Source organism: Pseudorasbora parva, chromosome 11 (assembly GCF_024679245.1).
Source record: "Pseudorasbora parva isolate DD20220531a chromosome 11, ASM2467924v1, whole genome shotgun sequence".
Taxonomy (NCBI): Eukaryota; Metazoa; Chordata; class Actinopteri; order Cypriniformes; family Gobionidae; genus Pseudorasbora; species Pseudorasbora parva.
In genome coordinates, this window is record NC_090182.1 from 11,566,056 (window position 1) to 11,710,234 (window position 144,179).

General features: G+C 37.9%; 5 protein-coding genes and 2 non-coding genes across 16 annotated transcripts in view; 5 read left to right on the forward strand and 2 right to left on the reverse strand.

Annotated features, from left to right (window-relative positions):
* Positions 1-10,377, reverse strand: part of ube2d2 (ubiquitin-conjugating enzyme E2D 2 (UBC4/5 homolog, yeast)) — a 14,359-nt gene extending 3,982 nt beyond the window's left edge. Inside the window, exons 1-2 of the mRNA XM_067457057.1 lie at positions 10,055-10,377; positions 8,751-8,814 (exon numbers count right to left, since the gene is read on the reverse strand). Of these exons, the coding sequence (XP_067313158.1) occupies positions 8,751-8,814; positions 10,055-10,078 (88 nt within the window). The 5' untranslated portion in view covers positions 10,079-10,377. The remainder of the gene's footprint in view (positions 1-8,750; positions 8,815-10,054) is intronic.
* A 2,579-nt stretch (positions 10,378-12,956) lies between these two features.
* On the forward strand, positions 12,957-78,650 carry ppp3cb (protein phosphatase 3, catalytic subunit, beta isozyme). Of its 5 annotated transcripts, none has more exons than XM_067457058.1 (14): positions 12,960-13,466; positions 44,596-44,820; positions 51,607-51,731; positions 51,849-51,960; positions 53,831-53,976; positions 59,904-60,043; positions 62,502-62,579; positions 63,343-63,437; positions 68,108-68,233; positions 68,631-68,708; positions 68,993-69,077; positions 70,492-70,589; positions 70,942-70,989; positions 76,859-78,650. In XM_067457058.1, the coding sequence occupies exons 1-14, from the start codon at positions 13,409-13,411 to the stop codon at positions 77,035-77,037; spliced, it is 1,593 nt and encodes a 530-aa protein (XP_067313159.1). In that variant the 5' UTR covers positions 12,960-13,408; the 3' UTR covers positions 77,038-78,650. The 5 variants fall into 5 exon arrangements, with proteins under 5 accessions (XP_067313163.1, XP_067313159.1, XP_067313161.1 ...); XM_067457060.1 differs by having other exon boundaries at positions 12,961-13,466; positions 44,620-44,820; XM_067457063.1 differs by lacking the exon at positions 12,960-13,466 and adding an exon at positions 14,185-14,341 and having other exon boundaries at positions 44,620-44,820.
* A 9,355-nt stretch (positions 78,651-88,005) lies between these two features.
* Positions 88,006-104,768, forward strand: sting1 (stimulator of interferon response cGAMP interactor 1). Of its 2 annotated transcripts, none has more exons than XM_067457064.1 (7): positions 88,006-88,093; positions 92,318-92,544; positions 92,626-92,803; positions 95,182-95,290; positions 102,710-102,933; positions 103,888-104,074; positions 104,384-104,768. In XM_067457064.1, the coding sequence occupies exons 2-7, from the start codon at positions 92,318-92,320 to the stop codon at positions 104,641-104,643; spliced, it is 1,185 nt and encodes a 394-aa protein (XP_067313165.1). In that variant the 5' UTR covers positions 88,006-88,093; the 3' UTR covers positions 104,644-104,768. The 2 variants fall into 2 exon arrangements, with proteins under 2 accessions (XP_067313165.1, XP_067313166.1); XM_067457065.1 differs by having other exon boundaries at positions 95,182-95,242.
* Positions 104,769-108,186: 3,418 nt separating this feature from the next.
* si:ch211-39i2.2 (DNA damage-inducible transcript 4-like protein-like) lies at positions 108,187-110,735 on the forward strand. The gene is made up of 2 exons (XM_067457072.1): positions 108,187-108,467; positions 109,714-110,735. Exons 1-2 carry the CDS (start codon positions 108,311-108,313, stop codon positions 110,154-110,156), a joined length of 600 nt encoding a protein of 199 aa, XP_067313173.1. The 5' UTR covers positions 108,187-108,310; the 3' UTR covers positions 110,157-110,735.
* Positions 110,736-110,739: 4 nt separating this feature from the next.
* brd8b (bromodomain containing 8b) lies at positions 110,740-134,296 on the reverse strand. Of its 5 annotated transcripts, XM_067457066.1 has the most exons (20): positions 134,173-134,296; positions 133,693-133,789; positions 131,801-131,870; positions 131,662-131,711; positions 131,204-131,326; positions 131,046-131,126; positions 130,408-130,472; positions 130,003-130,145; positions 129,732-129,923; positions 128,524-128,626; positions 128,104-128,229; positions 124,462-124,646; positions 123,162-123,653; positions 121,736-121,938; positions 121,432-121,524; positions 121,251-121,319; positions 118,508-118,790; positions 116,559-116,651; positions 113,119-113,163; positions 110,740-111,473 (listed from the first exon to the last, which is right to left on the reverse strand). In XM_067457066.1, the coding sequence occupies exons 1-20, from the start codon at positions 134,189-134,191 to the stop codon at positions 111,414-111,416; spliced, it is 2,592 nt and encodes an 863-aa protein (XP_067313167.1). In that variant the 5' UTR covers positions 134,192-134,296; the 3' UTR covers positions 110,740-111,413. The 5 variants fall into 5 exon arrangements, with proteins under 5 accessions (XP_067313167.1, XP_067313171.1, XP_067313169.1 ...); XM_067457070.1 differs by lacking the exon at positions 128,104-128,229; XM_067457068.1 differs by lacking the exon at positions 116,559-116,651.
* On the forward strand, positions 133,416-133,488 carry trnaa-agc (transfer RNA alanine (anticodon AGC)). Its single transcript has one exon. It is a non-coding gene; the product is annotated as a tRNA-Ala (tRNA).
* Positions 134,297-134,311: 15 nt separating the features above from the next.
* On the forward strand, positions 134,312-134,384 carry trnaa-agc (transfer RNA alanine (anticodon AGC)). Its single transcript has one exon. It is a non-coding gene; the product is annotated as a tRNA-Ala (tRNA).
* Positions 134,385-144,179: the final 9,795 nt, after the last annotated feature.

A 144,179-nucleotide genomic window follows, 5' to 3' on the forward strand; every position in this document is an offset into this window, starting at 1 on the left:
AAACTGTCAGTAATCTGCAAGTCTTAACAACACAATGATGCAGCTGTTCAAAACACGCATGCCTGAAATTCTAAAATTCACTGGTCAAAAGCCATTTTTGTAACTACATTTGTTGTTGTTTATTGTTTATTGACTTTATCAGCTTCATTACAGGTACCCAAAGACGTTTGTCGTAGGGGGACACTGAATTATTTTGCTGTTACAGTGAATTGTCAAAGCATATTTACCAAAACCAAAAAATTATCAAAGCATAAGTTAAAATAAAAGATTAAAAGAAAAAGAAGAATAAAATACTTAATAAAGGTATCCGAAGTCCATTTAAAATCCATAATCAGTTAAAAGTCTACACATATATGGAATAGGTGATCTCTTAAATTGTTCCGTTCTGCATCTGGGGGTTGTCAGCTTAGAATTTGAGCTTGATTTCTGTCAAATGTTAATATTATGACACATGAAAGTGTCTGAACCTAAATAACGGCACAATGTTTACATTGTAGGGATGTAACGGTACACGTATGTGTGCCAAACCGTTTCAGTACATGGCTTCCATTGCAATCTTCAACAGTAGGCTTGTTCTACGTGCTGAAAATAAAAAGACTTAAATCCGAGTTCCCACACGAACATATTAAGTATTCTGTTCATTTTTAGGAATGGGCATTTTTCCAAAATATTGTATTCGAATATTTGGGCTCATAAAAATATTTGAATATTTGTTTATTTAAATTAGGTATTTTGAGAAAATGAGACGTTTTTCTATCAACATGTCGTCACCATTTCTGAACAAGCTTATGATTAGGCAATGTACACAACACGCTTACCGTATTTTCCGGACTATAAGTCACTTTTTTTTCATAGTTTGGCTGGTCCTGTGACTTATATATCAAATTTAATTCATACTGACTGACAAGAATAAACATATAGCCGTGAGAGGGCGCTCTATGTTGCTCCTGTAGCCTACCCCTGAAAAAAATAACTAAAAACAGAAAAAAATCTCTTAACTGAAAAATTTTTTTTTTTAAACTATGCCTAAAGAACAAAAGCATTAAAAGCTCAAGGAGTACGAGCAGAAAGAAACACTAATAAAGCAGAGCGCGTCAGTTATCATGCAAAAGCAAATTTCACATTTTCATGTTGAGAGAGAAGCTATGATGATGATATTCTCGGGTGAGAAAATGCTCCCTGTCAAGAGACATTGCGGAGACCAAGATAACGGTTCAATGAAGTTTGAGTGAAGCACTGAGTTTTCTGTTCTTAAACCCTCAACAAACTTTAAAGGAAACATTTGTCTCGAGATCATTTGGCTATCATAAGTTATCCCGCTCTCACTCCGGGTACAGATGCGCTTACCTGCACTTGTGATGCAGTGATCTGTCTTTCCTAATACAGCTGGTGTTTGGATGTCATGTGATTCTCATTTGTGGTGGTGATATAATGATAACTCAGTTTCAGTAACTGATTTCATCAGGAGTAACTCCATTTTGTAAGATCCTTTTCATCTAAGTAACTCCAAAAATCGCGAGGCGGACGACAACATTGTGATCAAATACACTCTTAACACGCTCCACAACGCCACACAGTGGATTTAGTTATAACAGATTTAGAGGGATTAATCGTAGACTCTCTGAATATACAGACAGCAAATCAACGCAGTAAAATCCATTATTACATTTACATGTATGCATTTGGCAGACGCTTTTATCCAAAGCCACTTACATTGAATTCAAGGTACACATTTAACATTAGTGTCAGTTCTTGCTTTCCCTGGGAATCGAACCCATGACCGTGGCGTTGCTAGTGCCATTCTCTACTGGTTGAGTTACAGGAAAATTCGAATAGTATTTTTAGTTTTCGAATATTAATTACAGATCGAATATTCGGCTATTCGTGCACACCCCTATTCATTTTATCACCATTCGAAAGAAATGCCATTTTGATGCGCTTTAATTTGACATGACAGAGGTCACTGTAGACGCGTGGTCAAGTGGCATCATCTCTTTATTAAACATGAAAACATCTAGTCTTAAAGGTATATTGAGGATACATTACAACTTCAATCAGTGTTTCAATGGTGGAAAAAAAACTGCCTGTAAACACAGCTTTTATTGAGAAAAGGACTCAATAACAGCCTGTAAACACTACGTTTACATGGAAAGCAGTAATCTAATTATTGACCTTAATCTGAATAAGATAATATTCTGATTAAGGTGTTTGCACGAGTTGCTTTAAATATATTTCATTCATGTTCCCGGTATACGCGCTATAGAACATAAATCAATTAATGGCACACGTCATTACTTCCCCATGCTGCAGTCCAATGATCTCTCCAGAATTTCATGTATTAACATACAATGCGTGTTGATTTTGGGATCATATACAGTTCTGGGTGTTTCATTTTTACATTTTAAGAAAGCTTCAAGTGCGGTTAAATATGTCATGATGACCGCAGATAAAAATTGTCCAGCAACTCTTTGGCCTCTGCCACCACGACAAACTCGGAGGTACTGGATGACAGTACAAAGTAAAGACTGGTGGGAGAGAGTTGCTTGAAGCCGAGCACTCGTTTGCCATCAAATGGTTGCCCACTGCCACATGTGTACGTCCTGTCACAAAATGCAGCAAAAACTCCTAAACAACGTTAAGTGTGATTAAGGTGTGTACATTTACTTCAATAATGCAAATAAAATAGGGATAGTCCACATCTTAATTATATTTGTTTTTACTTTGAGTATGACTTTAGCCAGATTAAGTTAAGAAATTGCTGCTTACACGATAGTTTCTTAATCAGAGTATAGTCTTAATCAGGTTAATATCGGAGTATTCCGATTGTCCAGTCGTCCATGAAAACGCTCGTTACATTTACCTCAGAAGTCATTTAGTGTCCACAGCTGGTAAGTTCACTTTTATTTTTGTAAATTTTTATCCGATATTGGAATATGCATTCGAACATGATGTAAAATATACGTAATCGAACTATAAATAATCTATCCGTTTTTTTAAAGTGGTGGTAAAACTGGGCATGAGCATCTCGGCTATGTGGTGTGTCCGTTTTTATTTCGGCTCCCATGTTAACAGGTTAGAGCTTGCACACTGCGTGCGTGACATGAGCGGCTCGAGCCGATCATATCGATAAGGCTGGGTATTGATCAAAATCTTTCGATCCGGTGCCAATTTCGATACCTCAGTTTCGATACCGGTTCCTAACAATCCTCTTTCACCATTATGCAACAATTTTACTCAACAATACCATTATGCAACCGACTAGCAGCACAAGCTAACATAAGCCCCGTTTCCACCGCAGGAACTTTACCTAGGAACCAGGAACTTTGGGTGGTACTTCGTGTGTTTAGACCGCAGGAACCAGGGTCAAAATGAAGTTCCGGGTAAATATTTCCCCCTCCAAACGGCCCTGCTCGCGAGGTAGTACTTTTTCAAAGTTCAGGAACTTTCGAGGGCGGGACTTGGGCGCTGAACATGCTGATTGGTTTAGATCAAGCAGCATTTTATTTCAACGGGCATTTTTAAAAGTCTTGCGAGGTTCAGTCTCGTTCAGTAAATATCAGTCTTGCGCTCTTGTCTGATGGCGTGCGCCACGTTCGTCTCAGCCATCTCACGTGCAATGTCCGTAATAGCTGATAATAATATACGTTGTCATTTTAAATCTAGCTTTACAAGCTTTCTGAATATGCTGCATGCTGCTGAATCTGCATATTAGTGCTCTTTTCTGTCGTTGTTAATTACCTTAGTAAACCTATACATAACCAGCAAAAGCAGCACAGCTTGAATCTCTTCCATACTCGTTATTAATTTTTTTTCACCATGTAAACGACCTGACCGATTACTTTTAAGTGTGCGTCCTTACATGACGTGACAGCGCGCACCGCGCTCATGTTGACAAGAGAGGAAAGTTAATTTTTCGTAGGGGTAAACTTTTTATTTCGTAAGTTATGAAGATAATGTTGGAATAATGACACAGCGTATATTGCCTCAGGCAGTTTTTACTTTAACTGCGCCTGACAGAACAGACTTTTTCTGAGATGATTATTACACTTTACAACAAATAAATAGCTATAAATAATACTGTATTAGTCCTGGTGGCCGTTAAGAGTTGCTATGGCTACAGTAAACACACTCCAGCTGCTGGAGAAAACAACGTTGACATTTTTGATGCGGCAGACAAACTGCATGTGACCAAATGATTGCGATTGAAAGTCATCACATGTAAACACCAGATCGGTTTAGATAACGTCTCATGTTTCATGTAAATAGTCCATCTTTCAATCGGTACACACAAAAATGATTACTGCAGTAAGACATGTCCTTCACTGACTTGGAGGAACAGTCCCGCGCAGTCCTATCACTGGACTAATTTGCCTAATCTTCTCGGAACTTTAGATCGCGGTCGAAACGTAGACAGTTGCAGGTCTGGGGGGAAGAAAAGTTCCTGCAAAAAAGTTCCTGGTACAAATTGTTCCGGGTAATTTTGGTGGAAACGGGGCTATACACAAAGTGGTAGTCAACGTTATGGGGATGCATTCGGTTTAAGTAGTGAAATTACACTCATCTGTCAAGTATTTCCCCAAGCACGACTGTCCCCCCTCCCTTCAACCTCGCCGGCCTGCACTCACACTTGGGGGACCACACACTTGTGTCATGCATGATGAAACTTTGTTTTGAAGAACAGAAGAAAAACACTTTCACCAATAGATTTATAATTTATGCCGGACAGCGATTTTCACTTGACTGCACGTATCAGAAGATTATTACAGAGGCAGCTGACTTTGATGGAGGAATTTACAGTTTTACTCAAACTAAAATTCATGTTAATCAATAACATGATTATAATAGATTACATAATATAATAAGGTAATAACCAGGAGTATATACTTTAAACCTAAATATATACTTGATTTAATCGTAAAGTTTATCCAAGTATAATTTGGTGTTTGCTGTCGTAATGATGACAGTAGCACACAGCTGTTGCGTGCTCTGGCACGGTTAGCGCTCACACCATGGGCGTCGGAACCATTGTGTGTGGGTGGGACAAGACCCACCCACTTTTTAAGACCAATGATATTGGACCCCCTCACATTTATCGTCTCTAGCACATGTCTGTTTACCTTGGCTACCCCTTAACCGAGAAACTTATTAAGAAACGTATTATTAAACATGTTAAACGCTTTATTTCCCCTTTTTTAATATTTTCTCTTTTTTTATTGAAAATAAATACCTTTTCGATCTGATATGTGATGTGGAAAGGGAGTAGAGTGAGTGTGGCAAAAGGCGGATTCAAACCTCCGATCGATTTGCGTTAAAATTTGATGCCATGCGTCTCTTACCCCTAGACTATAGACGCAGTTAGTGATTCAGTGATTTGTCATTTTGTCTGGCCCAATCAATCGTTTAGTAAAAGGCACTTTTTCTATCTGGGCACGGAGCATAATAAACATGCAACTTGTTCATTATCATTATCTGTAAAACTGTTGCTTTATAGGCTATGGCAGTTAAATGAATATAGCCTTTTTATTAGACTATTGGTATTGACTGGTTTGAGGTCTTTTTTGGTATAGGCAAGGGATATGGCCTCAAACGCACCATAATGCTGGAAATCACAAAAATTCTGGGGGAGAACCCAGAGACCCCCCGCAAAACAATGGCCCCACCTACTTTTTATTTGGTTCCGACACCCATGGACAAACGAACCACGCAAGGGCACGGAACAGATCGCTCACACTTGTCAAACGAACCGGGCTTTGGGGCTCAAACAGGCTCAGGCACAGTTCAGAGCGCCTAGTATGCGTACACCGCCGTCTTTGGTTGCAATACTCTTACCGCATATGCTGCATTTTGCTGACTCAGCATCCACTTTTATAAAGTGTAGCCAGACTTTAGACCTCTTTGGCATTGTAATAGGACGCGGTAGAACACATGATAAAAAAACACTACACTTGTGTTGTGACTGAGTGTCTTCAGAAATCTTCCCCGTCACGCGGTGGTGGACAGCCAATCGCCGCTGCTTTAGGTCCTTACATGAGTCATTTGGCTTTTGGAATCAAAATTCGGCACCGAAAGATAAATAATTTTATCATTAGATTTTTCATTCGATAACAGAAGTATCACCGTTTGGTGCCCAGCCATACATATTTGATTTAGTTTTTTACCTGCTGTTTCAAATATTAGGTTAATTTGTTTTTCCAGACAGGCTGTGAGCTGGGCCATGTTTATGACTGTCAGACTGTTAATAAATTTGTGATTGAAGCTCCGTTACTGTGTGTGTTTTTTTGTGTGTGTGTTCGTAGATATTCGAATACATTGCTTGATATTTGTTTGAATTAGATTTCTCTCAAAAACTGTATAAAGGGGTTCCCTATGTAGTTAAAGTTTAAACTTTACAGCATTAGCAGAGATATTTAAAAAAAAATTTGTTGTATTGAATTAATTTAAGGACAGACAATTTGTTCAGTAAACCATTGTTTAATAAAATTTAAAAAATAAAATGTTTATATTTAGTTCTCTCCCCTGCTGTACCGAACCCGTACTGAAGCGTGACTTCAAAACTGAGGTACATACCGAACCATCAGTTTTGTGTACTGTTTCACACCACAACATTGAGAACATAATTATTATTCAAATAAATTGTTTTCCATTTCCTGAAAAGTAGCATCTCTGGAGATGCATGGTTTCCGCTCTACAACAATATAGAGCTAATTCTAAATATTTAACATTCAAAAAAATTAAAAAAAAAAAAAATCCATCTGTGTTTAAAAAGTCAGCAGAAAGTATGTGACTAGTTGTTACATAACGAATCACATTTAACGTATTTCTCCTCAAACTTAATTTAACACGCACCTATAACACAGGCTTTTTTGATATCTAACAATCCAAAAAAACATGCTTATGTATTTATGCACCTGTACACACGGAGATGAATATCACACGCACTTATCACCAGTGTTTTACGGCATGTAGTGTTCACACCCAAGCTATTTTCAGGCGATCCACCGAGTAAACATGCAAAAACAGTAGGTGGCGCCCCCAGTACACAACGTGGTGCTGTGGCACTGTACACTTCTGAAACTTCTGCTTGCAGCTCACAGCTCCACGCAAACATGTCGTTGGCATGGAAGTGTTTTACTGTGAGCGAAAACACTAATTATGCCATTTGTGAAACTTGACAAACCTATAAACCTAATTAGACACATAACTCCATAACCACATGGAACATGCCCAGTTTGAAGAAGTTAGTAAAGGTAAAACTGCTAAAGCTAGCCAGAGCCAGCCACAGGTCAGCAGCCTCTCCTATCTTTCCTTGGTATAAGCAGCGAAAAAAACAAAGCATAAACTTGGTATAAGCAGCGAAAAAAGACCAATGCATTTACGAAGAAAATTATGGAATTCATGGCGATGGATGACAAGCCGAACGCATAAACCTCACTTCATGAGAATTTGCAGTTTCATTTGAGAAAACTTTCGTCATATGAACACAGACACTCCAAGATTTTCACGGCATCCCGTCAAAATGTTCGCTTAAAAAAAAATTGAATTTAACAGAATACATTAGATTACCTTAGTTACATCTCTATGTAATAATAATGTCACTAGCCTACTAATAATAATAATGCCTAGATGGTTGATTATTTTTCTTTTTTTATAAATAATGTTTACTTTTATACAGCATTTAAATGTTTATGTATTATTTACTTATAATGATTATCATTATAAATAATAAACCTAATACATTGGTTTAAATGGTTAAATAAAAAATAAATTAAAAAAACATTTAGCTGTGGTACTGAAATTGGTACAGAGTACCAAAAATGTTAAGGTAATGGTACCGACTACTGGAATATTGGTACCATGACATCTCTAGCGGGCAATATTTATTACCCAATTACTGAACTATTATTTGGAGGAGTATTGTACACTTTGGTTTTGTTCATTCATAGGATCTTTGGGCTTTTGTAAGACAAGTAAAAAAGAGAAAAATGTCTATTTATAATGTTTTGTTTCATAAAGGAACTGATTTTTACTGATTAACTGATTATCCTGGCACAGAACACATTTTTTGAGAGTTAATTAAGTGAGAGAAGATCCTATTGTAATGTTTACTAATTTATTTTAAAATAAAATGTTGCTTTGAAAAAAAAAGTGGATTTTTGTTTGTATATGTTATCAATTATAGTTCTTAGAAAGAAAATCGGAATCGGCAAAAATCGGTATCGGCCGATCTCACTAACAAAAATATTGGAAATTGGAATCGGCCAAGAAAATTGCAATTGGTGCATCTCTATTTTAATTACGCTTTTAAACCTGCTATTTTGCGCGTCGGTGTGCACACTCACATTGGCACCCTTTGTTTAGTCACGAGGCGTTAAACCCGCACAAAAATCATCCCGTGTGAACAGGTCTTTAGAATAAAAATATGGCTTAGGAATTTATACATTTAAATTATCTGGCTCATGAAAAAGTGGTATCCACATGAAGGAAGTTGTTAAGGAAGAACTGCAACAGGTTATTCTGGCAAACAACTCATTACATTAACAAATTACAAAAACAAAATGGCATATTTTGGAATAACAAACCAATGAATTGTCCAAAACAAGACCAGGAACCTAGATTAAAAGTGGATGTTGAATTTATTGCACAAAGCAGAAATTACCAGTGATCATATTGAAAATACCTGTAAATTGAATAGAAAGAATAAAGGTACTCTAGTTTGTAAAATATATTGGTGGGTTAAGTGAGTTACTTACTGTCATCTCCCACTGGGCCCGCAGAACACTGAGCAGGTGGGTCACGGCCCAAATCATGCAGCTCCTGCAACAAATCAGAAACAAAAATGAAGGTTAAAAACTGCTCACCTATCATGACTTAAACCAGCAGGTAAAGCTCTGCATCACCTGTCCAGATCCCCTTCCTGTAACACCTGCAGTGTATGCTGCTAACACCGAAGCACCAAAATGAAACTGAAAAACTGACATCAAAACTAAATACTCCAAATATCTGTGCATTTGACAAAAATGACAGTAAAACACACCAAACAAACGCACTGGCTAGGTGAATAAGAAGAGAATAAAGAGGTCAATATCAAATCAGACAAATAACAGTCTGTGTAACTTAATGGAGTTATTGCTGCTGTAATGACATGAGAGGTGACCACAGCTTATGTAACCGATTTTTTCGGGTTAGTATGTTCCATTGAAACCCGAGAGAACTAAAACCTTCAAAATTGTCAGAAAAAAAAACAATAAGTGGTCTGAAGCGTGAACATGAATGCTTTGGACCACGTTCATAACGTCAATTTGCTTGCGCCACGAGCCAACCTCAAATATCCACTGATATAAATGTCAAAAAAAAGAAACAAAACTCAGCACCAAATATATAAAACGTTGATAAGGACAAAAAGATATTCAACTATAAAAACAGCCAAATACAATCCGAAAATAACTTAAAATACTTGAATACGAAGGCAAACTGATGGGCCAGATGCCTCTCCCTGAGCGTTTAGCCAGCCAACAACCCAAACAACACGATATAAACAAATGTAACATAACAATACTGAACAATAATATATTTATAGTAAAAACAGTCCTCCGATGGTGTTGCGGTGGATATAAACGATCTTTGTTGAAGGTTTTCAAACGGGCCTTTAGCATTAGTGGCTACGAAGGGTTAGCGGTAGCGAGCTAACACGTTATCATGAGCTAACATTAATCCTCAAGTGAGCCAGTACAAACAGACTTACATTTCAAACGACTATTTGTTTCTGTTTGAGATAAAAAGCGACGGGAGACAATGAAAAGCGGAACAGAAGAAACAGTTTATATCAGTCTCACACAGTTCGACGGAGGGTCGCCAGCTAACATGCTAACCGTTAGCCCGGGCCGAACCGTCGAACCGGGATGCTTTACTACACTTGTCATCCCACCAGCGGCACACTTAACACTTTTAACTTCTCAAAAACATCCATTAAATCGCCTTTCCGGGTTAAAAGAGAAATGATGGTGCGTTTTCGACGCGGAATAGGGCAATGGCGCCCGTGACTTCCTTCTCTTACCTTGTGGATTCTTTTCAGAGCCATTGTTGTGCTGTTACTGCTGTCAAAAACACACAAAACCAGACTTATACTCGATTAAAACGACGCTTCTTTAATTTCGACGCGGCCAACCCCTCGGGTGTCGTAATAAAGAACGCCTTGGGGTGATAATTCAGTCGGTGTTCTGTGTGTGTGACGGAGCCGGTTGGTGTAATTTGAAGGCGAAACTGAAAGGTGGTGCTGGTAGCGGTTCGATCCTTCCTCCTGCAGCAGCGGCAGCGAGTAGCTACCGCATCACGCACACTGCGCTGCTCTAATCAGATCCTTCCGCCAATGGACGCAGTCGCCGGGAACAGATTGCGCGCCGACGGCAGTTGCTAGATAGTGCCGCAGTGAATCACGAAACTGATGCAATAGCGAAACCAAAATGGCGGCTCGAGCTCAGTGACTTTAACACTTATCGAGCCCAAATGAAAGCCTGTGGTTTGAAAGCTTCCATTTCGAGCTGACACACGAGCTTGATGATCCCCTCAGAAATAGAAGGGAAAGAACTATGGCAATATAAATATGTTCTGACGGGATGTTTATTCTACGTCATATTCACATTCAAATTAGGAGAGAAGTAATGCAATTTAAACATAAACGGCAATAACATTCATACCCCCCGACCACAGGAAGTTTCACCACTGCGGAGGGATATTTGAAAAATTAATGTTTTATCGTGGCAAAATACGAGATTATCGTCTTAAGAAGAGGGAATGTAATTCATACGACGTACCTCTGCTGTGCATACGTTTTATTATTAGGCAATTAATTATTATTATTTTAATCAAACATGCCACATTAATTTGTATGTAGGCTACTTGAGGCTATCTGTATATATTTTAAAGTTTAATTTAAGGGAATTATATATATATATATATATATATATATATATATATATATATATATATATATATATATATATATATATATATATATATATATACACACTCCAAATTGATATAAAAACAACTTAAAGTCGGTATTTTTAAATATCTGTTAATGGTATCTTTTTATAAATTAAGGACAGTATCACTGGCACTACTGATGTCAACATATCAACATATGAACAACACTCAACATTATAGTATAATTGAAAGCTATATCAATTTCAATATTTATTAGGCTTTTAAAAAACCACAACTTTTCATTTAAGTGAACTTAAAACAATCTTCACATTGTTTTAAATTATACCCCCATTATATCAAATGTCTAAAAGGTAGAACATACAGAATAACAGCCTAAAGTTATCAAACTCTGTGCTGCATAAATAATACATTAGCATAGATTAATTCTTATTAAAGCTAAAAGTTTCTCTGTTATGTTTATTCTTTAATTAATGTTAATGACAGACAACACAGCAACTGGTTTATTAAGATCTGCCACTGCCGAACATGGCGCGGATCTGACACGCTGTCATGCGCATCTCATGCTCTCATAACTCTTTAAGTTAATTTAAGACATTATTAAACTAATGTAAGACTGTTCTTATGAGAATATAGGCATACTTATGTGTTATTGTTTGTTCAAGCTTGAAAGAGAACTTGCTTCTGCATCATGTGTGTGTGTCAGGACAAAAGGTCAGGACATTCACAGACAGCGCATTCTCTTTTGGCTTGTCACGCTTGAATGGTTTAAAAGCATTTGCATGAAAATTATCATATAATGTAACGCTATACCCAAGGATGACGGAACAAACGTTAATTGAAAATATGAATCGCATGCATTAACACACTCATTTTGACAGCACTAGCACATTTACTTGGTATATAGCCTATTCTATAAATATATCTATATATTCTGACTGGAATTAATTTGATGCATTATAATTATTTATTTAATGTCTTACCTGCCTTTATTCTCATTTCTAATATTTGATTGTCTAAACAATTAATAGCAGATATTTTAGGTGCTTTTGTCTGATCCTCACATAATCCTGATTACACAAATCCAAAAAAATCAAACGATCGGCCTATATTCCTAAAATACCTTGTTTCATTGTGATATCTTTATCCTGCAGCACAGGTTTATGGCCTCTACCCCATTCAGACAATCACATATAATGCAATAATGGGGTGCAGGCCTAAGGTGGAGTCATTCAGTAACAATAGAATAGAACCACTCAGAAAAAATGCTGGGTTGTTTCAACTCATGTTTTGGTGTGATATGGACAATTTCAAGCATTGGGTTTAACATACATTTAATATATATATATATATATATATATATATATATATATATATATATATATATATATATATATATATATATATATATATATATATATATATATATATATATATATATATATAACAATGTTGTGTTTGTCCATATTTCACACAAACATAGGTTGAAACAACCCAAAAAAATTTAGAGGCAGAATAGTATTTTTGATTTGCAACATACAATGCAATACAAAATGATACAAAACAACAAAATACTGTAAAATATGTGCTGCAGTACCAAGTGAGGGTAAATTATACAATGATAACTATCTTGGTACTGAATGACTATACATTATTTACATGCTATTATGTGGTATTATAACATTGTTATTACCATGGTGTTGTTACCATGGTGCAATGCACGAAAAACAGTTGTTTTGTAGCTAACGAAACAGCATTCTAATATGGTATTTGTACAACCTTCTTGCTTACCAGATGGATATATAGATTCTAGATCATTTAAATAATACTATTTATAATAAAATAATAACATATAAGTTGGTTGTTCTTGTAACGCACATAATACACCTTTAGCAGCTGGTTGTTCTTTTATACGTTTATTAATTCATAATACACATTTTCTTGTATTTCGTACAGTCAGACTTTCTACGCCATGAAGCATTAAAAAGACTGACGTCAATAAAGCAGCAACAAGACCTGGACGCGCGTGCTCTCTCTCTCTAGCTCTCGCTCATCTCGTGCGCAGGGAAACCCCGAATCAGCCTCCGCGTGATGGCGGTATGAGGCAGTCCCTGCAAGCCAGAGCGTGGGAGTTCCTGTCTTCGCCATGTCGGGGTGGTGCTGCAACGCGCTGAGGATACCCTGAACCGAGCAGAAGTCTCCCAGCCCCCCTCCAGCTGCTGCTCCATCCATCCATCTATCTGTCTACCCATCCGCCCCCACACAGCACCAAGGCAGAGTCCAGCATCCCCAGCATCACCGTTTCCCCTGGATCAACTGCGACACATCTTTCCCCCTGACCGACGGTGGACTGAGGAGAGACGCACCAAGTGATGCGGCTTCTGCAGCCCGCGCATCCCGCAGCACCGAAGACCGCACGCTCGCCCGTTAGGAGTAGGCGCACTTTCCCCGTTGTCTACAACAACCCATGAGAATGTCCAGCACAGACATCATGGGTTTAAACCCAACCGACCGCGTAATCAAATGTAAGTGAATTGTGTTACGTTCCTTATTAATCATACTCTGCACATTTAAACATGCATATTATGCGATTGTTAACGATGCGCGATGATTCTGTTTCTATGATGATGCGCTGTGTGGTTTTCAAAACGCAATAAGTCATGTATCAATGATTGATCAGTGATCAAAAACTGTCTCAGATGGGGTTTGCATCCCAAAATAAAACTCTTTCTTTCACTTATGAGATTGGCAAACCCATTAATGCTCCCTATATGCTCAGTGATGCTGATGCAGGCGATGTGTATGGCAATCCATTTTAACATGTAAACTAACATGTTTTATTATAATTCGAAGTACGTTTTTCATTGCAATCAATTCAGGGACTAGTATCTTTTTCAGTTTTGCATCATTTACTTTTACACTTTTTCTAGTTTTAAACTACAAAAAAAGAATGCACATTCTCAGATACTAGTTTTTTTTTGTGCAAAGAAAGTGTTAACTCAACTGTTGGTAAATAGGCCTAATTATTACTTACAACTTGTAGATATTGACACAAAAATGGGTATCTAATAAGTGCAGTAAACTGAAATAGATACTAGAAACCAATGGACTGAGTACGTGTAGCTACATTACATTTACATTTATGCATATGACAATTCGAAATAAATACTAGTAACATCAATCTAGATAACCCTTATTATCAAGAATAAATGTGAGGAAAGCTTGCCACATATGTGGATCGCATCGACGGCTGCGCGCGCCTGCTGGCGGATAGATGAACTGTTATACAGTGCCAGGTTACCCGAGAGAGAGGGGGAGGAGAGCAAGAGAGAGATTAACATCTCGATCCAATGAAATATTTTTGGCAGTTTGAGGATGACAGCGAAAGGACGACTTAAAGGTAGCGTGGCTTTTGCATTGCATTCCTGCATTATTTTATGCATCTCCTTGTATTCGCCTAGACGCATCATTTACTCCAATGTCAGTGCGCGCGCTTGTCGGGTAGCTGCACTCGGATAACGAGATGGTCTCGTGAGTTAACGTATCGATTGTGCGTGTCATTATGTGAAATTTGCAGTGCAACCTTGCACGGGTGCACTCTTGTCATGCGGGGGAAATGCGTTGAAATGCTCGCAATGTCAGCTCGTGCGCTGACATGGACATCCTTGCATAGATGGCCTATTTGGGTCTGTTAGTCTATCATTCCGAAGCAGTTTATCGATTCGTTGGTACAGCGTTACACATTGTAAACAAGGTTGCACACAGAGGATGCACTGCATAGTGCCTGCAGAAATCCCAAATGCATTCAAGCTATGTGATTGCAGGAAGCAAGTTGCATTCAGTGCATTGCAGCACTATATATTTCATATGAGGATGATGAGCATAAATACGTCTATAATGCAAACCCATCATAACTATACCACCAATGCATTGCACTATAAGCGTGTCAGTGTTCACAGCCATTTTTATATGTCTAGTTTTTGCAAAAGGAAAATATATGATCAAAAAATAACCATTAGAAAAGCCATAGAGTGAGGATGTGGGCATTGCAGCCTCATTGGATGCTGAAATATGTGGATGTGGATGTATAGTGTGGGCGGTTAGTAGAGGGGGGTTAATTAGACGTCAGTGATGGCTGTGCATACTCAGAAGCTACCCAAAAGCATCTGTTTTCTGTGTGTATGTGATCAACACTGGATTTTGTTTGGATTATGTTAGACAATAAGAGCGGACGGCGAGGCATGTTTTGGAGCACCGTACTCTGTAGAGCGAGTGAGCTTTGAGCAGCGAGAGAGAGAGAGATAGCAAAAGAGATGTGGTGTGTATTGTAAAGGGCTTTTCCTTAACCCTGGAGTGTGGCTGTCTGTAATTATTTAGCAACATATGCCATTCTGCATTAAATAATCATAGTGTAGCATATGTGTCACATTTATGTAATATTAACTGTTAGGTATCCTGGGAAATAAGCTTTAGGGAAGGTCTGTGTGAGAGCGTGTCCAGATATAGCTGGCGTACGAGGAAAGCAAAGCTGCTGGTCTGAAGGTGAGAAAGGTATTAGGAGGACACACTGGAAGTGTGAAAATGCTTGAATTTTCAGGAAACCTTTAGGGAAAAAAGTATCCTGTGGTGTATCCATTATACAGATTAAGATAATACCATTGTACTTTCATACGCATATATTGCATGTATTTACATGTACAATGTAGGCCAAACAGTACTATTGTATTATCATGGTACATGTCCAAAAACATGCTACCAACACATTTTTATCACTTTTCATGGTGGCAACTCTCAGACAGGTTGTAGTCTAAAGCTTTCAGCAGCAATGTGGTTTGATGTAATTGGCAGATGTGGTGTGATTCAAACTTCAGATTCAAGCAAGAGAGCCAATCAAAAGCATCAAAATAGCATCGCTTCACTAAACGGCCTTTAAATGGCAGGAGGCATCGTGCACATCAAAAACAGGCAAAGCAACAAATTATTTAACATATCCTATTCCTAGCTTTTTACTGAATATTTTCAGACGTAACCCCCTTTGTAATCATTAACAATTTCATAAGTAACTGTAATTTAATTAAACATTTTTTTTTCTCAGTAACTGTAATGGATTACAGATTACATTTTCGGTTTACATTAGCAGATTACTTTCATTTTATTATTAAGTTACGTGATGCTGTTGCTCCCCAACACCGTAGTACTTTCTGCATTTTTCTAGAGAGTAACAGAGTAAAACCGGTGCATGGAAGATGGCACGCTAGAGACACACAAAGTGAGTAAGCGAGTAGATTGCTTTGAGATGAATTTGCTCATTTCCACAAGTTATTATGTGCTGCATTCTCTGTGAGACAAAATGCGCCTCACTGCCATCTGTCTCCTCAAGAATGCTGTAAAGCGACAATAATGACTAGATTATTCTAATTGCATCGTAGTGTATTTTTTATGATTGGTACTAATAGGTGTCCTTGGCCCCTAGGAGGTTTTGCAAAAGGAATATATTATTTGCAAGCAGTCAGAAAAACACACGTTTGAGGCATTATCGAAACGACTTCAAAGATCAACATTTTCTCCAGATTGTGTGTCTGTGTTAATTCATGCATGCCTCCTGCCGAGCCCCGACACGCAACACGGGCGAGATGTTAAAGCCCGACACAGAAACTAAGAGAGAGTGTTGACATGAGCCTGGTGATAAATGAAACGAGAGCAGGTGAAAGAAAAGAGAGGGGGAATGTGTGAAAAGTGTGGAGGATGAGAAGTGGGAGAGACGGGGAATTAGGCACTTGACAACAGATAGATGGATGGATGTGCATGAGCTTGTGTCCCAGCAATCTCTCTCTCTCGCATGCTGCACAGTACACTGAAAATGGTCAACTATTTAAAGTCACCATGAAATCAAAACAGGCAATTCTTTTATTTATGAAATATAGTATTTAATATAAAAGATTTATCTGTGCACATCATTTTTTTTGTAATTCATGTGCCCTTGTAATTTTTAATGAAAATATCGTTCCCTCTCTTCATTGATGACGTGTTTACTGACACGTCGGGACAACCTGTCACTTACGACATCATAGCACAACCACCCGAACAATTCCACATGGACAAAATCCCCCCCTTACATTTTTTTTTCTCTTTGGAGAAGCCGTTTCACTCGGATATACGTCACAACAGGGAAGAAAAGACAATCACAAGTTCGGGTTTCATACCGACTTCAAAGTCAGACTTCACTTGTTTGCAGCCATATTTGCAATATCGCCGTGCAGCTATTTCGGGTTAGCAAGACCATCTCCTATTTATTCGAATTCCCATCCATTACAGGAATACTACTGATATCCAGGGGTGGGGGACTCGAGTCACATGACTTGACTCGAGTCAGACTTAAGTAGAACATTTTAGGACTTGAGACTTGCTTGAGAAATATTAATAAAAGACTTGACTTGACTTTGACTTGATATTCGGGACTTGAGACTTGCTTGAGAAATATTAATAAAAGACTTGACTTGACTTTGACTTGATATTCGGGACTTGAGACTTGACTCTGACTTGAGTTAAATGACTCGAAATAATTTGTTTTTGTAAGTAAATATCGCTTTTTGAACGCACCGCAACCTAACCACGTGAATCAGCAGGCAAGCAGACAGCGCTAACGGAGACAGCCGTGAATGAACATGGAGGGCGCTGCCTACGCAAAGTTTCATTGGTAATTAGTTACCCACGGATCACGGCACGCCCATACTCGCCTCGTACAGTGTTGACAGATTGGGCGGGTTCCGGTCGCGCTGTATCCACCATTTTCACTAATGAGTTCAAAATTGCAAAAAAAAAAAAACCTCTTCACTACGAAACCGTCAAGCACTGTCCATTGAAATGTGGTATCCGACTTGTGTTGCACAATGAACTGCATATTTCTCTTGTTAAATAATTAACCAGTTTTGCTGAAGACGCAAGCCTACTGTGAGCATTTTGACTTTCGACAGCATAACGTTGTGTGTGTGTGTGTGTGTGTGTGTGTGTGTGTGTGTGAGTCCTTGTTTATATTACATTGTGGGGACCATAAGGATAGTAAAACCTGAGATCACCTATATTGTGGGGACCAGCCAGCGTTTCCCACTTTTCAAAAGGCTTATAAATCATACAGGATGAGTTTTTTTATGGCAATATCAGAAATCCTTGTCCTTGTGGGGACATTTTTAGGTCCCCATGAGGAAAACATCTTATAAATCATACAGAAGGAGTTTTTTTTTGAGAAAATAAAAATGCAGAATGTTTCCTGTGATGGGTAGTTTAAGGGGCTGGGGCAGTGTAGGGGGATAGAAAAAATACGGTTTGTACAGTATAAAAAACATTACGCCTGGAGAGTCCTTGTAAACCACATAGACCAACGTGTGTGCGTGTGTGTGTGTGTGTGTGTGTGTGTTGGTGGTTCAATCCCCGGTTCCACCTGACCAAGTGTCGAGGTGTCCATAAGCATGACACCTAACCCCAGCTGCCTCTGACGAGCTGGATGCTGCCTTACATGGGTGAATGTGAGGCAAGATGTAAAGTGCTTTGGATGGCCATATAGGTCTGTTGAAAGCGCTATATAAATGCAGTCCATTTACCATATTGTTTCTATATAAAAATGTTGACACGATGAAAAGTATTTGCTCTGACTCTTGTGTTCAATCATTTTGCTCTGTTTTTATGCTTCTTCTTGTACAACCCTAACCCTTTCGGAGGGGGAGGGGGGGGGGATGTTTGGCAACACAGTGCAGTTGAGCTCTGTTGACGTCGCTTCGTTGCTCTGATTGGTTGTAGGTCTATCCAATTGAGGTCTTTCCTGGTTCGGTTGAAACACACCCCATAATCACAGTCACCCCAAAATACAATCTGATATGAATTGTCTCATATATGCTTTTAAAAAATGTATATTTTAGGTAAGTCCCGGCCGCTAATGTCCATGTGCGTGTCTCTGTTTTCTTTTGAAACCAGAGCTTCTAATGCTGATTTGTTTTTTATTTAGAAAGCAGGAGTCTTCATTTTGTGCCTTGCCATTCCTTGTCACATGACTTCATTACATGCATGTTGAATTCTCATGGGATGATCCTGTAGTCTGGAAGATAACAATGCGATTACGTTAATTTGCTCATTCAAAGTCCCCCTGTGGTGAAAATCAAGTTTTTAATGTTGTTTATGTGTCTATGTGGTGTTTTTAATATGCTTTAAGGCAAAGCACAAGCAAATTCATAAGTCAACACTATTGTTGAGTATTTTCTCTGTAAAAACACAAAAATAAAAATCATTGCTGTTTCTGATGTCACAAACTACCTCGTAGTCATAACCAATCACGGGCAGGCTTTAGCATATCATTAACTATTCTCTGAAGAGAGGTTATCCCGGTATATTCTTCTATATATAGCAGGGGAATTATGTATATTATGTATATTACAATGTTATGATAAACTATATGCCTTTGATGTTCTAGGATGTTAAAAGCACGATGTTTGATGATTTTTTGAAGGCAGCTGTTTGATTCTGAGATGGCGAATGGGAACATGGATTGTGTAACATTAACAACACATTATTAGCTGTTTAATAATGTAGTCAAGCAAAAGCATAATCATATTAATTACTGTTATGTGTTCGACATTGTAAAAAGTGTCATTGTGTAGTGTTTACCTCAGTAAGTTGACGTCTGTGTTTCTGAGCTTGTGCGAGTGAGTGGGGGCAAGGCTAATTTGCATATTCATGAATCCACGTACTAAATGAATCGGGGCCATAGAGTTACATTCAAGATATTTTATTTCACTGGAGAAAAAAATTAAATATGTCATTTTGGTGATTAAAGATGAATTTTATGGAATACAATTTTTGACTACAGGGGAACTTTAAGTGATTTTAGTCACTTCATTGGCCGGTTTCAAAATTATTTTGATTTCACTATTGACAAATATATATATATATATTTTTAAAAGCACATATGTGTGTAATTGATGCTTTATCAGTGTATTTAGCATTCTCATTCTGCCACAGAGAATGATGGGAAATGTTTTGAATCAAAAGCCTGTCGCTTTAAACGGATAGTTTACCCAAAAATGAACATTTGGTTTAATATGGGTTAAATGTGGATTCGTTTGTCTATGCGTTTTTCACTCTCATAGAATTACACCCCATTTACATGCATTATACTAGCCTAGAAATCTAGACGAACCCCAGCGGCAGCAAATTTAATCTGCCCGCAAGTGCCGTTTAGCAACTCTCAATACCCTTCTGAGCTGTATTCCCCTCACTCTTGCCGGGCCAATCACATCGTGTATAGAGTCGGTGGGCGGGGCCATAATGACGACGGCCGAGTTGCGTTTGCATGCTTGTAGTAAACACAGAAACTGGCAAACGGCAGTCTTTCGAATCAGCTTTGACCGCGACTCTGGAAGACTTGGAGTTAAAGGGGTACTTCAGCGCTGGGAAGATGAATCTGTATTTAAACTGGGTCATCAATGCAGTAGAAATGTGAAATTATTTTTGAATTTGGTGTCTTCTAGACTGAGAAAAGACAGAAAATGTATTTTTGTCCCATGGGGATGAAAGACTACAATTCCCAGAATGCTTCGCTGACCTGTGAGGCCATTCCCAACACCACCAACTTCATTACTGTGACTGAGTTAGAGAAGACACTACAATTAAAAACTGAACGTGTCTGTTCAATATAATGAGTGAGTCACCGTGCGAGTGTCACAGCCCTGAGCACTAACTGCACGAATGATGAGAGCTGAGGTAATCGCGACTACATTCGCGGCATACATTCACAACGCGAGTTCAGTCTGGCACGCGTTTCAGTTCATGCCTTTGCAAGCTTAAAGGGGGGGTGAAATGCTGTTTCATGCATACTGAGCTTTTTACACTGTTAAAGACTTGGATTCCCATCCTAAACATAGACAAAGTTTAAAAAACTAATGTTGGACGTTTGATGGAGTATTTCTGTGTCAAAAATACTCCTTCCGGTTTCTCACAAGTTTCGGCGAGTTTTTTTCGAGTATGGGTCTATTTGACGTTAATAAGAGCGGAAGGTCCTTGTATGGGCCGTACGGGCTCTTCTCCCGGTAGGGTGCGCGCGCGTGTGACTAGAGCACGCTGTAAACAGTCTCTCAGCTGCAGATCCAGTCGTCCGTGAACAGCGCCGCGCTCCACTTTATTCCTATGGGTGACGTCGAGCGACTTCAACTCTTCAGCACAGCATTCCGGGAAGGCAGCGCTGCATTTGAACCGATTTGAACGCAGAAATGACGGGAAGCTTGGCAACATCGTTTCAGTTGCGTCTCAAAATGGATTTACACGCCACTGCTGTCACAGGACTTTACCAAATCATACCAAAGAAGTGTGTTTCTGACGGAGCGGACCCAGCGATAAAGCTTCGACGGTGAGTTAACTTAAACTGCTTCAAATGTCTCTGCTATTGGCTACCGTCGCATGAGTAAACATCAGTAAACGACACGATCGCGTGCTTCGTCATTCAAATGCGCTAACGGTTACTCCATTGTTGTTCTCTGTATAACGTTACAGTATTCTGACGTGCAAAACCGTTTTGCTTGCTACTTCTAAGGTCTAGTCGCATACAATAGTCCATAAACCGAATCATGTCCTCATACTCTGCGAGTAAACACACAGAAATGTGGAGAGGCCATTAAATACAGTAACTTACATACCACAGAGACGGACGTCCTGCTGTTGCCATTTCTCCTGTTCAATTTATTTCTCCCTCAGATTTGATTGTGGATCATTATCTGTATTAGCTGAGATAGATGGGTTTCTCCACGCTTGATGACGTCACCGCTTTGCGCGCTTGTCATTCTTTAGCTCCGCCCACACCATACGCCTCCAGGCGCTCGGTTTTTTCCGGAAAGACTCGGTACAGCCTATATTTCTTTTATAAATATGATAAAACTAAAGACTTTTTGGAGATATGAAGGATGCAATACTACTCTATAGGTACTCAAGATTGACATGAGATTGACTGAAACTGAGTGTTTCACCCCCCCTTTAACTTTCATAGAAATGAATTTGAGAAGTTAAAAGACTTACATTGCTCACCATAGCTCCGTTTAAATGATCCTGTCTGCAAGCTGAGCTCTCCCTGCCAGCTGAGTGTAATCGCCCATCCCCCATGCGCAGATTCAAAACATGCGGAAATAGCTCCCTCTGCTGGCTGTAGTCTTTAGCCTCTTGGCAAACATTCCTCCTATGATGCAAAAATCGTCATTTTGCATCATAGGAGGAATTTTTCCAGAAATAAAATGTATTTTAAGTATTTTCTGGCATGCTTTATCGCCCTGCTTTATTCAGAACACAAATATGTGCAAAAAATAAAACGTGTACAGAAAACATTCACAATTACTTAATCATAAGCAATACCAATTAGTTTCCACCATGTTTTTATTTTTTTATTTTATTTTTACATTTACATGAATGTCAACAAATGTGATGTGATGTGTGCTCATTTAGCAAATACAATTATTCTGACTTGAAGGCAGCAAATTACAGTGGAGTCCAGTTTCAGTTATTTTACATTTTTAATCAAATGTTCTGTAAAGTCATCTTAATTCTTGGCAGTCTATTCAAGTAATGAGGCCAGAAAAGGATGTAAAACATTGCAGCTGATATTACTTGGTTCATTTGTCACAATGGAAATGGAAGACCAAGCTGAGCACAGTGCATTGTGGGACATAGTTATAGTCACACACATAGTGCATTGCATACTGCAGTACTAGCATATCATTGTATACTGCACATTTTGGCAAATATAGTTGTTGAAAATGTGCATGTTGTATGCAGCATACATCAGGTATACTGCAGATATAGTAATAGTAGTATTATAGTATTAAGTATGTATGCTATTCCCAAAAGTAGCCAATGTAACACATGTTGTTTTGGCTTTCATGCATGTGAGAATGCTTTTATACTGGACTAAAGTGCTGCCCATCTAACCAGATATTGAGCTAATCAACTTCATCGCCCACCTGAATGATGAAATGGAGAGAGCGGGTGTGAGAGAGAGGAAATCTCGCATCAAATGCGGTGATACAGGACTGCAGGAGAATGATGAAAACGGTTTCCTCCCACACAGATGCACAAACGCACACAGTCACACACATATGTTATGGGTCACTAGAGACGTTAGTTTGAGCATGCACACACACCAATACATACAGATGTGTATAATAAACGCTGACACGCTTGACAATCTGTCTCTCACACACACATGCACACTGTAGGATGGAAAACAAAACGCTGTCATCTATGCCCTGGATGGACCTCCAGCTCACCTACCCTTACAAAAAAGTAATTCAAATTTGCTATTAGTATACTTTTAAACTTAAAAATAGAAAATACTTTCAGTCTACTTTTTATGTACTTATTTTATGTACTTCTCAGAAATATGCTTAAAATGACACTTAAGTATGTATACTTGACATATTCTGAGCCTACCTATACTCAATCTTTCGATTGAGATATATTTAAGTATACTTGGCTTGTAGTTGTGTTTACTCTTTTGATTGAGTAGCTTTTTTTATGTAGCTGTACATATTGTCTTATAACTTTTGATTGAGTAGCTTTTTTATATAATTGTACATATCGTCTTATAAACTTTTGATTGAGTTTCTTTTTTATATAATTGTACATATTGTCTTATAAACTTTTGATTGAGTTTCTTTTTTATATAGTTGTACATATTGTCTTTTAAACTTTTGATTAAGTTTCTTTTTTATATAGTTGTACATATTGTCTTATAACCTAAAAAAAGATTTAAAGGAAGTTACTTTAAATCTACTTTACTCTTTCGCCGCCATTGAATTTTTTTTCCGGCTATCCATGTTTTCACTGTTATACTGTAGGGGGCGCTATTGCACAGCTTCTGGAATAGTTCAGAACACAGATCAAAACACAGGAGAAGAAGAAGCAGATACATATGATAGAAGATGGCCCAAGCAAATGTAAAACAACTCGATCCTCAAACTCCTTAATTGTTAAAATCCTTAAATACTGACCCAGGAAAGGTTAACGACTTTGTGGGTGCTGATGGACTCAATCATCTTTTATTGACCATCATTCTAAATCCGATCCAGTCTTTGACAAAAATGCAATTTTTCTCAGCTTTTTGTTTAAAAATAGTGTTTGACCATTTGAATTAAAAGAAAAGAATGCATGAAACTAGAATAAAATGTTTTGATAATGGAAAGAGTACAAGGTTCAGTGTGTAGTATTTATGAGGATCTACTGACAGAAATGCAATATAATATACATAACTATGTTTTCAGTTGAGTATAAAGACCTTATGTACCGTTATGTTTGTTTCATTACCTTACAATGAGTAATTTCTATCTCCATACACCGCGGGTCTTCGCCATTTTGTGCCGTCATGTTTCTACAGTAGCCATAAATGAACAAACTTCTCTACAGATCACTAGTCACTGGCTGAATCCGGAATCGCCCCCTAAACCCTCAATCACTATTCCCTACTTAAGTCCACTAATACAGTTCACTTGAAGGAGTAAATGAAACAAGTGAGCGAATTCGGACAGCTGCTGTGTGTACATTAGCTATACACTCGTTATTGTGGTGCAATGTGGAATGGAATGAGTGCACTCAATAACGCGGGGGGGGGGGGGGGGGGGTTGCAGTTGTGTACTCAAAGTTTAATACAAAGTTCTGTGATGAAACTCATGGCACAGGCTTATAGGTATTTCACTCAAAAGCTTGGTCAGCATTTGCTAGCAGTTGCAGTATGCTGTTAGAAGCCCTCCGCCTTCCCCAGCTCCACCTGTATAGATCTGCTATGTTTATTCATGTACGTTCCATTGTACAGCAGCATGTCATACAGCACTTTGTTTACAGCACCGCGTTGTGTATGTGGCAGTAGCTAGTCCTGTACTCATGACCATGACAACAGATCATGATCATGATTTCTCAGAGCTGCTTGGTTTACAATAAATGCTCTGCATCTGCTCTGAGTTTGTAGTGTGCATTTGAAAATGCAATAGATAGCAAAGCAGCATTTTTTTTTTCAGTTAACAAAAAAAAAACAATAATAACACAGGTTTTTGACAACCCTAGTGTGACAAAATAACGATTGTCTGGCTGCTTAAAGAGAAGCTTTAAGGTCTCCTTGGTATTTTCCATTAAAATCTAAAATTATTTTACAGTCATACTGATATATAAAATATAAAATGTTTGGGCAAATTGTGCAGCATTGCAAGAAAGCATATTTGTATTAATTTTAAATCACAATAATTGTATCAGAAAAATGGCAAAGCCCTACCGTATGCTGTAATTTTTCCCATAAAGCAGCATTAATGTTTTTTCCAGAATGTCTAATTTTGTCTTCGACAGACAACATACAGGTTTATCACAAAATGAGGCTGAGTAAATAACGACAGATTGTTTATTTTTGGGAGAACTGACACAAGACCTGGATGAGGATGCAGCAGTGTTACTGGCAGGAAATTGTAGGATATTCGAAATCATTAGTGCATAACACAGGAAGTGGACTGGGGTAAAAATAACATGCCACCACATACAGATACTCATCCACAGATCTGGTTCAAAACAGACTCTGGGCCAGATTTCCTAACAGCTTGTACCAGCGCAAACCATTTTTTTGGCGTTAAAAACTGCTGTCAGCATTTACTAAATACAATAAAAAATTAGCGCTGAAATGACTACTGTGGCTGATCCTAGTGCATATGCATTTGTAGGAGTTTCTTTCAGGGAGGAGAGTATTTAAATGAATCATACAAAGTAATTTACTAAGGCTTGGGCTAGTCAATTTACTTGTATTTGCACCATTATTTACCACCCCCCAAAAAACTTAAACCAGACACGCGCTACTCTTGGTAGATTGTGATTGTCAGTAGATCACATGCAGAACTTTCCACTCCCATCTGCGCTTTTATGGGATTGCACTTTTGCGCCAATCTGCCCTGTTTAGTAAATGTGGCCTAAAGGTGAAACTGGGAGGAAGAGTGAAAGAAGAAAAGAGAAAGAATATAGAGACTAAATTTAGCCTTTTTAAAATAAAGAGTAAGTTTGGAGCGCAGAGGACACACTAGATAGTGCAGAGCGGAGACCTAATGAGGCCATAGCTCGCTTCTGTGATCCAGAAATCCAGCAGAATGGATCTCTCTACTGTTTATCCCGTATTTACTGCTGCACGACCTCATCACATCTGGCCTGTCAATCAACCCAGCTCACTCTGCTGATTGGTTCATTGGCCTGTTTGTTATCTTATAGGAAAATTACATTTCCTGCTTTTGTGCATGTGCAGATGTGTTCATGCGTGAAGCGTGCATTAATTGTGCAACATCAAATGGCGCTTGTAAAAATCCCTTTGTCAAAGGCGTGTGATGCTACGTTACCTTCTCCCGATCTGGGTCAGGCACTAACCGGCGAGTCTCCCTCCCTTTCTCTTATCCATCTCTTTACTCTGTTTTTTTTCTGTTCTCATTCCTTCAGACCCTTTTCTTTCTCTTTGCAGAAATGTTGGGATTGTTGAAGGACATGGCGGCTGTATTTTTTTAAGCTCCTCTGTAGTAACAACACAACGCTTCTGTCTGACACGCAGCAAAATGTGTCCAAACCTTTTTTAAGTCTCAGGGGCTGAAAAGGAGCAGTCCCATGGTTGTGTGATCACAGGATGATGTATTTCAGATTGTCAGCAGTTTAATTACAGGATGTTGCAGTTAGCACAGTGGAAGTGCATCTAGAACGACACCGTGGGTGTCTGATGGTCTTCGGTTGCTACAGTTGAATGCCGCTTCAGATATCACTAGTTTGTTGTTCGACACCACAGATCTCTGAAATTCTCTGCCCTACTTCACTCCCCTATGCAAGAAGTGAGCTTCCCACTGACAATATCTGCAGCTGTGTTGTATTGTACAGTAGTTACATTTACATGCACACTTTTTTTTTGTTTCAATCGGAATGAAATCATTCCGGGCTGATGAAGCCGAACATACAAAGTGTTTACATGAACGCCAAATGCGATTCCTTTTCATGATTCTTTGAATAGATAGTTTAAAAGAACAGCATTTATGTTAAAAAAAATGTGTAAAAAAAAAAAAAAACCTTTACTGTCAAACATTTTGTATTTATTTATTTTAGAAAAATTACTTTATTTTAGAAAAATTACTTTGTTGTGTATATTGATAATGTGAGTTATTTATAGGTTTGGAGGGGTTCTAATACTGGTGTTTAAAAAATTTAGATGTGATCAGTATCTAGAAAATGTTCAATTGGGGCCGGAATTTTTTTTACAGTGTAAGAGGCATTCAGATGTGTGTAATATAAATAATATAGTTATATTAATTTAACACTGCAAAAAAGGCTTTTCTTATTTTTTTCTTGTTTTTAGTCCAAACATCAAAAAATTCTTAAAACAAGAAGTATTTACTAGACAAGCAAAAGTAATTGTCTTGTTTTGGGGGAAAATAAATCAAAATTAATAGAGTTTTTGCTTAAAATAAGCAAAATAATCTAAAAACAAAAAAATGTGCTCACCCCATTGGCAGATTATTTTGCTTATTTTAAGAAAAAATTCTTAATTTTGAGGTATTTTTTCCCCAAAACAAGACACTAATTTTTACTTGTCTTGTGAATGTTTCTTAATGTAAGAATTTTTAGAAATTTTGACTAGAAACAAGGCAAAAATACTAAGTAAGAAAAAATGTTAAACATTTTTTATGTTTAAATGTTATTACATTACCTCAATTATATTATATTATATTCAATTCAAATATATTTATTATTAGTTTTTTTGTCATCTCACAAATGGACCTGCATTCACTTAATTAGCCTCAAACAAACAATTTAATCCTTATGCTCAGTGAATAAAGATTACTTATTAAAGAAAAAGATTTAAAAAATGATCACTGACATTTTTTACCTAGCCATCCAATCACAGTGGAGGAGGGGCGGGGAAAATACAACACTGACCAACCACATTCTGCGTGTACAACATCAACAGAGGACAACAACAAGCATAATAACGGAACAAAATGATTGATAACAAGAGCCACAGCAAATACTTTACATTGTATTGACATGTTTATATAGAAACAAAAACAAACTATCTGTGAAATGAGATACCAGTGACATTTCCGTGGATATTCCGTATCATAGCAAGCAAAGTGTCTTAGCTGGGGGAGAGAAAAAAAACGGTCCGCCGCCAAAATGCTCATAGTTTACCCAAAAAATTAAATTCTGTCATAATTTACTTACCCTCATGTTGTTCCAAACCTGTATGAGTTTCTTTGTTCTGCTGAACACAAAAGGAGATGTTTGGAAAAAATATTGCAACCAAGCAGACAGAGCAACCTTTCACCACCAGAGTATGGGAAAAATACTATGGTAATGAATGGTTGCTCTATCTGATTTGTTACAAACATTCTTAAAAATATATATTTTTTGTGTTCAGCTGAACAAAGAAACTCATACAGGTTTGGAACAACATGAGGGTAAGTAAATGATGACAATTTTTATTATTGGGTGAACTATCCCTTTAAGCACCCACAGCCAGGTGTTTTCAGCAGAGTGCCTAGTGCCTTCAATATGCTTGTCCACCAAAGCGTAAAAAAAAAAAAAAAAAACACAAAAGCCAGAACACATACTTTACATTGTATCAATATTTTTAGATAGAAACAGTAGAGAAACAAACTGTCCGTGAAATGAGATATTCCAAGCAAGCAAAGCATCTCAATTGTAAAAAACACTAGCCGTTTTCAAGAGAGTGCCTGCCATTTTCAGATGGCTAAATAACATACAGGTCCTTCTAAAAAAAATAGCATATTGTGATAAAGTTCATTATTTTCCATAATGTAATGATAACAATTAAACTTTCATATATTTTAGATTCAATGCACACCAACTGAAATATTTCAGGTCTTTTATTGTTTTAATACTGATGATTTTGGCATACAGCTCATGAAAACCCCAAATTCCTATCTAAAAAAATTAGCATATTTCATCCGACCAATAAAAGAAAAGTGTTTTTAATACAAAAAAAGACAACCTTCAAATAATTATGTTCAGTTATGCACTCAATACTTGGTCGGGAATCCTTTTGCAGAAATGACTGCTTCAATGTGGCGTGGCATGGAGGCGATCAGCCTGTGGCACTGCTGAGGTGTTATGGAGGCCCAGGATGCTTCGATAGCGGCCTTAAGCTCATCCAGAGTGTTGGGTCTCGCGTCTCTCAACTTTCTCTTCACAATATCCCACAGATTCTCTATGGGGTTCAGGTCAGGAGAGTTGGCAGGCCAATTGAGCACAGTAATACCATGGTCAGTAAACCATTTACCAGTGGTTTGGGCACTGTGAGCAGGTGCCAGGTCGTGCTGAAAAACCAAATCTTCATCTCCATAAAGCTTTGCAGCAGATGGGAGCATGAAGTGCTCCAAAATCTCCTGATAGCTAGCTGCATTGACCCTGCCCTTGATAAAACACAGTGGACCAACACCAGCAGCTGACATGGCACCCCAGACCATCACTGACTGTGGGTACTTGACACTGGACTTCAGGCATTTTGGCATTTCCTTCTCCCTAGTCTTCCTTCAGACTCTGGCAGCTTGATTTCTGAATGACATGCAAAATTAAATTTTTTGCCACACTTTTTCCTTCCCACAGACTTCCCACTAAGGTGCCTTGATACAGCACTCTGGGAACAGCCTATTCGTTCAGAAATTTCTTTCTGTGTCTTACCCTCTCGCTTGAGGGTGTCAATGATGGCCTTCTGGACAGCAGTCAGGTCGGCAGTCTTACCCATGATTGCGGTTTTGAGTAATGAACCAGGCTGGGAGTTTTTAAAAGCCTCAGGAATCTTTTGCAGGTGTTTAGAGTTAATTAGTTGATTCAGATGATTAGGTTAATAGCTCGTTTAGAGAACCTTTTCATGATATGCTAATTTTTTGAGATAGGAATTTTGGGTTTTCATGAGCTGTATGCCAAAATCATCAGTATTAAACAATAAAAGACCTGAAATATTTCAGTTGGTGTGCAATGGATCTAAAATATATGAAAGTTAAATTTTTATCATTACATTATGGAAAATAATGAACTTTATCACAATATGCTAATATTTTGAGAAGGACCTATAGACTGCAAAAAGAAAATATGGACATAGTGTCCGTGACGTCAGCCGTAGGTTTCTGAAGAGCATTTTTAAAGCCTTAAAGTAGGAGGAGCCAGTCGTTGCCATCTTGCCAGCACGTCACCGTGCATCACTCCCTTATAATCGAAAATGGGCAAAGAGGCAGGACGTGGATGGACTAACACAGCAGACAAATGACAGCAGAAGCAATTCACCTCTCACTCAAGTGTCCACTCCCTTAGTTACGCAGACGTTTAAGGCTTAGTATAATTTAAATAGATGAGTTTAAAAAACATTACCACCTTACAGTTGTCATGAAGGGCAAAATTAGCTGTATAGACCTAAATGTACCAGGCTGTAAAAAAGAAAATTAATGCTGTAAAGTTGAGCATTTTAAAATGGGGCATTTACAGATTATTCTAGCAGATACAGATGTCTCTAGCAGCTAGTTGATAAATTGCAGTTTAAATCACTTCCGTGTTGGATTCAAGAGAGAGACTGGAAGGATACCGCTCACTAAAAACGCTTTGGTGGACAAACGGCCTAAGGCTAAAAACATTTTATTTACAAATTCAGACTTGAATGTTCGCCCAGTGCATTTCAAACACTCAAAAATCAAAATCCATCATTTACTCACCTTCCAGGCACACTTAAACATGTATGAATGTCACTGTATTCGATAAAACATTTCTAAACCAATTAGAATTGGTTTTAAAGAAAGACAGCAGAAGTTTGCTTTAGCTATAACTGTTCTAAATTAAGTGTTTGGTCACTTTGTGGTTGTCAAACATTAAGGGAGTATCTCTATATTGATATGATGAACTGTGGATTGTAATATTATTATATGATGCAATGAAGTTTATTTGTCAAGTCTATAAAATACTTTCATCAGTGGAACAAAAAGGGGCATTTCGAACATGTTAATTTGGAGTTTTAATGCAAATGACAAATGAATTTAAGATGTTCTTAAGTGTGTAAAATAATAATACAGTAAATCAAGTGTCGCAAAAAGTATCAATCTGGCCTCAAGATCATTATCGCTCTGACTGGAAATGATAGTGCTTGTAGATATACCTATTGAAATGTAAATTCAAGCTAGAATCATCTACATCATGGCCTTCAGCAGAGTATGTTTATGTTAAAGAAAGGCTGCTCTTTGAAGTTTGTTATGTGATGGCGCGCTCATGTTGTTTCTCCGTGTGCGGAGGTGAAACCCCGTGCTAGTGTGCCGAGGGTTTCTCCTACACATTAGTGCTTCACACTCAAAGGCAAACCTTTCAGAGTGTCTTCCCGTATGCGGGGGTCAGGACGGGTCGAGGGCAGGAGTGAACGGTCTGGAAGGAAAGAGTGAGAGAGAGAGAGAAAGAGTGAGAGAGGCTTTAGCACAGCTGTGACCTGAATGAGTCCCTCCCCTCGTACCTCTGGGGTCCGGGAACAAGCGCGAGCCTGTCAGCGGCCTACTTTCCCAAAGTATGATTCTAGGCCATTATCTGTGTTACCACTGATGGGGCTCCAGCAGGCTCAACGGATCCGCAGAACAATCCTCTTCATCGCTTGTGAACGTGTGAGGGAGGGCCGGGCGTTTGTAAGTGTTACTCTGAGAGGAGCGTATCTACTGTAAAGAGTCAAGGTGAGGTTGGCTACTGGGAGCAGGAGGATAGAGAAAGAAACAGAAAAAAAATAGATAAAAGGGAGAGATATTATCAAACAAACACCTGCACATTATTGTTATACTATGTTCATTACATTAATATTTAATTATTACTTTCATAAAGGTTATTTGGTTCCATTGAATCTTTCCATTCCACATAATGTTATTAATAGTGGAAAAAGTATGAAAAATGTATTTCACACTAAGAAAAAAAATGGTTCTTTTTAAGAACTCTGTTCTCGGTTCTTTGCTGTGAAAATCTCCTTTTGGAACCTTTATCTTTAAGAGGATAAGAAAATTGTGCATTGTTTTGAATAGAAAAGGACTTAAGTCATTTTAAAGGAATATCATAGAGGAGCTATAATTGTCTTATACAAAACCCAAAAAAGTTAGTTAGAGGCTAAATACAAAGACAGAATGTTTTGGATTTAAATCGTCATCAGATTTACATGGGTTCATCATTTTTAAGGCCTATTCCAAGAAGGATAATAATTTGAATCCACATTAATGGACAATAACATTCTTGTTTATTGTAAGTGTGCAGTGTAGTTTTGTCATCAGTCACTTTAAGTGTGAATGTCCCTGCATTACATGCAAAATATCAAACCAAGTGTTCTTTCAAAGAAAGACAGCAGAAGTTTTTTTTTTTTTGTGCTTAACTGATATTCTGTTCTAAATTAAGATGATGAATTAATTTAAATGAAGTGTTTGGACACATATGATATTTTCATATACAATGCATTGAAATTCATACATCAAGACTAAAAAAATACTTTCTTCTGTGGAAAACAAAATAAGATATTGCGATATTTGCTAAATAAAGTGGATCCATACATTGGGCACCATTGACTTTAATTCTTTGGGGGAAAATACATTTCTCAAAGCATCTATTCTTGTGTTTCAGAGAAGAAAGTAATTTGGAGCGACATGTGCTGGAGTAAATGATGATTCTTAATTTGTGAGTGTGAACTGTGCTTTGAAGATAAGGTATTTCAACAAACCCCTAAATCTAAGTATTCAACCTTGGTGGTGAGTTTTTCAGACAATCCCTAAGCTTCTTGATCCGAGCTCTATGAGAGCTCCTCTCCCCTCTACTCTCATACTGTCACATTCCTCAGAGTCATCCACTGACTTGTTATTTCAGCACAAATTGAACTGAAATAACTGCCAGTCAAAAGAAGTTTAACTGGCATACAGTGGCCCCAAAATGTATTCAGACACTGAAGTCAAATGTCAAATTTACAAATTTGTGTTATTTCATATGCATTTTATTCATATGCAGATGATTTGAATGATTTTGAAAGTCTCTAATGCTCACCAAGGCTGCATTTGTTTGATCAAATCACAAAAACAACAATAATATTGTGAAATATTATAACAATTAAAAAAAATTGTTCTTACCAAACCAAACTTCTGAATGATAGTGTATAACTAAATTATATTGACCAGTTTCACTAATGTTTGACAACCACAATACTAATCCAAATAATGTTATATCTTAATTTAGAACAGTATATCTGGTTATTATCAAAACAGTATTATGAAAACAGGGTGCAAGAACAACAGCAGTAAATCAATGCAAAAATATATTTTGGTTGGTACTACAGCAGACACAATCAAACAGTAAAATGTTTCCCATAAAACTGGAGGGGTGTTTTCACAGCTGCTTCTGATACGGGTTGCTTTTAGAGGAAAAAGCTGCCCATAACTGCTGGTCTAGTATCGGTGTTCTTCATGGTAATTTCATATAATTAGCCAGAAAGAGTTGCCAAAAGATCTAGTGTGTATCTGTATTTGCGTTTGTCAAATGACTCAATTAGTTTTTTTCACTTTGTTGAGCAATGTAGCCAATCAAAGACATGTTTGTTGATTTCTTGAACCCAATGTCCAATCACAGGTGTTGAAGCAGAATCCACTCACCGCTTGAGTTTTTGTCCGGTGTAGTGCTGAGTTCTGCACATGCACTAATCCTCTCTAAGTGTAGACATTATGTAGATAAGAGATTTATTGTGTAGTCAGCTTCACTGATTAATAAAATGGAACTATATGAGATTGCATTTATTGAATGATTGACTTTTAATGATTATAAAGGGAGTGCTCTTTGCGGGCTGTCTATGCGATGTATAGAATAATTATGTTCAGAATTTTAATAAAACGTTTGTTTTCCATTCTTGACAAGTGACCATATACACATTTCAATACATAGGCCCCATCTGCATATAAATGTGGTATTCACTCTCTAAATTGTGATGACTGACATTGATAAATATGTATCAAAATCAGGCTCATATGAATCAAGCATAGCAACAGTTCTAGCAGGTCACTCTCAGAGCTCATTTACCCTCCTCCATTCCCAGCTCATTTGTTTACCCTGAGGGGGTTATTGCTAGCCTAGAAATCTAGACGCACCCTAGCGGCAGCAAATCTAATCTGCCGCGAGTGTCGTCTAGCAACTCTCAATACACTTCTGAGCTGTAAAAACCAAACTCTGGTCGGGCCATCACATCGTGTATAGAGTCGGTGGGCGGGGCTTAACATAATGACAGCCGAGTTGCGCTTGCGTGCTTCTAGTAAACACAGAAACTGGTGAACGGCGGTCTTTTTCAAATCAGCTCTGACCGCGACTCTGGAAGACTTGGAGTTAAACTTTTCTCTGAGAAAAGGACAAAGATCGGCACTGAAGTCATTCTTAAAAGGGAAAGATGTGTTCGGAGTTTTGCCGACCGGATACAGCGAATGTTTAATATATCAACTAGCTCCGCTTCACGTTGCTCTGGTTGGTTGTAGCGCTATCCTATCGCGTGCAGAGGGAGTTTGAAAGACAACCGTTTATCCCGCCCCTCGGATTGAGCTGTCAATGGTGAGTTTGCAGACCAAACATCTTGATGTGGGTCTGGTTTGTCGGGCTAGGTTACTGCTGCTCTCCCCGCTCTTATCAATGCTAGGCTGCATGGATATGCAGGGAGTTCTTTCCCAGAACAGAACCATAACTCCAATCCAAACTTTATGCTAATTTTCAATAATCTTTGACGATAGGTTTTCTGACAGAAATGTCAAGAAAACATGATTCCTGGCTGCATGTCAATATCCTATAACTGGATCTTTGGTAAGTTGTAAGTAACACTATATCGAGATTTTTTTTTAACTTAAATTTTCCTCTATTAAATCCATTCATGGAGCAGCTCTTCTGCCACTCAGTCCTGGCTGTGTTCTGGCGGGAAAGTGACGATGATGCATACCCTCTATTTTACATTACAGGGGTACATTCACTGTGAGCAAAATGGGGTTTCAATAAAAGTAGATAAGCCAAACTAGGCCAAATAGGTTGGAAAACGTTAACACCCATAATGCACTGGGCATGTTGCCGTCCAAGGGCACTCCTACCAGTCTGCTATGGATATATTTGATCACTGAGTCAAACACCGCCTTGATTTAGTAGGAAATACTTTGTAATCATAGCAAACTTTTAGTCATAATGGTGTCAACTTGTAATTGCTACCAGGTGCAAGAATTCAAAGAGTACATGTTTAACGCGACTCGGGAATGAGTTACTTTTGGTTTCCAGTGAAGGGTCCAGTGCATTGCAGAGCTGTAAAAATCTTTTGCTAAAATGAACAAGATACATTCATTTTCATTTACATATACAACCAACATTATAACAACACAAAGGGGGCTGAAAATCGTTTAAAAAGTTACACAGCTTTAGACAATAATAGCTCAAATGGAACCACATGGTGCATTCTTTGTCTTTTTTTTTTTTAAAGCTTTTTATATCTGATGGTCACTGTATGCTTTTTTATTTAGTGGAAGAAAGTAAGTCATACAGGTTTGACATGACATGAGAGTGAGTAAATGACAGACTAGGGGAAAGCTATGGTAACCAAACTTGGCAGAAGTCAGAAATACCTGTCAGAAAAGAGAGGTGAGCAGAAACGTTTTTTGTTTGTTTGCAAATGCATTTGTGAGTGTATTTGTGTGTGTGTGTGTGTGTGTGTGTGTGTGTGTGTGTGTGTGTGTGTGTGTGTGTGTGTGTGTGTGTGTGTGTGTGTGTGTGTGTGTGTGTGTGTGTGTGTGTGTGTGTGTGTGTGTGCATTTGAGTGTGAGTGACAGATCAGAGCGTTTGTGTGTTTGGTCTGGTGTGTGTTTTCTTGAGTCTCTAGTAGATTCAAAAGGAGTCTCAGCATCTGTCTCAGCAGCTGGAGGGTGTCACACACACGCATGCTCTCACACGTGGGTCATTTATCCTGACCTCACACTGCCACTGCTTGTCCTGCCCTGACCTGCTCCATCACACACACACACATGCAGAGAGCTTACAGGCTGTGAAAGGGCAAGAATGAAGTTTGACAGAGGAAATAAAATAAAGGCACAGCGAGTATTCATGAAATGCTGATATTAACTTTCCATACCAGAGGTCAAAGGCCAACACAACTGTTGACACAGCAATACCATGTCTTGCGTGTCATATTTTAAACAGCATTTTGCCTATTTGTTTATATATATATATATATATATATATATATATATATATATATATATATATATATATATATATATATATATATATAAAATGTGTGAGTGTGTGCTTTTATACGCTTTTTAACTTCTCATTAATTAAGGGACTACATGAGATATTTGTACTTTAATGCAGGACCATTTTCAAATGGGTGGATAAGCCAGTCTGTGATTGGTTACTGCAAAAATGTGACAGAAGCAGGATAAATGTATGTATTATTTAACATTTTTGTCTTTTGATTTTAGTTTAAATTTAAATAATTTACCATTTAACCATTTATCAGCTTATTTTATTTATGTGTTATTATTGTGTTTATTGTTTAGGCCTGTGCTTCGTCTCTGCAACCGTCATGTTTATATTTAGCTCACATTGTTTCACACGGGTTTATTCCGTTCTTTGATCAATGATTCATGGAGTTTCATTTCATACTTGTGGTTCATAATCCAATATGTTTATTTACATTGAAATACATGTGAAAAGATGCGCCACATGTGTGTTTATTAGCATGAGAGGGCGTGTGACGCCCATCGCTGTATGACTGTGTCCATGACAACAGTAATTACGCTCATGTTCAGAAAGAGGACAGGGTACAGTATGTGCTTATTCAGAAGGAATATATGCAAATATCTATACTCTAAAAATGTGTTTGTGTTGCTCTAAGTGTTTTAGATACCCAGAGGAAAATGTTATTGCTCAGAGTTTGCACATTTTCAATTATGACCGTTTTAAGAGCAGATTTACCTAAGATGTTTCTCCCTTAATTCCTTAGGAGAAATCAAAATAGACACAAATGAGACAACTGTTGACATTGAGTATTACAGAGCTAAAAATAATGAGGGTAGAACATTTTATCCTGGAATAATTTGATTAGAAATATATGAGAGCTCATATTAAATCTCTGGTATCTTGGTATATCTGAGCACAGTTTGAGACGTTTTTGAGCTCCCTAGAGGACACACACGAGAATACTGCGGTCTCTTTCTCAGTAGAACAATATGAGAAGCAGCAGCCTTAAATCTTTATTTGCTTTGCATTTCATCTGATTCCCTATGAGTCTTTTTGAAACATATTTGGAAAATGCATGCAACAAAATAATTGTATTCACATGTCTGGCTTATTTATGAGCATTTTGTATGAGTTGTGCATATTTCTTTTCTCTTCTCAAGAGCGTTTGTGTGCGTTTATCACGTGCATGTGAATGCTTGTGGAGTCGGCAGTGTGTGTGTGTGTGTGTGTGTGTGTGTGTCTGTGTGAGAGAGAGCAGTGCACTTGCCTGAGGAAACAGTGTTATGTAAGAGATCTCTGCTGCATACTGCACTTCAATAATACTCCCATACAGCTAAATAAAGACACGCACACACTCATACTGTACACACATACAATAGCAAATCATATACAGAGCAGATCAGATTCTCAGGACTCGTTCTGAAGCTTGTCCAAACACACTGTGGATGTCATCATGCTCTTATCAGCAGGAAAGGAATATCACAGGTGACATCTCTTTGATAGCTCAACTGTTTTTTCCTCAACTGGATTGGGATTAAATGAAGAATAAATGAAGAATCTCCTGCTTCAGATGTTTTTGCCTAGTTATCTTGCACACTTGAGTGTTTTAGAAGAGATCTCAACAGTGTCTTAAACTATGCTCTATATATTTGACCAGAACCATACTCGGATGCCAACTCAGAGAAAGATTTTTATGGCAGATAAAGGTTCAGTGGGGTTCTACATAGAACCCTTAGGGTTCTTCTTGACTCAATTTTAAAGAACACTTTATGCCAAAAAGTTCTATATAAAGAGAAATTACTTCACCCAAAAAGGAAAATTATCCCATAATTTACTCACCCTCAAGCCATCCATCGTGTATATAACTTCTTTCAGTGAGTTATATTAAACAATTTCCTGGCTCTTCCCAGCTTTGTAATGGCATTGAATAGAGTTTTTGAAGCACATACATCCATCATAAAATTAATCCATATGACTCTAGTGGGTTAATAAATGCCTTCTGAAGCAAAGCCATGGGTTTTTGTAAAACAAATATACACATTTAAAACTTTATAAACTATAAGAAGAACAAACAAACTTTGTTTGGAGCTCGAAACAGCTTGCTAAAGCAAGCTTTCCAGCTGGTAAACATCTTTGTACTACCATTGGTTTGTGGTGATTATGTACGTCACGGTTCTTTTCAGTAAGTTTACTTTTATGGACATTACTTTTTTTACGATCCACTTTGCCAGCCCTTCATTTCAGTTTGCTCACTTTAAAGTCAGCCCTCAGTGATGAGACTTTAAAGTCTCTCTTCTGGATCGGGGCTAACTGCTACCTTCCAGTAGACCTGGAGAACGTCTACCCCCGATCCAGACCACAGCCAACCCCAGAGCACAACCCATTATCACCCTTCACCATGTAGACGACGAGCCCAGAGAATACTGAGCCTTTGACAACAGCGCTAACTAACACCCCGGACCTGAAGCCCCAACGTGAGTCTGACCAGGGGTATGGGCCGACCACAGCCGTCTAAGAGGGAATATTGGTGGAGATTGAAACCGGTAATGACTGGCTTATCGACAGGGACTCTGAAGTGCTGCTGCCTCATCCTGAATATCTCATACCGTCATTATTGCTGGTCCTGTCCAGCACTAAGACTGTGTCTTTGCCTTATATTGAAACTATGCCTTCATCACCGCTGGTACTATCCAGCATAGAGATTGTGTCATCCATCGGTAGAAACATTGAATTGTTACCATTGATCCCGCCCAGCCTTTCTCTCCCACTTCCAGTGCAGGGTTTAGCTAATCCTTCAGCCCTGCCTAAGCGGAGTTCCTGCAATTCTTTGTCTTCTCCCTTGATGCCTTTTAATGTGGTTAAGCCTCAGGCCATGCAACAAGATGATTCTGCGGCTCCGTCTACGGACACTGATCCCTTCACTCCACCTTGGCCCATCAACTTTTCAGCTCCGCATTGTCTCCTCCCACCCTCTGCTCCACCGGAGATCCTTGGTCTTGCGGCTCCACTAGGCTCCCTCGTCCCGCCGGCTTGCCTGCTCCACAGAGGTACAAGCCATCCGCACACCTTTGGCTCCAGCGGGCTCCACGCTCCCTCCAGCTCCACATTGATCCTCTATCATTCCAGCTTAGACCTCTGGCACTCAGGTTTCTCTTCGGATGCTCATCACTCCAGCTCTGCATTGGTCTCCAGTGCCAGCGGTGTTGCTTGGCCCATCGGCTCTCCATCTGCACCTGGGGCTACCCTAACTACGGCTCCCTTTCTGTCTGTTGTCCCCTGGATGTTGCCTACCAAGTTTCCATCCGGGCTCCTCCCTCCATCTAGCCTGACAAGCCAGACCCACATCAAGATGTTTGGTCTGGAGACTCACCATTGACAGGGCTCAATCCGAGGGGCGGGATAAACGGTTGTCTTTCAAACTCCTTCTGCACGGCGTTCACGCGATAGGATAGCGCTACCACCAACCAGAGCAATGAAGGTGAAGCAGAGCTCGTTGACAGATTAAACTTTCGATGTATCCGGTCGGCAAAAGTCAGAACACATCTTCCTTTTTTAAGAATGACTTCAGCCCCGTTCTTTTTTCAGAGAAAAGCTTAACTAGGGTTGTGCCGATAGACGATAGTATCGTGTATCGACGATAGGCAGAGAGATCGCCGAAAGCTGAAGCTGTTGGCGATTTCAAGGCGATATTTGGCTCGTTCCCCATGAATATAATAAATAAATAAAAATTATTATTAAATGAAAATATTATGATCATAGTTATTATTATTATTATCATCATCATTACATTAATTGTACTTATTCTGCTTAGCCTTACTATTCACATCAACATCAAAGCGTGTGGTGTTGCACTCACAGGCTACGTGCCGCATATACTGCGAGTGCAACACCACACGCTTTTAAAATGTAAAAATGAGTTACTCTTCAGTGAAAAAAAAAGTTTTTTTAAAGACGAAAAAACTACATAGTTTCAGAATTTAATTGCAAGGTGATCAACCTAGCCCTATATTCACAAATTCACATAAGCCACGGCGAAAACGGCATCATCATCATCAGGCTAAAGCATTTTTTTTTCATAAATGTACATTTATTTTATACTTATAATAATACAATAACAAATTGCTATATTATAATTATAGGCTATAGCCTATACATTTGAACAGAGCAATCAGTCAAAAAGTAAAAGCAGCTTTATTTCAAACGACTTAACGACGGAACAACAATGAACAAAAAATATTGCACTGGCCGTTAAGCTAAGATTTCTTGTTAAAGTGCAGTGAAATGCTTAAATGTCAGCAGACAATGTATTTTCTAATAATGTGCAGCCCTTGCCCGCTGTATGGGCTACAGAAATAAATAGTTTATTAAAATAGACAGGCTGTGACACCAGGTTGACGGTAGCCTAAAAATAATAAATAACGAAATAGGCTTTAATAAATAAAAAACACAATGAAAGAACTCAAATAAAACGGCAAAACAATTAAATCACCTCAAATGTATAGGCTACTCGAATGAACTTATTGCTAAAACAAACACAAGGCCAGAAACAATTAAGACAACAATTATTGTTATGCAATTCAGGTATCTATTCCCAAAAATGTTTTGTATAAAGAAAACCAGCTGGTTTGAGAAGGTTGCGGTGGGGAGTATGTTGCCCGCTGCACTGAACACGCGTTCCGATGGAGCCCGTTTCACACATACCCCGTCTGCTTTTTTTCCGTACCCATGTTAACGGATGACAGCTTTCATACTGCACGCGGATGCTGTCCGTCAGTCCGTTCCAGGAGCGGTGCGTCTGCAGCAGTGCACGGATCGTTTTCGTACCGAGGCTATTTTTTGCTGCGCTGCGTTGCTGCATTAAAACGACAGAACATTGTTCGCATTAAAATAAACAGGTAGGCTATTGACGGAGGCTATTATTTAAATTGTATAATTTAAAATATAGGCCTACTCTTGTTTCAAAGTCAACACATGGCTTTTTTTCTCAAGTTAAGCAAGGAAACGAGACTGCAGGATTTCCTTTAAAAGGTTTAAAAACGAAAGAAAAGACGAGAGTCGGCTGTTTTTGAATAGCCTATTGTAAGTTTCTAATTTAAAATGTTTGTGATTTAGGCTATAACCTATGTTTAAATGTTTTGCCACTTGTGTGAGCTAAATCTAAATATGAATAAATTAATTGAATAAAATGCTGTAGGCTAGTGACGAGCCATGTTCAGTAAAAACTTTTGGATTTTAAATAAAAAATAATTAATAAATAAGGTGTGTTTGTGGTATGCAACAGCCGACCAGTTGCACACGGATTGCTTCACGGATGAACCTAACTAATACAAACACAACACATGGTTAACTAGAAGAGCATAATTTCGTTTGTTAAATAAGAGGCGATCTGGCGCTCGTTGCCGCTGTTTTCAGTGCTGCAGATTTCTCTCGTGGCTCGTGCATGTGCAGAGCACTTTAATCTAACTTTTGTATTCGTTCCGGTAAAATCACGAAACAAAATGCACAAAAACTGTCCCTGCTCTTCATGTACAATCACTGATGATATTCGGTTTTAATGAGAAAAAATACGAGGATTTAAAGTGTGCAAATCTATGCCTTTATTCACGTGAAAAATCTGGACACTAACGCTATATTGTGTTTAGATGCATCCCCTTATAATACGCCATAAAGTGTGTATCATATGCACACAAAAAACTGCGTAGCCTACCATTTGTAAGCCAAAGCTCATTTTGACGTATACATTCCACGAGATTGCACACTCGTACTATACGCATTTTCGTGAGACTGTCCCACCCACTTTTTAAAACAAAGTTATGCCAGTGCCACTGAATGCTCCGCCCCGACGCGATAAGATCGCATATCGGCGATCTCACAGGCTGACGATAAGACGATTGGAAAATTAGGCATATCGCCCAACACTAAGCTTAACTCCAAGTCTTCCAGAGTCTTGGTCAAAGCTGAATCGAAAGACAGCTGTTCGCCAGCTTCTGTGTTTACTAGAAGCACGCACGTACAACTCGGCCTTCATTAGATTAAGCCCCGCCCACCGACTCTATACACGATGTGATTGGCGCGACCAGTGTTTGCCGTTTACAGCTCAGAAGTGAATTGAGAGTTGCTAGACGACACTCGCGGCAAATTAGATTTGCTGCCGCTAGGGAGCGTCTAGATTTCTAGGCTACCCTCCATCGACTCCGCCGTGGGATTTCATCTAGGCTGTGCTCTGGGTCAGTACCACCCGGCCACACCTCTCATCATCCCTATGGCTTCTTCCTTCATCATCGCCTCCATGGTCTGTTCTGCCTGCTTTCATCAGCTCTTCGCCTGCTTGTTTCATCAGCCCTTCGTCGGCTCCTCGTCCACCTCCAAACCCCTCACCCTCCTTCCCTCATCTCAACTGTTACAGCACGAGATTGCGCCTTCCGAGAGGGGGCGTAAAGTCATGGCTCTGTTCAGTTTTTATTTTCATGGACATCAGTATGTTATTTTCAGTTACGTTCTCTTTTGTCTTAGTTTCCTGCCAAATTTGTTTCTATGGACACTGAATAATCATTACAGCTGCTTATTGTTAAGTTCATCATCTCTGTCTATTTACGTTCCCCTGGTTATATCACTCATTGCCCAGTATTGGTTGTGCGTAACACGCCATTTCGTATTGTTGGATCATTGTTTGCATTATTATTCGAGTTATTTAATAAATCCAGTTTTATTTTGAAATCATCTTGTTCTTTCTTTGAAAAAGTGTTACAACGTAATAGGTAGGTGTGTGTAGATTCTACGCCTTCTTTCGCATTGGAAAACTTTTCTGGTTAATTTCTGTTGAGATCAGATCAGAGCTGCATTATAGTACAAAATGAAGTTGTACTTCTATTGAAATGAGACTGACACTTTTACCATGTTTCATAAGGTAAAGCTGCTTGATTTTAAGCAATCTATTGTATAAAGTGCTAAATAAATAAACGTGACGCGACTTTAATAGAGTGCCGAATTGCAGCGTTTATGCATCTATATCCAAGTTGTTATGATCAGATGCGTTTCTAATGCTTTATTAAAAAATGCTAGCCGTTTTCTCAATTTTGTTGTGTTATTTTGTTATTGAGAGGAAAGCGTGCAGCACACATTTACATTTACAGATGTTCCCTAACAGTATTTGTCCTATATATATATAAAATATCCTGGTCACGTATTTTGAACTTCGTTTTACCCCTAAATGAAGAATGAAAAAACTTTTCTGTGAGTATATCAGGGGCCTTTGATCAAATTAACCGCACTAACAGAGCAATCACACCAGCGTTCATTTTAATCAAACAAAACCTGCCAAGTGTGAACACCCTAAGAACAAATGATCTGAACTTTACGATCCAATTTCATTTTTATAGCCCTATACTTTCTCTGTCAACCTTTGTTTCATTTGTGTCTATTTTTATTTCTCCCAATGAATATTAGAAAAAACATCTGAGTCAGAATTGACTTCAATTTAACAAAAAAAGTAAACTCTGAGCAATGAAACTTTGCTTTGTATATGAAATGATGCTGAATGTGTTTTGAAATATTTAAATGCTATCTGACTGAATTCATCTTCACAGTTACTGTTTTGGATGCAGCATGTCTGCACGGCTCGAACTCTTGAGTACAGGCTGAAAAATAAGTTTTTGAAAACACATTTTTTGGATGTAGAAATGGGTTAGCATGTGGGCTGCTATGACTCAGTGTGTGTGTGTGTGTGTGTGAGTGCGTGTGTGTGTGTGTGTGTGTGTGTGTGTGATGCGCTTCACTGGTGGCATGCCAACCTCTGGCTGCTGTTGCCCGGTAACACTTTGCCACATTTTTGCTCATTTTTTACTCATTTTACTCATTTCACCTTTTTACAGACTTTTTCTCTCATTTCCTTTTCAACATAATTTGATGAACAGATTTAATTTAGTTTTTTTTTATTAATATATATAAACATTGATCAGTGGACACAAACAAAAGCTCAACAGAACCTGTTTGACACACAAGAAAAAACCTCATTAGTTCTTGATGAAGCTCAAACATGCTGCGTAACACAAGAATGAACCTCATTGGTTCTTGAGGATATGCATGGATAAATCATTTATAGTAAATATTGCAATATGCCAAAATTGAATTACCGTATGTTGACTTTCTAGTCATTGTTCTTTCATCCACAAGGCAAAAATTGTACGCCTGGTCAAAAGTCAAAGTCGTCTGAAAGCCCTCTAAAAGGGTGTCATTAAGTATGTCTTGTGCGTTCTGGCCTGAATGCTAGCTGAATTCAGAAGTTTGTTCAGCATTCTGAATGTGTCACTTTACAATGGATGTTTTTTGTAATCTTGTTCCCTCTTGGTTTTCTACATCATTTACTAGGTTCTTCTCTTTCTCTCTCGGCAGCGGTGCCGTTTCCGCTGAGCCACAGGTTAAGCATGCGAGAGGTGTTCGACTGTGAGGGTAAACCGCGTGTGGACCTGCTGAAGGCTCACCTCACTAAAGAGGGCCGCGTGGAGGAGCCCGTCGCCCTGCGTGTCATCAACGAGGGGGCCGCCATCCTGCGCCAAGAGAAGACCATGCTGGACATAGAGGCCCCTGTCACAGGTTAGTGATCTCTAACAAGAAAAGAGGGCATGATCTGTGGATCAAAACATATTGTTATTATATTAACAACATATATGGTCATTGAAGGTTGATTGATAATCATAAGAAATGTTTCTTGAGCAGCAAATCAGCATTTTAGAAAGATTTCTGAAGGATCATGTGACACTGAAGACTGGGGGGTTATGATGATGAAAATTCAGCTTTGCATCAGAAGGATAAATTACATTTGAAAAATATTAAAATAGAAAACAGTTTGTACTGTATTTATGATCAAATAAATGCAGCCTGGGGGAGCAGAAGAGGCTTCATAAGAGACACCAAACATTTGTGCATGTCCTTGGATTTTTGATAGCCGATGCATTGCTGAATAATAACTTTTGTGTTCTATCGCAGTGGACAGATGTGTAACTTAAAACTTTAAGATATTTTGTCCTTTGAGATTCACGCGTCAGAGGATTAAAAGATACACTCTAAAAAATACTGGGTTGTTTTAACCAAAATTTGGGTCAGATATGGACAAATCCCACTGTTGAGTTAAAAATTGAAAAATGTAACCCAACGGTTGGGTTTGTCCATATTTGACTCAAATTTGGGTTAAAACAACCCAGCATATAGACCCTTTTACTGTTTGTATACAATAATGATGTAGCAACGTATGCGCGCACATTTTGGCAACAAACTGTGGCGAGAATCAGCAGCATGTCAAGCTACGTGAGCGGATTAAGCAACACAAACCGAGAAAGTTATTTTAAAAAGTTGACTTTATCAAATGGTATTCGGCTACCAGATCTGTGTACTATAGTGGAGTGGATTGAAGACGTTAGCAGATGGCCAGATATAACTTAGTGGTCAGATATATACGTATTTAGTCGAGAAACCGAGCGTGTACACCCGAGACAAGCATATAAATCACTGGATGCTTATGAATACGTTGTCTGTGGGCATGTACAGAATACAATTTTCTACATTTATTCTTATTCTTCACACAGACATACATTTATCCTTTTCCTTACATTTTATGTTGTTATTGATTCATATGTGTCGACACACTTCTGTTTAATTTTGTAATGCTATAGTACTTTATAGCAACTATTTTGCTTGCATACATTTCTCAGATGGTTATTTTGCAATTAAACAATTAATAAAATCATTACAAATGAAATTGATAGGTACTGTGATTATTAATCTGGGGTGGGGGGTACATTATACACACCAGTGGCAGCCAATGTTGAGAGGTTTATTATAAAGCATTACGTTTCAAGTGCAGTATATGTTTTACAAATGTAATTTTTTTATGCGAGCATTTTTATGTCCTCGTTCCAATCAATGCGTTTAATCGCCTGCAGCCACAGGTACCGCCGGTTCTTCTGAAACGGCCGTGATCCTGTCGGAATCCTATTAAACTTAAGCCCTTTGGTGGAATAGCGATTCGTGAAACTGAAAACGCAACAGCCAGACATTTTGATGCTGGGAAACCGTTTTGATAAACTTTCGGAGTTGCTAACGCGGTAGAACCACTTGGGAACAACACTTCCGTTGCCAAAATGTGCGCGCAACTCTTTGATCACGTGGGCTGTAAAAGGGTCTATAAGCCTACTGTAATATGAATATGTAATATGTGCAAAATACATCTCTAGAGACTAACAACGGTACGTTTAAGATATGCACATGCACAATCATATATTTATATAATTCTCTGTGGTGAAACACAATTACAGATACATCTCTCGCCTTTGAAAAAAATACAGCCTGAGACAACATTGGAGAATAAATGATATTTTTAGGAGAGGTCAGATAATGCACCTAGAGACTTTAATTTCCCATGAGTCAAAGTGAGGTTCAGCAGGTCTGACACAGGACAAAGACGTTGCTTCTCAGCTATGAAGAAGCCGTCATTTAGCAGGCAGAGAAGCTAACCGCGGGGACCTTTCCCGGCTCGCGTTGGCCTCACACCTGAGACCGAACCTCTCCCTCTTTCCCAGCATGCATTTCTGAACCCTCATCAGCTGGTGGCCTAGTGAATTTCACTCACAGGAGTCATTAAAAATTAATGGCTCGCTGGATAACTGATTTAATTCCCTGGAACCCATTACAGATAGAAAGAGATAGTTAGCTTTGTGTGCTTTCAGTCATTCCAGACCTTGTGGCCTTTAACCCTTTGACCTCCCATTGGGAACACACACTCCTTTGAGAATAGCTCCAATTAGATAGCTCTCTTCATTAGATATAAAACAACACTCACCATATCTTCTGTTATCTTTCTCTATCTGTGTCTTTATCACAGATACACACACGTTTTAGTTAGGATGGTGATCCTTCTATGAGCATGTACACAGCTTTTTCCTTTCCGTCTTAATATACAAGATGTTTGGTTTCAGTGGTTTCAAACAGATTGTCAGCTGTAACTATTGACTTCTGCTACCATAGTCAGACACAAAATAACCATATTTTGCAAATGTATTTAATGCAGGAACCATTTAGATTTGATAATATTGCTAAATTAGCAATATTATCAAATCTAAATGGTTTAATATAATAGGACGTTAAAATTGGGGAATTACAGCCCTGGGGCCTCATTTATAAAGCTTGCGTACGCACAAAACGGGGCTGAAAACATGCGTACGCCAGTTCCTGCACAAAAGGTGGGATTTATAAAGAAAAACTTGACGTGAAAATATGCGCACCTACACACAAACTCTGACCGATGCGTACGGACATTTTGAAGACAAAGCAGTTCGGCGACACTGATGGTGAGTTAGGACTACATAATTCATAAAGGGAATTAACCCTGTGCAAAATGGCAAAATTTACTTTGACATATTTCAATATTTACAATATTTACAAGCTGCTCATAGGTCTCGATTACAACAAAAATTACAAATAACATCAAATCACCATTATGGGTCCTAAAGATACATACATGCATGTTTAGTTTAAAGACATAAAAGGAACTAAATGCTGAAAGTACGTAAATTTCATTTCTTTCACTTCCATTCTTAAATGGATGTAGGCCTATCATAATGTGATTAATGTAATAAGGTGTAAATGATTAAATCTGATCGCTGAAAACATAAATAGCCTACTGCAGCAACACTTACGTGCATGTTGTATGATGGATACGCTGGCACTGCTGGAAAACTAGCCTGGATGCCAGCCGAACCTAGCCCTGCCCACAACATTTTTAGGTTGGGCATTTCGGTCTGGCCTTGCTCCATAGAGGAGTAATTATCCCCGAACAGAAACTGTTCAGACCAATGAAATCATCAGGGCGGGCTTTAGACGATGACGGACAGATGATCAACAGTAGCGTAATCATGCACGTCATCAAAGGGGCTTGGATTATATTTTTTCGAATCCTAAACGGAGAGCTTGTTTGTGTCTGCATTCACCTTCACAATTTCTCTCAGAAATGATGATCATGTTGGGCAAGTACTCTGTGTATCGTTTAATTATTGTATTTTTTTACAACACCGGCAAAGATCGTGTATTCCAGCCGGATACCAGCGCACGTGCAGATAGGGTTGCCAAGTTTTTACAACAAAATCCGCCAACTACTAGCCCTAAACAATAGATTCTCGGGGGGTTCTCCAGGGGGAAAATGGCGTTTGGGGGGTAAAATGTGTGTTATTTTGGCAAGGTTGCCTGTTAAAATTCGCACTCATGGGTCTGTATATCACATAATAGTCGCTTCAACCCGCGGACATAGAAAACAACCTGCAGGGGAAAAAACGCGGACTTGGCCACACAGTGCAGTTGAGCTCTGTTGACATTTGTCAATGCGTCGCTTCGTTGCTCTGATTGGTTGTAGGTCTGTCCAAATGATGTCTTTCCTGGTTCGGTTGAAACACGCCCCATAATTACAGCTTAATGGAGCAGTTTCAGACTCATATTCTGACTAGAATTGAGTATGACCACGTCAGGCTACTGGAAAACTATGCCAATGGCAGAATAAGGAGAGAATGAGTTTTCATCTAGGGACATTATCAGCAAAACTGCATGAATTTTATTTGATTTGAAGTGTTTAAAATTAACGAAATTAACAAAATATTTTTAATTAGCCTAAAATAACACTTTATTTATTTCTGTTTTTATGGTTATTTTGATATATTTATTCTACAGCATAAAAAAAGTATTTTACCTTTGACAGTGTTAAACATGGTGTCACGTGGATGGGAATATGCATGCAAATGATATGCAGATGAGGTCATGCATAGTAAAACTAGGTGTTGTAAGCTCCATATATGGGGATTTCGGGGAGGAGTCAGGGTGGAGAAGCACATACGCACAATCTGCTGCTGGCTGTGATTTATAAAGGGAGTTTTGCACAGGTTCTGGCATACGCATGGTTTTATAAATCTGATTTTTTTTGTGTGTACGCAAAATCTAGCTTTTGTACGTACACTTTGAGGATGAAATCTACGCAAAGTTTTATAAATGAGGCCCCTGGTCAGAATTATTGGCACACCTGGTAAATATGATCGAAGATGGCTGTAAAAATAAATCTGCATCGTTTATCCTTTTGATTTATGATTCAAAATATTTGCAAAAACATCTCTGAAGTATATTCCCATTAATATTAAAACTAGGAACGTGAAATTGTCTAGCTATGACGCCTTGTTTCACAGGAGTATAAATATGAGGAAACAAAAAGGCCAAATTCCCTTAATCATTTATCACTATGAGTAAAACCACTGAATATGCCACAGGACATGTGTCTATATCGTCCTAAAGCAAGGCAAATAGGAGAGTTTGAGTAAAACTAAATAAAACTAAATAAATGAAATAAAACCACATGTTGTTTGGGAGGGATTCAAGAAAAATCCTTCTTGCTCATCCAGAAACAAACTCCAGCATATTCATTTGTCAGACACGACTGGAACTTCGAAAGGGACCTGGTTCTGTGGTCAGAGGAAACTATAAAAAGAGATTTTTGGCAGCAAACTCGCCAGATGGGATTGGTGCAAACTGGGATAAAAGTACCTCATGTCCAGTGAAATATACTGCTGGATCTTTAATGTTGTGGGCCTATTTTTATGCTGGAGGTCCTAGACTTCTTGTTCAGATACATGGTCTCATGGATTCTAACAAATACCAAAAGATAAAAAAAATCAAAACCTGACCGCTTCTGCTATAAATGTTATAATGAGCTCTGGTCGGATCTTCCATCAGGACAATTATCCAAAATAAACATCAAAATCAACACAAAAATGTGTAACTGAACACAAAAGGAAGCTTCTGCCATGGCCGTCCCAGTCCCTGACCTGTACCCTATAGAAATATAGGAAAAAGTGTTGAAAGTGCCTCTGCCGTTCAAAAAGCTTACGCTACCAGTGACGCTCGTCAGACATAGAGTAAGCATTTTGAACAGTGAGAGGCATAGTTGCAAGTCAGCATATAATTCGCAACTTTGGGCTTCTTTTTTTGGCAAGTCATTTGAAAAAAATCATGTGTCGTGGCCTCGCGGGTTGTGTTTTTTTGGCTTATTTAAAAAAAAATATGGTTGCTTGTTAGGAAAACATGACAAGCAACTTTGTTTCTTTACAGTTGGTCGCTGGTTGGTCCAATACATTGACTGAGACTCTTTTCACAGCTAATAGCCAATCAGTGCAATGATACAAGTGCTGTAGCGTAATTCGTCAGCATTGAAGAGAAATCACGTTCAACGTGCAGGCATGTGACATTATAATAAATGTAGTGAAAGTTAGTAGACATAAATAGGCGTATACATTTTCACAAACAATGTCACCAGCAGAGATGTACAGAGATGGAGAGAAACAGAAAGGAGAGGCACCTCATTTAATTTAAAAAAGATTTTTATAATGTATTTATCATCACAGGATATACTAAAAAAAAACAGGTATACTAATAATGACAGTATATGGTTTGAATGTATTTTATCATAAATATGTGGCTATATTGCAGCCCTTAGTGCTTGCCTGCGTCCCAATGTGCATACTATCCATCCTAAATGCGATATTTTCAATACTATTTAGTGCAGATGCACATTGAGATGCAGGGCTTGTCTTTTTCACTGTTTGCAGTGTGTGTGTGTTCACTACTCACTGTGCACCATTTCCGACTCTGGGTTTCTATAATTGGCCTTCATGTCACTTTTTCTCCTTTTCCATCTCCAAACCTATTCTGTTCACAGCTGATCGGAGGATATTACCGGTCCTTTATTGCAATTTGCTGATTTTTGTAAAATCACATCTGTTTTTGCTTTTCAAACTCCGAGAGGTTTCAGTTTAATATGTTGCAGGCCCATTTACTGATACAAAATAATTGATCATAAATATATTCATATTGGGCTTGTTTGTTTCGCGAGAGTTGGCAACACTGGCGAGAAGCAATTTCAACACTTTTTCCACGGAATGCGATTGGCCGGAACTTTACTTTATAACGTTTTAAATATGGATATTTTTCTAACACAAACAGAAGGCCTTTATTAGTTATTATTTAGTTGTATAGCTGTCTATGGAGGGACAGAAAGCTTTCAAGTCTTACAGGTTTAGAACGACGTGTAGACGAGTAAATTATGGGGTGAAATTTTTGGGGGTGAAACATCCCTTGATGGGGATGTTTTAGTATCATGTCTTTTATTTAGATTGATAACTAACTGTATAAAACGATGTCACTGTAATATTTGTGAGCTGAATTGTGATGGGCTCTTTCTATATTTATTTCAACAACTATTCAAATCAAAATAATTTTCACTATTGCACTTCTTCTTGAAGCAAGCACTAGTGTTTCCTTCAGCTAATGCCGATCTTTTTTGTGTTTTTGCAGTGTGTGGTGATATCCACGGGCAGTTCTTTGACTTGATGAAGTTATTTGAGGTTGGTGGGTCTCCTGCGACAACGAGGTACCTGTTTCTAGGGGACTACGTGGACCGAGGGTACTTCAGTATTGAGGTAAGTGTGCCCTAGGGTTCTTTTTCACCCTAGTTTGTAGTACACACCATCTTTGTCCAGATATCTTGATGTGGTTTGTGAAAACATCTTTATTTCTATCTATATTCTCTCCTTCAGTGTGTCCTTTACCTCTGGTCTCTGAAAATCCTCTACCCAAAGACGTTGTTTCTACTGCGGGGAAACCATGAATGTAGACATTTGACTGAATATTTCACTTTCAAACAAGAATGTGAGTACTGACATGAGGAAAACTCTTCCTCGTCTTTTCTGTTACATTGTCTCTACACTTACATTAAAGTTTAAGACTATACATTTCCTATAAACACACCAGTTCACCTCTCATCTCCTCTGATGGAGGTCTTTTTCTGGAGCAGTCTCTTGTCAGACAGAAAGAAAGATGCAGAGAGAGAAAGAGGGAGTATGATTAGCAGAAAATTAATTTGCCTGTTAATGTTGGGCCCAGGGAGCCTGTGAGTGTGATTTCCCTGATGAGGAGAGTGAGGAGGAGTGAGTGCCCTCCTTTACCATCTGCTGACTGACAGAACATGTACACGCACATACGCACACACACACACACACACACGCAAACACACAAACACGCACGCACGCACGCACGCACGCACTCACACACACACACACACACACACACACACACACACACACACACACACACACACACACACACACACACACACACACACACACACACACACACACACACACACACACACACACACACACACACACACACACACACACACAAACTTATATAAATGTTTATTGTGCTATTTAAAAGGGGACACAAAATACATCTAAAAATTTGTTTCTGTTTAATATAAATATGAATGGTTTTATTATTATTATTGTTATTACATTTTGTAAAATAAATAGTTAATTTGAAATATATAGATTCTGTGATTTATTTGTTTTGAATTCTGTTTGGGACTGAAAGTCAGGTTATTCAATATTATTCAATAATAATCTTCCTCTCTACTGTAAGTCTGAAATTTGATATATTAAAACATAAAAAATAAAATAAAAAAAATAATATATATATATATATATATATATATATATATATATATATATATATATATATATATATATATATATATATATGAATATAGTTTATATACATATGTTGTTTTTTTATTATTCTTATTATATTTTATTTATTTTATAAATGTATTTAAAATAATTTTATGTGAGTAAATATTTATAAATGATAATACATATAAATTACATTTTAATATGCTTCAACTTATTTGGAAAATTTAAATGTATTATTTTTATTATTATTATGATTCTTTTATATTAAATAAATGTAATAAAATAAAAATTCAATATGCTCCAACTATATGTGTATATATATATATCATAAAAATATATAGTGTATATTACTATTATATATATTTTTAAATATACAAAATTACAACATTTTAATAAATTATTTAAAAAAACTAATATTATATATAAATAAGTTTGTTTTTATTTTTTTTGTAAGAAATTTAACAAAGGTTTTGTGGGTAATTTGCCTCCAGCGTGTAACTAAAATTAAACATTCATCGTGATGCACACTCAAGAAGTTCACACTCAGCATTGAAACTCGACACTGAGCACATTTTATTCTCATACGACTACACTACAACATAGCAGAAACTTTACATATCGATTGATCCAGTGCTATTAGTGAGACAGTATTTGTGTGTGAATAGAAGAAGGATGGAGGGAGAGATGGAGAGATATTACAGAGATATGGCTGAACAGATTGGTAGATTTTGAGCAGCGAGATTGACACAGCACAGACTGTCTCTCTGTCTCTCTCACTCACACACACACACACACACACACATCTCTCCTTTAGTGTCCTCTGAAAGTGTAAATGAATGCAGGAGCCTAATGTACAAATTAGATTCATACAGAGAAAATAAACCCTTCAGAAGAAGCTCACTTCATTTCTGAGATCTAGAATGACGTTACTTCATACTCCTCAATCTGTATCTCTCCAGCACTATCTTTGTTTATCTCTCACTCGCTGTCTCTCGGGTGGAATCAGATGCGCTGTGCAGGTGTGTGATCTCTGTCTCTCTTTCTTTCAGGTAAAATCAAATACTCGGAGCAGGTGTACGATGCGTGCATGGATGCGTTTGACTGTCTGCCTCTGGCTGCACTGATGAATCAGCAGTTTTTGTGTGTTCATGGTGGCCTGTCTCCAGAAATCCACACGTTAGACGATATCAAGAGGGTGAGGAGGACTGCTACATATATGTATGTATGTATGTATGTATCTATATATGTATATGTGTGTATATATATATATATATATATATATATATATATATATATATATATATATATATATATATATATATATATATATATATATATATATATATATATATATATATATACACACATACATACACATATATATATTGTTGTTGTCTGTATGTATGTAATAGTGATGTCCGGTTCATGAACGAATCGTTCTTTTGAACCGGTTTATTGTAGTGAACCGGTTGAAGCAGTGACTGAATCGTTCCAAACAGTTTGTATCTCAAGTAAGCACTAATCCACACATTGTATAACATGTCTTAATACTTCTTTTTTTTTTAAACACCATATTTTTCTTATATTTGACCTTTATTCCACACCGCTGTCTCCACTGTCCTTAGAACAGCTCATTTGCTTCCTGCTTCTGTGAAGCCCATCCCTCTGAAAAAAGGCAATGGTCTTAGATTGGTTTGATGGCCAAATGTAGTATCCTGTATTTTTATTGGCTGAAGTGCCAAGCACAGGTTGTCCATAAACGCCACACCCCTTACCACTACGGGCAGAAGTCACATCTGGGGCAGTTTTTATGTTAATAGCAAGGGTTTGTGATGTCACCAACCCAGGAAGAAGCTCGTTGTAGTCCAAACCGGCCTTTTTGTAGGCAAGAAACTGCCGCAACTTTAAAAGACAATATCTCCGTTTGCATTGAACTTTCAGCGCTGTAACTTTTCAGATACTGTTTAAGCTCAGGCAGCAACATTACACACAAACTAAAGTTAAAAAAGTGAAATTGCATGCAACCACCCCATTAAAGTTACTCACTTTTTGACATGCCTGACTCTCCCTTGAAAAATAAACCAATATCAATATCAATATCCAAAACCAAAACCGGCATATCCCGGAGAAATTCAGTTACTCCAACAATACACTGACTTAAAGGGCTAGTTCACCTAAAGATTAAAATTAGCCTATGATTTACTCACCCTCAAGTAATCCTATGTGTATATGACATTCTTCTTTCAAACTAATAAAAGTTGAGTTATATAAAAAAAGTTTTTGAAGTCCATAAAAATGCATCTGTCTGTCAAATAATGGCAACTTAGAGGTTAATAAATGCATTTCGAAGTGACCTGATCCGTTTGTGTAAGAAAAATATCCATATTAAAAACTTAAAGTAATGTTTCCGGCGATCGCCTTGCCTGCAGTTCAAAGGCTAACGCCACCAGTTACGCTCAGCAGACATCACGAATGCATCTTGAACTCCGAGAAGGCACTTTCAATACTTTTCCACAGAAGGCTATTAGCCAGAACTTTAATTAAACAAGTTTTAAATATGGATATTTTTCTTATACAAACGCAACGATTTATACTGATGTGTGTATGTATATATATATATATATATATATATATATATATATATTTGAATGTGTAAAGTGTTTTTGCATCCTTTAATCTAAACAGAGAAAAACTAACAGTTGCTTTTTTTTAAATTAAATATAATTTATCCTCAAGCAATATTCTCATCAATATTCACTTTAGTGTCACACGAGCCGCCGCCCACAGCATGCACAGTCTGCTTCAGTTCAGAGACAAAATAACATATGTTACGGATCATATGTGCAAGTTGCCTCAAAACGTATCGGACCCATCTGAAATCTGCACAGAATGATGTATTTTAAAGTGATATGGAGGAGATTAGGAGGACACTTCAGCTTTACCGACCTCAATGGCTCTGGCTGAACGGTTTTAAAACTAAACGCTATTGGCTATTTAAAAAAAAGAGGAGCAGTTCGATATGTCTCGCCTTGTCTTCCTGTTTCAGTGGAAATTACATCAACACATTGAATAACGCTGCACATTTCAAGGCACTTCAGTGGGCCTTTAAGACTGAGCTCTAACAACAGATGTTTGACGGATCTTCATTAAATCACCACTTATGCTTTTGGTGTATTTTCTTTAGCAATGGCTGTGCACAAATGACTTTTTTCAGTCTTTTTAAATTTAGAATGCTTTATTTGCATGACAAAGAATTGTATATTTTTATTGCCAACACAAAAAAAGCTAAATAACCATGCACCTGGAGTAGAAGTGAAACACATTCTTTCGAGGGCTTGGTTGTGTTTGTGGGGTGCACTGTGACGTGTTAACGCTTTATTTATTAAAAAAAAAAATCCATTATTTTTCATATTTTACCTTTATACTACACTGCTCTGTCCCTCCTTGTAAAAACTGTCTGATGGTTTACGGGTTCTATGAAGCCAGTCCCTCAAAAAAAGCAATGGGCTCAGACTGGTTAGCTGGCCCAGTGTGTTGTGATTCGCTAACCGCCTAGTGCACGTGTTTCGAAAACCCCTTACCTTTACCGGTAGTCTGTAGAGACTGCAGATCTATAGTGATCACTACTGAATGGCACCTTTTGTATTTTTAGAACGATTATAGCCAAATATCTGTCACAAGATTTATTAACCCAAAAACGAACACTAAACATCGGCTTTACTATAGTAGCCAAATCAAACACAGAACCATGTTCCGCATGCCTGTAGATCAGGCCTATTCAAATCATTTAGAAATTATTCAGCTATTCAATAATTATTCTTTGATTAGAGCTTTTATGTATTGTTTATCTATAGCAGGGCTATTCAAATCTTGCCCTGGAGGGCCAATGCGCTGCAGAGTTTAGCTCCAACGTTGTCCTGAAGACAATGGGTGCGTTTACGTTCTTAAGCTGATTATGCCTAATAAGCCGACAATGAACATGGTCATGTAAACGCAGTAACCCATTTTATTTTATCGGAGTATGGTCATAATAGGCGAAAGCATAAACTGGTCGGAACAGGGAGTTTTTTGGCTCTTACCCTGATTTCGCGCTGCATATAAACGCATTAACCTGCTTTCTGTCGGCTTATTAAAGTGCGCATGTGTGAAAAAAAACGCAAACTTAAAGCAGATTTAAATCTATAGAGCGAGCTAGCGTTTTGAATTAAATAAGTATATATTTATGCATAGATCACAAACACAGACTCTTTTAAGACCCAGAAATTTGTAAAGATGTGTTCTCATCTCATGCTGCAGAAGTAGAAGAGGTTCAGTGAAACCGCTGCATCTGTAACTGCATGAGGGATAATATGAGCCATAAATCTCCCAATGACACGGTGCACGCTTTATTTAACATCACAACTGACGTAATATTTGAAAAACATTATTATTTTTGATGTCACTAAAAGGATATAACCTGGTTTATTAATAAAGTGATGTAAACACGGTTTACTTGCGTTGTCAGTTTACTGGTTTGCATGTAAACGGGGAAAACTGATTATTTAAATAAGCTGATATTTGTGAGTTATCAGTTTACTGGTGTGCATGTAAACACACTCATTGATTAGCAAGCTCAGGTTTGTTTGATTTAGGGTTGGAGCTAAACTCTGCAGCGCATTGGCCCTCCAGGGCAAGATTTGAATAGCCCTGCTGTAGATAAACTATAAAAGTTCTAATCAAAGAATTATTTACACTAATTCCAAGCAAGTTCGCTGTTGAGATTTAAAAAAAGTTTGTAACGTTAGGTGTTTGTCGGATAACGTTAAGTATGAATGAGCATTTAACAAACTAAAGCCAAAACAGCGTTGTCATTTGTTTACTTCCTTGCTACAATGTACAATTAACAATACAAACTATTACAGGAAAACACATTGACGAAAAATAAATCATACTTACAGGTTGTGGCCTGTAAACAGCTTATGTTTTTAAAGTTAAAACTGCTTCATTGCGTTTTGCGGCAACAACACTCCAGCCTATAACTCTTCTCCACAGCAATAAAAAATGGCCTCGCCCCCATTATTTAATATTCTCGGAGGAGGGGTTTATGTAAATATTGAGGCTGGGGATGTCAGCAAGTCTGGAGGAACATTATTTTCCATGATGTAATGATAAAAATTAAACTTTCATATATTTTAGATTCATTGCACACCAACTGAAATATTTCAGGTTTTTTTATCGTTTTAATACTGATGATTGTGGCATACAGCTCATAAAAACCCAAAATCTCACAAAATTAGCATATTTCATCCGACCAATAAAAGAAAAATGTTTTTAATACAAAAAAAGTCAACCTTCAAATAATTATGTTCAGTTATGCACTCAATACTTGGTCGGGAATCCTTTTGCAGAAATGACTGCTTCAGTGCGGCGTGGCATGGAGGCGATCAGCCTGTGGCACTGCTGAGGTGTTATGGAGGCCCAGGATGCTTCGATAGCGGCCTTAAGCTCATCCAGAGTGTTGGGTCTTGCGTCTCTCAACTTTCTCTTCACAATATCCCACAGATTCTCTATGGGGTTCAGGTCAGGAGAGTTGGCAGGCCAATTGAGCACAGTAATACCATGGTCAGTAAACCATTTACCAGTGGTTTTGGCACTGTGAGCAGGTGTCAGGTCGTGCTGAAAAACCAAATCTTCATCTCCATAAAGCTTTTCAGCAGATGGAAGCATGAAGTGCTCCAAAATCTCCTGATAGCTAGCTGCATTGACCCTGCCCTTGATAAAACACAGTGGACCAACACCAGCAGCTGACATGGCACCCCAGACCATCACTGACTGTGGGTACTTGACACTGGACTTCAGGCATTTTGGCATTTCCTTGACATGACATGCAAAATTTGCTTTCATCCGAAAAAAGTACTTTGGACCCCTGAGCAACAGTCCAGTGCTGCTTCTCTGTAGCACAAAGTGTCTTGACCTGGGGAATGTGGCACCTGTAGCCCATTTCCTGCACACGCCTGTGCACGGTGGCTCTGGATGTTTCTACTCCAGACTCAGTCCACTGCTTCCGCAGGTCCCCCGGTCACCTCTTCTTGTTGTGCAGCGTTTTTTGCCACACTTTTTCCTTCCCACAGACTTCCCACTGAGGTGCCTTGATACAGCACTCTGGGAACAGCCTATTTGTTCAGAAATTTCTTTCTGTGTCTTACCCTCTCGCTTGAGGGTGCCAATGATGGCCTTCTGGACAGCAGTCAGGTCGGCAGTCTTACCCATGATTGCGGTTTTGAGTAATGAACCAGGCTGGGAGTTTTTAAAAGCTTCAAGAATACTTTGCAGGTGTTTAGAGTTAATTAGTTGATTCAGATGATAAGGTTAATAGCTCGTTTAGAGAACCTTTTCATGATATGCTAATTTTTTGAGACAGGAATTTTGGGTTTTCATGAGCTGTATGCCAAAATCATCAGTATTAAAACAATAAAAGACCTGAAATATTTCAGTTGGTGTGCAATGAATCTAAAATATATGAAAGTTAAATTTTTAACATTACATTATGGAAAATAATGAACTTTATCACAATATTTTTTGGGAAGGACTTGTATATATTTTTCAGTTGAGCACTTACAATATCACAAATGTTTCCAACTATTTGTAAATCGTGAGAAAATTGCTATTTTAACCAAGGAACCGGGACATGTTAGGGAGTCGTCTTTTAATGGCGTCATGTCTGTGTTACCCTCGGTTTCTGGTTTTACTTTGCAGAAAGGCTTTACTCTTACTGCATTGTGCAATAAGTGTCACAGAAGCTGCTGAAGGAAACGCACACGTTTGGTAAGGTCGTAACATCATTTTCAACACACTTCCATTGACCTAATATGATAAACAGAGCTGCATTACCTCATACTCATGACCCAAAAAAGCGGAAATTGCGGCAGCAACTGTGGCATAATAAAAGTCCCGCTGCTCACGAGCTGTGTCGCGCTCGTCTCTTACTAGCAATCGCTCCAGCAACCTCATTCAACTCCACGGCACTCGGCCCTTCTCTGATTCATAGCATTAATAATCTGCCCGAGTCCTATACCGACTCTATACCATCTCTCTCTCTCTCTCTCCCCCCCCCCCCCCTCTCTCTCTCTCTCTCTCTCTCAGTTGGACAGGTTCAAAGAACCCCCAGCATTTGGCCCCATGTGTGATCTGCTGTGGTCTGACCCGCTGGAGGACTTCGGCAATGAAAAAAGCCAAGATTACTTCACCCACAACTCTGTCCGTGGATGCTCCTACTTTTACAGGTAAACCATACAACCTTCTTCATGGAGATCGCTTAGACCAGTGATAGAAGAGGTGCAGAAATGATAAAAATGACACCAGGAAGGATGATTTCTCCTAGACTTCTCCTACTTCTCAATACCAGTAACCTCATATGCGGCTGCCCTAAAGAGCTCAACAATGTCTTAGACTGTGCTCAGATTTAACAAGAGACCTAAAGGAATTTTAGGAGAAACATCTGAGACAGAGTTGATACTTTAAGTCTCCTAAATCATGAAAGAGCAACCACTGAGCAAAAAAATGCTTCTTGAGGTCCGGTTGTACAGTGAAATAACGGTGTAGGTGAACGTCCAGCGTCTGAATTGCCGGCGAGTTTAATTGGAATTGTAAAGCAGTCCAAACAGTGACCAGCCTCAGAATCCCCACAATCCCACGGGAATCTGTGCTCTGCCGTTACCATGACAACTGGCTACTACTGCCAGATCCGCTGAGATATGAAGATACAGAGATATAGTGAGAACCTGAGAGAAAGACAGAAATGATGGAACAGGAAAAGGAGAGCAGATAGAAAATAGGGCTAAATGATTAATCGAAATAACATCAAAATCACATTTTAAGCTAAGAATTTCACCACATTTGTAACAAGAAGACCAAAATAAATGTTTACAGCAAAATAAACATTTGGTGGTTCAATGTTTAAAAATTGAGACATAAATATAGTATTAGAGTTATATATAGTATTGCAATTGTACTGTTGTACTAAAATATAATCATTATTAAATACTCATACTTAAGTATTATTACAATTGTAATATATTTCTTATTTTCTTTATTTTTTAATGATGATGATGATGATGATGATGATGATGATAATAATTATTGTTTTCATTATATAATCAGAGATATGTGGTATAAATCACAGTACTATATGATATTTTAGCCAAATGATGTTGTTCCCCAACAAAATCAAAACCATAGCAAACCTGAAACAATAAAATAACATTTTTAACACACACACACAATAAAATAACATTTTAAACACACACACACACACACACACACACACACACACACACACACACACACACACACACACACACACACACACACACACACACACACACACACACACACACACACACCACAATTAGATGTATCCTTAATAGACAATCTGTGGAGAGAGAAAACAATAGGATAGCTAATGCTAAGCTAATGTGTTTCAACCACAGCTTACATAGCGCAGTCTGTGAATGAGAGCCTCAGGTGTGAATGTTTGACTCACAATCTAGTCGCTGTTTTTACATCTTATGAAACATTTTGAAAGCAATGAAACACAATAGAAGGCTGGTGTGTCAGTGAGCTGCGCATTCGGGCATTTGCAACATATAGGCTACCAGTATAGAAAAACAAACAGTTAAAATAGCAAATAACATACTAGTCTTCAATATAGGATCATAAAACAACATCTGAGCCTGAATTTCTTTACTAGGACCAGTTTAGACCACATTTAGACCCTTGTGATATTTTGAGCAAGAAATGATGGTGTTTTTTACTGTAAGCTGCACAGTTACACCACTGCTACCCCCTGGTGGCTCATAGTGGTAAGAAAATAATACACATGCTAGCAATGGGTTAAAATTCACTCTCAATGGTTTTGGACAGTTCTCCTGAGCATCTAATAGATATCAGGATGGCTGTATAATCAAATAAAACCATAGTGAAATAAGGAAGAGGTTTCAAAAGTGATGTTAGATCTAAATCACAAGTGCTAGCTGGGCTATTACCAATGACACACTTACATTTTTTTTTGGAAGTAAAACAGTCTAGAGAGCTAACAAAATAATTTTTATTAAGAACTTTTTGCAAATGGTCCTTTTTAAGTTAGGAAAATGTCTAGTTTTTAAATGGTTTACCGTGTTTTCTTTTCTTTGTTATGAGGAAATGTTCCATGAACCGTGTTTAGAAAATGAGTTTAGAAACGTAATGCTTAAAGAACCAGATATATTTTTGAATGAACATTTTATTAACATACTGAAAGAACATTTGTTCATAACATGTGCCAGATTGTCAGGGATGTTCTGACTGAGAAAGTTCCCTGTTAGCTCTTAGCTGGGGTTTAGCTAGTTAGCTTACAGGACCCCTTTCACAAAATACTGTAGTATATTATATTAAAATTACTCTATTAAATACTATAGTGGTTTTGAACCATAGGCTACTATAGGAAATATACAACCGGAAATTGTAGAATACTCCAGTAGTTAATACTACAGTACACGGTAGTATGAATTAACGTGTAGTAAAGACTATATATACTATAATTTACTGTAGCCTTATCTTTTCTATTGTATGGTTCAAAAACACTATAGTTCTTTCTAGAGTAATTTTACTATAATATGCTTATTTAAGTTGTATCAGTGTTTTATCAATAACTGTAAATATTGTTAACCATGCCTCATTTTGTCGTTGTATCATTTTATACAGCTATCCTGCTGTGTGTGAGTTTTTACAGACCAACAACTTACTGTCAGTCATCAGGGCACATGAGGCGCAGGATGCAGGGTAAGAAAACATTCAACGTCATCTTAGACTTCCTGTCTTTTTCTATATGACCTGCTTTTCTCTCTTCCTCCCCCCTACATATATAGAAACCCTAAAAAACACACACACAGTGTATGCGTATTTTGACAGGCTGAATTGAGTTTGTGTGGATGGACGATCAGTATACAGATACGGCAGATGCAGAGAGACATTGATTCTCCATAATCCACATACATTAGAGTACAGTAGTGTTCATTGATCTGAAATGCCATCAATGCACACACATTCACCTAAGCCCAGGCCCGTTATAAGTCATTGTCTCTGGCATAATGCAGAGAGTGGTTTTAAATGTGCAATAATTCTCTACAATACTCCACAATAGTAAACTATTCCCTGCAGTCAACTAAACAGTAGTCAGTAATGCACTACAATACTCAATGACATGCCCGCTGAGTAAATTAGTTCATTTTACACAGTCTAATAATAATATGCATTCTAATGTTTAATTATCTTTAATGAATTTCATTGCATGCCTTCGCTTAGTAAAGGCCAAAATAATAAAGCTAAACAATAAAGGCTTCAAAACAATTATGATCTGAGACTATGCTCTGAGAAAAGATTTTAACCGTTAGGCTTCAAATACTTGCTATAGGACAGAGTTTTATCACAAATATGTACTTTATTATCGATGTTTATGAAAACATCCCAGTGTAATTCTGATCATGTTTCTGAAGGTCATTCAGTAATTTTCTTCGACTTCTTCTTTGTTTTCTTGCTCTTTTAGTTACCGTATGTACAGGAAGAGCCAGACCACAGGTTTCCCCTCTCTCATCACCATCTTTTCTGCTCCAAACTATCTGGACGTTTACAACAACAAAGGTCAGAATTCAGTTTATATACACTTGCTTTTTGGATTTAAATAGACAAATGCTTAAAGGGTTAGTTCACCCAAAATTGAAATTGATGTCATTAATGACTCACCCTAATGTCGTTCCACACCCGTAAGACCTCCGTTCATCATCGTAACACAGTTTAAGATATTTTATATTTTAGTCCCAGAGCATATGCAGTCAATGCAGACTTTATTGTCCATGTCCAGAAAGGGAATAAAAACATCATCACAGTAGTCCATATGTGACATCAGTTGGTTAATTAGAATCTCTTGAAGCATCAAAAATACATTTTGGTCCAAAAATATCAAAAACTACGATTTTATTCAGTCTTCTCTTCCACGTTCCTCCAAAAAGATTCAAATGGTGTGAATCGATCAATGATTCGGGTCGGCAATGTCACGTGATTTCAGCATTTTGGCGGTTTGACACGATCCGAACTGCTGAAATCACGTGACATTGGCGACCCGAATCAAGTAAAGTGTGCATTGACTGCATATGCTCTGGGACTAAAATATAAAATATCTTAAACTGTGTTCCGATGATGAACAGAGGTCTTACGGGTGTGGACCGACATTAGGGTGAGTCATTAATGACATCAATTTCATTTTTGGGTGAACTAACCCTTTAAGAGTCTATGATTGGATCATTATTGCAGTGATTATGTTCGGCAACAGTTCTTCTAACCCTAATTGGAGTGTAGCTTTTCATTTTTTTAAACAACCATGTGTAGGGTTAACACCCATCCCACATTTTTTCTAGTGATCGACCGATATCGGATTCCTGATATTTTCCCGATATTTAAGCATTTTCCCATAATCGGGTATTGGTTTTGTAATATCAGATTTCCCGATAAATGGCGCCATCTTGTGGACGTTTTGAGAATTGCACACAAGCGCGCCATTAAAGGGATCCCCTGGTTTTGAGACTTGTATGGCTTAATATAACACAAATGATGTCTCTTACTGAATTATGTAGTAGAAAACCCATGAAAGATCTACATTATTTAAAAAATCGATTTTATATTTGGACCATGGGCGGCGCCATTTTGTTTGCGTTCTAGGTTGATGACGTAGAATGGTTAAACTCCTCAATCAGCTGGCGTTACCCGTAGCTATTTTTACCACAACGCAACTCGAAAATTGTTTCAGAGTTAAACAAAACCAATGAATTGCTTTGTAATTGTACTTAAAACACACTCAAACATACATGTGCAAACAAACTCACCTACACAAGTCACAAACAGATCGGCGGCCGGGCACACACACCTGACAGACTGCGCGGTCTCAATCGAGATGTTGGGCTGCTCAGTCTCCACGACAGGGGCTAAATCCGAAATCGACCCCTATACCCTGAAATAGGGCATTATTTGAAGGGACGGCCATTTGTAGTGTTGTCCGACACCATAGGGACATGTTCGAGTGCAGTCATTCAGTCTCACGTTCACCGCAATAACGAGTGTACAGCCGATTTACAAACAGCTATCCGACTTCACGCACTCGATCGTCTTCATTAACTCCTTCAAGTTGTATTAGTGAACAAAAGTAGCGAAAGTAATTTGTGTCTTAAAAGTGAAAGTTTAAAGATTGAGGTTAATTCACTGAGCTTGTGCTCAAACTTTAATGCACAAACAATCCCATGCATCATCACCAAAACATCCTGCCTCTCTTCCTCACGTTAACTTATCCCATCATCCTACCTAGATATTTCCCTCTGCTGGATACATTAGGCATTACAGTTAATCTACTGCATATCAACAGTCTAGATATCAACACAGGGAATAGTGATTGAGGGTTATGTATGTGCGCACGCAGTGCGTGTGTGTTCGCGCCGATCTGTTGGGGTGTGTGTGTGTGTGTGTCTGTTCGCGCCGATCTGTTGGGGTGTGTGTGAGTCTGTGTGTGTGAGCGAGAGAGTTTGTGTGCACATGTATGTTTGGGTGCGTGAAGTCGGACAGCTGTTTGTAAATCGGCTGTACACTCGTTATTGCGGTGAACGTGAGACTGAATGACTGCACTCGAACATGTCCCTATGGTGTCGGACAACACTACAAATGGCCGTCCCTTCAAATAATGCCCTATTTCAGGGTATAGGGGTCGATTTCGGATTTAGCCCCTGTCGTGGAGACTAGAGGTGGGCAGATCGATACTAATATCGATAATATCGATACCAACGTTGGTATCGGTATTGATCGATACCAATGTGAAAATATCGATACTTAAGTTTCAGTTTCTCTCGTTTTGCAACCTGGCCGTGTTTGTCAAAATGCTTCTGCTGTCACACAGCAGAGGAAGCTCTCTAGAGAGTGCTGCTCGTGCTCGACACTGCTCTCCTCCCCCTCTCCTGTTTTGTACCGTCACGTGACTCACCACTAGCGCTACCACCAGCAGTCAGGCGCGCGCGCCGCTCAGCCAAGCATTTAAATTTTCAGCATTATATCGTATGACAAGGAGAATTTGTTTTACATGTTTTATATTTATTGTGAATTAAAACTTTGTGACTTTGTTTATTTAAGAAAAAAATCCTGAAAAGAAGTGCACTAAAGAGATTTTTTTTTGTTAACATGCTACTTGAAAAGAGTAATCATTTTGTAACTTTGTTTATTTAAATAAAACAGAAGTAACCAAAAGTTGTTTCTGAACAAAAGCTTTTGTAGTACTGATTAATAAGCCAAAATGCAAATCACAAAAACATATTAAAAGTCATGAAAATTCATTTATTTAGGTTGAAGACGCATCCACCTTAATTATTAAAAAGTATCGGTATTGGTATCGATATCGGCGATACTGGCCCTGTATTTACTTGGTATCGGATCGATACCAAATCTAGCGGTATCGCACACCTCTAGTGGAGACTGAGCAGCCCAACATCTCGATTGAGACCGCGCAGTCTGTCAGGTGTGTGTGCCCGGCCGCCGATCTGTTTGTGACTTGTGTAGGTGAGTTTGTGTGCACATGTATGTTTGAGTGTGTTTTAAGTACAATTACAAAGCAATTCATTGGTTTTGTTTAACTCTGAAACAATTTTCGAGTTGCGTTGTGGTAAAAATAGCTACGGGTAACGCCAGCTGATTGAGGAGTTCAACCAATCTACGTCATCAACCTAGAACACAAACAAAATGGCGCCGCCCATGGTCCAAATATAAAATCGATTTTTTAAATAATGTAGATCTTTCATGGGTTTTCTACCACATAATTCAGTAAGAGACATCATTTATGTTATATTAAGCCATACAAGTCTCAACACCAGGGGATCCCTTTAACAGACTAAGGGGAGATGAGTCAACAGTGGTGTTCAAAGGTAAAATAACCTGCATCCAGTAATTAATAAACTTTGTTTAACATTACATAAAAAGAACAATTGAGATATGCACAAATACGATGTTGAGATGATATTTTGTAGTTTAAACCGCGTTAAACAGGTAATCCGTCATGTCACAATAAAGACGTAACTTCACTTGATATGAATAAAACAAAAAAGCCATGAATGAGAGCATGTTGGAAGTAAAAGCACCGAATTGATTTCTCTCTGTGTTTATGCTCAGTCGCTTTCAGCCGTTCTCTCACAGAGTGTAAACAAGACCGACTCGTTTAAAACTCCTAAAATTAAATTAACGTCTGCTATATAACATTTATATAATAAACATCTTATTAATTACAGCTCCGTGAAAATGAATTATTAGGCCACCATGAATGAGAGCGTGTTGGAAAGCGCCAAACTTATTTCTCTCGGTGTTGTTTATGCTCTGTCGCGTTCAGCCGTTCTCTCACCGAGTTGTTGCTCCAGGATAGGCTAGTCACCGTATGTAAACAATACCGACTCGTTTAAAACTCATAATTATATTAACGTCTGCTGTATAAAATGTATATAATAAACATCTAATTAATTACAGATGCGTTAAAATGAATTGTTATGCCCATCTCCGCGAGACGTGTAAGTTAAACGCAGAGATGAAAACAGCGCTGTCATCAGCATTTCATACATTTTGATACCATACTAGATGAGATAAAAAAAAGAAACAAACCTTGCGAATACATCATAGCTATTACAATTCCAAAGAATATTCAATCTTTAGTCTATTAAACACATAAAACTTTTAAAACTGTCGTTTAAAATGAATGCTTATATTTATGCTCATAGTTGGGGATTTGATAGACTCATTTATGTTCTCCATTTGGAAATATTAGACTTTATGTATTTTGCCTGTTGTTGTTATTATGGCTGTATTTATAAATCAAAAGGTAAAACCGCATTAATGTTAAAAAGACTTTGCACTGTATTTTTAAAAATGCATTTTTTTCAGACTATTTATTGATGTAAATGTCTTTTGTTCTGTGAGTGAAACTGCAAAAATTACAGTGTGTAAAAAGCTCAGTTCAGTCCTGTTGCTGTAATTGTAAATGACACAATAAATAAATATCGGTTCTATCGGGTTATTGGCACATAAACATCCAAATAATCTGTATCAGTTATAAAAAAAAATCAACATCGGTCGATCACTAATCTTGTCCACTATGATAATCACTGCAATAAGAATCCAATCATAACAATTGCCTATCTAAATCCAAAAAGAGACTTCAAACTATCGATGGATGGATGGATGAATGTTCATAAAAACATGTTTGTCATGTGTATATAACTGCCTTAATGTCTCTGCAGCGGCGGTGCTTAAATACGAGAACAACGTAATGAACATACGGCAGTTCAACTGCTCGCCACATCCGTACTGGCTGCCCAACTTCATGGATGTCTTCACCTGGTCACTTCCATTTGTTGGAGAGAAAGGTGGGAAAGAGAAAACACAGTGTTGCTACACAGCATGAGACCTCATTATTCTGCCTGGAGACAGCCCGTTTTTGTGGTTCCACAAATTCCTTTCGTTTTATTAATTCTGGGTGTGTGAGGACAAAACGGATACGCTGTTGTGTTGTCTTGACTTGTTAAATCAAAGAAAATGGAATAGGTGTGGAATGAACTGTATTTCATCTATTCTGTCTCAGCAAGTAAAACTATCAGGTCAAACTCATTCTTAAGTCCCTTGATATAGATGTAGATTAAAGGATAGAGTTTAACTGGTAATTTTACAAATGACATTTCACGTTTTTGTTGTTAATGTATTTGTTCATAGTTTATGGTAAAATTTCACAAGACCTTGCCTTTTTGACCTTTGACGCCTCCACAGTGACAGAGATGTTGGTGAATGTCCTCAGCATCTGCTCTGACGACGAGCTTATGAACGATGGAGATGAGATCTTTGATGGTGAGGCCTGCACATTACTCAACTTTTTCCTCTAAGGGTTCCAGAAACACATGTCTAGACTTTTAAAATGATTTCACCTAAATTTAAAAGTCAAATACGACCAAATGACAACTAAAAATGAGCCTATTGTGCAATTTTTGGATTGTGGATACGTCAGTAAATTGACGCGTACTGTAACTTATAATAAATCTTAGACATCTAAGACTTACATTTTAAATTCTTGTATAGAATATCCAGCTTTATGTTGTTTATGAAATATAAGCCTGTTTCCTGGTTCCTCTCAGCTAATGCTGCAGCTGCCCGTAAAGAGGTCATCAGAAACAAGATCCGTGCCATCGGCAAAATGGCCAAAATGTTCTCAGTCCTGCGGTGAGTCTAGAAGGGGTTGGAAACACATTTTTGTGGTTTGGATGTTTACAACATAAAAAAATATATAATAATAAAGCAATATGTGTGTGTTTGCGTGGCCTGAGACACACTGTTGTTATTATTAACTAAAATAGAGTGCAACAGTCAGATTGGAAGTAAAAACTTTCCGGAAATTTTCAACGGAAATTGATTTTTAATGATAACTTTTAAGTCGTACTATAGGGGCTTGTTAGTCAATGCTATTTGTTGCACTCTAAAAATACATATTTTATGTACATTAGGCAGATTGTGCAATAAACTTGTATAATATACACTGACCAGGCATAACCTTATGATCACTACCAAAACAGCCCTGACCCGTCGAGGCATGGACTCCACTAGGTGTTCTGTAGAAATTAGCATCAAATCATTTAACTGTAAGTTGCGAGGTAAGGCCTCCATGGATTTGTTTACTCAGCACATCCCACAGATGCTCGATTGGATTGAGATCTGGGGAATTTGGAGGCCAAGTCAACACCTCAAACTCCTTGTTGTGCTCCTCAAATTTTTGCTGGACCATTCTATCTTCTTCCATTGCTCTGTGGTCCAGTTCTGATGTTCACGTGCCCACTGTTGGTGCTTTCGGCGGTCACCGGCACAAGCTTTGGGCACCCTGACTGGTCTGTGGCTATGCAGCCCCATACACAACAAACTGAGATGCATTATGTATTCTGACACCTTTATATCTGAATCAGCATTAACTTCTTGAGCTACAGTAGCTCGTCTGTTTGATCAGACCACACAGGCCAGCCTTCTCTCCCCACTTGCATCAATGAGCCATGACCCTGGTCGCTGGTTCCCCACTGTTCCTTCCTTGGACGACTTTTGATAGATACTGATCACTGCAGACTGGGAACACCCCACAAGAGCTGCAGTTTTGGAGATGCTCTGACCCAGTTGTCTAACCATCAGAATTTGGCCCTTGTCAGACTCGCTCAAATCATTACACTTGCCCATTTTTAACGCATAACATCAACTTTGTTGACAAAATGTTCACTTTCTGTCTAATATATCGCACCCACTAACAGGTGCCGTGATGAAGAGATAATCAGTGACATTCAGTCAGTGGTCATAATGTTATGCCTAATTGGTGTGTGTGTGTGTGTGTGTGTGTGTGTGTGTGTGTGTGTGTGTGTGTGTGTGTGTGTATATATATAATTATCGTATTTTTTTCATACCTTTATCCTTTACAAATTTTGTTTTGCTTTCGTCTTTTTTTAATCATTTGTTTAAATATTTATATATATTTTTCATTTTAAATTGTTTAAGTTTTAGTCATTTTGTTGTGTGATTTTGTCATTTTTATTATTAGCTTTAATTTACAATTATTAAAATTTTAGTGCATTAACTTGTAAGGTGGTTTGTATTTCGACAGAGAGGAAAGTGAGAATGTGTTAACCCTGAAAGGTCTGACCCCTACTGGGATGCTGCCGAGCGGTGTACTGTCTGGAGGAAAACAGACCTTGCAGAGCGGTAAGTTACAAAACCAAACATCGCTTTTTCACTTTCCAATCACAACCTCTTTTCTCTTTCAAGGTCACTAAGACAATGTCATACAAACTCACGCACATGTTTGCTAACCCCTTCTTTTTTAGTGAAACACTTTCGTTCATTCTCTTCACTAATTAAACCATCTGAAATGTGCATACACAAACATACTAGGAAACTAACCAGCTAGCGCTAACTGCTAACTGCCCGTGGCAGCTACTTGGCGGCTAATGCTGGGGGATTGTGCTGCGTGCATGACTATCACAATAAACTCCCCCATCCATCCTCCCTCTCTCCCTCTCTCCTTCTCTCCGTCTGTCTTTCTGTGCCTCCTCAGCTACCATCGAGGCCATTGAAGCAGTCGAGACGGTTGAGGATGGAGAAGGTAAACTGGCCGGCCTCTATCTCTCTCTGTGCTGCTCAGAGGTGTCATAGTGACCGCCGTAACGCTAGCTAGCTAGACAGTGCAGCCTAGCTAACTGAGCGTGTGGGGTGCTATGACTGGTCAGGGATTGTGTATTTCACACAGACACATTTATCTAAATGGGGACATACACCATGTTAAAAAGTCTGTGCTCAGTAAGATTTTTTTGAGAGCAGTTAATAATTTTGTTCAGAAGCAACAGTAAAGACATTAGTTACAAAGGTTTTCCCATTGAAAATTTTGCTGTTTTTTTTTTTTTTTTTTACTTTCTATTAATCAAAGAATCCTGGGGAGGGAGAAGCACAGCTTCAACAATAATATTAAGCAGCACAACTGTTTTCAACACTGATAATAATAAGAAATGATTCTTGATTCTGAACATTCAGCTGTGTTATCACCGGAATAAATTACATTTTAAAACATTAAATTAGAAAATAAATACATTCTAATGATATTTCATAATTAAAAACATAACAAAATCATATGGTAGTGTACCATAAGGTTGTATTATTTTTAAGCTACAGTAATTATAAAGACTACAATTAACATTACCCTGAAAGGAAAATGGTTTCCATTTTACTCTTTTCTTAATAAAAAAAAAAATGTTTTTCTAACTACATCAGAACAAATTATGACAATTACCTACCAGTAAGTTGGTCAAGATCTAATGTAATCTGTCAAAATAAGAATGTGCAGCATCAGGTTTGATCATCACTTGAATTCCTTCCCATAATTATATATACTGTATAATGTGATAAGCATATCCTTGCTGAAAGAAAGCTCAAGCTGGCGTCTGGTTTTGAATGGTTTCGCATCCTAGACAAGCCAGTCTGGTTTGCTAGTTTTATAGCTATTTTGAGCACTTGTGTGGCTTGGAGAACAGCTAACCAGCTTAAACCAGCCAATACCAGCACACCAGTTTTAACCTTCTGATTCCAGCTTGGATAGAAGCATAACACTTACATCCAGCCTGTAGACAATGCTATTTGGTAACACCTTTATTTTGATGGGCCCTTTTGAATATTCTACTAACTATAAGTAACCTTGAAGTCTACTAACTCTCATTATAGTATTAGAAGACCCTACCAGTCTACTAATACTCTATTAACACTCTAATGAGAGTTAGTAGATATTTAGGTGCAATGCTACTTATAGTCAACAGAATGTGTTAAAGGGACCATAGAAATAAAAGTGGAACTTCCTATTTTAGTTTAAAAAAAAGAAGAAAAGAAATCCTGACCCCATCTGAATGTATATAACAAGTTATAATATATATATATAATGATGTCCTCTGTTAATAATTGATAATCTAGTCTGAATAGTGTTTTATAGAATTTACTGACACACATAGACGTGCACATACACTCTCACACACCTGTGTCTTCCTGCTTATGCAAATGCTGGACTCTGCTCTGCTGTTCTCCACCCTTTTCTCCCCCAATGCATACATTCTTATGTACCTAAAATCAGCAAGGTTACAGAATGACTCAGCAGACGGCAAGAATCTGGGCCATAGGCGGGTTGCCTCTCACAAATGCCCCAGCATTCTTACAGCACCACGCCCCCAAACGCTGATCACCCCAGCGCCGCTCGCGCTCTCACTCTGGGTTTGGTCTGTCATGACCATGTGATCTGCAGGGATCATGTGACCTCTCAATGCAGGGTTTGTTTTTAAACTCATTCAGAGTATCTGGAATATCTGGCAAGCAATGACTTGGTGGTCAATGAGGGTTCTGGAAGTTAAAACACCATTTAAAAAATCTCCAGCAAAATAGGTTTTTTGTCAATAATATATTAACACTGTGAGTCTGACCTAGCATTTTCATATGCTGGCTTGACTTGATAATCCACAAAAGATGAATAAGAACGATGAAATAACATTTAATAAACTCAAACAGAGATACTTTTCAGCACGAAATGCTATCATAAGACAGGCTGCAAAACTGATAAATGCCTTCGGAGGATGCATTCCATAGACAGCATCAAGGCACGTCTAATTTCAATGTTAGCTTCACTTCCTGCTTTTTTTATGGCAGTATAGGTGTATCCGTTGCTTACTTTGATATCCCACAATCCTGTGCTTTCCATTCTGTGATAGTTGAGCTAAAAAAAGGGGCTCTATGTTCAGTCCTTAGCATAGACAGTAAAAGGACAGAGCGATCCCATAGACATCAGCAGCGGAAAATGAGGTCAATTAGAGGCGCTCACTTCCTGATGGCTGAGCGTACTGCGAGCCTCAGACTGAGCTTGACGATGTAGATGTGACGTGAGCAACCTGTCTGACAGCTGTACGTCTTCAAGTAGTTGTGGAAAGTGAAATCTGAATCACGTTGTTTAAATATTTTCTCCCGTTGCTTTTGGCTCTCTATGGGCTTTTCCCCATTCTTCCCCCTTGACTTTATCAGACTTTATGTCTCCACTTCCCCCCGAGTCCCGACTGTCTCATAGACAGTAAAAGATTGCTTCTGAGTAGGGATGTCAATTTTCACAAATTCCCATGATCGATCGTCGTTTAAATTAACGATCAATTAATCGTTAACCTTATTACTGAAATATGCGTCTACAGCAGCGGCTTATAGCCGACAGCATGACAGGATGTGCAAATGCTGCTTAAAATGTCATGTTCTTCACCAAATGAATGAGAAGAATTTTTCTCATCTAAACAAAGGGCTATGGGATTGTAAAATTAGTCGATGTGATTTATAATTTAATTAAATGACTTATTTAATAACCAAATATAACCTGTAATACAACACCAACGCCGCCTCAGATCTGTTATTCAGAATGTGTGGACGCTCTTCCAAGAACAACGCTGAAACGTCACCTAAACCCAGTTAATTCAAAACAATTTATTAAAATATTGTTTTCATTAATGTTATGTAATGTGAAAGTCCCAAACATAGTTATTATTAGTCGTGCGTTGCTGTTTGAACTGCGCGAGCTGAAGCGGATGCGCTGAATCAACACTGGTAAGTTACACTGAATTCTCTTTGCTAGCGCGTTATTTAACTCAACAAAAAGCTTCCTATATGAGATTAATCAGATTTAAATAAAGTTAACTAAATATTACAAATTATATCTGCACAAAATGATGCGAATGCACAAGTGAACTTGAATTGAGTTGCTGATATTCATATTCAGAATGGGAGACGCGCGGTACTCGCTCTTCCTGGAACAACGCTCTGAACACGGCACCTAAACCCAATGAATTTACAACCATTTATTAAATAATGTTCTCATTTCTGTTATGTAATATGACAGTCCCAATCATAGTTATTATGCATTGCTCTGTATGCGCTAAAGCCAAAGGACTGAATGAAAGCCGGTATAGCCATACGTTACACTGAAGCCATTTGCTAATGCGTTTATTTCGCTAAAAGAAATGCATCCTATTAGCCTGACAAGCCAGACCCACATCAAGATGTTTGGTCTGGAAACTCACCATTGACAGGGCTCAATCTGAGGGGCGGGATAAACGGTTGTCTTTCAAACTCCCTCTGCACGCGATAGGATAGCGCTACCACCAACCAGAGCAATGAAGGTGAAGCAGAGCTCGCTGACAGATTAAACATTCACCGTATCCGGTCGGCTAAACTCCGAACACATCTTCCCTTTTTAAGAATGACTTCAGTGGCGTTCTTTTTTCAGAGAAAAGCTTAACTCCAAGTCTTCCAGAGTCGCAGTCAAAGCTGATTCGAAAGACCGCCGCCGTTCGCCAGTTTCTGTGTTTACTAGAAGCACGCAAACGCAACTCGGCCGTCGTCATTATGGCCCCGCCCACCGACTCTATACATGATGTGTTTGGCCCGTCCAGATTGTGAGGAATACAGCTCAGAAGGGTATTGAGAGTTGCTAGACGACACTTGCGGGCAGATTAAATTTGCTGCCGCTAGGGTGCGTCTAGATTTCTAGGCTAGTATCCTATATGATTGATCACAAATATAACCTTACAAAATAAATGTAATTTATGAGCTGCACGCTGAAGCTGATCACCGCCACCTCTAACGTTAATTATTAACCAAATGCATCCTCATGAGATAAATCAGCTATAGATAGGCCTGCACCAAATAAATACAATATTACAACTTACATTTGCACAAAACAAAAGGCTGCGAATGCACATGCAAACTTGCAGTCATGATGCTGTAACTCCAGCTGTAAAATGGTCCCAAATAGAACTCGGGCACACTGGCTTTCTTTTTCCTCCCGTTTCGCGGTTGAGCCGCACGCACGCGCACTTCTCAATCGATGAACGATAAGTCTTATCGATTGAATGTCTTACCGACAATTAATCGATCATCAATTAAGCGTTGACATCCCTACTTCTGAGCGTCTCCTCCTGTCTATACGGTAATTTCTCAACTGTGCGAGAGTCGCGTTGGTTATGCCGCAATCGTTAGCCTATTTTTACAAAAACAGCTTCTACAGGGCGATAGTGTAAGATGCAAGGTAATGGAGCCGTTTATACATTGTTGTGTTTCTTTATAAATAAACAGTGGACAAATGGAGTTTTAAATGCCTCAGATGTAAAGTTATTCACTGTCACAGTGACTCAATAATGAATGGGAGTCAATGGGATGCTAACAGCAGGTGATGGCTTGGTAAGCAATGGCCGCCCCTATGAGTGCAACGCTTTCCGAGTGCTGGATTACCCCCTTGGTCCGTAGTGTCATGTAAATGTACATTTTTAAACATGGTTTTCCACTTTTGATGTCATTTCTAGCAAGAAATTACTATTGTCGTAATTCAATATTTGTTTAGTTATCACCAAAGCTCGTGTTATTTTGCTGTAGATCATTAAGCTGTTACACTGCCTCAGAAGCTTATCTATAAAAGAACTATCCCTTTTAACAATGAAAACACTAGTATGCAATCTGTTTTTTTTTCTTCCGGATATTCAAATAGTTGTAGTGTTGTGATTCCCCTCAGAGTTGGTTGGTTTTCTTCAAGAATATTTTGGAATGCCTATGGAGAAAAATCAGTGGCAAAAATACTTCCAGAACTCCTTTCTCAGCACGCAGGGTGAGACGGAAGAGTTTCGATGCAAAGCCAAAAACGTCTGTATGGTCTGAGAGCAAACCCAAGAGAGAGTCTCACATCATCTCTGACTGTGGTATGAAGCGCTATGTTTCCATCAGAACTGATCAAAGTAGACTCAAACCAACAAAATTTACATTACAATTTTTTTTTGATGCTGGTGAAATGGGTTTGTTTTCTAATGGAAACATTGACTGTGCTGTTGGTCCTTGTGAGATTTTCCTGTTGAACTGGGAGTGAAAGTGATAAGATGTAATGTTCATTGTCATCGCTACTGCTGTTCCCTTGTACACCATATATTGTGTGTGTGTGTGTGTGTGTTTGGTTGTGAAATATGTTGTGGATTTGTGCCTATACTGTGACTATCAGTGTAGTGTTTAAAGAGCGTTCTGTATTTGAGTGAAATTCCAGGTCACATTTCACTCCAAAAAGAAAAAGTATTGAACATTAAGATTTTTTATATTATCATAGGCTACTATTAATTTTATATGATATATTGTCCCATAATTCATCTGGTGTGTATGTATATTAAAATAAATATTGTATTTATTGTTTTGCCTTTTCACAAAGCGTCAAATCATTTTGAAGAGAAATATGACCCGGACATGTGTGCATCTCTTGATATACTAAATATCACTGTCAAAAGTTCACTTAGTGATTGTATCACAAAAAACTTTTTTGGGTTTTTTTTACACATTACAGTAACCTGACAGTATGTGATCATTTGTGGTATGTGTGATTGTCCCATGCGCAATTGGTGACTGCTCTTTTCTTCTCTTTTTCTTTCTCATAGCCATCCGTGGCTTTTCTCCACAGCACAAGATCAACAGTTTCGAGGAGGCAAAGGGTCTGGACCGCATAAACGAGCGCATGCCCCCTCGCCGAGACGTGGTCAACAGCGTGGGCCTGTCGATGGGCAAGATGAACATGGCCGAATCCAACGGCACGGACGACAACAGCAATATCCAGTGATTCATCTCCTTCTCCTGTCCCTCGCTCGCCCCTACTCCTTCTCCCATAATGCAATTCTCCCCTCTCCCCTCATTTTCACTGCTACTGTCTATGTAGCAGATGGATTATGTGATATATTTAGACAGAACTCCCTGCTTGACGTTCAACGGCCTCTACAACAAACACGAGACGGATGGAAGGGCCGCGTGAAGGAGATCATGCATGAGAGCTGCATGATGGGATATGTAGTTTTATGGATATGGGGCTATGTAATGGAAATGTGAACACAGAGAAGAGAGCATTTCCTGTTCCTTTGTCCGAAGAAATGTTTATTTATGCGTGTTTGCACTTTTGCGTGCGTGTCTGTGTGTGTGGGAGACATGTGATATATAATTATATGATGATAAGTAGGTTTTCACAAACGCTTACCGTTTTTTTTCCTGGCCTGCCGTGGAACGTTAAACACAAAGCTAACGCTCTATTTATTCGAAAGCAGAGGAGTGTACGTTTGCGTTCGTACGTGCGCGAGGAGCTTATAACCATTTACTTTTACACTTCTCTCGTAAATCTATGTTTTGCTGCTCTAGTAATCACTATATCTACGGAATAACTAATATTACACAAAATAACGTCACACAGGTTATTACGATTAATCCGCAAATAACAGAGAGGTTTGGAGTCGCCGTAACGCCCCTCATGCTGTTCAGCTGTGTGCTCGTTGCTGCGTTGTGTAAATCTGCCGTTGTCACGTCGTGCTGCGGTTGCTATGGCAGTTTTCCCCGTGTCCCTCAGAGTCTGGCGCTTTCCCGCCTCCTCTTGTGCTCCGGAGCAGAGTGGCGGGAAGCATTCTGTCAGCTGCATCACAGACCGAGTGTGTATGTGTGTGTGAGAAACAGGGAGAAGATGATTTGACCTGAGGGATTGTGTCGGGCCGTTCTGGGTGGTTTCAAACAGGTCCTTGTCCTGTATAGGCGCACTAGGCTGAACGGATTTCCAGCTACGCATAATTCATGGGAGTTTATTTTGTATATAAATGGCGTATATTTTTAAGGAACGTTTTGTTATTGCTTATTTTCATGTTATTTTATTTTGTATTCAAGTTATTTATTTATTTATTGTTTGTTCTTTTTTTGTGTTCGTTTACATTGCTGTACAGTTAATTAAGCTCCACTGAGGTGTTAAACCTTTTGCGTTTCTTTATGGATGTACAGAAGTTATCCAGTAGTGTGAAGGAACATATAATTCTGTGAAAAGACATCCGGGCTGCCAAAGCATGACTGCATGGTTATTTCAAATGTAAATCGAATATGGACACACCTTAACGTGTCTCACATTTTTAAGGAGAAGTATATTCTGATCATTATTCTAATCTAAACAATATTCTGGTTATTTATGATTATTAATTATTATTAAGAGTTCTGCTGGTTTATTCCACTTTGCCTCATCCTTGTTTTGGTTGCTCATTGTGCTTTACTTTATGAATAATGAAAATGTTCATGAGTTATTTGTGATTCTATATCTTGTATTTTTCTCTGGAGCTTCATGATTTCCTGACCTACAGTACGGACAGTGTGAGCATGCCCTATGGGACAAATCTCTTTTTTTACTCTTGAATAAAATATGCATGAACCTTTTGGATTTTTCTGATTTATTTAACTCACATTGCCAGTGTGTCACGGGTCTTACATTAGGGCTACAAATCAGCATGGGCATCAGTATGTCCGCTATGTTCTTCTATAAAAAAATAAAATACATTGTGGCAACAGTCAATGGAAAACAAAATTCAAAATCATACCAAAAATCTATGTAAAAAACTAAAGATACAGACTGATCCAACTTGCATAAAGTTCATCACAGCGACTCAATGTCAGAAGTGTATGTGTCTCCCACGTGCCCATATGCACTCATGACAACGCCCGGGCATGTTTCTGATGAGATGGCGGATGGTGTTAAGGCATCAGTGAGCTTCCGGACAGTCTGTGGTGCTACTTGGCAGCTTTAGATGCTCCAATGCATAATGTACACTTTAGCCACATGAGGCCAGGCATTCTCATGCCCCAGGAACCCACTGTCTGTAGCATATATGTTTCCTACGGCACCTCCAGACTCTTTCAGATCTGTCACGTGCTCAGTGTAAACCTGCTCTTATCTGTGAAGAGACCGGGGCACCATTGGCGGACTTGCCAATTCAGGTGTCCTCTGGCAAATGCCAATTGAGCTGCACTGAGCTGAGCTGTGAGCACAGGCCCCACTAAAGTATGTTGGTCCCTCATGCCACCCTCATGAAGTCTGTTTCTGACAGTTTGGTCAGAAACGTGCACACCAGTAGGCTGCTGGAGGTCACTTTGTAATGTTCTGGCAGTGCTCCTGCTGTTCCTCCTTGCACAAAGGAGCAAATACTGGTCCTGCTGCTGGATTGTTGCCTTTTCTATGTCCCTGTCCAGCTCTCCTTGTAATGGCCTGTCTTCCGGTATCTCCTTCATGCTGTTTCTGTGCCGGCACGAATAGATGTGCCATCCTGGAGGAGCTGGACTGTATGTCCAACCTAATTGGGCTGCAGGTACTGCCTCATTCTACAGACATTGACAAGGACCCTAACAAAATTAAAGACAAATCAGTCAGGAAGGATAAGGAGAAATTGCCACCACCTGCAAAATCATTCCCTTTTGGGATAGTTGTCTTGCTGTTGCCTCTACAGTGCACCTGTTGTCCTTTTCATTTGAACCAAAACAGTTGAGACTGAGTCACAATCACTTGTTCTTCCTAATTGAACAGACTTGGTGTTACTGTGATGATTAAGTGTTCACTTAATTGTTTAAACAGTGTATATCGAAGTCAATATACACTGAGCAAAAGTATAAACGTAACACCACCCCCACCCCATTTTTCACAAGCTGAACTAAAAATCTAAGACTTTTTCTATGTACACAAAAGGCCTATTTCTCTCAAATATTGTTTACAAATTACAAATATGTCTAACTATCTCTAATGAGCCCTTCTCCTTTGCTAATCCATCCAGAGGTGTGGCATATCAAGATGCTGATACATGTGCCTTAGGCTGGCCACAATAAAAGGCCACTATAAAATGTGCAGTTTTACTGTATTGGGGAGTTCAAAAACCAGTCAGTATCTGGTGTGACCACCATTTGCCTCATGCAGTGCAACACATCTCCTTCACATTGTTGATCAAGTTGTTGATTGGGGCCTGTGATATATTGGTCCCCTCCTCTTTAATGGCTGTGCAAAGTTGCTGTAATGGGCAGGATCTGGAACACGCTGTTGTATACGCCAATCCAAAGAATCCCAAACATGCTCAATGTGTGATATGTCTGGTGAGTATGCTGGTCATGCAAGAACTGGTATGTTTTAAGTTTCCAGGAATTGTGTACAGATCCTTGCAAAATGGGCTGTGCCTTATTGTGCTGCAACATGAGGTGATTGTGTTGGATGAATGGCACAATGGATTCCACTCTGTCTTTCCAGCAACACATTAAGCACACTACTAAAACAGCATTTTACCATCTCAAGAACATCTCTAGACTCCGGCACTGCCTCTCAGACTCTGTAGCCGAGACCCTAATCCACTCCTTCATCACGTCCCGACTTGATTACTGTAATGGTGTCCTGTTTGGTCTGCCTAGCAAAGCTACTGACAGACTCCAGTATGTACAGAACTCTGCGGCTAGGATGCTTACTCACACAAAACTTGGATCTCATATTACTCCAATTCTCAAAAAACTTCATTGGCTGCCAGTTAAATCAAGGATCAAATATACATTTCTCCTCCTGACGTACAAATCTCTAAATGGACTTGCACCATAGTATCTGACTGATCTACTCCATCCTTACAACCAAGCCCGGTCCCTGCGATCCTCAGACAACGACCTGCTTGCTGTCCCAAAGTCCAGGCTACGGACGTTTGGTGATAGAGCCTTCTGTGTTGGTGCTCCTTCACTCTGGAACAAGCTTCCTCATTCCATCCGCTCTGCATCATCTCTAGCAACCTTTAAAAAACAACTTAAAACACATCTCTTCACTGAGGCCTGTGGTCCATAACTGCTCGGTTTTCTCTCCCTCCCCCCCTTCCCTTCCCTTGCTGTTTGTTAAGCGTCCTTGGTTTTTGTGAAAGGCGCTATATAAATTAATGTTATTATTATTATTATTATTATTACAAGAATGGACCATCTGTGTGCATTCAGAATCAATAAAATGCACCTGTGTTTATTGTCCATAACATACGCCTGTCCATACTATAAACCCACTGCCACCATGGGCCACTCGAGCCACAACGTTGACATCAGCAAACCGCTTATTCACATGACGGCATACACGCTGTCTGCCACCGGCCCATTTACAGTGAAAATCTTGATTCATCCGTGAAAAGAATACCCCTCCAAAGTTTTAAAATTACACAAACCAACCTCTCCAAGGGTTTAGGAGTGCATTCATTGAAATATTTGAACATCCTTATAGAAGTGCATTTGTGACGAGAATGCCTGGCTCAGAGTCTCCACTCTAATTTATCCCAAAGGTGTTCTATCGGGTTGAGTTCAGCTCTGTGTTGTGCAGACCAGTCAAGTTCCTGCAAACCAAACTCTTTAATACATTTCTTTATGGACCTTGCTTTGTGCACTGGTGTACAGTCATTTTGGAACAGGACAAGGCCATCCTCAAACTGTTCCCACAAAATTGGGAGCATGAAATTGTCCAAAATGTCTTAGTATGCTGAAGCATTAAGAGTTCCTTTCACTGGAACTAAGGAGCCAACCCCTGAAAAACAACCCCACATCATAAACCCCCCTCCACCAAACTTTACACGTGGCAATGCAGTCAGGCAACTAGCGTTTTCCTGGCAACCGCCAAACCCAGACCAAGTCCCTTAGATTGCCAAACAGAGAAGCGTGATTAGTCCCTCCAGAGAACACATCTCGACTGCTCTAGAGTCCAATGGCGACATGCTTTACAGCACTGCATCCGATGCTTTGCATTGCACTTGGTGATGAAAGGCTTATATGCAGCTGCTCGGCCATGGAAACCCATTCGATGAAGCTCTCTAGGCACTGTAATGCACTGACCCCGCTCTGTGATTTTACATGGCCTGCCACTTCATGGCTGAGTTGCTGCTGTTTTCAATTGCTTCCACTTTATTATAATGCAACTATAATCAACTAACAGTCAACCGTGGGATGTTTAGTAGCATGGAAATTTCATTAATGGACTTACTACACAGGTGGCAACATATACCAAGCTTAAATGTATATGCCTATCTGTGGTCATGGAAGTGATTGGAACACCTGAATTAATTGATTTGGGAAGAGTGTCCTAATACTTTTGGCTATATAGTGTATAGTGCATCTGGAGAGCAGTTACAGCGCATCACTTTTTCCAGATTTCGTTACGTTACAGCCTTATTGCAAAATTCATTATTTTCTCAAAATTCTATAAACAATACCCCATAATGACAGCGTGAAAGAAGTTTGTTTGAAATCTTTGCAAATAAAATGTCTTTATTATTATTGTTATTTTTTAAATCACATGTACACAAGTGTTCACAGCTTTTGCTTCTTCTTTGCAGGACTTCTTCTTTACAGGACCTCTAAAGCTCCATCAGGTGTAATGGGGAAAGTCGGTGCACAGCCATTTTCAGATCTCTCCAGAGATGTTCAGTCGGGCTCAAGTCTGGGCTCTGGCGTGGCCACTCAAGGACATTCACAAAATTGTCCCTTAGCCACTCCATTATTATCTTGGCTGTGTGCTTAGGGTCGTTGTCCTGTTGGAAGATTAACCTTCGACCCAGTCTGAGGTCCAGAGCACTCTGGAGCAGGTTTTTATCAAAGATGTCTCTGTACATTGCTGCATTCATCTTTCCGTCAATCCTGACTAGTCTCCCTGGCCCTGCCATCCCCACAGCATGATGCTGCCACCGTCACTGTAGGGATGATATTGGCCAGGGGATGAGTGGTGCCTGTTTTTTTCCAGACATGAAGCTTGCCATTCAGGCCAAAGAGTTCAATTTTTGTTTCATCAGTCCATAACATTTTGTTTCTCATGTTTCTCATGAAAGTCCTTCAAGGTGCCTTTTGGCAAAACTTTAGGCAGGCTGTCATGTGCCGTCTGGCACAGACATGATTAGTGGAGTGCTGCTGAGATGGTTGTTCTTCTGGAAGGTTCTCCTATCTTCACAGAGAAACACTGGAGCTCTGTCAGAGTGACTACCGTGTTCTTGGTCACCTCCCTGACTAAAGCCCTTATCCCCGATCGCTCTGTTTGGCCGGGCTGCCAGCTCTAGGAAGAGTCCTAGTGGATCCAAACTTTCTTTTACGGGTGATGGAGACCATTGTGATCATTGGGGCCTTCAATGCTGCAGAACTTTTTCTGTACCCTTCCCTAGATCTGGGCCTTGATAAAATTATATCTCTATCTATATCTCTAAATTATAGGTCTACAGACAATTCTTTGGACTTCATGACTTGGTTTGTGCTCCGACAGGCACTGTTAACTGTGGGACCTTATATAGACAGATGTGTGCATTTCTAAATCATCCCCAATCAACTGAACTTGTGGATTCAAGTTTTAGAAACATCTTAAGGAATAGGATGCACCTGAGCTCAATTTTAAGTATCATGGAAAAGGCTATGAATACTTATGTACATGTGATTTTTTTAAATATAGATTGTTGAAGATTTCAATCAAACTTCTTTCACATTGTCATAATGGGGAATTGTTTGTAGAATTTTGAGGAAATATATTTAATCAGTTTTGGAATAAGGATGCATCATAAAATGTGGAAAAAGTGAAGTGTTGTGAATACTTTTCCGTATGCACTGTATACATACATAATAAAAAAAATATATATATGTTTTTTTTTGGATAAAGTTTCATATAATTCACCCTGTCCCCCGCGAGCAAATTTGGATTTAAAAGACATCTAGTAGCAGTCCAAACACAGCCCTGATGTCTAGGCTAAAACAAGGCAAAATTTGGGCTGTCAGTGAAAATTTTGTAGACTAGCCATTGCCCATGAATACCATATAGACTATCTAGAACATGAACATGAAACCAAACACAACTGCAACAAAATGAAATGAAACCAAACACACCTGCAACGAAATGAAACCAAACACCTTGTAGCTAATCACTGTTGACTTTGCTTACATAATGGAATATCATAAATCTCACAAGTTATTTAGGCAAAACTGATTGTAAAGTAACCAAATTCAAGGTTATTTTGGCTTGAAGTGGATTACTCATCATAGCCGGACTATATCGGGTCTATAGTTAACCAAGATGATAAAACGACAGCTGTGGCTCGCTGGGTAGTTATCATATACATTACATAAACATGCCACAGTGGTTCTATGTGTTCAAAGCTGTATTGGTATTAGTTCTATTAGTAATTCTATTATAGAATGTACTTTCTGATAGTACCTAGTTGTAAAAAGTCTATATAAAAGTGATCAATGAGGTTCCCGAGGAGCTTGGAATGGGTTACAGGTAATCTAAACTGGTCAGTTTTATCTTCCCTCTCTCCAATGGAAGATATTGCTGAAAGGGACTTTTATTCATTCACATACATAAAACAGATGGCTCATATTTCTCTGAAACTGTTGCAGCATCACATACAAGATCAACAGATGGCAATTTAGAATGATACCTGATGGACAAAGTGCTTCTTGTACAAATACAAACAAATGCTAATTAATACAAGTAAAGCAAAAAAATTAATGCAAATATGACAACATTAAAAGTCAGTGATATCCCCTGCCCTTCACAGACTTGCAACATGACCTAAAGTCAACTCTGACAACACCACACAGCCTTGAGTTCCTTAAACTATACAGACATAACACATAATAATTCTTTTAGTTTAGTTTGTTTATTTATATAGCCTAGCACAATAAAACAGTCACTGAACATTGTGCACAAAATTTTTAAAACAATATGAACTATTTGTATACTGTATGAATTTGAATTAAAATACTTTTATTTGTATGCCAAAGTGTCGGAAACGTAAAACGTTTCTTGTCTCTTATGCTGCCTTCAGAAGTTTCCTACTTCCCACTTCAGAAGTCGTGATTACGAGCTCGTTGTGTTCCGGTGTTTTGTTGTCGGAAAGAATGTAGGACGCCAGGTTCCTACTTTTGTGGGTCTGAAATGTTACTTTAACACTATAACCATTTCAGTCATTTCCCAGTCCCAGAAAATCATAGAATCACTGGCAAACATAACAGCACAACACGAAAGCATATTGTTTATAATTACATTTACAATAAAGGCATAATATAGACAAGGTAAGGCTGCTTAAAGGGGGGTGGGGGGGTGAAATGCTGTTTCATGCATACTGAGCTTTTTACACTGTTAAAGACTTGGATTCCCATCCTAAACATAGACAAAGTTTCAAAAGCTAATGTTGGACGTTTGATGGAGTATTTCTGTGTTAAAAATACTCCTTCCGGTTTCTCACAAGTTTCAGAGAGTTTTTTTCGAGTATGGCTCGGCTTGACGTTAATAGAGCGGAAGGTCCTTGTATGGGCCGTACGGGCTCTTCTCCCGGTAGGGTGCGCGTGCGTGTGTGACTAGAGCGAGAGAGGAAATGCACGCCCATAAACACTCTCTCAGGTGCAGATCCAGTCGTCGTTATAGTCCGCGCCGCGCTCCACTTTATTCCTATTGGTGACATCGAGCGACTTCAACGCTTCAGCACAGCATTCCAGGAAGGCAGCGCTGCATTTGAACCGATTTGAACGCAGAAATGATTCCGAATGATTCTGGATCATATATCCATTAGCTGAGATCAATAGCCATGGGTTTCTCCACGCTTGAGGACGTCACCGCTTTGTGCGCATTCGCCATTCTTTAGCTCCGCCCATACGATACGCCTCCAGGCACTCGGTTTTTTCCGGAAAGACTCGGTACAGCCCATATTTCTTTTATAAATATAATAAAACGAAAGACTTTTTGGAGATATGAAGGATGCAATACTACTCTATAGGTACTCAAGATTGACATGAGATTGACTGAAACTGAGTGTTTCACCCCCCCTTTAAAGACTAAAATGGTAATAGTTTTCAGCCATACATGATCCTATTGTATAGCTACTTTTACCACACTATCTAGATAGTCAGCTTGCTCACTATTCTGGAATGATGGTCAACTAGATGCGATTTTCGATGTGTTTAAAATACACAATATGCTTCAAATTATTATTTATGTAAATGTGTACTACTTTCACGACGTCATGATTGACAGCTTCTCTGAGTGAAGTTGTCACTGAGGCACGCAGGCACCGATACAGACTTTTTCTGGATTTTTGGGAGGAGACTGGGGCTTTATTAGCTTTAATTTATACATTGCCATAACTTTTTATTTCACATCAACAACACAAATTATTCTGTATCTGCAAGAGTGTGGCTGGGCTTTTGATAGCACAGCTCTGATTCTTGCTCACTAGGCCTACTATGCAAGATGCAAGATGTCAGCGCCATATTCGGACCTACGTGGCTTCACGTTTCCACAGCGGAAGTGAATGAAGTCGCGTCGTCCATATTTTTTTTATGGTCTATGCTTTACACTCATTTAGATATTACATGAATCTCATAAATGCATATTCAAAACAGTCATAATTTGACAAAAAAGTCAAGTAAAACAGTTCACATATTATGGAAGCAAATAAGAGACATAATTCTTTGAAATTTAACAGCTACTGAATACTTATATTTTACAAGTGTTATGTTTTGCTTATCTCACTTTATTTCAAAACTGAAATTTGAGCTTTGTTTCTGTGACCGGTTAACTCTGCCTACTTTGATTGACCATCTTAATCATGTTAACACTGACACGCTGTTGGCAAACTCAATTACTATGCCTTAGTTTCCTTTTGGAGGATGGTTTATAACAGCAATGTTTTTGTCCCTTTTCAGATGGAATGCAGAAGCGTCCACTTAACAGTAGGCCTACCTCAAAACTGGAGAAAATCTCAGATTTTAAAGCAGTGTATAGATTTCACTTGCCACACTGCATCCAAACGAAACATGAACATGAAGCCCTGCAGAACTGTTGCAACATGCAAAACAGCGGTTATCACTTGATTAATTCCTTGTTTCATTTATCAAAAACTCATTTGAATGAATGGCCATGAACTAGTGTTTTTGAACGGATCAGCTAAAGGAATTAATGATTCGTCAATCCACCTATAAAATAGCCACTTTCCTGAAAGATTTACATGTTCAAATATTTAATGAATACAATAGTCATTTCTCTCTAGAAATGGTATAAAAAGGGGAAAACGTTGCTCAAAAACACAGAAAACTGACCATCAACCACAGCTCACACGCCATCTTTATTTTTCACTCAACTGTCACCGAATGGAAAGCACAGGATTGTGGGATATCAAAAGCAGAAAAGGAAACACCTATGCTACATTGAAATGCATCCTCCAGAGGCAGCATTTACTGTATAAGGGCAGTAACATGTTTCGTGAAAAGGCTGAAGGAATGAATCAGTGACTTATAAGACTTTGTTTCTGAAATGTAGCAGCGTTTTTGAATGAATTGGATCAATGATGATTTACTGACTCATTTCTAAGGACAGCCACTTATCCAAACGATTCTCACTTAAAAAGGACAGTCGCTTTGCTCGTTTAGTTCCTGAATTAACCAGAATGAGCTGCATGAACCAATCCTCACTCTATCTGTCTCTAGCCAGTGGAAGAATCTGATCGTTTATACACAGGTTTTCACGTTATAAATTGCCATTATTATTTGTTTAAATGACCTTTATAGGCTAATGTTTTTTCATCATACTTAAAACATTTGAAGGTTTGAAGATTTGTCCCAGATTTTCAATTTGGAGATTTGTGCATATGGAGCCCGCATAGAAAACTCCAAGATAGATTGGAGAAGGGCATTACTCATTTACTGAAAGTGAAACTGAATGTTGCAAGTAAAAAAGAAAGTAGGCGTGGCAGGAAAGTAAAGACAGAACCAACCATTAAAGAGAAAGAGAGAGAGGGATTTATAGTGAGCGCAGAAGAAAGAATCCGATAAATAACTCCTGTCACCAGCAAAGCTAATTTAAGGTAAGCTTGAACATGTATTATAATGTCTTATAACCAACCTTCTGATTATTTTGAACATACAGCAATTGTATGACAGGGGAAAATATCAATGCAAGCAGGTAAAAGATGTGATGAGTATACTTTTAAAACATATTTTATCTGATGCAATAGCATTCATTCATTATATGGCTTAAAAGTCCAAATATGTTTGGGGACCACTCTGTGTTTAAACTCCTTGATGGTTTTACTTTTAATGAAGCATTTAAATGCCTTTAATGTTGATTAGCTAACTGACCTCTCTGGTCACAGGTGGTATGAAAACAAAACTTACTAAAAACATTGCCTCTGTACTGAATTTCACATGGTGCAGTAGGCTATGCATTTCTTCTTTTTCTTGAAAGTAGCCTATTTATGAATGCATCACGCTATAACCCGATATGATTGATACTGTTCTTCTCACCGATAAAGCTGTCATGTTGCTGTGATGTCTCATCTTTATGATGCCTTGTATGCATCACAGTCATTTCTGTGGTTACATTTGGAAATAGAAAATAAATCAGCAGCGGCTGTGAATTTCACCCGCTTCTGGTTTCGTCTTCTGTATTTGGGTTAATCTCTCTGTTGATTATTCTAGGTAAAATACAAAGTGCTCCACTAACTAGTACTACATGTGCCTAAATGAAGCTTTAAAGATGTTTGTGGAGGAATAAGGAGTGGCATTCATTATCATAAAACCTGCAGTTCCTGTAACTCACTGAATATGATGCATTATCATGCACAGCTGTACAAAGCTCACAAGGGGGGGAAAAAAGTTCAAACCAAGAACCAATTCAGAACTGAAAATAAGTGATTTCATATGAAACATTTCATTGGAAGTATAAAAGCACAACAGAAAATAGGGCACTTTTGTTTTTTTAGAGCAGTCATTTTACTAACTCTACTTAAACAGTTTAGTTTTACCGTTTTCAAATCCATTCAGCATCTCCGGATCTGGCGGCATAGCTTTACATAGATCTTTGAATCTGATTAGACTGTTAGCATCTCACTCAAAAATGACCAAAGATTTTTGATATTTTCCTATTTAAAACTTGACTGTTCTGTAATTACAGTGTGTACCAAGACAGACAGAAAATGTAAAGTTGGTATTTTCTAGGGCGGATATGGCTAGGGACTATACTCTCATTCCTGTGTAATAATCAGGGAACTTTACTACCGCACCATTGGTGCAGCGGCGCAATGATATTACGTAGCGCCTGAAAATAGTCCAAAGCACACTCAATCTCAAATGAATTATTGTGGTATGACATGAAAATTGTTGTTACTGTTCTTTTATGCATTTAATAAAAATAAAATAAACTATGTTATAGAAAAACTAAATAGTAAAATTTCAGAGAAAAAAAAGTCCCTCCCTATGTAAAGGCGGGCGTACACGGTGCGATTTTTGCTGTCGTACGAACTCGCAGAGGATTTTTTTTTCTCGGGAGAAATCGCGTGGACATCGTGGATGCTCGTATGGTCGCGGCTCGCACCGTGTGAGAGGAAATACGAGACGAGCCGAGCACGTTAAGAGCACCTCCCGACCTTACGATCATTTTTAAACATGTTTAAAAAGTTCGGGGAGTCGGCCCGATTTTTACCAGCATATGGCTGTCCCCTATTGCCAAATCATGCACAAGCACGTCAATGACTATTATTAGCTCAGTGGCTGCCACATACTGCGTTCACACACACACACACACACACACACACACTTTCTCTCTCTCACGTGCACTCTTCTCTCTCCCTCTGGTTGTTTCGGTTAAAAGGAATGGCTTTTCAACAAATCATTTTCACACCTTTTTTCTTTATTTTTTGTATCTGAAGCTATAGCAGCAACATTGAAAGCTCCGGTGTCTGGGTTACATGAAAACTCGTGTGATCGCGGCCGGCTCACGGTGCAAACAGTCGTGCCGTGTACCAGCTGATTTGATGCGATGATCAAATTAAATGACTCGTAGCGTCTGCAATATCTCACGACCTTGCGAGTGTCCGAATTCGCACAGTGTACGCCCGCCTTAAGCAAAATTTAGCAGGTTGTCACATGTTGACAGAAGCCTATTTTCAGGTGCTATTTTCAGGCGTAATATCATTGTAATACCAATGGTATGACAGGAAACTTCCTTGATTATTAAACAGGAATGAGAAAATAGTTCCTAACCATGTCGGTCTAAATCCCAACTTTTAATTTTCTGTTGGTCTTAGTACACGATGTAACTACAGAAGATTCAAGTTTTAAATAGAAAAAATATCAAAAGTCTTTTGTAATTTTTTTAGCAAGATGCTAACGGTCTAATCAGATTCAATGATCTTATCTCTGACAAGCTATGCTAAAAGTGCTACCGCCAGACCTGGAGATCGGCTAAATGGATTTGAAACCGATACAACTCAAATGTTTGTCGTGTTCCTTTAAAACACACTTTTCTCTGCGTATTTGGCCGTTTAGGCACGCAACCGCTTGTCCGTGTTCCACTTGAAGTCTGTGCACAGAAAGAGGTCGAAATATCTCGTCCCATCAGAACACCAATAAATCCAATCCAATCCAATAAAGGATAGGTTTTAGTCCAGTCACTTTGTTTTTAGCCTATACCTATACCTTCTCTGCTGTTTTAAAAATCTTTATTTTCAGTATTATCTCCATGGGGGAAGTTACTTTTAAAAGTAATGCATTACAATATGTTACTCCCTAAACATATTTACTTCATGGAAAGTAATGCATTACATTAATTTCTCACCTGGGTAGGCTTGCTTGTTTTTTAATAACAACAACACAAATCTATTTTTGGAAAATGTAAAGGCCCTCAGGCTGGAAGAAATGCAAATTCACACCTGTACATTAGATGGCAAAGTTACAATAAACCTGTTCTGCCATTCGAAGAAGAATAGAATGCAGGGAAATAAAGTTTGATGCTCACTTCAGCAATAATAAAAAAGTAGAAGAACAAAGAAACACAAATGTGATGTGGATCATCGAAAATCAGCAGCAAAGACATGGGTTAATATAAGATGTGTAATTGAATGTATTTAATTATTGGCAGGTTTGTGTATTATGAGATTGTATTTTACAGTTTTTATTCATTTTAAGTAATACTGAATCTGTGTAATGATGAGTAAATGCCTGCTCACATTTATTCTAAAACTACCATAACCATGATGTTCACGCAGTGCACACAACACCTCGGCACTTATGTCAGTCTGTACATGGAAAAACAAAGTAACTAGCATCGCTCAGTAACTCAGATATTTTGTTGTAAATTGAAAAGTAATTGTTACTAGTTACTTGAAAAACGTAATTCGATCTTAGGACAGGGCCGGTGGAAAAGGGATAGGACTCGGGCAAATTATTAACATTACTGTAGTATGAAGCAGAGCAGGACCAATTGTTGTGGAGCTGAGCAAGGCCACTGGAGCGATTGTTACGAAACACATGGCTCTCGAGTAAGCAGACTTTTATTATGATAGGACACATTTGCCGGCGCTATTTCTGCTTTTCCGGTCAAGAGTACGAGCTAACGGAGTTCTGTTTATCATAGATACATTTAAGTGTGCTTAAAATGATGTTATGAAGTTTCGGAAACCGGAAACCAAGGGTAACGCAGATATGACGCCATTGACAGGCGACTCCCTCAGACATCCCGGCTCTTTGGTTAAAATAGCAATTTTCTCACAATTCACAAATAGTTGGAAGCATTTGGGATATTTTAAGAACTCAATTGAACAAAATACATAATCCTGGCCTGGTGCTTTTTGGATATTTTACTGCACAAATACCACATAGTACACCTTAATATTCAGTAAAGGAATTGTGAAAGCTGATCTCTAGTGATGTGTCTAATTTTTTATCAAATACTTGTCGATAAAGGGTGAGAGACCTGGCGATCCACATGATTTTAAATCATGAGCCAGATGTGGCTTGCGAGCCATAATGTCAAACAGTGCATATATTCAGTGCGTGTATCCAAGGCTGGTTTCTTTGCTGAAATCGCAGGAATTTTTATCTAATAAGGCTAATAATGTTGTACATTTAAGAAAAAAACTATATTAGTACAAAATTGCAGCTTGTTGAAAATGACTTAATTGGCTAATCTTAATTGGCTCATATTCATCTCAGTGCGCTGACACTCATCTCCTTGGCAAACAAGCGCAATAAATTTAGGGGCAAAATGACTTGGTGTTATGGACATTATACTGTGAATGTGATGTGTCCAGATGTTTGGTGTGCTCAGAGAGGACGGTCTCGTCCCCAGAGAGCGAAGTAGGCTGCCGGTGGTGTGTGCTGCGGGACTGGGTCTTGTTACGCTGGTGTTTGCGTGGCTGCTGGACTCTGACAGGTTCATGGAGAGAGCAGAAATGATCGCTTTGTGCCTCACAGTGGAAGCGTTTCTTCACAGTATGTGTTTGTTTGCAGAGGAATGGCTCTTCCATTCAAAGCAAAGGTTAGAACACAATGGTATAACATTTCCTCTGATGAAGTTGTGTCTGTGTGTATTGTTTCAATATAATATGCTCTTTTCCAGGTATCACGGCAGAATAAATGAGATCTTTCAGGCTTGCATTAAAGGACATGCCATTCTGGGAATGTGTGCAATATTCCTGATGCTAATGTTAGGAGGTGTTTCCTTCTCTCACGAGCAGTGGAGCATCATGGCCATCGTGTGCGCCGTTTGCCTGTTGCTCAACAGCCTAGGGGTGCTGGTAAGATTCATCCCATGCAAGGAGAACAATACATGTCCCGACAAGGTTCTCTTAAAGCTATGAACAAACATTCTTCCAGTAACGTTAAAAGAACATTATTTCAAAGTTATTAAAGGGTTAGTTCACCCCAAAATAAAAATGATGTCATTAATTACTCACCCTCATGTTGTTCATCACCCGTATTTCCATAATACCATAATTCCATAATAAATGTCACGCCCTTTAACATAATCGCGAGTTTCACCACTAACACAAACCACCCAGGCCTCAGCCTTGCATAGGCAAGAATTGATTAAATGAGGACTATTTTGATGTATACATCCCTTAGAGAAGACTACAATTGAGGCGTTTCAGGAATGTGGTAGAAACTCTCCTGTGCCCTTGTCTCAAGTTAAACCAGGTATCCTGCAATATTATCCTTAGGTGACTCCCTCTCTGACCACGCTGGTGGACGCCTAAGTGTAGCTACTCTGACCGCATTAGATAGCTAAGAATTATAGCTACCTGATTGCATCAGAGCCCAAGAGCCTCTCTCTGAGTCTGACAACGTCTCGCCCCCTATGAACACTAGCTTGGGAATAAGGTCTCTAGTGTTCCACTAACCTGTGCAGCATTAAATAGACAGACTCCAGATAATGCCTCCGAATGTGATTTAATCACGACTAGAGAATCCCACCAGCAAAAAGAGTACAACAGTTTTTATAGAATAGGAAAATGGCAAAGGTGACATGATTCATTACATCACTTTTCTGCAATATGATTGGTTCTTGATATGTAGAAAAAACCTTCTGTTACTCTGTAAAAGCAAATCTGGATTTCTTGATTACTTCCCTTTGTTACTCAAAGTCACGAGTTTATATATTTAGATATCGGTCTAGTTTCGTTTCCTACTTTTGTTATAGGTTTTGGTTTGTGTGCATTTAGATTTCAAAAGCGTATAACTGTTAACCCTGCAAGAAAAACAAATATAGTTAGAGTTAATTAAATTCCATTACAGGAATTTTGGAAACAGTGGACACTGATATTAAGAATAACTCAGTGATTCATCTTTGTTACCACAAAATGTGCAAGTACTAGGAATATTTAAAAAATAAAAAATAAAAAAACTTTTTTGGACACTGTTGAATTGACAGGGAATATTTTATGCAGTATTTTAAAGTGGACTACATTGGTTTTATTAGGAATAAAATATTTATGAGGTAACAGCCATGCTCTTCTCCAGTTAACATTATCAGTGATATCTGCCTCGAGGAAAAAATTGGTCTCTCTTCTAAAAAAAATCTGGCAAATAGGTTTATTACATTTGTTCTCATAAATGCCAATGCCATCCTGTAACAAAGCCGATTCCTTTGTATCGTTATGGCCATAAAATATGACCCTTGACCAGCTGCATTAGACCTGTGGGGACAGCAGTATTGTATTCTTTGAAAGGAATAACTCTGTAACCAAAATAAATAAAAAGGGGGGTAACTGAGCAACGCTGTCTGACAGACGCCACGTTTTATTAAAAAAAATATTTGGGAGGTGAACATATTGACAGAGCTGGTAATTCCTTTATAAAACATTTAAATTACATTGACAAACTAATCACCAAAACCAAACAACTGCAGAAGAAATCCATGCTCAATGGTGTCAAAGTCCTTATAAAAGTCTAAGACAAGTATAATGGCTTTAAATTTTACAAAGTCAGCATAGTCCAATAAATCTAAGACAATAACTCTTATATTATTACTAATATGCCTACAAAACCTGACTGTGTTTCTGAAATTATATGATTAAGCTTACATTTCCCTCTAGCGTATAAGCTAGGCCAAGATTTTGTAGTCAACTGTAAGAAGTGTAATTGGTCACCAATTGTAATTTAAGAGAGGATCATTTTCAGGCTTTGGAATAAGGGAAATTATGTCCTACTTCGTTGATGTAGTCATTTCCCTTGCAGTCTTTGCACATGAAACATATACTTATACTTGACATATTTCCAGTATTTGTAAGTGGGCGTGAAGAATCCATGTATGTAAAAATTGTATTACCCGATGGGACACACGCCTACAACAAAGTGATGTATACATTTTAAAGAGCTTTATTTACGATACTTCGTACCTTAAAATAAATGTCTAAATATCTGTGCAGTCTCGACGTAATGGGAATTTACCTTCCACAGAAGTCATTCTGAAGGTTCTGTCTCTGCACGAACATCTGACTCAATTTCAATGATAGCTTATTATTAGAAACAACTGTGTATTGTTTGTATTGAAACTTTGCTGTGAAAGATTAAACGTAGTGCAAGTCAAATAAGATACAAAAAAATAAATTTAAAGAAGTAACAGATTTCTCTGTTTAATTTTCTATTCAGTTTATCTGTATATTTCTGTTTGCAGGGCCCTGCTCCGGTGGAGCTCTCCGAAATCTGTGAATTGAAGAAGATGAATGTGGCGCATGGTTTGGCCTGGTCTTTCTATATCGGCTACCTTAAATTTGTCCTTCCAGGTACATTTGCAGAGTAACCCCAGAGTGCAGTCTGGACGATGGGGCGGGGCGACACATTAAGGCGGGGCGACACGTGTCGCTCCGCCTACACCCAATTTCATTGGGTTATAATATAGCGAATCTTATTGGCGTAGACGCTTGCGGCTTGAGCATGCGCATTCCTTTATGTACGTCTTTAGAAATGATCTACCTACGACGAGCTACCTGCATCTGTGTGGGGAAACGACAAACATGCAGTAAAACTTCGGCTCTCGCTGTTGTTTTCGCTGCTTTTAAGGTGAGTTTAGTCCATAAAATCACACAAGTAATACACATTACTGTTCCTGACACTTTTCTTAACTTTAATTGAAACGATTCTATGTTATATTTACTTGATAGAAATGTAACGTTAGTGTCTTTGAAGAAGTAGATATGCAAAACAGAACTAACATTTTTTAAAAGAGGTAATTTAGGCTAACTATTGTTTTTGAACGTTTAATCACATTTTATGTTTAGATGAGAGGTTTTGATAGTTATGTAAAGGTTTTGCTGATAAATTTGTCAATGGATGATAGCAATAAGCACATTTATTTAACCTAACGGACCTCGCAGAGTGCGAAAATCCAAGTAGTGGAAACCTGTTCTGGTCTCTCATGGTAAACAAATATGGATCAAATGTTCTGTGATTTCAGGGGCGACAGAAAAAACCTCTACAACAAAGGAAAGCTTTAATACATTTAATAATATGAATGTGCATTATTGAAAGCCACTAAACTACGAATACAGTTTGTACACAAACACAGTAGATAATGCTGTACATGTAGCATTTATATAGCATCTATCCATAAACTGTAAGGTTTAGCCTTACAGAAATACAGATGGTGAACTGAAAAAGAACACCCAGAACACCCCAGCTTATTGTTGGAGAGGAGACAATCAGTTCTCTTTGTCAAAATAGTATTTATTGATGTCTTACTCTGGAAGCAGTCTCGTGCTAATATAATTACAGATCCTGCAACATCCATTTTTGGATTAAATCAATGCTTTGTTTATAATGAGGAGGATGTTTTAAGCTATGAAACTTGCAGAATGCAACAAATAACTAAATCACAACTACCTCAAGTGGCCAGTGAGTAATCCAACATTTTTTATCTTCTTTCTAGTTTCAGATGCTGCCATAGAACGGCACGAGAAGGCAACAGTTTGGTAGAACTGAGGTTCCAATATAAGAGTATGCACATGATATCCCAGTAGATGGCGTGTAACTGTATTACACCAACTGAGTGGCAAAAACACTGAGTGGCAGGATTGGTGTTCGGCATGAATGCTGCAAAAACAGCGCAACACCCAAAACACATCTGGGAAAGGGTTAGGTACAAATAGATACAGTTGATTGCACATTCAACAATAAATCAGAGCAATCTTTGTACAACCTTCCGAAAGCTACAGAAAGACAAACAAATAAATTGCTGCTATTCGCAGAAACAACCTGAATCCAGACATCAGAACATTTTATGTTAGATATGTAAAATTTTGGGCTAAAATCATATACTAGGTCATATACTGTATTGACAACTCGCCAATTAAATATTTATATTTTTGTTAGCGTTTATTAAAAAATATCCATTGTAATGAGCATTGTGTTCTACAAAGGTGGATGGTTAAATAGACAAACCCAGTTTTTCTTCGAAAGCAAATGTGTACAGTGCAGAACTCTGAATTGTCTGGCTCATGGTAATAGCTAACAGCTATCCAAGTAAATTTAAAAATCTACACAAAATATAATTTAACAACCAGTATATACATTAATGTCCTCAACACTTTAATTTCACCAATAAATCCCAACTAGAAGTATGACCACACATCAAGTCAGATGTTATGTCTGAAATTCCTTATTGTTAACAATTTTTAAGCCTGGGTAATATGACGATTATATAATCATCTGGATTTAGAGCTACCTAAACTGTATTTATAGTATTTGTTTAGCAGATAAAGTGTTCACAGTCTTTGCTTTATATGATTCCCCGGCATCGGAATCAGGTACATATAAATGTCTGAAAGTCCAATTCCTGGCCAAACACTGGTTCTTTGGCGAGTTGTAATAATCACTGTTGAATCCAAATACATTTAATTTATTTCAGGAAAAAAAGAAGCTTGTTTTGCTCCCATTTCTGCAATTTCTCTTATTAAAGTAAGCCCTGCTCCAGAATGTTTTGCCACTTAGTCCAGCTGAGGGTCGTGTCCCAACGGGAAAGTGACACCAGCGCACACCCTCTATTAAAGAAAAGAGACTGGCCTATTGCAAATCCAAGTTTACATTAAAGCTTTGTATTTTGAGTTAAAGTCTATTTGTGTCTGGATTTGCAAAATTTTATTTTTTTGTGCAGTTAAGTTTATATATGCTCTCTGTACTTTTACTTTTTGTTAATATCAATAAAAATCACAAACTATTGTTGTTCAGCATGTGTTCTCTGCAGACAAATTTTGATTTTATCCATTGGGTCAACATTTTTGCATTGTCTGGAAAATATGAAATTTTGACTTTTTCATTACAAATTTAATGATGTTTATAAAATGAAAATATTTACATATATGGAGGCACACTTATGTAAAATATATTAAACAGCTGCATTAATATATAATTCAAAAGATTTACATATATAGAAAACTAATATATTAACATATATTAGAAATTAAAATATGCACATATATTGCAAATTATTGTATTAACATATGTATAGCTAAACTTATTCACACATAAAGGAAATAAAAAATATTAAAGCTGCGAGCAGCGATGGCGGGCCCAAGCCGGTGGCACCGCCACCCCGGTGGCATCAGCTTAACTGTGCACAGCAGGCAATAGGCATTTAATATGGGAAAAAATAAATAATGGGACTATGTCAAAGTCATTTGAATTCACCTCATTAACTGCAGCAACTGGTGCTGCTATGACCAGGAACCACAACAGTCACATCTATGAGATCAATTACATTTTATTCATTAATTTTATGTTAGATGATGTCAAATGTCAATTTCAAAATGAGTGCAGAATACCGTCCAAATGCTGAAGTTGTATTATCCTTACACTTCTCTTAAAAATAAATTAAGCCAAATCACAGAGACCGCACCAATGATTATAATATCAGTGTCAGGTAAGAGTAATATGCGTGCATATAATTTATAGAAGTTTATTATAAACAGCCACTTTTATAAGATCATGTGAAATTATTTTTTTAATCCATTTGAATTCTATTAATAAATAATTAGTTTAAAGAGGTGTCATACGTGATCTTTGCAAACACAGCACATGACCTTCTTTAAAGCCCATGTTATAGAAAACAATTAAAAGTATTAGGATATCACTTTCAATTATGTGCAAATGCATTTTTTGCAGCTCAAAATATTGTAAGTTCAGAAGACCAGTGTTATATATATATATATATATATATATATATATATATATATATATATATATATATATATATATATATATAATACATTTTTTAAACTTATTTTTCACAATAAAGTGATAGAAATTGCTGATATAGCCTATGATATGAAAGGGTTAAATTATGAAAAAAAAACAAAAAACAAGGCGACACACACAGAGTGAGAGAGACCCCCTCCACACACACACATAGAGTGATCCTGAGAGAGGGAGAGGGAGGGGGGAGGGGAATGACAGACACAAAATCTAAACAGTGAGCGAACATTGTTTTTATTTCACTGTCTGAAAACACTGTGATGCAATAACAACAATAGTTTAATCTTCAAAACAGTGTTCCCTGGGACATATCCAACCTGGTTACTAAATAAGGCTACACTCCCACCTTCTGGTTATTCTATATACCGGTAGCTCATTGGTTCTCATTTTTGTCCTTAAACAAAAGGCATTAATCTTCTCATTTTTTAAGTTACACACACTACTTTTTTTTTTAAAGACAATTAAATGGGTTTTTTCTTTTGTTAGTAATGTTTTTTTATATTTATATTTTTTATTAATAATTATTTGTATTAACACAATTATTTAACTAATTATATAAAACAATATTGTCAATGTCCTACAAATAAACTGGTTTTATACATTCATTTTTTTATTCAAACCCAGAATAATTTTTTTTATCCTTGAATGCAGGCCAGAGCACAGCATTGAGAGGTAATCTTTTTAGACAGAAGAGTGGCTCACACACACACACACACACACACACACACACACACACACACACACACACACACACACACACACACACACACACACACACACACACACACACACACACACACACACACTGTAGAAATCAGTGACACGTGTCCCCATGAGTCTGTGTGCATTCAGGTTGAAGTCCCCACCAGGCTAGAAAAAAGAACACACACACACACACGCACGCACGCACGCACACACGAACACACACACACAGTAGTAATGCTGAAGTATGCTGCAGGCAACTCTTATCAGTTAAGCCCATCCACCATCCCCCATCCACAACACACACATACCCACCCACAAACACACACACATACACACACACACTCATGTCTGGTTCACTCTCTTTCTGGGGACTCATAGATGTAATGGTTTTTATGCTGTACAAACCATATATTCTGTCATCCTACACTGCTCCTGCCCCTAAACCTACCCATCACACAAAACTTTCTTCAAAAGAACTCATTCTGTCTGATTTATAAGCTTTTGTACCCATTGGGAAGTCCCAATGAGTCTGTGTGCATTCAGGTTTAAGTCCCCACCAGGTTAGAAAACCATTCACACACCCAGAGAGGCAAGTTTTTTTGCTTGAAAACTTATACAATATTGCCCTCTACTGGTCATTTAAGGGAGAGCATAAGTGTTGAAAAAACAGAAAAAAAAACAGAAAAACAGCCAGTGTGATATATAGAATAACCAGCAGGTGGGAGTATAGCCTTATTTATGAACCAGGCACGTGTGTCCCTATTTTGTGTTTTTTAGGCTTTTGCTACGGGAACACCGTTTGAGATATCCAATAACCGTTCGCATTTTAGCATCTTCTGTATATTTACTTCATGTTGTCCGAGTTTGGAGGAGATTGAATGAATCGCTTTTGAGGAGAAGGTAAAAACTCAGAGCTCGCTTTCCACTTTGTGTTATCTTCCAACCAAATTATCTGACTTCCTGTTGGTCAGAGCTAATGACAATAAATTAGAAAATTGTCCGGCTCGAAAAGTACTATATATATACCGAGTTTGGTGAATGTAGATAAAACTTACACTCCTCTTTGGACAAAAGTGACACTTCCTGCTGCCAGTTGGTGGCGCTATAACTTTGACTCACAAAAGTCATATCCATGTGATCGTCCTCTTACAACGAACACACAGCTGAAGTTTAATCAAAATGAATTAATGTATGCAGAAGTTATTACACACTTCCTGTTTCCCTTTTCTCGCTATAAATTCGTCTCTTCGCCACGGCCAAACCGTTTGAGATATCAAAAAGTTGCTCGCAATTTAGCATCCTCAGTGTCTTGACTTCATGCTGACCGAGTTTGGTGCTGATCGGGTGAATCGTCTAGGAGGAGTATCGCAAATTCCACAGCATGCGTTTTCCGAACAACCCATAATAGCTCACTTCCTGTTGTGCTGACGCATGACTTAGACTAGAGCACGAAAGTTGTTCAGCCCGATGAGCTCTATATGTGTACCGAGTTTCATATGTGTACGTGCAAGTGTGTTTGATTTGTAGACCCCGTTTTCAGACCCCACTTTAGGGGGCGCTGTCGAGCCCCCCTGCCACGCCCGGGTCCCAGCCTCAGCCCGGCCCTGATGGCCGCGCATTCTGATGGGTGTGCAAAGTTTCAAGAGTTTTCGAGCACGGGAAGGGCCCCAAAAATGCCCAAATAGTCGCGTAAAAAAATAATAATAAATAACAAATAATCCTTAGAAGAACAATAGGGCTCTGCGCCCTTTCAGGGCTTGGGCCCTAATTAATAAGGTGCCAATCTATTTTGATTTAAGTAATTTTAATAAATGAAAATCTATTATTAATATTCCACACGGTGTAACTTCTTTGTGGGTATTTATGTGCTCAAATGCGTATTGCAATAAATGTTTCTATCACTTCTCTTCTTGGTATTTACTGCAAGTTCTCGGGTAGTGTTGCACAGATTTACAGGAGTGAAAATTATTTTCATCCCGTTTGTACACAGATTATAGCATGCACAATGCGAGGGTAGATAAATAAATGGATTTTTAATATCTAATTTGTCACATGTTAACCCGTTTACACTTAGCTATTTAGTCCTACAATAAAATATGGACCTTTAAAACTATAAATTCATAGCCCCACATATTTTATTAACAGGGAAATACTTTATACCGCTTTAGCACTTTATACAATTGGACAACAATCTCGTTTAAACGATTGATCATGCTTTAAACTAAAATTAGCCGTTTGTGTTCGGAGGTGTCCAATACTACAGTTAATAATTAATTATCATTTGCGTAAAATCCGGGTTTGTGCTGATCCACCGAACCTGATGAAGAAGCCAAATGTTAAACAGATTTATAGCCTTAATTATGCCGGAGGTACCGTCACCAAGCGCTCGTTTTTGCGTTTTGTTTCATTTAAAACAATATATGAATCTATTCCGTGTGGTTCATTCATAAAATCGCACATTAAGGAATGCGCATGCGCAGGCTTGAAGCGTCTACGCCAATAAGACTTGTTGTATTGTAAACCAATGAAATTGCATGTGGGCGGAGCGACACGTGTCGCCCCACCCCAATGTGTCGCCCCGCCCCATCGTCCAGACTGCACTCTGGGGTACTTGCATTTGCAGGCCACATGTGAGCCATTCCTTGTTGACGCCTCTAGAGGGCAGTAAAGATGCATTACTTAAATCCCCAAATTTAAATTCTTTCATAGATTACTCACCGTCATGTCGTTCCAAACCCGTGAGACTTTTGTTCATCAAGCCAATGATAATGAACCACTTTTAGTGCTATTAAGCACCATTTTTGTTTAGAGCGTAAAATAAAATGGCTCCATATAACACTTGCACAATATTCCAAAGTCTACTGAAGCGATGGCTGAGCTTTGTGTGTCCAAGACCTCATTTTCTTTGAATATCTTTCAATTTGCCATAGATCTCAAATATTATCATATGCCCACATATGGTGTGCTTCTTTTGATAATAAGGCAAGTTTAATATGTGCAAATATGAATGAGAATATGAGTGAATTGTGGTGTTTTTGGTTTTGTAAAGCATGGCAGCTCCTGATATCTTAATGCTTTCATGGAAATGTGCAATGGGAATATTCTTCATAGTTTCTCGTTTGCTTGTTCCATGGTAGAAAGATCTTTATACAAGTTTGTAAATGAATTGATAATGCATAAACGAAGACCGTGACTGAGCTCTAACCTGTAAAACCAACCACTTTTTAAATTTTATGATCTTTTACCTGCAGATTTACAGAACAAGATCAGTCATTATTCCTCCACGAGCACAAAACTGAGCTCCCCACGTCTACATATCCTTGTGCCCATCAACGCCGTGGTCCCAACCAAACCTGAAGAGGAGGACACTAATGTGGTCTTCCATGAGAACCTTCCAGAATTGGAGTTGGACATAGCAGGGGTGCGGCAACGTAGCTACAAGAACAGCGTCTACAAGATCACCCAGAACAACAAGGTTGGCTACATTTTTTTTTTTAACCTTGTTTCTAATTTCTGTTTAAAGGGTTAGTTCACCCAAAAATGAAAATTCTATCAATAATTACTCACCCTAATGTTGTTCGACACCTCTTTGGAACACAGATGAAGATATTTTTGTTGAAAACCGATGGCTCAAAAAAATATCTTCATTTGTTTTCTGAAGATGAACGGAAGTCTTGCGGGTGTCGAACGACATAGGGTAAGAAATTATTGACAGAATTTTCATTTTTGGGTGAACTAACCCTTTAAGGTTTATACTTGAATACTTGAACTAGGCTTTGAAGACAGACTAACAGAAAATCTTCCAACAATAAAAACAACAATTAATTGTACTATTACTTAACATTTCATAATTTAAAGACAACTGCGGCAACTTTGATCTTGCATTCCTCACCGATGGAAAATATCTAAAAAGAAAGTGTTTCATTCTCAATTTTAGCTATATTTCTTTTACTTAAAAGGTTCAACCGTAAAGGAGAAATGTCTTACATGACTGCATAATATTTTCATGTTTAATGGATTATTTCAAATTTGTCTAAAGTATGTTTTCAAGCTGCTTAATTCATAACATTGAATTAAATGTAAAATTATTTAATTACAACTAAATCCATAAAATTATCCCATGAATGGGAATCTCTAAAATCTATGACACGGCTGGCAGAACCCTATAAAAAGGTTCTATATGAAACATTTTCTTCTAAGAGTGTATACGACCATAAAGATATACCCTAAATATCATGCATGCAGGCATTCCAGTCACTCTGTTTTCAATGAACTGCACAGAAAAATAGTATGATGGATAATATGCAAATTGGGATGCTGCGCAACACAACATTTAGCTGTCAAAACAGCATCTCCTTGTGGCTAAAAACTGTACTGGCACTGAAAAGAAATGCAAGGTCTTACCTTCTCTCTGTGTTTCTGTTCCTAGACTTTTATCTGTGTTCTGGAATATGCCACACCGCTGCGGACGCTGTATCAGATGTCCCAGGAGAGCAGCGCAGGGTTTGGAGAAAGAGAACGAAAGCAGCAGGTCTTGCTGTTCTACAGAACCCTCAGTCAAATTCTGGACAATTCTCTAGAGTGCCGGAACCGTTACCGGCTCGTCCTGCTCAACGGTGAGAAATTCCATTCAGAATAATACAATCAGCGAGTCCTTTAATGCTTGGTTTCACAGATAAGGCTTAGGCCTATAGTCTCAGACTAACAATGGCATTGTTTTGTTTTAAGATGCACACCTAATATATAATTTTTCTATGGCACGTTTTAAAAAGCTACTTAAATGTCCTAATTAAACAAAACCCTATTCCTGGCTTAATCTAAGCCCAGTCTGTGAAACCAGAATCTTTTTCTGAAAAACAAGAACATTCTCCTACACTAGTTCAGCTCAGGGTCTGTGATACTGATCTGGTCCAGCTGTTTTTCAGATGAGCACACAGGTGACCCTCATTACCTCTCCAGAGAGATCATCCAGCACCTGAAACAGCAGGATGGAGAGATCCACATGGATCCCATCCGAGAGCCACTAAACCAAGTCCATCCTGTTCAAGAAGACGGTCAGATTAGGAATTTTAAGAGTGAACTGCCTGCCGCTTTCCCAGAAGAGCAAATGAGCAGCGAACCCACCCTGATGTTCAGCCCACCTCAGTCACTAAGATCCCAACCGGTGGAGACTACGGATTGTTAACAGTAATTATTAACAGGAGATGCGTGCTCTGCATGATTTCTTGGATGCTTGTGTTCAGTCATTATTACCCTTTATGTAATAATAATAAAGAATCAATTAAACCAGATGTTATTCATAATTTTCTCTCTGTCCCTTCTTGTAGTACTCATGGACACTTTCAGTAAGTAATATCTGCCAACACACCCAGAAATGCTCGTGTCACTTTTACAAGTCAATGATTATTAATAAATTGCTCTAAAATCACACATTTGAGACCAGTGTTATTTTAGTTCAGGTTTATCCAACATTAAGTATAGCCAATTTAAGTTTGGAAACAATATGTTGTATTTATAATGTCACACTTACTAACAGTTTAAATGTTTTTTCATACATAAAAATGTAACCCTGGACCACAGAACCAGTCATTGGGTAACATATACCTGTGGCATTAGCCAACAACATGTCGTATGGGTCAAAATGAGACAATTTCATTTAATGCCAATAATCATAAGGATATTAAGTAAAGATCAAGTTCCATAAAGATATATTTACAATTTCTTTTGGTTTTGTGGTCCAGGGTCACATATATTGAAGGATTTTAGGAAGGGGGTCCCTCATAAAAGGTTTATCATTATATGGGGGTCCTTGGCATACAGTTTGAAAAGGAGCTGTTCTAGAAGGACGGGGAGGCTACTTCTATAAAGCTTTTCTTTGTGCTCTAAAAAGATTTCACAAGAAATAAAACTGTAAACTTTTACATAAGGGTTTTCTTAAGAACTATTCTCAATAAATATTGTTGAAAACTCCTTGCTTGTTCCAGTGAACAGCTCCTCTGATTGTCTGCATTATTGCATGTCCTGTGGCAGAACGATTAGACTGAATGAGAGAAACGCGTTTAAACCGGTTTAAACAAGCCGTGATGACTGAGGTGATTCGTAACACTAGGAAGATTCGCGCTGAATCACTACACTGTTTGTCTATGACTTTATTTTAATCTAATATTTATCGATAGATCAGTTGATAGCTAATTTTAACATTTTGACAAATTATAATCCATCAAGTCTCTACGCTAAAGAATGCGGCTGAGCAAACTAGTCCGTCAGGTTTCTACAGCTGAGCTGATGTAATTTCATTAGTGGATTGACAAAATGATTCATTTTTATTACATTCAGACTGCTATCTATTTCCAATGTGTGAAAATGTATTTAAATCGTATGTGAAATACATTAATAATAAAAAGTTAATTAATTAAAAAATAATAATATTATTATTTATTTATTAATAATGTATTTTATATAAGATTTCAAATACATTTTCACTTAAATATTCAAAGTGTAGGCCTACATTACAAATTAAAAAAGTTTTACAAGTGTAGCAAAAATGTATCTCCATACTGGGTTTTTTCAAATGAATCAAAACTCTCAGTCATCCATCTAAGCAGCTGATTGAGACATCACGTCCATCATGTTTTGCTTTGACACTGATGGATGAACTATCACAAGTTCAAAACCGTTTGTGATCAAAATCAACAATGATTGATATGATACGGCTCTCTTTGCTTTGCTGAGGTTGACTTAAGAGTAGTTTGAGGTCACATGAATGTATTTTCTAAACAGCTGATTCAGTGAAGGCACACATTCACATTCTGCACATGTAATCACATTAAGAAAACCCTCCATGGTCAAAGGTTTACATTAATTTATTCTTCCTTCCTTGTTCACCCGTCAGGAATACATATACAAGACCTCTGGTTCAGCATTCTTTCCTCGTTGACATATCCTCTTGAAGGTGGTTCTAAAGAAGTCTACTTCATCTACTTCCTCATTATAATATCGTAAGATGGGTTCAGTGGTGCAATGTGACATCAGTGGCGACCGGTTGGTTAATGACAGAGAAGGTGAGGTCACGAGGAAAAGTCCCTCAGTGTGACTCAGTGAGACAGACAGACAGAAGGTAAACAAGTTGATAATTTAAGACATGCCAGTAAGACTGTAAAAGATCTTTCTAGATCAGCAAATCGGACAGATCTGTTTCATTTGGGTTTATCTTATCCTTCATTTTTTTAAGAAAAAAAAATATTGCCAGAAAAAGAATATAGTATATTTGAGGAATCTCGGTAACCGAACAGTTGATGTAAGTCAATGGGGTCCATCAACTGTTTGGTTACTGCATAGTACTGCATATCTTGTTTTGCGTTCAGCAAAAGAAAGAAATTATTTTGGAGCATGAGTAAACTATGACAGAAATTAGATTTTTGGGTGAACTGTCCCTTTAAGTGCTTGGCTGACAAGCTGCAGAACTGGATTTTACTGACCTCAGTGTTTGTCTTCCTGGTCATGTGAGTCTCACCTGTGAATAATCACATCTCATCTCACACTGTCTGAATCACTTTCTTTCTTACACTTCATCCTTCTTCTGTCCAAAAGTATTTATATCCACCTGTGATGTCAGAACAAGAGTCATCTGCCACAATGATTCCAAGATATAGTCATTTCTGTTTATTTTACTCTAAACTTCTTTGTCTCGTTGCTAAATTACTAGCATAATAATTTTAATTTTAGTGTTTGTAACTCCAAAAACCAAGAGAGTCTTAACATTGCTATAATATTCCCAGATTTATGCTACAGACAAAAGTAGTTCAGAAATGTTTATGACTTTATTGACCAATTGAGAAACTTTGTAAAAATAATACTAATTAAATTAAAAATGCAGTATATCATTTAAGTGAAATAATAACAAAAATATATTTTTAAGTAATTTAAAAAAAGCTAAAAGGTGATTAAACATTTGTAAAAAGAAATAATGTTCAATCAAAGCATCTAAAATATAATCATTACATGATGAAATGTATAACATCTAATATAAAACCATTAAAATGTTTATGTATAATGTTCATTGCACATACATTTCTTTATAATGGAAAAGGGTTCTTTAGATTATTAAAATGCACACACTAAGAACATTTTTTATTTTAAGAACTGGTCATTGAAATGTTCTTTAGAGAACCAAAATGTCGTTACAATGCCATCGTTGTATACAAAATAAAAAAGATAATATTAATATAATATATATATATATATATATATATATATATATATATATATATATATATATATATATATATATATATATATATATATATATATACACACATATATATATATATATATATATATATATATATATATATATATATATATATATACACACATATATATATATATATATATATATATATATATATATATATATATATATATATATATATATATATAAAATAATATATATATATATATAAAATAATATATATATATTATATATCATAATATCATATCATTAATATAATATAATATAATATAATATAATATAATATAATATAATATAATATAATATAATATAATATAATATAATATATCATATCATATCATATAATAAACGCAAGAAGCCGGTAAGGTTGCATGTAGCTACTCTGCATTCTGGTCTGATTTAACCTCTCACGGGTTTGCGTGATATCCGTCGCCCATCCCACAAACTTCAGCTGATGCAACAACAGAGCTCAGTATAAATACAGGCAGCCGTAACAGAGCCACAGATCTCAACCTCTCGCATTCATGGAAGGAACAAAGAAACACTCAGTGGAAGAGTTGGGCGAGCTCTCGGGGAAACACTCGGAGGAAATCACGTTAATATGGTCTATACACAAGCTCTGGTGTTCGGTAACGGCATGTCCGTCAGGAGCGAGCAGGAAAACCTAGCGGAGGACCTGAGCTTTCTACAGAGCTTCAGATCAGACAGACACAAATTAAAACACTGCGGCAGGCTCATGAAGGCACAGAGTTTATCAAGTAAGAATCCTATTCCTCTCTAAACCATCTATTGTAGTAGGGGGAAGCGGGGCAAGTTGTCACAGTATCTGGGACTATAATTTCTAAAGTTTTGGTTTCGTATGTTGTACGTTTAAAATGATCTAGTTCAGAAATGTTAAACTGGGGTCTTTTTGAATGAAAAACGGTTGAAGCAAGTTGTCACGTATTTTATGTTTAAATAAATTTAATTAATTAATTTAGCCTATATATAGGCTATTTAGACCAACTATTACTGCAATTATTACTACACTGTAAACAATTATTTAAAAAATATGAACATTTTTGAGAATCAACAACCTTTATTCAAATATTATTAAAAGATTTAAGCATATTGGGTAATTGTGTGTTTTATTTGTGATGACACAGTAAAACTGCTATTCCGTAAGAAGAAGCCAAATTACACACAGCCAACTTGTGCTATTTTCATGATTTATCACATTTTCATGTGGTTTAGATACAATTATATTTTAAGTTTCTATTTATTTAACCAATTTCCTTAATTGTATTAACTAAAAAAAATTATTTCAATAAACTCAAAATTTTAAGGCAACCAAGTTACTTACTTTTTTAAGTTAAAACAACAATTTTTTTTACAGTGTATGGAATATAATAACTATAGGCCTATTTTATTGTGTGTGTGTGTATGTGTATATATATATATATATATATATATATATATATATATATATATATATATATATATATAATATTTCTTATTATTATTGTATAAAATTACAACATATAAGATGACAACTTGCCCCAAACCTGGCATTAACTTTTAAAATATCATTCATTATTAGTTGACATTTTTGTGTTACCCTTTCCATTGTGGTTGTTTCATTTTTTTACTATATACAATGACTAGAATATTTACAATGACAACATAGGTCTATAGAATGTACCATAATCCTAATCTTTTAATGTTCAAACGCTTTTCTGTATCAAGAAAACGTACCCAGTCTGCCCTAAGATTTCTCATTAAAGTCAATTTTAAAGCACACGTGATTATTTTATTGATGACACATTGTTCCAGTTTTCCAAACTTGCAACATATTAATTCAGGCCACTGAAAGTCCAACCGCTCAGATCAGCCGATGACACTATTACAGGCAGACGGTGTTAGTTTCCTGATCCTAATCTAATGAGCGCTCTCAAACTGCTGAGGCGTAAAGTTTCTGTCTGGTCAGCTGAGCCTGACACATTTTTCCCATTTACTCATTCACAGGTCTGGGATCTGAATGCAGTTTGGAAGAAGAAAGAGAAGACTTGTGTCTTCAGCTGAACCTGTCCAAACGCATAGAGAAGTGCCTTTATGACGCCAAAGGAGCGAGTCTGCGCTGTCAGGAGCTGCGTCTGCCCAGGCACATGACTGCACGTGTGGCCGGAGACATCCTGCGCTCATCCACGGATGAGCCGTGTGGGATACGGGGCGCGCTGATCCACATATTCATGGAAAGCAAGGGCACGCTACTGAAGCTGGGCACCGTCATTCCCGACCAGAGTCTCACGCCGACCTTCGAGGTCTCGGTGGTCCTGCAGCCTGACCTGGGTGGATGGCTGAAGATACTGTTCGGGAGCGGGAAGGTCTTGAGCCTCCGACGGGAATACCGGCTGATCAAGCGGAAGCTCTACTCGTCCGCCACACCAACTGTACTTGAGTTTTATTAAAGTTGTGTTATTAAGAGTAAAATAAGGAGATGATGCCTGAGGTCTCAGAGGATGAGGACAAATGTAGGTGCTAATTTTTGCACATTATTTCTCAGTTACATCAGTATAGTTTACAAAATGATGTTTAAAACTTAAAAAGAAGTTGATATTGTGCAATTGACATTTCAAGCACAATATGAGCAGCAATGTTGTTATAATATTGCATTAGATGATACTTAAAAACATGAAATCCGATGCATATACACTTAATAATAAGGAATTATATAATGTTATAAAAGCTCATCAAAGAATAAGTAACACTACTTTGTTACTAGTATTTGTCAGGTGACACCACACGTGCGATAAGCTCACAGTGGTATGTTTGTATGATTGTGACGGCTGAATGTTCATGAATGTTCATGTTTCTTCACTACTGTTTACTGATGTTAGGAGGGTTCAGATTGTATGACTCACTTCACTGATGTTTTCATGTGACTTTGAAACAAACGGGACAAGCTGGTATTGTCTCCCAGTGAAGTATTTGAATCAGTATTTTTGTTTGAAAGCACAAGTGAAATAAATTATTCTTTGAAAAACCTTGTTTATTTGCAGACTTTCGTTTTATTAAAACATTTCACGACACTATACAAAAACACTGTACACAAAGGCTCTGTACAAAACTATATGTTCTTTCTAATCATACGGATGTCAAATCAAGTCACTTTTTTTTAAGAACAAAAACAAACTGAACATAGTACAGTAGGCCTTTAAACGGTAATCCAAAGCATTATTGATCCTGACTAGGGAAAAAAAGCGTATTTTTATTGCTCTTTTTACTCCGTCGATCAGCGTTTCACATCATCCCAAAGCGATAAGGCGATAGTAATCTTTTGAACAATGGCTTGTAAGATTTTGTACTTGTCTCTAGAAAGTGACATTCTGCTTTCTAACCATCTAGTGGTCATGATGGTGGTACATTCAGCTTTTTAAGAGGCCAGTGATGACAGATTCAAAAAACATTTAACCAACTCCTCTAACCTCAATCACGAGGTCAGTTCGACCTGTCCCGTCAGTCTGGACCAGTTTTTTATGTCTAGGACTGAAGGTGAAAGGGGGTCAAGCCCTTAAAAATTCTTCTTTTCGCGTCCTTTGTGTTGAATCAACTGCTGAATCAAACCACCCAGGCATTGAGTAACTAAACTTAGCTGAAACTTCTTAAAGAAACAGGGAAATAAAGCCTATTGAACTTCCGTGACAGCTGCAGTGAAACATCTCAGTTCACTTTTTCATCTTCATGTCGGCCTCAATGGCACTGCGACGCCCTCTGGTGCCTCCGTCCTGGAAGAGCAGAGAAGCAGGAAAGACATGAGCCAATGAATGTCATCCACTGCCCTAACACACCAGACCATCAAAGCCAAACTAACTAGCTATTACCTGAGGACAGGAAGTTTGAATTACTAGAACATGCGAGATTCATCTTAAAGAGAAGTGCTGAAATACATAGTTACGAAATTGCAGAGTAAAAGAAAAGCGGAAACAACAGAATTGCTAAACAGTGATAAAAAAACATAAAAGAGTAACGTTTAAGTTAAACCCTTAAGTTAAGAGTAAAAGCTAGTTGCTCACTGCATCATTTTTAAAGTGAATAATTAAAGGAAAAGTTCACCCAAAAATGTTTTTTTTTTAAATTATTTATTCATCCTCATGTCATACCAAATCTGTACGAAGATACACACACACTTATATTTTCAATTACCCTTCCATCCACCGTCTTTTATACTCACCAGGGCTGCAATTATTTGATCAAAAATACAGTAAAAACAGTAATATTTTCAGTATTATTAAACATTAAAATAACTTTCTATTTAATGTATTTTAAAATGTAATTTATTCCTGTGATGTTAAAGCTGAATTTTCAGCGCCATTACTCCAGTCTTTAGTGTCACATGATCCTTTAGAAATCAGTGTAATATGATGATTTGTTGCTCAATAAATATTTCTTATTAATTAATATATTCATTATATTAATATATTAAGAATAATTAAAGGATTAATTCACTTAAAATGAAAATTATCCCATGATTTACTCCACATGGGTCCGGGGGTTAATAAAGGCCATCTGAAGTGAACTGATAGTGAATCAATGTTTTTTTTAAATCCATATTTAAAACAGTACTTTAAAAAAAAAAGTACAATATCTAGCCTCCGCCAGACCACCTTACATATTCAACTTATGAAAAACTTATGTGACGTATGACGTCGGACAAAGCATAAGCATTTTGGACTGCAAGAGGCATTACACTTAAAAAAAAAAAAAATCTTACAAAAAGCATTGATTCACTTCAAAAGGCCTTTATTAAAGGCCTCTCCTTTATAAGAGCCGTGTGGAGTTTATGATGGATGTGCAACTCAATGGCCCCATCACTGCCATTATAAAACTTGAAAGCATCAGGATATTTATTAATACAACTCCGATTGTGTTCATCAGAAAGAAGAATGTAATTTACACCCAAGTTTGATAAATCTAAACTAATCCTTTAATATATAATTAATATTTGTGGACACTGTGATACACATTCTGTAAAAACCATAACATTCATAAGAATAGCAGTTATTTGAAATATAAATATTTAATAACACTGAAAATGTATTTACTGTCACTATTGATTTCATGCACCCTTGATGAATAAAATATTAAAATTTTAATATTATTAATAAAATCTTACTGGAAACAACACTAGGGTGAGTAAATGACAATATTCATTTTTAATGGATTATTCGGCTAAAACTATCATGGAGCTCACAAAGCTTCAGCATACAAACCCGGATATGTTCATAACCAAATCTGGATCAAATGCTCAACAATCATGGAGCGAGAGGTCAGCTCTAGAGTACAGCATCAGAGCTCAGAGTATAAAAATGTGTTTGTTGTCTGGTAAGAGGGGACTGGGAATATCTTGTGATCTTCAGCCTGGATACTTACAAAGAGAGAGAGAAGGAAAGCAGGAGAGGCCATGGAGAGGCTGTCCTGTAGAAGGACAAACAGCACAGTGAGAAAAAAAGAGAGTTCACTATTGAAAACCGACCGTAGAAACAGACAGAGAGACAGACATGTACAACAGAGCAAAAGCAGCAGGTGGTGTGGGAGCACACAGCAGGTATACTAATCTAAAACTCTGATCATGAGATCGAAAACATAAGTGACATGCGCAAAGAGACCAGAATGACCAGACGTTTTACGAGTCATGTCCCATATCTTGATGGACTTCTATTCGGGATGTCATTTAACCAAATAATTTGTTTTAGCAGTAAATGAGGTGGTCATATCGATCACAAGTTCAGTATGGAGTACCGCAAGGCTCAGTGCTAGGACTATTGCTTTTCACTTTATACATGCTACCACTGGGAGATATCATTAGGAAGCATGGCATTAGTTTTCACTGTTATGCTGAAGATACTCAGCTCTACATTTCTTCATGCCCTGACAAAACATACATATTCACTAAATAAAACAGATGGCATAGTTGATATATTAAAAAAAATGGATGAGCAGTAATTCCCTACTATTTAATTCCACAATCTGAATTCTGACTTGATGCTGCCTGAACCATAATTCACACCATGTTTGATCATTGCCCCCCGACTGAGCCTGGTTTCTCCCATGGTTATTTCTCCATTTTGTCACCTGATGGAGTTTGGCTTTCTTGCTACAGTTGCCTCTGGTTTGCTTAGTTGGGGACACTTAATATTGAACAAAATTATTGATTTGACTACACTGACACTACTTTTGGATGAGAGCTGAACTGAGCTGGACAATGACATCACTGTTTTCTGCAGAAATTATGAAATGCAAATTAGTAACGAATGCTCTTTACAATGGAACTGAACACTGAAATGGCTTCAGCTGAACAATGACACTGTTTTCTTTTAGAGTTTGAATCATCATTGAATCATTTTCCTGTTATCGCTGTAAAGCTGCTTTGAAACATTCTGTATTCTAAAAAGTGCTATATAAATGAAGGTGACTCGACTTTTAACCTTAGTTTGATTGCGATAAATAAACATGCTTATGCTGATACTAAAGCGATTTAAAGGGGGGGTGAAATGCTGTTTCATGCATACTGAGCTTTTTACACCTTTAAAGACTTGGATTCCCATCCTAAACATAGACAAAGTTTCAAAAACTAATGTTGGACGTTTGATGGAGTATTTCTGTGTTAAAAATACTCCTTCCGGTTTCTCACAAGTTTCGGCGAGTTTTTTTCGAGTATGGGTCTACTTGACGTTAAATAGAGCGGAAGGTCCTTGTATGGGCTGTACGGGCTCTTCTCCCGGAAGGGTGCGCGCGATCGTGACTAGAGGGAGAGAGAGGAAATGCACGCTGTAAACAGTCTCTCAGGTGCAGATCCAGTCCTCCGTGAACACTTATGACGCGCTGCGCTCCACTTTATTCCTATGGGTGTCGTCGAGCGACTTCAACGCTTCAGCACAGCATTCCGGGAAGGCAGCGCTGCATTTGAACCGATTTGAACGCAGAAATGACGGGAAGCTTCAAGGCATCGCTTCAGTCGCGTCGCAAAGTGGATTTCCACGGTCACTACTGTCACAGGACTTCACCAAATCATACCAAAGAAGTGTGTTTTTGACAGAGCGGTCCTGCTTTGGAAGATGCCGGTGAGTAAATCAACTTCAAATGTCTCTGCTATTGGCTACCGTCGCATGAGTAAACATCAGTAAACGATACGATCGCGTGCTTCGTCATTCAAATGCGCTAACGGTTACTCCATTGTTGTTCTGTATAACGTTACACTATTCTGACTCTGACGTGCAAAACCGTTTTGCTTGCTACCTCTAAGGTCTAGTCACATACAATAGTCCATAAACCGAAGCATGTCCTCATAAACTGCACACAAAGGCCCCTAAATACAGTACATACCACAGAGACGGACATCCTGATGTTGCCGTTTCTCCTGTTCAATTTATTTCAGCCTCAGATTTGATTGTGGATCATATCTGTATTAGCTGAGATAGATGGGTTTCTCCACGCTTGAGGACGTCACCGCTTTGCGCGCTTGTGATTCTTTAGCTCCGCCCACACGATACGCCTCCAGGCGCTCGGTTTTTTCCGGAAAGACTCGGTACAGCCCATATTTCTTTTATAAATATGATAAAACTAAAGACTTTTCGGAGATATGAAGGATGCAATACTACTCTATAGGTACTCAAGATTGACATGAGATTGACTGAAACTGAGTGTTTCACCCCCCCTTTAATGTAACCTTAAATGACAAGAGTGGTGGGAAATCCATTACTTTCTGTTGGATTCAGTTTTCAGATGGATGTGAATTCAAACAAAAACAAACTTTCACACTGGGATGGTTTTAAACCGAGTCTCTCGCATATAAAACATGTTGGAGAATAGAGCGGTTTTCCATCATGGTCATCTGGTCACCCTGGAAAGCTTCTTTACATACAGACACACACGGATGCGAAAGAAAAGGAGGATTAAATGGAATAAAGATGGAAAAAAAGAGAATCCAAAGACTGGAGATACTAAAGGGAGGATTTGTGGGGTTGATGAGTAACAGAGTTGTGTATATATGCGTGTTAGCCGGATGAAGACATGAGGTTTTTATGTATGAGTGTGTGTGTTTCCATGACGACTGCAGCACTCCGACAAACTCAAAAAGATGGTGATGAAATGAGTGTGCAGTCATTTGAATGATCTTGATCACACAGCTCAGTGTGAAAGAGTCACTGAACAAAACCATGCAAGAAACAAAAAAAAAACTTTCACTTAACCTTGGTCTGGTGTGTTTAAAAAAAAAAAAAAAAATGGCACACAGATTCAACAACAGATGACACCAAAAGGCTGTTTAACCCAACCCTTCCACCATATACATAAGATAAGATGATATACACTATCGTTCAAAAGTTTGGTGTACAATTTAAAAAAAAAAACTTTTTTCAGCAAAAGTAAAGACATTTGTAATAATGCTACAAAAGATGTCTGTTTCAAATAAATGGACTTTATATTCATTAAAGAATCCACAAAAATATTAAGCAGCACAATGATTTTCAATACTGATATTAATAAATGTTTCTTGAGGAGCAAACTTAGGTTTGCAAATAAATTACATTTAAAATATGTAATAATACTACTGTTTTTACTGTTTTTTTTCTTTTTCAAAAATCACAATTATTCCAAAATTTGGTCCGGTAGTGTATATCGTATACAGACAGACAGACATACTTTTAGAGCCAAAAATTACAGTGCCGTGAGGAAACCTGGAAGAAAAACTCGGATGCATGTGGCATCGACTGAGTGAGTGTTTGTGCACGGGTTAGTAGTGTAGTACTCATCTCACCTGCAGTGCCCTTGATTCTCACCTGTGAGTGTGTTTGTGTGTGTACATCACTGACCTTCTCATTAGTGTCTTGTTTGGAGTTGTTCCTTTTCCTTCTGGCAGGTGGTTCTGGCTCTAAATGAGGGTCTTTGTGTGCAGGACTCAGGGTCTACATACGAGACTGTGTGTTAGTGCAAGTAACGCTAACCTTACTGTCGGGAATTCAGCAGTTCACTTGTGTGTGTGCGTGAGTGAGTGTAAGGGACAAAAAATCTGTTGTGTGGGATCTATCAGAAATCTATGTGGAGTGTGTGGAAAGCAAACTGCGTCTGAATCAATCTCACAAAAACATATCCAGCCACATTTCAGCCCCAAATCGAAGTTACAGTGCATTCAGAAAGTATTCAGACTTCTTACATTGTCATAATGTGAAATAGTGTGTAGATGTGAAAAAGCATTTAACAAAATAAAAAATAATTTCTGATTGCACTGTGTATTATATTTAAGATAAAGAAACTGAATAGGTCTGTGTGATATTTTCTTGACATTTAACTTCTAATTTCATTCTTCTCATTTTGGGGTAAAATATGACCCGAACAACCTTTTGACAGGCTTTGTGAGATTCATCTTGCAAAGTTAATATAGAAAGTATTTGGACAGTGACACTTTTTCCCGCATTTCAGCATTTTTGGATTTTAAATAAAACTTAGCTCAGGGACTAAGTGCTGAAACGACAATTTGAGCGCAACCATCCCATTAAGAGCCAGAAAATCAATTTGTGCAGATTACCTGTGAGTATTTCAACAATGTTGTGTGCAGTTCGTGGTGGCAAATCCATTTTGAGTGTACTGTCGGCCATTAAGTCAGTAGCCTAAAGACATTATGAGTTATATTTCCTGATGATGCTTCAGTTTGTGCTTTCTCAGCTGGACTGAAATCAGGCCAAGTTGCAGGAACTGGCTATTCGGTGGCATTGTCAGACGGTAGTTTGAGGCAAATGGTTTTATCTAAGTAAAAATTATGTTTTCAGGACACTTTTGAATCCGTGCTGCTTCACCAGATACAGAAATAAGAGCCAATCCCACAGAATCATCCTCACAGATAAAGCTCCATGCTGTGGTGCACAGGAAGCTGATTTTCACTTTCCTTTCTTTGACTCGCGCTCTTCCTAAACCGATTCACTGTCCACAACACTTCACTTCAGATGTCCATGGACTCTTTGATGTACTTTGATGTCCTATCCTTGAGATGTCTGAAGCTTCTAGCCTTGCTCTCTAAAAAAAAATCCCACTCTATATCCTGGAAAAGGATCAAGGATCTTGATTTGTTCTAGATATGCAATTTTCATCATAACTGCACATGCTTTCCAATCAGCAGTCTAGTGTTATTGTTAACTAAAACTACAATTAAAATCTATTTTAAGAGTTTAAATAAAGCTGAAATTAAATAAGATAATTAAAAAAAAACTTAAATTTTATCGAAAATTTGAAATGTTGCTTTGGGAACTTACTGAAATAAGTGAAATAAAAAGAAATTCAAGCTAAAAAGAAATGTTACGTAAAACTCAAACAAATAGAAATGACAAAAGCACATTAACAAAAGCACTCAAATGAAAAAGAAAACTGAAAATATTAAAATAAAAGCAAATATTATACATGAATAGCTACAGACCCAGTCTTCCTGCTTCTTTGAGCTCTCTTTCATCTCACTGAATGATCTGCTCTAATTTTTGTATCATGAAACGACCAGCTATACTGGCACAGACATGTTACTTTTATGTTCTAATGCACCAACAACAAACTAAATGGGAAATATATAAATATAAGTTTGTCAAGTCACTGAAAAACTATTAAATGTCCCTGTGTGAAACACATTGTGTGATTGATGCGTCTCCTTACAGTGCTCACTGTGTGTTTGTGTTGATATTCGCCAACCTTCTCCACAGTGTCTTGTTTCCACTCATGGGTTGTGTGTGTGTGTGTGTGTGTGTGTGTGTCTCTGTCCATGTCCATGTGTGTCTCTAACCTTCTCATTGGGGTCTTGTTTGCGGTTGGCTTCCCTTCCACGCAGACTCTTGGTGCTGATGCCCGATTCTGATGTTTGCATGATCAGCTGAGTGGCCAAGAACTGCTGGATCTGTTCCAGAACATCCCTCTGCATCTCCAGGGCCATGTGGTAGACGTCATGATCCGAGCTGTTATACATCACCGCGTTCTGGAACATCAGCATGATGTCACGCTGGAACTCCGCCGTTGTACGGATCTGCCCAGACTCAATGTTCTTCTTGATGGCTGAAAGGTCCATTGGTCTGAGGAGGCGGAAAATTCAGAAAAAAACAGAAACAGTATTAGCTAACTAAATTCCATTTTTTCCATTTAATTTTCCTGGATTCCATTATGAAATATGTTTTATTCAATTTGTTCCGAAATTCCATTTGATTTTTCCCAATTTCCATGTTTTCCTTTTAAATTTTTTTGGATGTTTAATTACATAAATGAACTAAATCTTTATATATATATATATATTTTAGGGGTGTAACGATACGCGTATTCGTATTGAACCGTTCGGTACGAGGCTTTCGGTTCGGTACGCGATACGCATTATGTACCGAACGGTTCTTGGACTAATTAATTAGATTTGGAAAATAAAAAAGTGTGTGAAATATAATAATATGCGTTCAACAAGGTAGCCCAATAACCAAAACGACATAACAGCCAATGCCCCTGACACCGCCGAAGTGAAAGAGAAAAAAAAACACCAAATATGTTTTAGGCTGCTCAGTCAGGTGCTCGCTTACTCAGTAGGCTACGCGCTGAATGCTCGTGGCAAAATGGCTATTGCGTTTAAAAAACCAGAAATAGAAGATCCTCCAATAACCAACAGGTCTGGTGTTTGGGTGAACTTTGGGTTATTTGTAAGGTATGATGGTGTTGGCAAGAGTGATGGATTAAAAAACAACGGTCTGTCGCATTTGCTGATGGCAGCGGGAATAATTCATGTCATGTCAATCAACTCATTTACGCCGACAACAAGACGATAAAAAGGAGAAACAGCCACAAACTATCCCCGCAGCATTTAGACCGACATTTCCAACTTATTCAAATGGCAAAAGACATCCCCGTGGCGAGTGGTCCATTTATAGCCGCGGATATGAGACCTAACGCCCGTTTCACACACACTCCGTCTGCAGTGCGTGTGCGGTGCGTATTTTTTTCCGTCCCCATGTTAACGGATGACAGCTTTCACACTGCACGCGGATGCGGTCCGTCAGTCCGTTCCAGGAGCGTTCCGTCTGCAGCAGTGCACGGATCGTTTTCGTACCGAGTCTATTTTTTGCTGCGCTGCGTTGCTGCATTAAAGCGATAGAACATTGTTCGCATTAAAATAAACATGTACTGACGCGAAAATCTAGTAATTTCACCACAGATGCATATCATTTAAAATATACTCTTGTTTCAAAGTCAACAGATGGCTTTTTTTTCTCAAGTAAAGCAACAAAACGACACCTTACCTGGCATTTAGGTTTTAAAAAAATGTGCCATAATGCAGAGCACTCGTACTTTCTTGGAGGTGAAAAGCAAAGTTCTTTTTGACCTGCAGGATTTCTTTTAAAAGGGTGTAAAAACGAAAGAAAAGACGAGAGCCTGCAGTTTTTGTATAGACTATTGTAAGTTTCTAATTTAAAATGTTTGTGATTTAAGGCTATAAACTATGTTTAAATGTTTTGCCACTTGTGTGAGCTAAATCTAAAGTATATAAATATGAATAAATTAATTTAATAAAATGTTGTTTAAATGTAGTAGGCTACATAACCTGACTTCTAAAGAGTAAACAAAGAGAATTGGAATTCTGACGAGGCATGTTCAGTAAAAACTTTTGGATTTTAAATAAAAAATAATGAATAAATGCTGTGTTTGTGGTGTGCAACAGCGGATGAGTTGCGGACTGCAAACGCAGCATATGTGAAAGCACTACAGGGTGTGGGGCTCCTGCAACGCACACGCACCGCACACGCTAATGTAAAGAGCTAATGTCTTATTCTTGTAACTACATAGAAGATGGGTAAAGTATAGCTCCATCATTGTTCAATGTAAAAAAACAAACAAAAAAAACATACTTTGTTAGTTTGAATAAAAAAATAATAAAAAAAAGGTAATTTATCTGCCAATTTTTTCTTTTTGCTGTATCAAACATACCGAACCGTAACAAACCGAACCGTGACACCAGTGTATCGTATCGAACCGAACCGTGAATTTTGTGAACCGTTACACCCCTAATATATATATATATATATATATTAAATAAACAAAAAGCATGTCTAATCTCTAGTTTCAGTTTACCCAATAACCCAATTTTGTTTTAATGTATTTATTTAAATTCAAATAATCAAAGAATGTCTAATACATTTAATTACAAACAATTAACAATTTAATCCAAAAAAATAATTTAATAAATATTTATAAGCATTTTACAAAGCTCTATGAATTTTTTTTCCAGAAATCCTGTATTCATTTTTCTGGATTTATGATTTAATACAAATTAATTATTATTATTATTTACAGACACTCCTCCATATCACAATTTAATTAATTGTACATACATACTTTTGATTAATTCATCCAAATTGCCACATTCAGTGACATTCAAATAAATATTTATGACTAGATCCCGCGATTCCAGTCATCTTTTCTACATTGTGAAATCATTGGGCCCTACATACTCAAAAGGATAAGAGTTTCTTATATTTAAAGCAGTCTAATTTTGGTACCTGTGTACAATGCTGTGATAACCAGGGGCGATGTCATCAGACACAGGCTGCAGAAACACACTTGCATACCTGAAACACACACACAAAAATGATACACACATACTACTCAAGCTAATTTCTATATAAAGGTTGCTACTCATCCTATAAAAACAGCTGTGGTAAGTATGAATTACAAGCTCACCTGTGATTGGCTGCTGCCCGCCACACCAGCATGATGGCTTTCTTCCAGATCTTCTGAGCCTGCAATGCTTCTTGATCTTCACTACACATTGAGCTGAGAGAGAGAGAGAGAGAGAGAGAGAGAGAGAGAGAGAGAGAGAGAGAGAGAGAGAGAGAGAGAGAGAGAGAGAGAGAGAGAGAGAGAGAGAGAGAGAGATGTTAAAGGCACTTAGACTTTGTTAAATATAGTGTGTTACAAATAAAATGTATTATTATTATTAGATATAGGATTAAAAAGTAAGTTGTGTTTGCTAAAACACACTCACAATTGTGATGAGGCAGGGCTGCTAGCGGTGGAGTCTGCAGTAGTGTAGCGCTGAGAGTGACTGCCGTATCCATCCTCACTCTCACTGGCAGGAGGATCAACCTCCGAGAGATATGGCCCTTCTCCGTCCCCGTCACCACACTCTTTCATCTCCATCCCTTCATCCACATCCACCTCACTACCTGCATCCTCTTCCTTAACCTCCTAAAGCATGTGAAAGGAAAAAATAAACCATAGACAACTAGGGCTGTACTAGAATAATCGAATAATCGAATATTCGTTCGGTGAGGTGGCATTCGATTTTCAGTTTTGAGATTCGAATATTCGTTTTTTTTTTTCCAACACGTGACTTCCGTAGCGGACTTATTCTCACTCATGCTTGAAATAATAATAAAAAATAAAAAATAACACCGCAACATGTTTTCAATAAAAGCATTGTGCATTTTAAAGATTTAAATTAACAAAAAGTCAGAATAAGACAAAATAAATCCCTTATATAGAATAAAACTAATTGTAATAGATTTTACATTTTGTGTCATTTTAAAAACAATTCATTTATTCTTATTCAACTGTTTATAAGCATGCTACAGTGTTCTTTATTTATTACAGTTCATTGAAATTACTGTGTTACTAATTTAATTTCTGTTTTGGGATTCATTTGTTTTAAAGAAAGGTTCGTTATTAATACCTTATTAAAGTTCTTGCTCTCAACAGACTTTGTGTTTTGTATCACTTGTGCACTGTCTGTTTTCGGAGCATAAACCTGCCCGTGTAATGCGTACCGGAAACTGTTCTATTTAAAAGATTATTAAATGTTTATTAATATTTAAAGAATGTGTGCCACCTGATCATATTGCACAAAATGCAACACTGCACTCCACTGGGTCTGCCGCAACACATTTACGATGGCGAAGAGTGAAACGTGAAGTCGTGAAAGATGATACAAATGCAAACCGACACTATTATTATAGATTTAGCCCCACCCACCGAAGCTTCGAATATTCGATATTGATTGCCACCTAAGCTTCGAAGCTCAAAAAATGGCATTCGAAACAGCCCTATAGACAACAATCATTAACACAGTGTTTTTCCCCTGATGGTTCAAGAGTTGATGAAAGTGTAAAAAAAAATTTTTTTTAAATAAGTAAATCATTTGATTAAAAATCAAACAATTCCTAAATTACTAATTTGTTTACCTACATGTAATGTGAGCAGTAACCAAGACAAAGGTGGTACTTCAAGAACATATTTTAGGTTTTAGGGTCTGGGAATCCCTGTTTTACAGGAGTAGACTCCATTTGCTCACCCTGATTCTTTAACTGTTACTGAATCATTTTGACAATGAAATGAAACTTTTGACGACAAACCTTTCTCACTGAAATCTTACTGAAACCCAAATTTTCCTTCGACTGCTGCTTTGCTGATACCTTTATGTCTTTCGCCGAGGCTGAGCTGTCCTCTGAGTCCAGATAGGGCGTCACTGTCTCTGGCTGAACCCAGTCCTCCCTCTCACACTTCACAGCCGGGCTTGGGGTTCTGTTCTCCTGCTGTGTTTCCTCCATCCCACCTTCTCCCTCTCCTTCCCTCTCTCCCTCAGTCTTGACCTCAGGCTCTTGGCTCTGCCCTGCATCAGGGGCAACAGGCGCCACAGCTTCCCTTGTCACTTCGTCGACCGCTTCGGTTTCTGTAGCCTCCTCTACCAGAACCTCCATTTCTCCCTGCACACCAGCAGGGTCAGGGTCGCCCTGTGTGACCACTGGGGCGGCGCTCTGCTGGACGACAGGCTCTGGTTCAGCTGCCTTAAAAGTCTGTGACTCCCAGGGGCTGGTGAGGGGGTGGCCCCCGACCGCTGGATCCTCACAGAGGGATAGTGCCGCCTCCACTGCGGCTGCGTCCAGAGCCTCCACGGGGTCGTCCACCTGAGACAGAAGTATTTGATTACTTTTTTTCAGATTTGGCAATAGAAAGGAAGATCTTTTCAACTATTTTCTGTAGTTGTAGTTCTGTAGAGCATCATAAAACCCAAAAAACCTTTTATGTAACTTAATAATAATAAATAAAAAAAACTATATTATAAAAATAATATAATAACACTGCTAGTCTCATGTTCTCCCAGTTGAACAAAAGGATCTTTGTGATGAAAATGTATTTTTGATCTTAATATAATTTACTTACTGTATGCCAATTAGTAAGTTTAGTTAAAGGGTTAGTTAGTTCACCCAAAATGAAAGTTGATTAATTAATATGCGTGTTGGAGAATAATATTTTGTAAATAAAGTGGTAAATTATGTTTTTTTTAATATAAACTTGCGAAATTGGGGAAAAACTTTCAATCACAAAACTGAGGTTTAAACCACTAGGGTTACATGGATTACTTTAATAATGTCTTTACTACCTTTCTAGGGCTTAAAGTGGTAGTTGCATAAGCTGTCAATCGCGGGACAGAAACCTTACGGGTTTGGAACGACATGAGGGTGAGTAATTCATGAGAGAATTTTCCTTTTTTGGTGAACTAACCCTTTAATGATAATAATATTAGAAATCTAGGATATAATGCTATGAAAATCATATTACTATTAACTTTCTTTTTTTATTTTTTAGACATTGTCAGCTTATCTATTGCAGCAATTAAAAGCAGTTAGTGAGGACAGGAGATGAAATGAAGCAGCAACCATTCACATCATTATAACCGATCACAGGTGGTTGTATGTTTTTGTGTGTGCATACTTTCTCCTCTATGATTGCTATGATGTCCCCCACAGTCTCCAGGTCCAGTTCGTGGGCCATGTATGACACAGACACCACTGTGTCCTCCTCCACCAGCTCTGACACTTTCCCCTCCACCTCCGCCGGCGTGGACGAACAAGCCATTACCGCCTCCGCTCCAGAACCTTCAGCGACAGCTGTGGCTCCTACACATGCCAACAAACACAACGCTTACTCTTACTATGGTTCATCTCTTTCATGGTGTGCTCTGAAAAAGAAGTGATTATTCTTTTTGAGAAGAAAAACCACATCAATGTTTTTAAACATTGAATTTGGCTTTGGGGACATTACTTTGTAAATAAATTAAGGCTTACATTCGGCAAAGACAATTTTGATGGGTTAAAAAAAAAAACTGTAAAGACATTTATAAAATTACAAAAGATTTCTATTTAAAATAAATGCTGTTCTCTTAAACTTTTTATTAATCAAATATTGCACTGGTTTCCACAAAAATATTAAGCAGCACTAATGTTTTCAACATTGATGGGAACAAGTAATTTCTGAAGGATCGTGTGACACTGAAGACTGGAGTAATGTTATTGAAAATTCAGCTTTGCATAACAGGCACAAATAACATTTTAAATTTAAAAAAAAAAAACATTTATTTTAAAATGTAATATTCCACTTTTTAATGTATTTTTGATCAAATGAAAGTCCGATTTGGACCAAACAAGCTTTTTAAATGATTTATGAGTTGCAATTCTAATCACAGACATTTGTGATTTCAGACTGGCTGGGGTGCCGCTAGGGGGCTGTTTCCAGCATATATAATTAATTTAATGACACTGGGATATTGCATTTATATCACTGTATATGATGGTGGGAGGGGGGTAACAGGGTCAGGGGAGGGGGGGAAGGGGGGGTCATTCCTTCAGACACATTTAAATAAATCTGTCATACAACATGACACAGACAAACTTCTTTTTTCCACAATTTTCTAGAATTTAATGGAAATAGCCCAAACTGTCTGCAGGTTCCTAGAGCACACAGGGCCTGAGTTATACACTTTCAACAATGAATTTATTAAAAAAAACATCAAAAAGCGCCTACTTTTTGGGGGGTTATTAAGACTTAGACAACATACAGGTCCTTCTCAAAAAATTAGCATATTGTGATAAAGTTCATTATTTTCCATAATGTAATGATACAAATTAAAAACTTTCATATATTTTAGATTCATTGCACACCAGAGGTGGTAAAAGTACTCAAAAGTTATACTCGAGTGAAAGTATATATACCTAAATAAAAAAATACTCCAGTAAAAGTAGAAAGTCCTCCATTCAAACATCACTTGAGTAAAAGTACAAAAGTATCAGATTTAAAACGTACTCAAGTACCGAAAGTAAAAAGTAAATATTCAAATTAACTGTAAATATCAATAATTAAGCAGATAAAATCTTTTGGGACTGATATGTAATGCTTTAATTGAACAAATTATAAGATTAGATACTGCAATTAAGAATTTGTTAGTTTTGCATTAATAGGAAACAATGAAGCAGATAACGCAGTATAGGGGTTAAACTTAAAATAGACATGTTCCATAACATTAGCTCCATAAAACAGATGAGGAGCAAGATAGTATTAACTAATTCAAAATTAATTCAAAAGCCATAACCACAATGACATATTACGTAACAATTAGTTAATAGTCATGTGCCTCAACAAGTAAAGTCATAATATAATTTTGCCAATTGTTATGATTAATGATTAATTAAACAGACAACTGAGAGTCGGAATGCATGGCTTTGAATACAGGAATTTACATTATTAGTTAATGTAATATGTTATTAGGGAATTAATGATGTCATATTTAATTAATAGCAATTCATATATTACTTAATCTATTATTCATAGAGAATGTTCATTAGTTGCTGATGCAGTAATCATTAATAAATAGTTTAGTTCTTCATTAGTAATACATTAACTCATGATTATCTGTGCATTAGTTAGGCATGAATTATAATAGTGCACCTGTATTGTAAAATGTTACCGATGTTTTCATAGTAAATTGTGTGCCGCAAAATAAAAAAGTTGGGGAAACACTGAGCAAACGTTAGTGTGGCAAACCTGACTTGTCAGCTTTTCCAAGTCTATACCCGACTGGATCATCCATGAATGACCAGACCGGTTTGGAAATCAAGTGTAATAAATACTTAATACTTGGAGCGGGCATGGGGAAATGTATTGAAGTAAAAAGTAAACTTTGCCTTTAATATTGTAGTGGAGTAAGAGTAAAAGTAGATGCAAATAAAATATACTCAAGTAAAGTACAGATCCCCAAAAAAAATACTTAAGTAAAGTATCAAAGTATTTTTACTTGATTACTTACCACCCCTGTTGCACACCAACTGAAATATTTCAGGTCTTTTATTGTTTTAATACTGATGATTTTGGCATGAATTCCAGCACAAAGCTTCAGTTACCGACCATAGAGTGCGAGATAAGATAAGGTAACTAAACGCTGTGTTTTACGATATCATTTTGCAAAGACTGTATCAACCAAAGCTGAGCTTTGGGAAGAGAAATATGCAGGTCAGGAAGGATAAGGTGACTGAGAGAATAGAGAGAAAGTGATGGAGATGAGAATCAGCTTTGCTTGTATGTTTGGTGCCATAGGGAGGCCCAACCTCATATTCCTACATAGGGCCCAAAATTGCTAGCGGCACCCCTGCGGATGGGATTAACATCTCTGTGTTTATTACAGAAGTGGGAGTGTGTGTGTTTTCTAAACATCATGCTGTGCCTGCATGCATTAAGTATGACATATATGTTTTTTTAATAAATAACTTAGTGGTATAACTTTCATTTATTATTGAAAACCATATCTAAATCTGTTTATAGAAGTGGCTGTTTATAATAAACACACATAAGTGTGCAGAGACATCTAAACTAAAGTATCCCGGCATTGATTTTAAAATGGGCAGTTTCCGCGATTCAGCTGAATTTATTTATTTTATTTTTAAAAACATCGGATACCATCCATATTAAAATGAAATGAAAGCATGCAAAAATTTGGTGCACGACCAGTAGCTCAGGTAGGTCATAAAACACACGAGGAGTACCGTTAGCATAATAAAATATTGGCGCTCACAGACATTTACATTCGGACGAGATTCGATTTCTCAGAGGGCCCTGGAATTTTTAATGAGGTTGTGTGAGAGAAACACAGACATGGCAGATTCAGACAGGATTAACCAGTGAAACTAATTTCTCAAATGTTTTTCAGGAAAACTAGTCTCATTTGAATAGAGTTTTAGTGAGAATAGCACACTTTAAAAAAAATAAAACAATAAAACACATTTAAAAATCTTGGTCACAAACTTCTGATTGGTAGTGTACACCCGGAGTTCAAAAATAAGTGTATAAAAGTCTTCTGTATGAAAATACTTCTGAGGATTTATATTAGACCTGCAGTATTTCTAGTTATTATAGAACATAATCAGAAAACTCCAGCACTGTCTGTGCAGTCCGAGATTTGTGATTGGATGAGGATGATAGGATGAACTACACATTGACAAACAGAAAACAGATTGCCTGAACAGAAACAGACTGACTGTCCTACAGAGAAAGTGCTGAAGAGAGGAAATCAGAGAGATCATAGACCTGTTTTAGGCACAGAGAGGTGGTCCGGGGCTGGGGGGAGCACTGTGGGGGGCTTAGGGGGATCAGCACTGACAGGTTGCTGCGCTGGGGTCGAGCTCTCCAGCAGACGAGATAACGTAGGAGCATCTGACACAAAGACACACACATATAGCGCTACAAAACACACACTCTAAAGCCAAAGCTACTTTCACATTACTCAAACTCCACAGCAATAATGCAATACAGCGGGCGTGAAATCTAAAAGTTGCATGCAGGACGCAGTCAAAATGCAAATGAATAGCACTAAAAGAAATCAAAACCACACCGAACAGCATAACATAAAATTCAGTTTGTTCACAGACACAGAAAATGTTATACGTTGAAGAGACATTTTAAACGCAGATTTAAAGCAAGCAGATAGAAGTGTGTTTTTGTGTTTACCTGCTGTGATATCTTGATTAACAGGCAGAACGTTTGCAGAGGTGTGAAGCTCAATTCCATGAGATCCATTACTCAAACCTGTGGCCACATCGCCTTCAACCACCTGCCCGACACACCCACACACAATATGACAAATCATTCACCAAATCTACAGACACACTGCCCACCTTTAATATTAGTCAAGGTTTCATAGATTAGTTGTACGCAGGATTAATCTAAAAATTATTAAAATTGTCAACAAAAAACATTTTTGTTATTTGAAACAAAGAAATAAAATAAAATACTAATATTAGGTGAAAAACAAGAAATGTCTTGGCAAATTAAGTTACATTGAAGTGCTAAAATAACTAACTGGAAATAAATGAAAACTAAAAAGTATTATTTTTTTTACAAAAACTGAAATTATGAAAGCACATAAAAATGAATAAAAATTTAAACTACAACTAAAAAACTGAAATTAAGAAAAATAGATAATTAAAAATAATACCTGCAATCGTATATAAATAATATCATTGGCAATATTTTTTTAATAAAACCTAGCTGTCTATGCAGTAGAATGGAATTAGTTTTTTAAATTGGTACTACATTACTAGAAAAAAAACGGGGAAAATTCAATGTCTCAAAAGTAAACTATTTTTTACACAGCATTCTAAAAAACGTGCTGCTCATGGGCTAGACGCAGCAAAAGGTGCAAGATGCAATGGTCAAAGAAGTCAGTCTAGCATATGTTATGCATGTATATTTATGTTTAAATATATGTATTGTTTACATAGAAAAACAATAGAAAAGCAGCACAGCAGAATGCAAATGCATGCTCTGTGTGAACGGCCACAAATATTTTTATATATATACATACATTCTAAAATTAATGCATGTGAAATAAGTACTAAAACAGAACAGTGCCCTTGTCAATCTGCCAGATACTCAATGTAAAGCTGTTAAATGTTAACGCTTGCAGTTTAGTTAGTACAAATGGTTGGTTGGGCTGGTTGGAATGTTTTACATTTGGAATATGTTGAGTACCATGGAATCTTTCTGGAAACATTTTTTTAACTTAATTTATAAGACAATACGAATTAGACATACAAGTAGGGTTGAGAAATAGAAAATGGGCCTGGGACAAGACAGACGCAAGCCTGTTTGCTGTGACATGCACCTTAATTCCAATGGCTTAAACTTTGAGTGCCTTACAGTATTACCCCACTCACCAGTCTAGAGCTAGCAGCGATGAGGCTACCCTTCTTCAGCAATTCAGACAGCAGCGGGGAGGGAGGTGGAGTGGCTTTCGGGGCGAGGTGTTTCTTCTGTGGGGAGTCGTCCACCAGTGCGACCAATCCTGACTCTTTAGGCCCTGAACCCGTGACATCTGACACAGGCATGAAGACGGTCACTCCTTGAGCCTAGACAGAGAAATCATGACTTTGACCTCTGAAAGTCAGTTTCAAGTAAAAGGGTTAATAAAAAGAAGAAGGAACTCACCATGGGACTAGCAGAGGATTCATCCGCCATTGGCTGTGACGTGTCTGGCTGCGAGACGTCCATGCTGGGAGAGCTAGACCCGGGTGGAGAACGTACCGTCACGCTGGGGACTCTCTTTGGCGTGTTTTTAGCTGCCTGACGAACTGGAGAGAAAGATAAATAAAAATGAGTTCATCATTATGCAAAATAAACAATATTCCCCGGGCAGCAATAAGCCCAAAGTAATAAAAACTGAAATTTCTTAGTATTAAAAAATGCAATATATCTGCAATAAGCTGCATGTTAAACTAATATAATTTAAAAATACATTAGCAATATGTGGAACTGCTAAACTAATATCACTCAAAATAACTTTTATTATGGAGGCATTAACTTTTAAAAGTGCTGAGTGAATGTAAATCTCACCCTGATAGGCCGCCTCAGTTGCCCTCTTCTTCTGCTCCGCCTCCTCCTCTTCCTGCTTCTTCTTTCTGAAAAGCATGAGAACACACACAATGGCAGATTTGTACTGAATTTAGATGACTGAATTAGATTACAGGTAAGAAAATGCGTTCTCTGTGTTCAGGTTTGACTTTATTCATAATGCAAATAAACACACCTTCAAATCAAAATCTAAACTTTGACAAAAAATATGCATTGACAAAGTCTGAATAAATAAATACAGTATGCATGTATAACATAATAATGTACAAATACACAATACATAATTAAATATTTATATCCTAATATATAGACATGGTTCATCATTTAGATGTGAATTTAGTTTTATACCATGTAAAACTCTCAAAATACAAATATTATTATTTTATTTTTTTAAATACAGTGCACAACTGCATAAAAATAATTTACAATTTTGGGGCTCTATTCACTTTTGAATATCCCCGAGTGTAAACAATGCGACAATGTTTGTTACATTAAATCTATACAAGAGTGCTTGAAACCGGATCATACTGGAAGACATTTCAGAAAGTGAAAGGCTAATTTTTAGCATAAAGAGACAGAAATGACAGCACAGATGTTAAAACAGTACAGAATTGTCTTACTGCTCTATCTCTGTCCACAGCTCCTCCAGTTTAGTGTCCATATGACCTGCCTGGATTAAATCCACCTCTTTCTTCAGCTTCCTGAAGGAACAGAACAAATATATCAGATGTGAGTGGCGGACATAGACAGCGAGAGGGAGAAGGAGGTGAAAGCATACCTGTACTTCTCCTGTGTGTCTTTGATCAGCCTCTTGAGCTCCTCGATTCTCTCTGCTGTCAATCTACGGACGATCACATCCTCGATGGTCTCGACCACCTCCCCTTTCTCACCCCGCTTACGTCTGCAGGGAGATCACATGCCAAACTTGCCAATGAACTTGTGAATAAGATGCTTTTTGCAGTGGTAACAACAAGTTAACAGAATAAAATAATTGCGTAATATAAAGTCTGAATACACAAAGACTGTGAAAAGTCAAACTGGTTCTCCAAATATTTACTGCTTTCAATGCACAAATAAAAAAAATACATCTTATTTGCTGATTATTGTTTTTCATTGTACACAGACCAGATGATAGGACTAGAAAATGTTACTCTTTTGGGTTTTTGCGAGAACAATGGCGAGACCTAATGAAGATGCTCAGTGCAGATGTTTTGAGACCGAGAGAGAATCACTTACTTTGGGGCCTCTGTGGTTTCCAGCAGCTCAGAATATTGGGAGGCACAATGCTGCAGAGGTCATAGACACATTTAAACATAATTCAATAAGCAGATCACTAATACAGATATAATCACTCACAGTCACTAATATGAATTACCTTCTGGGAGAACCAGTCTGGGGGTCGTCCTGACTCTGAGAAGGGCTTGATGGCTCTGCTTACAGACACCCTGACAAAAATATAACAGTGTATTAAGACATACTCAGCAGTAACACATTATATTAAATAATAACATAGTTAGTAGCCAAAGTGTAACACCACAATTAAAGCTACACTGTGTGATAGGTGTCTGTAATAAGATCAATTAATGGCTGGTTAAAGCTACACTGTGTGATAGGTGTCTGTAATAAGATCAATTAATGGCTGGTTAAAAATGAGCTTGAGATGTTGTTTGTTATACACCCTGACGAAGGCATGTAAAGCCGCAACGCGTAGGTGTACCTGTCACCAATTTTTTAAATGTTTAAGCCATGAAAAAATAAAGACTTTTTAACTTTTTCAACACACCCATCGAGTGCCTTGGACTACCTTTGCTTCTACACTGTGTGATATTTTCCCCATCTAGCGGTGAAAAGGTACATGACCATCCAGGGAATAATAGTTTCTGTTCCTCTCAATTCTGATTTCGTTTTAACTCCTATGGTGGCCGATTTAGTGTAAAATTAACATGGCTTCCAGTTCGACCTCGTCCATGAATGCCATCGAGTGTTAAAACGCAATAGGCGAAGCTTGAATTTACGGGTATGTCCCTCTTTGGCTAATATACTTTCAAGATGGAGGGCCAACATGGCGACCGGCTTTCGACCCCTCACCCGTATGTATTTTCAATGGCATATTATCAACTTACCAGAATACTTTATTACTTGAAAGAAGCTAAGAATAAACTAAAAAAGTTACACAGTATAGCTTTAAAATCTGGGATTTTTTCAACATGTATTTTCACATTAAACATGTAACATTCTGCATTACAGTACGTACAGGTCAATAATCAAATAAGCAAGTTTGTGACAATGACCATTTTTATTACTTTTTTTTTCAAGAAGAAAATTATCTTTAGAACATTTTTAAAATCTGAATAAATTTAAAGCATGCTCATAACATAATTTATAATGAAAAACAAGAACAAAAAAGAGCAAATAGCAAATATTTCATTTACACAAGCAGTTCCAATAAGTAATTAAATTACAATTAAGATATTAATAATTAAAGCATTATCCGTTTGATTAGAAATGATCAACGACACTTTATTATTAGAAATGCTATTATTGTAATAAATCATAATAAAATACATAATTTTATATTCTTATCATTTTAAATATTTTTTTGAATATAAAAATAAGAAAAGAAACTAGACTGCCAGTAGGTGGCGGTAAGTCACCGTCTTAATGAGTGAGTCTTTGAGTCGATTCGTTGAAACGGCTGAATCATTCAAGAATGAGGTATTGAATTGAATCGGTGATTCAACCGATTCGTTCAAAACGACGAATCATTCAGTAGCACACTGTTGCTATGAGATGCATATATAATTTATTACTAATAACTCGAAAAGTGTCAGTTGTAAGTGATTCCATTTCAGAACTATTCAAATAAATATTAAACGTGTACTTTAATGCAAATTACATTATTTTGGGTGACCACACCATAGACTGCATTTAAAAAAATAGGACCCCCACTGAACCCCACTCGGGTCAGCTGTAAACCCACTTTTCTCTAAGGGGGATTAGCTCAGATGGTAGAGCGCTCGCTTAGCATGCGAGAGGTAGCGGGATCGATGCCCGCATCCTCCAAGCACCGTTTTAGGCCGGAGTCATAGTTAACATAACTGTCACAACCATTTCTGTAAGTAAAGGACCATTTGATATATATGTATATATGTATACGTTATATATGTACAGAAAATACACACACTGCCACTGGGTAAAGCTCTGAATTATTTAACATTGTTCAGTCTTACATTTCTATGATTATGAGAGTTAATTATTGATTCTTACCAGTTCTGATCGCCGCTTCTCATCACTGAGGAGGCGAGACAGAGTTTCTCCCGAATAGACCATGGTTCGGTCGGACCCAGAGACAGCATCTTGTGTTCTACAGGGACAGTTCAAATTACGATTTTTATTTAAAGCTGTATTTTAATTTATAACAAATGTCGAACATTTGTTAAAATTAAAAATACTAATCACGCGTGTATTTTGACCCAAGTGATCTATTTAAAACAATATGAAGCATTTATATTACATACAGTGAACGTAAATAGCACATTTTGTCCAGGAATAGAAAGAGATACATGTTGACATCTTCTTTGTTATCATGGAGCCGGTTAGCGCAACAGCTACATTGCTCACCCCGGCGTTATTAAGAGCTTTAGATGCTTTACTCATATATTATCAAATACTTCGGAATTCAATGTACAAAGTGTTTTGATTCCGGACTGAAATGTTAACCTTTTTATGAAATAAAATAACACTTACTTCCCACCCCGCTCGACATTTTCGCATATGCGAAAAAGGCCGCGTTCTACTCACTTCCGCCGGTACAATTGTAGTGTAACACCCCTATGAACACTATCGGGTGTCGCACAGATATGTTTCCGACAATTGTACTATCAGAGGGGGATTAGCTCAGATGGTAGAGCGCTCGCTTAGCATGCGAGAGGTAGCGGGATCGATGCCCGCATCCTCCAATCATTTAGTTTTAAAAAAAAAAAACAGTTTAATTCGGTAACACAATTAACCCCCAGTCCCACTCACCAGACTCAGCAGCAAGCCGTTCGAATCATTAACCGAACCGAACGTCATTCGATTCCCATAATTGGATCTTTTTAAAAATCCGATTGGATAAAGAACCGATTCTGAATTCTGAATAAGAGCCGATGCATATAGGCTACGTATTTATTATTTTATAAACATAACAAATAAATTCACGTAAGCCTATATCAAATATTTTGTTACATTTATACCAGAAAAAAGAGGGGGGGAAACGAAATTCGAGATCTTGATTGAACAAGATTGAACAAGATTGAATCAAAATAATGCACAGCCTCGTAGGGCTTCCGTAGTTATGTGGTGGAAGAAAACAACGGAAAATCAAGGTAAAAACAAAGAAACCAATTCATCATGAAATTTAGGCTATATTTTGTATTTACAATCAAGTGGGTTCAAATAGTCTGCGAAACATTCAAGTATTTAATCGTGTGCATAATTAGGACAGGCCTAGCTACATAAATCACCAGCCTACCAATAAAAGTTGTCGCAAGACACCAGCCGGTCATTTTATTCCACAAATGTTTAAAATATAATATTATTATAATATATAAATATTATATATAATATATATACGCAATGCATAATGTGAGACGGTGACGGAAATGTTCCTGACTTGAGGAATATTAGTACTGCATTGCATTGCTATAGTAGCCTACAATGTTGAACTTAATTAGGCTATAGGCGAATTTGTGAGTGTGGAAAATGTGAAGTATAAGTTTATTTTATGAAATAACAGGACCAATACAGGGCTCTACATAACGCCCATTTTGGGCGCATTTACGCCTAAAAATTACTGCGTGCGACTGTGAAAAAATATTTAGGCGCACCGGTGCGAGTGACCTGATCGATTCTCATGAATGGATGTGTACAATCGGAATAAAAACTACAACACTGAGTGAATCAACACTGAGAAACTGTTAGGCTATGTTTCCTACTGCAATCAACTGCTTTTCATGCCTTCAGTCAGTAGAAGAAGTGCAAAAACGTGTGCGACAGACTACACTTCAAACAACGATTGTTTACAACGATTGAAGTGAAACGTGATGACGCAGCCATACGCACTGTCGCACTTTACCAGACGCCTCGCGCTGTTTATTTACAGCCAAATCAAAATTAACTGGATATACCACATTTGGATTATCATAAACAAGCCCAGAAATTAGCGGATGCTTGGGGCATAAATGCCATCAAACAATAATGTATTAATAATACATTTAAAAAGCCCTTGAGTTAATCTTTATCACATGCTGTTTAAAAAAAAATACTAAATGTATAATGAGCGAGTATATCATGAAGATTTTTTCCAAACCGGGTTTTTGTCTTATTCTGAATCACTGTACACACAAAATAAATTATTCCCGCTGCGGATTAGCACAATATCTGCGTGACTCACCACAAACAGAGAGAAGTAGATCCAGTAGATCCGGCAGCAATGTTCTCCCGCGAGACGCATGCGGTTCTGTTTATGAAGCGCCAGAGCGCCAAAAGTTACAGCTTGCTATAGCTCCGAATATTGGCATGATTGCATGTGGGATACTGATCTCGTACAAAAATCTAATAGACAAGTTGATATTAAGTAACAACGTTTTAGCCACAGCACTGTCTATTTGTGAAAATCAAAGCCACACCAGAACTGATTCGCATCTCCAAGCGATTCGATTCAAATGAATCTTGTGTTTTGAACTATTGACTGAATGACTTGCCGCCACCTACTGGCGGTTTTATTTTCATATTTATACTTTGCATGGACTTTTTTTTATTTAAAATATTAAACTTTAAAATATTAAAAGTTTAATTTGTACATATTTTTAAATTCAAAAACTTATATGTAAAACATTCATACAACATTAACTCATGCATTAAATGCATAGGTGTTTGATTGTATGAAGTCCAGTTCTGCTTTTTGTGTGTGTGTGTGTGTGTGTGTGTGTGTGTGTGTGTGTGTGTGTGTGTGTGTGTGTGTGTGTGTGTGTGTTGTACTCTCAGAAGTTAATTATAATATTGTCAGAATTATGTTGAATTTATAATATGGTTGAATAAGATTAGAAAACATTGCTCTTATAATGGTAAAAATGACCCTGGACATTAAAGGACAAATATCGTCATGTAAAGGGAAAGTTATAATTGGAATGTGTTTGATGGATTAGAATGTGCTCCTAAATTTTTGACTGTGCTCCTAAATTTTTTTAATTAGGAGCACAAGTGCTCCTCAAGAAAAAAGTTAGCGTAGAGCCCTGCAATATTGTCCAAAAGGGAAGAACCGACTAATAATGTGGCTTATTTTTTTTTAAACATAAATAAAGTTTTCCACATTTCGAATGCTTTACCACGTTTTCACAACGTCATTGCCTATTACATTTCAGATTTGTGTTTACTTAACGGGTGCAATGAACCAAATCCCATATCACTATATAGAAACCAAATCCCATATCTTTATATAGAGCTCAAAATGTAGTTTCCTATGCAGCCACCAGGTGACAACAGCACCCTACACTACCCATATCATTTATAATTCACATTTATCAAAGGCCCTGAAGATGCCTGCCTCAAAAACCCTATTTATGAGATACTCATACACACTTTATTGTAAATATGTTTTATTGAATTATATAAGTAGGACTATCACAGTCACTTATACCTATTGAAAGATAGAATGCTTCCCAACTGTTACAGGATATAAAGTATTTTATATTTAGGATTCCAAAGGAGAAATCATTATTACTAACATTATGGGGAGGCCATCAGAGATATAACTCTTCTTAAGTGATGTGAACATTAGCAATCTTTGCATTTAAATCTGCAAAGCTATCAAAAAGCAATCGTTCTGAAATGATCAAGCCACACAGGACGATCTACCAATAGTTTAAGCAGGCATACTTGTCTGAGAAAATGTGCTTATTTGTCAGGATGAGCTACAGTTAACATTACAATGTCAGCATTTTGTCAGCAAAATATACTTAACGTGGATGTACTGTAGTAAATGCATCTTTGTCAGGCAGCAATTACCCGTAAACCTAGGCCTAAACTGCAAGTGCTGAGCAATGGTTGCAGTGACAATTATATTTTATATAATTATATTAACATGACATTGTTTTGTAATGTTTTCCGCCTATCATTGTTGTCTGCAGCTCGATCTTATGAGAAAATGTAACCACTTTACGAAGTGTTTGTTATAGATTCAAACTTAAGTGTGAAGGTTCATCTAGAGGTAACCTAAATTTAGTCAGAAATTTGCTAAAACGTAAAATAGCTATGAGTTGTCATGAGAGTGTTTTGCATTTTCATGCCTATAAACCTATTGCACATGCGCACAGAGCCCGGAAAACATCCTGCAAGGTTCTCTTATTCATGACACCTGCCAAAAACGCCAATCAGACACAGTAATTGTCCAAAGCAATCCTGAATTTTAGATCTAGCCAAATTTTGTCTAATTAATATGATCACTTAATAGCTGCGTTTTCACAGTTTACGCTATTGAGCTGTAAGTTTATTCGTCAGCAGTATCAGACCAACAGATCCATGCTGAATTTCTGAACACTCCACCGGAGAACCTGCTCTGTCTATGTTCTACAGCAAATATTAATGAACGCATTGGCATAATACGATGTCCTCGGGCTTCTCTACGGTTATAACACCATTCACTTGAATCAATATCTCTGTTGCATTTAATTGATGGGCTCATCTTATTCAGCGAAGGGCTGAGAAACGCCAGGGGCGAAAGAAGAATGTGAGGTGAATGTGTGAGGATAAGTGGCTGGGTTTAGTTGGGAAGAACCTCTCTGATGTATATATGCTGTAATCACATTGATGTGTCGGTCAGACGGGACCGCACAGCGGACTGGGGTGCCCAGCCTTGTGGTGTGGGTTGAGTTCATTGCATTCATTTCTCTTGCCCGCAGGGGGTTTGAGGAAGAGCTACACAACAACAGCTGTTGCTAGAGAGAGAGAGGGAGAGGGAGGTCATATCGAGACCAATAGAGAGGAGTGACAGATAAAGAAATGGGATGTTGGAGACCAACAGCTCAGAGGCGTAAACACAAGACCTGTTTTCAGTAGCTAATGAAACTACGGTTGAATATTGACCCATTTTCCCCTTTCAGTGCAGCAATACAATTGATTTGGGCTTTAAAACTCTCTCACTCACTGGTGACCAGATTGAAAACCAGGGATATTTCTAGTTCTCAGCGATCAATATATAACCTATTTTACATTTCTAATGATATATGACATGTAATAATTTGAAGGGAAACAATTCTGGTATTGTATATTTTTACCATAAATGTAGTACTGTAAAAAGTAGTCATACTCTGTTATGCTATTGTAAATTACTTATAGACATCAAAGCCAGTGATGGGAAGCATGAAGCTGATATTTTGAACAGTTCGTTTCAAAGAACCAGTTCAAAAACCATCCACCATCATGTGGTTGCTCTCATCATGTTTATTACTTAACATGTTTTAATTTTCAGTCATCTGAACCCTTCAATTGTTCTTACTCTGTCATTCATCAGTCACTGGCTCGTTGCAACAAGCCCAAAAGAGGCAGTTTTTTGTTTAGTGAGTTGCTGACTCAAGAACTGTTCAGACTGATTCAGTGCGACTTGTGAACGAATCGTTCAGTCTGATATGTGCCCGTGCGTGGATAGAAACATTTAGTTTTGTGATCTGGTTTAACCAATTCTAGGCCGAATAACTCGAAGAAACCATTCTTTCAAAAATTTGATCTCGCTAATTGACTTGTGAACTGTTCAAATTGTTTAACATTCTTGTGCAACTCATTCGTTTTGGTAGTCATCCATTGACATCCAAAAGAAAGCTATAGATTTTACTGTTATGCTGCTGTCCCTTGTTTGTAGATTTTGTTTTAAATCTTGATCTTGCCATGAACATATCGATTGATGCTAATTTAAATATAACAAGTTTAATAATTCAATCCAAAACAAAGCATTAGCACCAACACCTGAACTAATGAAACTGAAACAGGTCAATTTGAACTATGGGACCTTTATAGTGTAGTATACAGATTTTAGTTGTCTATTGTTTCATTTTTTTCTTTATTTTTTTCTAAATAAGAAAAGTTGAAATGACACAATGTATGCATGCAGTGTTATAGGCCTAATGTTTTGTTTGAAATTTCTAGCTCATTAAGTATAATTTCACTTTTCAGGCTGTAGACACACAGGACAGCTTCAGATGGGGACCAAAAACCAAGACTGCTCCTGGAAAACAGGAGCGCTTGGTCACTGTGGTAACAGAGAGGTTAGTTAGAGATGAGCCAAAATTATTTTTTTGGTCCTACTGTGTTATTAATACGAGCCATTAATGCGTCATACTTTCTGTAACGCTCTCTCTCTCTCTCTCTGTTCATCTCCACTGTCTTTTCTGCCCACTGAGTCCATTAAGCACAGAAAGCTGAAACGGTGTACAGGCTGATGATAGTTTCTCTCTCAGCCTCTGGCCCTCTCCACTCCATCAACCTCTTTCTCTTTTTATCTGTCCCCCTCTCTCTTTCTCTCTTTCTACATTTTCTGTCTTCGCTTTCATAAACTCGACCCATTTCTGTGTTAGCTGAGGTTAGAAACCTCACAAGTGTGTGTGTTCTTCATGTGTCCTCTGGGCCAAATTGTGTTGGTATTCCTGGCTGAAATCAGGGCATGCATCATGATGGCCTCAATTGGCTCATTAGGGCAGAATCCACCTGAGCCCAGAATTACACACACAAACGGAGTTAACTAAAGCCAGATATCTTCATTAGTGGCACTTGCTAAGGCACATATAACTATTACTACTATACATGGAGTTGTATACCACTGCACTTTGTGCGACATTTGGATTGTTGAGCAGAGGCAATTTATAGAATGCAACAGTCGGGTTCTGGAAGTATCCCATTCATTTTCTTTGCATGACGCCCCTTGTTGGTGTATGAATGGATGAATGTGAGGCAAGATGTAAAGTGCTTTGGATGGCGATGGGTCTGTTGAAATGGCTATTTAAATGCAGTCCTTTTACCATTTAACTTCTAAAACTATGACATTGTTAATCGACAGTATGTGCCAGTGTGCTGTTGAAGCCATCAGCTTGCATTATTTAAACTAATTTGTTAAAGGGTTAGTTCACCCAAAAATGAAATTGATATCATTAATGACTCACCGTAATGTCATTCCACACCCATAAGACTTCCGTTCATCTTCGGAACACAGTTTAAGATATTTTATATTTAGTCCGACAGTGTATCTAAGTGTAGGCACACTATACTGTCCATGTCCAGAAAGGGAATAAAAACATCATCAAAGTAGTCCATATGTGACATCAGTTAGTTCATTAGAATCTCTTGAAGCATCGAAAATACATTTTGGTCCAAAAATAACAAAAACTACGACATTATTCAGCATTGTCTTCTCTTCCGTGTTTGTGTTCAATCCTCAAATAAAGATTCAAACGGTCATGAATCAGTGAATTGATCAATGATTCGGATCGCCAGTGTCACGTGATTTCAGCAGTTTGGCATGCGATTCGAATCATTGATACGGTCACATAGGGGTGTGGAACGACATTAGGGTGAGTCATTAATGACATCAATTTCATTTTTGGGTGAACAGTTGGCCTATCCTACTACAGATTGCTATTAGGGATGCAACAATAATGTTAGTCCACAGTTCAATACATACCTCGATTTTTAACCACAGTTTTCGGTTCAGTTCGTTTTTTTGCTATTCTATTCTTAGGCGACAGGAACATAAAGAGGTTAAGGAGAAAATGTTTTTATTGTAATACTCTTTCTTTCTTTTACTTAAAAAACTTGAAAAACTTTAAACTTAAAAAACAACAACCTTGTAGGTTTGTACATATTGTATAATATAAAATTAATATATATAAATATTTCCAGTGGCAACTCAGAGATATACAGTAGCATTTAAGTATGCAATTGAATGAATTAATGTAGGCTAAAATTAAAACAACATGGTCTTCAATATACAGGTCATTCTCAAAAAATTAGCATATTGTGATAAAGTTCATTATTTTCCATAATGTAATGATACAAATTAAACTTTCATATATTTTAGATTCATTGCACACCAACTGAAATATTTCAGGTCTTTTATTGTTTTAATACTGATGATTTTGGCATACAGCTCATGAAAACCCAAAATCAAAAAAAATTAGCATATTTCATCCGAGCAATAAAAGAAAAATGTTTTTAATACAAAAAAAGGCAACCTTCAAATAATTATGTTCAGTTATGCACTCAATACTTGGTCGGGAATCCTTTTGCAGAAATGACTGCTTCAATGCGGCGTGGCATGGAGGCGATCAGCCTGTGGCACTGCTGAGGTGTTATGGAGGCCCAGGATGCTTCGATAGCGGCCTTAAGCTCATCCAGAGTGTTGGGTCTTGCGTCTCTCAACTTTCTCTTCACAATATCACACAGATTCTCTATGGGGTTCAGGTCAGGAGAGTTGGCAGGCCAATTGAGCACAGTAATAACATGGTAAGTAAACCATTTACCAGTGGTTTTGGCACTGTAAACAGGTGCCAGGTCGTGCTGAAAAACCAAATCTTCATCTCCATAAAGATTTTCAGCAGATGGAAGCATGAAGTGCTCCAAAATCTCCTGATAGCTAGCTGCATTGACCCTGCCCTTGATAAAACACAGTGGACCAACACCAGCAGCTGACATGGCAGCCCAGACCATCACTGACTGTGGGTACTTGACACTGGACTTCAGGCATTTTGGCATTTGCTTCTCCCCAGTCTTCCTCCAGACTCTGGCACCTTGATTTCCGAATAACATGCAAAATTTGCTTTCATCTGAAAAAATTACTTTGGACCACTGAGCAACAGTCCAGTGCTGCTTCTCTGTAGCCCAAAAGTGTCTTGACCTGGGGAATGCGGCACCTGTAGCCCATTTCCTGCACACGCCTGTGCACGGTGGCTCTGGATGTTTCTACTCCAGACTCAGTCCACTGCTTCCGCAGGTCCCCCAAGGTCTGGAATCGGTCCTTTTCCACAATCTTCCTCAGGGTCCGGTCACCTCTTCTCGTTGTGCAGCGTTTTTTGCCACACTTTTTCCGTCCCACAGACCTCCCACTGAGGTGCCTTGATACAGCACTCTGGGAACAGCCTATTCGTTCAGATATTTCTTTCTGTGTCTTACCCTCTCGCTTGAGGGTGTCAATGATGGCCTTCTGGACAGGGTCAGGTCGGCAGTCTTACCCATGATTGCGGTTTTGAGTAATGAACCAGGCTGGGAGTTTTTAAAAGCCTCAGGAATCTTTTGCAGGTGTTTAGAGTTAATTAGTTGATTCAGATGATTAGGTTAATAGCTCGTTTAGAGAACCTTTTCATGATATGCTAATTTTTTGAGACAGGAATTTTGGGTTTTTATGAGCTGTATGCCAAAATCATCAGTATTAAAACAATAAAAGACCTAAAATATTTAATTTGGTGTTTTTTTGTTGTTTTCATAATTTCATAATGTTTTCATAATTTTTTGAGAAGGACCTGTACATAGTTTAAAAGCTACTGTATTTTTACTTTATTCAAGAGCAGTGAGTGATTTTATTACCAAGAGGTAAACTGTCCCTTTAAGGACAAGTGTTCGCAATCACGGCTGCGCTGCTAAGACCTGTTCACATCTCATACAGACACGCGGTTTTACTTTAACTTTAGACATAACTGACTGTGTTTATATATGTTAACCTTGTGTGTATTTGACAGTATTAGCCTTAGTCCAGTAATCACGTGTGTTTGACAGGCTTTTAGTGTGCGTGCTCAGCGCATGTAAAAAAGCTAATTAACATTTTTACAGGCAAGGATATGCAGCTAAACACCCCCTAACTTTAATGCATATGATTGGATATTTGCTCATATTAGCGCATAGACTCACAGGCACACTCAAAAAGATGCAAAATAAACGGAGAGAAATATAAATAATTAATATAATGCAAAACCAAAAAAAAAAAAAACACAATTCAGTGCGTATTGAACCGTGAATGCTGTACCGAATGGTTCAATATTATATTGAGAATTGTTGCATCCCTAATTGATATGGAGGAAGAGATTGTTGCTGATCGACTGCGTGAACTTCCTTAGTTGACTTCATTTTTGTTAGGCTGTAAATAGCAGGACCTGCGCTCAGTGTGCTTTAGATTTTGACCATCCACTCACACCCACACCAAAGGTGAAACCGGCCGCTACTGTGTGACCCACTGGACCCCTATCCCAATGTAGCCCTCTACTTCAAATCAAACTTTGTAATCTTGTGATTTACCTCATAGCTGTTTGGCTCTTAAACTAAGCCTTTTTAAAATCCCAATGGAAAAAATACATCCAGAACTCTTACTTTTCAAATCGATTGCTCTTACCCTTTTTAACCCTAACGCTACAAACAAGCAATAGTGATGCTCACCTTATCATACATCACAAAAATACTAGGCAGTGCACAGTTAGCAGTACGCTAACCATCTGAACGGCATTCCAGGTGGCATGTCTCTGTCCTCACCTTCCCCTCCCGCCTCCTCTCAGGGGGATTCTATGATGTCATGTCTCTGTGTCACCCTCCTCTGCCCCGCCCCTCTCCCTCGGGACATTAGCCAATTTGCCAAAGTGCCTGAGTGCCCCCCTCCCCCCAACACCCTCTCGCTCACACTCGACCTTTGACCTCGCCATTATCAGTGCGGTGTGACACCACAGCGTGACACCTCGCTGAGGCAA

What these genes read in the sequence shown, in the direction of transcription:
- ppp3cb (XM_067457058.1), top strand. Translation starts at nt 13,409, where the DNA reads ATGAGAATGTCCAGCACAGACATCATGGGTTTAAACCCAACCGACCGC. An exon ending in CGTTAGACGATATCAAGAGG is followed by an intron (nt 53,977 to 59,903) that starts GTGAGGAGGACT and finishes TCTCTCTCTCAG; the next exon opens with TTGGACAGGTTCAAAGAACC. An exon ending in AAAATGTTCTCAGTCCTGCG is followed by an intron (nt 69,078 to 70,491) that starts GTGAGTCTAGAA and finishes GTATTTCGACAG; the next exon opens with AGAGGAAAGTGAGAATGTGT.
- si:ch211-39i2.2 (XM_067457072.1), top strand. Translation starts at nt 108,311, where the DNA reads ATGGTCTATACACAAGCTCTGGTGTTCGGTAACGGCATGTCCGTCAGG. An exon ending in GAAGGCACAGAGTTTATCAA is followed by an intron (nt 108,468 to 109,713) that starts GTAAGAATCCTA and finishes ACTCATTCACAG; the next exon opens with GTCTGGGATCTGAATGCAGT.
- sting1 (XM_067457064.1), top strand. Translation starts at nt 92,318, where the DNA reads ATGTTTGGTGTGCTCAGAGAGGACGGTCTCGTCCCCAGAGAGCGAAGT. An exon ending in CTCTTCCATTCAAAGCAAAG is followed by an intron (nt 92,545 to 92,625) that starts GTTAGAACACAA and finishes GCTCTTTTCCAG; the next exon opens with GTATCACGGCAGAATAAATG. An exon ending in AGATCACCCAGAACAACAAG is followed by an intron (nt 102,934 to 103,887) that starts GTTGGCTACATT and finishes TTCTGTTCCTAG; the next exon opens with ACTTTTATCTGTGTTCTGGA.
- brd8b (XM_067457066.1), bottom strand. An exon ending in CAGACTGGTTCTCCCAGAAG is followed by an intron (nt 131,712 to 131,800) that starts GTAATTCATATT and finishes TGACCTCTGCAG; the next exon opens with CATTGTGCCTCCCAATATTC. An exon ending in AACTGAGGCGGCCTATCAGG is followed by an intron (nt 130,146 to 130,407) that starts GTGAGATTTACA and finishes CTTTCTCTCCAG; the next exon opens with TTCGTCAGGCAGCTAAAAAC.